At 44.1% G+C, this 121896-nt stretch overlaps 2 protein-coding genes across 2 annotated transcripts; both read left to right on the top strand.

Annotated features, from left to right (window-relative positions):
- The first annotated feature begins 3555 nt into the window (after positions 1 to 3555).
- On the top strand, positions 3556 to 65630 carry TRPM8 (transient receptor potential cation channel subfamily M member 8). The gene is made up of 26 exons (XM_075283919.1): positions 3556 to 3671; positions 16552 to 16672; positions 16752 to 16825; positions 17887 to 18043; positions 20692 to 20869; positions 23587 to 23759; positions 25787 to 25961; positions 27066 to 27133; positions 27518 to 27718; positions 28961 to 29063; positions 31163 to 31281; positions 32444 to 32725; positions 34420 to 34515; positions 35549 to 35678; positions 38564 to 38709; positions 39083 to 39195; positions 40573 to 40789; positions 41776 to 41867; positions 51424 to 51565; positions 53031 to 53202; positions 53285 to 53462; positions 54562 to 54752; positions 57523 to 57619; positions 62229 to 62262; positions 62356 to 62432; positions 65538 to 65630. The coding sequence occupies exons 1-25, from the start codon at positions 3556 to 3558 to the stop codon at positions 62404 to 62406; spliced, it is 3426 nt and encodes a 1141-aa protein (XP_075140020.1). The 3' UTR covers positions 62407 to 62432; positions 65538 to 65630.
- A 5437-nt stretch (positions 65631 to 71067) lies between these two features.
- On the top strand, positions 71068 to 75727 carry SPP2 (secreted phosphoprotein 2). The gene is made up of 5 exons (XM_075284829.1): positions 71068 to 71116; positions 72512 to 72660; positions 73626 to 73754; positions 74113 to 74226; positions 75695 to 75727. The coding sequence occupies exons 1-5, from the start codon at positions 71068 to 71070 to the stop codon at positions 75725 to 75727; spliced, it is 474 nt and encodes a 157-aa protein (XP_075140930.1).
- Positions 75728 to 121896: the final 46169 nt, after the last annotated feature.

The following is a 121896-nucleotide window of genomic DNA, read 5'->3' as shown; positions in this document are numbered from 1 at the left end:
AACCTATGTGAGGGGACTACTAACCTTGGAGGGGGTGCTCTAACTGTAATAGTACTCCACACACGCAGGTATTACTGTCCCCCCACATAAGTAATGCTGTAAGTATAATATAATTATAACAGTATGTTGTGGGAAGGGGCAGTATTACCTATGGGGGGCACTATTACAGTAATAGTGCCCCTCTCCAGCTAATAGCCATCCCCCTGTGCTCTGATTTATAATTATATTATGCTTACAGGTTACTAATGAGGCTCCCGGATCTCTACAGGCTCACAGAATGTGTATCTTCTATTCTGCTCCCAGAAATTTTTCTATTGAGCCACTGGAACCCAGGAGCAGAATAGAAGAGTAATGATAGGTCAGATCATAGCGGAGAAGGGCAGAACATGCCCCTAGCACTGTTGGGGCACTGAGGAAAATTTGCATTTAGTGGCTCGGTGCATCTTGGCACTCAGTGTCTGCACCTGACTTATTTGCAGGGATTATATCATCTACCGCCTGAGGTGAGATACTTAGCTTGCCTCATGGCAGATGTATTCCAGTTGGCCTATTTCTGATGCACACCGTGTAGCATGTATAAATATGATCATTTTATTCTCTAGGTTTATATTATTTACAGTCATACCAATATTCATATAATCTTTCTTAATTTTTGTGACTTATATATTTAAAATTCTTATTATTTAAAAAAAAATAATGCTTTGACATCCATAGGTTTTTCCCTTTTTTTTTTTTTTTTTTTTACAACAAATTTTTGTAAGGGCTTATTTTTTTTTGTACAAAGACCTTCAGTTTGCATTGTTGCCATTTTGATGTACAGAAGACATTTGGTTGGTGGATAACCCCCTCCCCCCCCCCCCCCCCCCGGCAATTTTGGCGTTATTCTTCTGTATTTTTTTATTTCACTATGCAGCATAGATTTGCAAATTTTTTACCCAGAATCCCTGGCAGAGCAGGAATGACTTGTAAGTCTCCGTACTGCCTATGTAGGCACACACTCTCCCTGATGTGTACGATTATCCCCTGACCCTGGTCTATAGTCTCTCACTCTGCCAAATCAGTATCCCTACACTATGCTGAGGAGGCCCAATAGGCCAAAACAGCGCTGTCCATAGCTGGGAATCTGTTCCTTTTGGAATAGAAATTCTAATTTGGCAATTAAATCCGCATCATGATATTAGACTTTTTAACTGTCATGCATGATGTTAAGGATGCTGCCCTCTAGAGGGTGGCGTACAGAGTGCACTGTTCTCCTAATTACAGAATAGATTTGCATATTTTTTATGCAGCATCAATAATAAGGTAACCGTATAGTTCAGGTCAGTAGCACAAATGTGACATAGAAAGTTACCACTTGAAACATACTGCGATTCTCCCTTCGCCATCTTTATAAGTAAATAATAAACCTTCTGAATATCCAGCTCCATTAGTTTTATAATCCCTTGTTCTTCAGAATAAATATACAGTAAACTGCAGCTATTTCCATGATATCATAGACTTGTATCAAACTATGAATAAAGCAATTCATTCTTAAACATACCTTTTACCGTGTTGTAATGGGAAAGCAGATTAATAAAGGGCTTACTGGACTTCAATTAGAGGGTGAATTATTTTCATTTAACTACGAAGCCTCCAGTGTTATTCCAGGAATATTTTATACTCTCCTGCAACATTTCATTATCATAATACATTTAATGATAATTTCCCTTGAATAATATAACAACCACAGTCCACAAAGCCGATAACTTGCTGAAGAAAAGTGTTCTACTGGTATATTTCTAAAGGGAAAAATGTATATCTAATAAAGCTGTAATTTTTTTTACAGAATAGCAGAGGACTACAAATTATTTTACAGTGCAGTAGTAGTAGCATGCTACTGTGCATGCACCCGCGCAATTTTTTATCAATGGCAGTTCACGAGTGCCGGAGGAAGAAGGGACCCGAGGACATCGCTGGAAGAGGAGGCGTGGCTGAAGATGAGGTTGGACCCTGAATGCCCGCCCACCATGCACGATAGATAAGGTTAACATATTCTTTTTTAGGGTTTTATTTTAAAACGGGGGTGGGGGTGGTTTAATATAACTTTAGCGGTGCCTGAATAGCCTTTTCAAAGGCTATTCATGCATATGTGGGGCTCTATCAGCATAATTTTGCTGATAGAGCCCCTTTATAGGGGTTTTCTGGCCCCATATCAATTTTTCATACTGACAATCCCAGAACCAATCCTATACAAGCAATAGCAGCTCCATCCACTGCCTAGTGGTGCTTCCAAGGCATTGCAGCACTGGTACTTTTACTTGTCTCTGGCACCCAGAGGCTGATCTGTGTGGGGTCTGGGTGTCGGACCCCAAAAGATCAAATACTTATGGCCTATCCCCTGGACGGGTCGTCAGTTTGAAAAATCGATTTGGTAATGGATAACCTCTTTGTGGCCGGGTCTCCATGTTGGGTAAATGCCACAGTTTGCCCACAATGGAAATGCCGTGGCAAAAATGTGGGCAAATCTAATATATTTCTGTCTTAGGAGCTTTCTAAAGCCTTATTCGTGTGACCATTGCATTTGTTATTGGCCTATCTCTATCCATTTTCACATGACTGTAAAAAATGTATTGCAATATTTGACAATTCTTCACCCAAGACTTGTTGAGCCATATTTGTGCACAGAATAGTGTCCTTATTGGAGGTTTTTGCACAACCTAAAGTAATGTATATACTGTCCATATTTATTTTATGCATTTTAACTTCACAACGTCAAAGTCTACCATCATATTTTACGTCCCACATTAACTTATGTTGCGTTACTGCAATACAATTTACGACCTTATCGTCCTAAAATAATCCTCCTATTTTGATTGGCTTTCATTTATTTTCTGCGTTCTCGACTTTGCCTCTAGAATCTTCCTGTTGTACTTATAGCTGGGTGCTTTGCCTGAGGCAGTGCCAACACAATGTATCAGCCAGCGGGAGATGGGACCATTGGGAGTATAAGCAGCCAGGAAGGAAGGAAGGAAGGAAGAAAGAAGTGCAGAGAAATAGAGGGAAGCTGATCGGATCACAGCACAAAGTCTTTGATGAGAAGACAGGTACAGAGAGTTTACAGGAACACAGGACCGATTTGGATTAAAGGCTTTTTAGTATGATTCAGTGACAGCGGCTATTATGGGTATATAGGACTGCTGGAGACAACTCGGTGAGTTTCTTGCACTTTACTGTATTTCAAATTCCTTCTATAGGTTCTAGAATTATGTGAACATTTTATATTGTATAAAATCCAAAATGAATATATACAAAACTAAAAATCTTCTGGGCAACAAAAACTAATAATTACAACGATGATAAAAACTAAGTTGTAGGGCGTGATGTTAACTATGTGCTACAATGTCACCCTTATGATCTTGCATTGACTTAAGAGGGTGTCAATAGCCACCAGTTAGGGTGGAAAAGTTGTTATAAATAGGGTTGTGAAGATTTTTGATACTGACTATAAGTAGTTGACACTCTAACTTATGGGATTTTTTTTTTAGGTTATTTTATATTTTTGCTTTCAACTGTGTAATGACTGTCAGACCAAGCACTAGAAGATGGAGCCGGGAGTTTGTACCTCACACAGAAGTCCGATCAGGTTGCAGCTCCCGGGAGAGGTCTCATTCCAGGGAAAGACCCCGACAGAGGCAAGTGCCTTTATCTTTATGTGCATTTTTTTTTTGCTTTTTTTTTTTTAATAGGTTTTCTTAATGCAGTATTTTTTAATTGTAATGTTAAGAAATGAATTCAAATATAACAAAAATATTGCTTTAAAAAAAGAATATAGAAGCTTCACTCCAAGAAAATAAAAGTAAATTGATCTAGAATTGACAGCTAAAGGCTAAATGTTCTTTGTCATCATTTAAACATTGAGATAAACCTACAAAGCTGGATATATAGCGTCAAGTGCAAATAGGGCCATAAAATTAGATCATATAGCTATTATGGGCCCAAGAGTGTCTTAAGTTAGTTTATATTTTTAAGTGGCAAAATAGGGGAAGAACCAGCCAAGCTCTGAAGGTAAAAGCTAATCTACTGGTTGGGTGAATACTTTGCTGTCCTACTATAAAACCACCACCAGACCCTCCAGTGCCACTACAAGGTTGCCATTTCCTAAACTTTTATCCCTAAATTCTAATCTCTTGTCCTGGGGGACTAACTTATGGCTTCTTGTTGGGGATGCCCTCCAGTTAGCCACAATTTAGTGCTGAATTTCTGAGAACACATATTGTATGTAATATTAAAAAAAAATTGCTCTTCAACATACTGTATTGGGAAACACTTGATCTACAGATGGAAATGCCCAGTAAATATGAAGGATGGTATAACGTCAAGGGGTTATCCAAGTTTCAAAAAGGTATACCCATTCTTTTAAGGGATTTTCTGTGAAACAAATATCAGATTGTCAGGGTACTCCCGCTGATCAGCCACTAGATGGAGAACAAAACCGGAAGCCGATAGCTCTGTTCAGTGTGTATGGGCTGTACTGAGTTACTGCAGTTCAGTTCCCATTTGCCTGTATAGGAGCTGAGCTACACTAACTCAGAACAGCCACTCCATATAGATGTTGCTAAGAACAGCTGATCAGCAAGGGTCTTGGTTGTCCTAAGGAAAGGTCATTAATATGGTTTGCCCAGGAAACCAATTGAAATAGACTAGCAGTGTTAGTTTGGTGGGAGCTACAGCCAATCATCTCTTTGAAGGGAGATGGTGCGACATTCTCTGAAGGCAGTGTCGCACCATCACCAGGGAGATAAGTTGCTAGAAGATGAGTCTGGCAGCTTCTTCCTCCCATCACTTAATTCAGAACCCGTGCCAAATATATGCGGGTATTGGGAGAGATAACTGTCGGCCAAAAAAGCGTTCATCTGACAGATGTTGCATGCAGGGTTTAGATGAGTATTGTGGGATACTGCCGTCTCATATCGATTTGCTTCAATATAAACTGCTGTTTATGTTTTATGCTGAAGGACCTAATAAAACCTAGTGGCCATATTTGGTAGTGCAGCTAACCCAACAGAACGTATGCCTAAAAGCAAAATGTAGATTGATGGTTCCTTGTGACAACCAGAGGACACTAGCCATAAACATGACCATGTACTTGTAGCAGTGAGAATCAAAGCCATGAGTTTCACTTACCTCTGTCAAGGATTGTCTGCAGCTACAACAAAGGAAAAGGAGAATCTTCATGCAATGCAAAGATCCATGTCTGTCAACGCTCTTAGAAGAGTTGAGCCAATTGTTTCAACAATCCCAGGTTATTGCATAGTGTTACCAATAATAAGACCGCTCTTTCTACTAATATTATGTTAGGAAGTTCCCTTCTACCTTTTTAAGTCTAAATTTTCAGTCTCAGAATCAACAAGTGACTTGACTAGTTGCAAAGGGTGCAAATAACAAGCTCGCAATGTGGATTCTTTTGTCCAGAACCCCGAATGGTACAGAATTAGATATTTCTATTCAGGAAAACGCACTTAAATCCAAGTCCACATGTGCTCCAACACAACAGAAGTGCAGCACACACCTTGTTCTTGGATTGTCCAATATTAGAAACCAGACGTCTTCACTGAAGTATGTTGTCTGCCTCCAAAATGACGCATCTAAGGGGTATGGCAGATGTAGCACTATCAGATGACAGCCGTAACTGTTAATGAATGAAGTGCAACATAGTGTAATACTGCAGATAGTTTCAAAATAGGAAATTTAAACTTATAAAAATAATATAAAAAGCGCTTTGTACATAAAAACAGCAGCATGACTTGTAACACTGCCCAACTCTGGATGTATTCTTCATGGCTTCTTCTGGGGCATTATTCCCTTTAACCCCTAAGGGCTAGTTCACACAGAGTTTTTTGCAGGCAGATTTTGACGCGGAATCCGGCTCAACATCTGCCTGCAGAACTGGCTCCCATTGACTTCAATGGGAGCCGGTCACTTTTTTTTTCTGCTAGCTAGTAGTGTAAAAAAGAAGCGAGCTGCCCTATCTTGCCGTGGATTCCGCGGTTGAATTAGCCGCGGCATCCGCGGCTCGAGACACACTCCTGTTTAGGCCCATTCATTCGGCCTAATCAGGAGTGGAATGCCACAACAGAATGCCGATGCACTGCATCAGCATACCGTCGCGGCTAGCCGCGTAGAAGTTCACACGATGGAAACTATTGTCTACCCTAACAGTCACTAAAACTGGAAAAACCCTCCCAAAAATGTCACATAACTCTAGTTCCTTATGTATATTTTAATCCTTCAACAATCTAACACATTTTAGCCGTAAAAGAAGGCAGGGGTCTTCAAACTATGGCTCGTGGACCATATGCGGCCCGCCTAGGACATTTTTCCAGCCCGCCAGCTGTGATGGCCATCACCTGGATCGCTCACTAACGGGGAAACCGGTACAGGATTCCTTATTAGTGAGCAATCCTTTCTTTCAGCTGTATGTGCAAAGGTGACCGCAGCCTACACTGACTACAGAATGTGACCTCTGCCTTGGCGCAGGCGCGATCACGTAAGTCCTCAGCGCCTGCATTCTGAAGGAGGAAGACGACCGGCAGCTCTTCATGGAACTTCAGGTAAGTATGATTGTGTGTTTATACTTTGTGTGTGTGTGGGAGGGGGGGAGGGGGACTACTGTGGAACATTTAATATTGTGTGTGGGAGTTACTGTGGAGCATTTAATATTGTGTGAGGAGGGGGATACTGTGGAACATTTAATATTGTGTGGGGAGGGGGCTACTGTAGAGCATTTAATACTGTGTGGGGAGGGGGCTACTGTGGAGCATTTAATATTGTGTGAGGAGGGGGGCTACTGTGGAGCATTTAATACTGTGTGGGGAGGGGGCTACTGTGGAGCATTTAATATTGTGTGAGGAGGGGCTACTATGAAGCATTTAATACTGTATGAGGAGGAGGGCTACTGTGGAACATTTAATATTGTGTGAGGAGGGGGTTACTGTGGAACATTTAATACTGTGTGGGGAGGGGGCTACTGTGGAGCATTTAATACTGTGTGGGGAGGGGGCTACTGTGGAGCAGTTAATACTGTGTGGGGAGGGGGGCTACTGTGGAGCATTTAATACAATGAGGGGAGGAATTTGTCGATAGTTTTTTTAAGCTATATTTCAGCTCTACAGTGGTCTGAGGGACAGTGAACTGGCCCCCTATTTGAAAAGTTTGAGGACCCCTGATCTAGGTTGAAGCATAATAAATCAGTATCAGCAATATGCAAATATGCAAATAAACAATTTGGAGCACCAAGGGCAGTTCTGTTGCTCCAAACTGCTATGCCCCACACTGCTCTAATATGCCATTGCAAACATGAGAACAGAGGGCTTGGCAAGATTTCAGTATAGCTTCTTGGTGCTGTCATTCAAAGACGAGAGGAGGGAAGCATGGCGTATTAGAGCAGTAGGGGACGTAGCCGTTTGGAGCAACAGAATTGCCCTCAGTCCTCTAGATTGCTCATTTGCATATTGTGAAATAAATTAATGTTTCAGCAACAGAAGCATGAAGTTACATTCAGATGAGGCTGATCTATCTGTGTTGCTGGTTTAACCCCTTCCCGCCACAGGCATTTTTTGATTATCAATCTTTGTTGTTGACATCTCGCCATACAGACCCCTTAACTTTTTAATTTTTCCATCCATAGAGCTGTATGAGGGCTTAATGGTTGCGCAACAAATGGTACTTTGCAATGGCTCCATTTAATATTTTGCATAACGTATTGGGAAACTGGAAAAAAAAATTCAGAATGGGGTGGAAAACTGTGCGACATTCTTATGGGCTTTTAATGGAACTCACTGTGCAGTTAAAATGATATGTTACCTGTAGTCTATGAGTCGGTATGATTCTGGAGCTACCAAGTTTATATCGTTTTATGCTATTTTAACTCCTTCACAAAAAATTCTGAAACTGCAAAAAAAAATGTTTGTAATTTTTTTTTTTTAAGTCTTTGTAGGGGGATTTGTTTGGCCCCCAATAGTTTCCCCTCTGTCATGGTAACGGATTCTCCTCAAAATGGTGGCAGCAATGGGCCGCTGGGAAAATGGCGCTTCAGTCAGCTTTGGTCAAAGTGCTGGGAGCGTTAATACCTGTGATCAGTGCGCATTAATACTGTGTCTCTGCTGTATCACACCCCAGCGGCCCAGTGGTTATAGCGTCTGCTCTGCTACTGAGTGGCTGCCATATTTAAATACCCAGCATCCACCTTACTATTACAGCTAATGTCGGGAATGGGTTAATAGGCTTCACTTTGGTGACAAACTCCCTTATATCCCTCTCTGCATTTCTGCTTTCATAACTTTTTACATTTTATTTCAATGTAGTTTTTCCAGACCTTGTATTTTGTGGTTATGTTTGGCTCTCTGATCAGTTTTTATAGATTTTTTTGTTTTCTAGAACTGAGATGAACAGAATTTTAAGCTTTATTGTATTTAGCATGTAGAATAAATATACTAAATTTTATTATACGGATAAGGTGATACCAATTGTGTGTTTTTTAACTGGTTTTCCTTAACATGGAAAAAAATGTCTATTTTTTACTTTTTTCTGTAAAACCACGTAGGTGCTATGATCAGTATCTAAGGGGTTAAATGGCAAGTATATTCTCTAATAATGGGGTGTGATACCATGAACAAAAGTTCCCTTCCCCCCCAGGATCAAGTGACAGGGACAGGAGATTCAGCATTCTCCCCTATCTGTACACTGTATGCATTCCCTTGCACATCTAGCTGAAATGAGAGCTGCAAGCCTATGCAGCATCACTTTAACCAGTAATATCTCAGAATTTGTTGGGACGCAGAAATGATCTTTTATATTATTTTTATCTTATTTTAAAACCAATATTCTTGGCTTTAAAACAAGACTAAAATTATAGCTCCAGCTATGGCTCCCTCTGCAGTTTCCCTGCACGTCTCCTGCTCAGGCAAAACTGTTAACAATTTTGTGCAAAGCCAAAGTGGGAGATGGGGGGAAACTGTTAGATGGCTAAAGGGGTTATGCCATGAAAATTGTCAGTGGGTCTAACTACTGAGACCACCAGCGATTCTGAGAACAGGAGGTGTTTTATCCCTGTTCTGAATGCAGCCAGACCCCTGGTGGATGCAGATGTGCCCCGGCTCCCATTGGTTTAAATGGAAGTACTGGAGATAGATCAGCTATCTCTGGCACTCCCATTGAAGTGAATCGGAGAGGTGGCGCATCTGCATTTCCAGGTTTTACAGTATTTGAAGTCAAAACCAGGAGTGGAATTTACACCTTTACATGCAGGGCTGCATCTGCCATGAGCAGCTCTCCTCAGGCGGCAGATTGTAGACTACTCGGAGGGGATTGTTCCGTCACTTTCTATTGGTACAATTAGCAGCGGATCAAGAAGGAGTGGTTGCCTCCATCTTACATTCTCTGTTGCCTCTACAGTCAGTTACTTTGAATTTTCAAGTGGCATACTGTCCTAGGAACTCAGTCACTCACTGTGACACTACCTGTCTGTCAAGCATGACTCAGGAACTGCTGGTTCCCATCCCTGTGCATTCCCCACTCCACCAGCAAGGTTGTAAGTTGTGCTCCAGGCTGCAAGCATTGATCTGAAGTGGCCGCTCCTGTGACTGGTGGGGTGGCTGCATCGCAGCTTCCCATCCTCACCCACTCCCCTAGTTTGCCAGCAAAACTGGTCCCAGTCACGGCTGCTCCAGCTCATCACCAGCGCCGCCACTTCAGGGACTCTGCAGTCTACCACCTGAGGCAAGATGCTCCTCTCACCTAATGGCAGATCTCGTTCTGAACCCAATTTATTGGGTTGGGCCATTTTGTTTACACGGACCAATGATTGGGAATGATGGGAGAGGTAGGTTTTCTTTCACTTGGAGCAAAAATTCAATTTGCAACCCCTTTCCCCTGCCATCCCCAAATAGGGTAGTTGCACAAGTGAGATTAGCTGCATACATTTTTTTTACAGCAAATGTGCAAATATCTACAAGAAAATACACAGCAAAAAATGTAAATATCTGTGTGGTTTTGTTGGAAATTTGTCACTGTAGATTTTACTGAAGATTTTGACAAGAAGAAAATAAGTAAACTTGGAGAAATTCTTAATATAGTCCCCATTTGGTATTGACCTTGTCTGAATTATCCTCCCATGCACAGAATGTAAATCTACACCAGTGAATTATACTAAATTTGTCTCTGTCGTGCTGCGCCCACTTTTGTAAAAAAAAGGGAAGTTGTGCATCTTTGGTGCAAAAAAGGTCCATGCAATAGTTGCGCTGCAGCTATTCCCTTCTATGCCAATTATCTTTTGTACAGGGAACCATAAACTTTTCCCATGCTTTGAAATTTACAATTCTGGATTTTTCTGCAGATACTTTGGTAATCCACAGCAAAATATGCAGAGATAAATTTTATTGCAGATCTGTTGCCAATTTTGTCGTCTCTATTAAAATCAATGGGAAACATCCACTGTGCAAAATAAATTGATATGTTGCATAAGTAAAAATCTGTCCTGAAGGTCCGTTTTTTCACTGAATATTTTTGCAATGTGCAGAGGAGATTTGTCATATTTGTCATATTCTCTATTTCCATGATATTATCTTACACTGTAGATTTTCCATGTTCAAATTCACCTTGAAAATTATAAGCAAATCCATTCCATGTACATTTACGTGTGTACTCATATGTACTGAAATGCTGTGATAAGATATCAGAATGAATATATTCTTAGATGGAAAGTCCCGCACCACTCCAGTGTTGTTGCCTCAATGGTCCTTTTGATGTTCCCACAACTTGACTGCTACAGCCAATTACTGATCTTAGGCCCGGGTCACTTCTGTGTTCGGGCCATTCTGTTTCTCTAGTGGACTCCCCAAAGAGAAACCCATTTGCAGATGTGGATCGGGCCTAACTCTGATTGGCTACAGTGGTTGTGTGTGGGCAGTCAGAGCATCACCAGTCCAGAGAAGCAACACAGACTAGAGGTGGCGCTAGAGTAGTGGAGGATTTTTCTGGTAAGTAATTTGTTTGTTACCTTATCACATCCCCATTGTTACACTTCTGGGACATTAACTGTAAAATGTACTTGTCACATCCTGGAGTATTAGTTGTTTTTAACTGTGTAGTGGCCATGCTAGAGTACTGCAGATTAGTTCCCATTCACTTGAATGGAAGCAGAGTTGCAGTACTGCAACATGGCCACTATACAGTGTATAGAGCCTTCTGTTTCTGTACACTTTATAGTTGTGGCACCAGACAGCAGACAGGGGAGGTAACAGGTGTTAGAGCCCCACTAACCTGATATTGATGACCTATCCTCAGGATAGGAAACCCTGGAAAACCCTTTAAGTCATAATTCATTACATACACTACTTCGTGAAGTTTTATGCTTGTGTAGAAAAAAAAAACGTAAAAAAAAGAGAAAAAATGCTGTGAAAAATATACGTGTTAATAATATATAATCAAAATGAAGTGAGTGAACAAAAGAGAAACCTAAATCCCCTCAATATTGGATGTGACCTTTGCCCCTGTTCCTTCCACCAGTTCTCGGTACTTGCACACAGTTTTTGAAGAAATTCTTTTGCACAGCACTATTTGTCCTCACCAGTTAAAGTGTTCATAACAGGTGACTTTGCACATGTATACATTATTTATTGCAATGAATAGATATTCATATGTTGTCCCATGAAGAAGAACTACATATGCACTATGAGATGAGCAATGCCTCACTCTTGGAAGAGGTCCCATCTACAACAATATTTCCTTAGTATGTCTCATACATAATACACTCTGATTTTCTTGTTCAGTATATATGAATGATCACAGTAGATCTGCCTGGTGACTATATTACACAATATTATGATATGAATAATAGACATGCTAGGATATCTGTGCAGATACATGTCCTACGTAGGGGTTAAGTGCATTGCTCAAATACAGATACATTTCCTCTAGAGCTGTGAATTACTACGTAATGCACAATCCTGCATCTATCTATCTATCCAGCAATCACTCCATCTAATGACTGAAGGCTGGACTGGAGGTGGAGACTGTGCCCAGGCTATAATATACCACCTGTACTGGCAGATCAGTGCTGGTGCCATCACCGCAGGGAGCCCATACACTTTTCTCAGGTAGCATCCTTGTGTTGTTCTGGCTGGTAATACATTCCTCTTGTATAGAACATTAGATATTTCTTGATTCTGTGTATATTGTGTATGTTATCTAGTCTGTGTACAGGTGGCTGTGACTAAAGGTAGTTGTAACTGGTAACTGGTTTGGGTGTCTATTGAACATATCTATAATAAGTAACTTGATTTATTCTTTGTAAGGACTTTATAAAGGACTGGACATTGATTATATGTGGAGGAAAGGAGATTTAGATATCTATATGGGAAAGGGATCTTTACAGTTACAGTAGTCAGGCTATGGAATGCCCTATGGAGTAATGGCAGATACTACGATATGTCAGGAGTCTTATGTAATAACACATGGTATCTAAGCAGTAATGATGTATAGATGATCAGGAATGGCTGAACTAGATGGACATTCTACAACCTATGTATTTCCACAATTACTTCTATGTAAGAGGATTCCCTTTGCTCGCAATGACTTATTCTGGATTGTACATTGCGGATAAGCCAATTGGCTGTAAAGGTGATAAATATTAACGATTAACTTTATACTCTGTAAGTATTCTCGGATCATTGAATAGAAATCAATGGATACAAGGCTAAAGATTATGGCCCCCTTTAGATTGTTCTATTTAGGATGTCCACTTAAACTTAGGGTATTTTACTGATGTAAGAAAAGAATAAAATGTCAGGTTTAGGTTTTATATTTTCTCTCTATAGTCATAAGATTACTAATGATTGGATACAACTTTATGTGTTACAGATAATATTTAATATTGATGACTCAATTTGACTGTACATTTACAGATTATAGTGAATATCTTCGCATGTATGTCCAATTTTATAATATACTAGCTGGTACCCGCGACTTCGTCTGCGGTGATTGTAGAAGTGGGTATATACAGGTGTGGGTAAGGTTTTCGTGCTGTGTATAAGGTTTGGGATATGAAATGTAACTTTGTATCTTGTTTTTGCTGTAATTCAGAGAATACGTGAGACTTTTGTGTTGAAGTTACTTTGTATTTGAGCTGCTATATATACGGTGTTGTGAGAAACTTTACATAGTGACTTTGGGACAGAGGTATTTGAAGTTAACCCCTTCCCGTCGAATAAATGCATTTCTGCGACTTTCTTAGAGGCTTTGGTTTTACGGCGTTCACTGTGCAACCAAAATGACCTGTCCCCTGTATTCTGTGTTTCGTTACGATTCCGGGGATACCAAATTTATATGGTTTTATTTACATTTTGACCCCTTAAAAAAATCCAAAACTGTGTGAAAACATTTTTTTTTTGAAAAGTCGTCATATTCCGACAGCCGTAACTTTTTTATACGTCCGTGTACGGGGATGTATAGGGCGTCTTTTTTTGCGGGGTCGGGTGTACTTTTTAGTTCTACCATTTTCGGGAAATGTTATTGCTTTGATCACTTTTTATTCAAATTTTTATCAGAATCAAAAGAGTGAAAAAACGGCGGTTTGGCACTTTTGACCATTTTTCCCGCTACGGCGTTTACCGAACAGGAAAAATATTTGTATAGCTTTGTAGAGCGGGCGATTTCGGACGTGGGGATACCTAACATGTATATGTTTCACAGTTTTTAACTACTTTTATATGTGTTCTAGGGAAAGGGGGGGTGATTTGAATTTTTAATCCTTTTTATTTGTTTTTATATTTTTTTTTACTTTTTTTTAAACTTTTTTTTTTTGCATTTATTAGACTTCCTAGGGGTATTGACATGGGTGGGCGGTGTCGCGGATTGTCAGAGCGGTGGGGGTCGGCAAACATGGCTGCTCCGGAGCGTTAAAGAGAGCCTCCTGGAGTATCGTTAAGGGGAGGGGCAAAGTGGTAAAGTATATGTATATGAGATTGTGTGGGGTTAGGGGCTAGGCTGCAGAGGGCAATATGAATTTTGTGGCTTGCTATGGTCCAAAGTGTGTGAGATTGCAGAGATGGAGGTGTGAGTTTGGGTTTTGTGGGGGTCCTGGCACAAACGTATGTGCGCTGTTGTGACGAAAAGTAGCCTATTGCGCAATCGAGTGTAGTGACTATGTTTGTGGAAAATTTCAGCCAAATCGGTCGAGCGGGTTTTGCGTGAATGAGGAACAAACATACAAACATCCAAACACACAAACCCACAAACATCCAAACTCACAAACTTTCACATTTATAATATTAATAGTATATATATATATATATATATATATATATATATATATATATATATATATATATATATATATATCTGTAGTGTCATAAAGCCAAAGATTTTCTGTATATTTCACTGTTTGGTAATACAAGACATTGATGTGGCCAAGTGACAACCTTATTGATGTTCAGTACCAGCCTTGTAATTATTGAACTTTTTTTGAGTTCTGTTCCATTGCAGGTAAATGTATAAAGTAATATGTATTGGTATATATTTTATATGCAGTAATGCAAATTTAGCTTTTACTGTTTTGCTTTAATCTGAAAGAAATTAGAAATCAGTTCTTTGTCTTGTCTATACTAAGCATAGCACGATCAAGTGCCATTTCTATATTTACACAATGCCGAATCTGATAGACTGAATTAATTAAAAAGTTCTTAAAGGGAAACTAAACCTAGAAATGAGTGATAAAATCTAAGCTAAGCTATCTAAGCTATTCTATGTCAGTCTGTGCAATCTTCTTCATATTTCTCAGATTTGTGGAATTCCTACAGATAACACAGGGTTAATCGCTTGCTGATCAGTTCCATTATTGGCTGTGGAATAACTAAGGGGCAGGGTTTTATCTATCTATCTATCTATCTATCTATCTATCTATCTATCTATCTATCTATCTATCTATCTCCTATCTATCTATCTATCTATCTATCTATCTATCTATCTATCTATCTATCCATTTTGAATCAAAATAGATTCAAATGAATTCATGTAAATTCAAGTGGATGAAGAGAGAAAGTACTGTGACCTTTTTTTTGCATTTCCTACGTTTAGTGTTCCTTTAAATGGGATTATCTTTTACACCCAGCACCTGCACTGATCAGTTGTTTGAAAAGACTGTTGCACTTGACCTTCCAAACCTCCAACCAAAAAGGCTGGAGGTTTGGAAGTTGTAGTCTGTAGGTGACTGGCATCTACATGTGCTGATCTGCCTATGTGATCATCTTCCTATCACAAGAATAGTCTATTATAGAGATTGCAGTATTTGTTGATCAGCTTGGGAGTCACATTGGTAAGGTGAGGTAAATAGACATGGTCTGTCCTGTCGTATGGAAGTCTCTGCCCCAGGAAGTGGTGATGGTGGATTCATTAAACAAGTTCAAAGAGGGCCTGGATGCCTTTCTTGAACAGAAATATATAACAGGCTATGGACTCTAGATTTTAAAGGGGCTCTATCAGCAAAATTTTGCTGTATGAGCCCCATATATGAGTGAATAGCGTAAACCCCCATCCCGTTTTAAAATAAAACAATAAAAAGATATATGTAAATCATTCCTTTGCATGCACGGGGGGCGGTCGTGCACGATACGACATCATCTTCTGGAATGCCTACCTCTTCTTTCTTCTTCTTTCGGCGACGCCCACCGGTTCTGGCTCTTCCTGGCTTCATCTTTATCTTCTTCCGGCGGTTCAAATACGATTGGTTGAAATCCGGCGCATGCGCAGTAGCGCTCCCTCCGGAGCTACTGCACACACTCCGGCGCCATTTTTCTCAATGGCAGTGCCGCCGGAGTGTGCGCAGTAGTTCCAGAGGGAGCTCTACTGCGCACGCGCCGGATTTCAACCAGTCGGATTTGAACCGCCGGAAGAAGATGAAGATGAAGCCGGGGAAGAGCCAGGACCGGAGGGCGTCACTGAAAGAAGAAGAAAGAAAAGGTAGGCGTGCCAGAGGATGACATCGGTGCACGTTCAGGTATGGTTTACCTATATGTTTTTATAGTTTTATTCTAAAACGGGGCGGGGGTTTAAAATAAAATTAGTGGTGCCTGAATAGCATTTTTAAAGGCTATTCATGCATATGTGGGGCTCATACAGCAAAATTTTGCTGATAGAGCCCCTTTAAGGACTCCAGATTCGGAAAGGAGTCGGATTAGAGTCGAAAAGGAGTTTTTTCCTTCCCCTGGATCAACACTGTAGGGATTGTAGGGTTATAGGTTGGACTTGATGGACTGATATCTTTATCCAACCTCATCTACTATGTAACTATATAACATCTACTATGTAACTATGTAACATCTACTATGTAACTATGTTGATTCTTAGAATGAGCAGTAGCTATTATGTAAATTTACTGTGTTGCCAGTTCTCAGAAATGAGACACATAGAGAAGTAAATAGCTCAACGACATACCATTACCATTATATGTATGGATCAAATCTATAACTATCAGCTAATAAGCAATGATTCAATTTGTTTTATTTCTTGTTCCCTCAGACTATTGGAAAATTCTACAGATTTTGCCAGAATGCAGAGTCGCCGGGGTGGGATACTGGGAAGTTCCCGGACGCTCTACTCCAGCATGTCTCGTAGTATTGAGTTGTCTCTGGATGAATTAGTATGTTTTCTTCTTTGTGTCTTTTAGCGCAAATCCAGTTCTTAATTTTGACTTTAAATCTTATCCTCACCTTCTTCAGGATGCTGTCAAATTTATTCAAGAGAACTTTAGGAAGAGGGAATGTGTGTCATATACCAAGGATTCCAAATCACAGTAAGCAACACAACGACTAAATTTTATTAAAAACTATTGATCAAATGTACATACTTTAATCGCAAGGGAACCAACAATTCTCTAAACAACTCTTCAAAAAATGCCAAAAAATAAAACACTCATTTTATTGACATACATTAAAAATGAAAAGCGATAGATTAATTGATGGCAGTGAAAACTGCCGTTCCCCACGCCTTGGTGATAGGCGCGGGTACTAATTGCGGGCTGAAATTTTTTAAAAATCTTCTTTTATTGCATAAAATACACAAAATATATGTTTTGAGGAATTCTAGCTGTAAGACATCCCATGTACTGCACATTTAGAGAGAATCTGTCAGAGGAAGATTTTTCACCTACCATAGTTAGTGACCTTTCTAAAGTTATATTCATCATTTCATCTGTGATCAGTGTGGCTCTTGGTAATTTTTACATGGTGTGAGACTGTTTCCTAGACACACAACGTGTAGTGGTGGGTTTAGGTACTGCAGTGTTGTCCCATAAGCTTCAGTGGGACCCCATTGTAGTATCTAAACCGGCAATTACACAATGTATGGCAAGTGAGGAGTGTGGCTCCCTACATGTAAACATTACCAGGAGTCGCACTGTCCAGGAGCAGCTGATCCATGGGGTCATGGAGGCCTGAATATTCCATAGTTGGATAACCCCTAAGTATTCAGCAGCTATGATCACAACACAGATACTATGCTATGATGGTACTGTTTATCCTGATTTTCTGAGTCAATAAAAATAAAACCACATATCTCCCAGATGGCAGCAGAGGGAGAGTAATATTCTCTATGCAGGACTGTCCCGCTCAATCCAGGTCAGTTGGTGGAACCCCATTACAGTTGTAACCGATATGGATACACTGTTGCCCTATGGTTAAAGTAGCTCTGGCTATTGGTCTTAATGTAGAATGTAGATGCAGGGATCTGTCCGATTGCCAGCAATGGTGTTGGCAGTGTTTTTTGTCTTTATCAACTGGGGTTTATAAATATAAACAGCCGAACTTAATGAACCTTTTTTCCTACCCACTGTATAATCCAGTCTTCTTATTGCAGGGAAAGTGTATGTAAATGTGGATACCCCAAAATGCAACATATTGAAGGAACTCAAGTCAACACAAGCGATAAATGGAATTACAAGAAGCATACAAAAGAGCTGCCCACTGATGCATATGGAGATATTCAGTTTGATGCATTTGGCAGAAGAGGAAAGGTGGGTCCATAGTCAGTGTCCAAAGCATTGCAAAGCAAATGTTAATAAAGCTTTAAGAACACACGGCCTCAATGTGACTACTGACTACGTACTGTCTACAGCATAACTGATAGAGCATATCCACTGGACCGTCACCTACTTTAAAGGGGGATTCTCTTCTCAGACTATTATGGCAACTCGGATGAAGGGAGCTTATACTGTATAAAGTCTTGGTCAGTGTATAGAGCAGTTATAAAAAGCATTTCTAATTGTGGACATGCAATATTTAATTTCCCTTGTAGTGTCTCTGCAGGGAAAATGAACATGTGTTACTAAATTTCCACTCAGAATACCATTAAACCCATTTAATATACAGTTAAGCCCAGAAATATTTGGACAATGACACAATCTTCATGATTTGGGCTCTGCAGTGATCACATTGGATTTGGAATTAAACTGAGATACAGTTGAAGTGTATGCTAGAATAATAGCCTATGACACATTTAGGAATTGCAACCATTTTTCTACAAAATCTTCAGGGGCTCAAAAGAAATTGAACAAATTGACATTCCAGAAATAAAATGTTAATACTTTTTAAAAGTAATTTTTAATAGTTTGGAAAGAATCTTTTGCAGGCAGTGACTGCCTGAAGTCTGGAACCCACGGACATTGCCAAATGCAGAGTTTGCTTCTTTGTGATGCTTTGCCAGGCCTTAACTGCAGCTGTCTTCAGTGGTTGCTTGTTTGTGGGTCTTATGTTTTGTCTTAAGTAACGAAAGGGCAGGTTGAGATCTGGTGTTTGACTCGGCCATTGCAGAATATTCCACTTCTCTGTCTTAAAAATCTCCTGGGTTGCTTTCGTAGTATGTTTTGGGTCATTGTTTATCAGTAGAGATGAGTGAACACTATTTGAAACAGCCGTTTCAAATAGCACGCTCCCATGGAAATGAATGGACGTAGCCGGCGCACGAGGGGTTAAGCGGCTGGCTTCCATTCATTTCTATGGGAGCGTGCTATTCGAAATGGCTGTTTCGAATAGTGTTTGCTCATTTCTATTTATCAGCAATGTGACGTACCATCCAATCTGACTTCCTGCATTTGATTGAACCTGGGCAGAACTTATATTCCTGTACACTTCAGAATTCATCTTCTGTCACATCATCTATAGACACTAGTGGCCCAGTGTCATTGGAAGCCATGCATACCCAGGCCATCACACTGCACCACCATGTATACAGAGAATGAGGTGTGCTTTGGATCATGAGTCGTTCCAAGCCATCTCCATAGTTCTTTCTTCCCATCATTCTGGTAGAGTTTGATCTTAGTTTCATCTGTCCAAATAATGTTCTTCCAGAACTAATCTGATTTCTCTGGATTTTTAAAAAATTTTTTTTTAGCAAAGTCTAATCTGGTCTTTCTATTTTTGAGGCTAATGCTTTGCACCTTGAACCTCTGTATTTGCTCTTCTGAAGTCTTCGCTTTCTCATAGACTTAGATTCTAATACACCAAACTGTTGAGTTGGTCTTTCCTAGTATTTACACTATGTCTCTGATGATTTTTTCTTTTAATAATGGTAAGAGGACGTTTCACCACTTTGAGCACATGTGGTTTTATATAACGCTAGAAAGCTGACAGTGTGCTGAATTCAGCGCACTGTCGGCTTTCACGATCTGTGCCTGAGGTGAAGAGCTATCAGTGCTGGTACCGTAGCTCTTCACCGTCAGAAGGGCGTTTCTGACAGTCAGTCAGGAACGCCCTTCCTCACAGTATCATCTATAGCGTTGTACTGTGAGAGTGGGGAGGAGCGCCCCCACCCTCTCCTCACAGCACTTGTCCATAGATGAGTACGGGGGGGAGGCGTTCCTCACCGCTCAGCATCATCACTGGGCAGTAAGGAGCGCCCCCTCTCACAGTACAGTGCAATAGACGCTACTGTGAGGAAGGACGTTCCTGACTGACTGTTAGAAATACCCTTCTGACAGTGAAGAGCTACGGTACCGGCACTGATAGCTCTTCACTCGGGGCACAGAACGGGAAAGCCGATAGTGCCCTGAATTCAGCACACTGTCGGCTTTCTAGCGGTATATGTGCCCCAGCATGTGCCCCAGATGGTGAAAGGTCCTCTTTAACTTCCATTGAGAGCTCCTTTGACTGCATGTTTTGGGTTCACAGCAACAGCTACCAAATGCAAATGCAATACCTGGTATCAACTCCAACCTCCTTAATTGCTGATGGATTAATGAGGGAATAGCCCATGTAGCCCATGAACTAGCTTTTGAGATAAAATGTCCATTTAACTTTGGTCCTTTGAAAAAGAGGCAGCTACTTATTACAGAGCTGTAATTCCTAATCCTTCCTCTGAATACCCTCAAATTAAATCTTCACTTCAAGCCCATATTGATTATATAACTAATTTTTTGGTAAAACAGCTAAAACGCCAAAACTTGTGTCATTGTCAAAAATTTGTGCATCTAACTGTGAATTTTAAAATTGTGTAGTTTAATATTCAGTAGTTACACTTAAATTATTAAGTAAATCATTATAGAAATAAAAGCTAATGTATATATGATGGTCCATGTCAATGGGGCCTAAGGATAGAATAACAAAGTATAATACGCATCTGAGACTCCAAAGCTTATTGTCATCCCATGTCTCTTACTTCTTTTAGTACATTCGCTTGTCCCGAGACACCGCCCCAGAGACACTGTATGAGCTCATGAATAAGTATTGGCTACTTAAAACACCAAACCTCATCATCTCTGTGACTGGAGGTGCTAAAAACTTCTCCCTCAAGCCACGGATGCGCAAGATCTTCAGTCGCCTTATATACATTGCGCAAACCAAAGGTAACATGGAAGACTGTGATTATATGAGTAGAAATGTAGAAGGTTGAAGCTTCAGAAAGTATCAGCAAAATTAAACCTAGGGCATTGGGTAGCTTTTTATTCATAGTTCTTCATATATATATATATATATATATAGATATATATATACACTCACCGGCCACTTTATTAGGTACACCATGCTAGTTACGGGTTGGACCCCCTTTTGCCTTCAGAACTGCCTCAATTCTTCGTGGCATAGATTCAACAAGGTGCTGGAAGCATTCCTCAGAGATTTTGGTCCATATTGACATGATGGCATCACACAGTTGCCGCAGATTTGTCGGCTGCACATCCATGATGCGAATCTCCCGTTCCACCACATCCCAAAGATGCTCTATTGGATTGAGATCTGGTGACTGTGGAGGCCATTGGAGTACAGTGAACTCATTGTCATGTTCAAGAAACCAGTCTGAGATGATTCCAGCTTTATGACATGGCGCATTATCCTGCTGAAAGTAGCCATCAGATGTTGGGTACATTGTGGTCATAAAGGGATGGACATGGTCAGCAACAATACTCAGGTAGGCTTTGGCGTTGCAACGATGCTCAATTGGTACCAAGGGGCCCAAAGAGTGCCAAGAAAATATTCCCCACACCATGACACCACCACCACCAGCCTGAACCGTTGATACAAGGAAGGATGGATCCATGCTTTCATGTTGTTGACGCCAAATTCTGACCCTACCATCCGAATGTCGCAGCAGAAATCGAGACTCATCAGACCAGGCAACGTTTTTCCAATCTTCAATTGTCCAATTTCGATGAGCTTGTGCAAATTGTAGCCTCAGTTTCCTGTTCTTAGCTGAAAGGAGTGGCACCCGGTGTGGTCTTCTGCTGCTGTAGCCCATCTGCCTCAAAGTTCGACGTACTGTGCGTTCAGAGATGCTCTTCTGGCTACCTTGGTTGTAACGGGTGGCTATTTGAGTCACTGTTGCCTTTCTATCAGCTCAAACCAGTCTGGCCATTCTCCTCTGACCTCTGGCATCAACAACGCATTTCCGCCCAGAGAACTGCCGCTCACTGGATGTTTTTTCTTTTTCGGACCATTCTCTGTAAACCCTAGAGATGTTTGTGCGTGAAAATCCCAGTAGATCAGCAGTTTCTGAAATACTCAGACCAGCCCTTCTGGCACCAACAACCATGCCACGTTCAAAGGCACTCAAATCACCTTTCTTCCCCATACTGATGCTCGGTTTGAACTGCAGGAGATTGTCTTGATCATGTCTACATGCCTAAATGCACTGAGTTGCCGCCATGTGATTGGCTGATTAGAAATTAAGTGTTAACGAGCAGTTGGACAGGTGTACCTAATAAAGTGGCCGGTGAGTGTATATATATATATATATATATATATATATATATATATATATATATATATGGTGAGGGGTGAGGAGCTATGCTACATTGGCAGTGCAGAAGTCCATGGTGATGTCTTTTGATTTGTTTAACCTCCAAATATAGACAACTTTTCATAATTGAATAGTATAAGGGAATATAAGAAGCTTTATGATATATCTTATTAAGGAGATCTGTTTCCTTCTTCACTTATTAAGCAGGATAATCGGTATCAAACTAATGATAGTACCCTGTAGAGCTGCTTCTACACTTTCCAAAGATGTATTATTTATTCTGCATTGTAGCTCCATTTTCATTAACATTTGCATTTTTTTTGTCATGCAAATTAACAGAAAGGGGCTTTAGGGGATTTTCTTCTCCTGCCAGGGCTTTGTTCTCTGCTCTAGATAACTGCCCCTAATTGCAGACAAAGGAGCTAGGCAACAGATAGGGGCAATTGGGAAGAGCAGAGAGTGAAGCCCTAGCAGGAGAAGAAACAGTTCTAAAGCCCTTTTAAGCTATTGTTCATAAAAGTGGAATCCTGATTTTCATGAAAGCGCATTTGCAATGCAGTACTAAAAATGCATCTTTGGAAAGTGTAGAAGCATTTCTACAAGGTTACTTCATTAGTTTGATACTGATTTTCCTTCTGATAGACTCCCTTTAAGTTATTCTTCTGCTCCTTATATATTACATTTACATTATATTAGTCACGGTATTCATCCTCAAACACAGAGCTCTATGAAGAATGGAGGAGTTGAGTAGGATTCTCCTGTTGACTGGTTATTTGATTTATTGCCTCCTCCTGTGCACTCCTAGCCTCTTATATACAACCTAGCAATGGTAAAAAAAAAAAAAAAAAAAAAAAAAAAAAATTCAAGGAAAAGCAGAGTGTAACAGCAGCAATTATTTGACTGTATTTTCTATCCCCCTCTCCTTTTCATAGACTGCTATGAAGAAAGGAACTGCCTGAAAAGTGGAGAAGAAAACATTATTTAATAAGATATATTACAAAGTTTAATATATAAACCTGCACTATTAATTTATGAAAAGTTGTTTATAATAGGAGGTATGCTTTAAAATTCACACCGTACGATTGGAACTACATGGGAACTGCAGTCACACACAATGGATGTGACCTGCAAAGTTTGGCTTCCATGCCCCTAGATAATGATATGTATGGGGTGTTTTTTGTCCATTCCCTACTGTGGTAAAATGCATTTATGTTTACTGTCACTGTTCATACCATATCGACACATATTCAGTCTTTGTTGGATTGCTCTTGGAAATGATCTTTTGCTCATTCCAGCTACAGTAAGCATTTTCTTTGTTCCTGCTTCCAGGTGCCTGGATCTTTACAGGGGGCACTCACTATGGTCTTATGAAGTACATTGGTGAGGTGGTCAGAGATAATACCATCAGTCGGAGCTCAGAAGAGAAAGTGATAGCCATTGGTATCGCAGCCTGGGGTATGATCTCCAATCGTGACACACTTATTCGGACTTCAGCAGCTGAGGTTTGGCCATCAATATGTAATATTATACAATGAGAGATTATATAGTAGTATTGTTTACAGTGTTTTTATTTTCCATAGTTGTGGGAGTAATGTCAATTTCATGCGTGTGACAACTAAGGACATTCTTGACTAAGGGCATAAGCATCATCTATTTAAAAGCAATAGTTGTAGTGGTTACTGTAAATGCTTCGAAATGAGAGATGGGCAAACTGATTCGTTTCGAGCCAGGTTGGATCCAAATATTCCAAATTGTTATAAACAGTGGTGTTCATTGCCATATGTATAGCACAGTAAAAATACGAAAGCCACACGTGTGTGAGTCACTGTGATGTTCTGGCTTCACCTGACATTACCTCACAGCCAATAGTCAGTGGTAGGTGGACACCTTATAGTGCTGATGTCATTTACAGTATATAAGGTGCTGCGGAAAATGAGGCATTTTAGTGATGGTGGAAGTAGTAGATGCATGTGTTCTACTTCACTGCATGATCCAAAACTATTTTTTTCAGCAATACATAGCACATAGTGCTGCAATCCTTGTAATACAGCAAGAAATAGAGAATTTTAAGAGCAGGAGAACAACAAAGTTTAGTCAGATTTAGGTAGATTATCGATAGAAATCATAGAAAGAAGTGAGGGAGAATATCTGCTGTGTGAGCCTGAATGCAGCAGTGATACAGACAGACATGGGACAACCAACCCATTCATTGTCAGTCTCCCAGTATGCGCCAATCTGAAAAATCACCCAATAAACAGTGAAACACAGCCTGTTAAGGGGATTTTTTGGGTTGCCTAATATACATACAAACTGTAATGGCAAAAAAAAAAAAAAAAGCTGACTGACGTAGTTCTAGTGAAAGGGTACGTTTCCACTTAGGAATTTGCCTTGGATTTGGAGGCGGAATCTTGCCCCGAATCCTTGACAGATTCTGCCTGGAATTTGCCTCCCATTGTTTTCAAAAAAGATTTCAGTTTCTGGAATATGGATATCTTTGACATGTGCAAACATTATTAACAAATACGCCTCTTTATAAAAGATTGAGACTGACACTAATCTGAGCATCCGGGTTCTGGACCAATCGGGTGAGGAGGAGTGGGGTAGAGCGCACAAAGATCTTTTACGACCTGTTTGGCTAGTGCGCACTCCACCTCACCCAACTGGTCCAGAACCCTGAGGGACTCTTATTGTTTGATGTATTGTGCAACCTCGGTTGGTGCAAGGGGAAAATCTGCTGCCGCCGCTGTTCAGTTGACTACATGTTCATATAGTTATTCTGACATATCTCAGCACCTGGAGGTAAGAGGCCAATTGTAACTCATCTTACTCCACATTACTATTGTTGGTAATACTACACCATATTGGCGCTCGGTGCTTCTCCCTTTTCTATTAATTTTTTTTTTTCATATCTCATTTTATTGACATGTTTTCAAATTTTTGCAGCCAATAAAATAACACCGAACATTGTCCCTGGACGTACCGGTATGTCCTGTCAGAACTAGGCAACCACTTCCCGGACGTTTATAGTCTATGGGTGGTCCGGAAGTGGTTAAGGATCCTTTTAGACAAAATGGCTCAAACAATAATGCTACCCTTGCACCCCTTGTATCATTGTCCCTGCACAGTCTAAAAGCTGATGGTTAGGTACTTATGGTCGGAAGATGACGATGATTTTGTTGGTTTCTGATTACATAAGTGGATGTGTTGGCCTAATTTGTGTGCAAGTACCCTGCTGACCAGATATCTTAAAAAAACTAGAAGCTGTATTTGATAAGGTTTTTGTTGGTTCCCTGTTTTCACTTGGAATAAGCAGCTTTGAATATGTTCTTCAGTCTCTCGCCCGTTCACCTCTCAGAAAAACAGCATGTCAAGTCAATCATCCTTATGAGAAATTGGCTGTATCCACTATCTGTAATCAACTGAAAGATCTATGGAGAGAGGACATCAAAACAACTCTATATAATAGTAAATGCAATATATAAGGAGGAAAACATCAAAATGATCTCTTACATCCTATTCTATGTGACAGGGAAATTATGTGGCTCATTATATCATGGACGAGCAGAAGCGCGACCCTCTTTACTGTCTAGACAGCAACCACACCCATATGATCCTGGTGGATAATGGATCTAATGGCCATCCCACTACAGAAGCCGATCTCCGAGCAGCATTGGAGAAATACATCTCAGAACTCAATGTTCCAGGTATTAACTATGTAGACACATGTAGTCTCTTAAAGTCCTCTGTTCAATTGTCTGGTAACTAAAAAAGACAGAATTAGCAAAAACAGCTCCATTTACATTGATGCTCATGACATTAGTGCATTCGTAGTCTGTAGCTCAATAAATATATACATCCCTATTCCTATTCCTCTTTTGTAAGGCGGAAATAGGAACTACTGTCTACACCTCTGAAACAAAAATTGGAATCATAGTCAAATTGCTAAATGTTAAGTACAAGAAATGGTTGGTTACGCCATAAGAGGTAAAAACTCACTGCAATATTGTTAGGAATCTCATTATCTGTACTCATACTTGTATCCATCATACTTTTTAGTGTAGCACTGCTCACAGCTGTCACTTTAAGGTCGCTATGCCTAGCAGTCAAACTTTGGCTGGGTCTTCAGCCAGAGTCAGTCACATAACCAGCTGGAGTGCAACCTCACTGTCCAATCCTGAGCTGAGCCCAAATCCAAGTGCTGTCTCATTGTCCAATCCTGAGCTCAGGCGGGGTATTAATACCTACCATTACGGATCCTCAGATGCCGGCAATAATATTGTAATTAGGCTTGTTTTCAGAACGTATCTGAATTTCTATTGTATTTCTGCTATATTATTTTTTATTTTGGCTTATTTTCCTGTTTATCTGATTTCTTGCTCATTTGGCTTTATGTATGAAGTCCTAGCTTTGTATTCTTCTGTGTTGTCCTGACTTTGTCCTGGCTTGTATGTTATACTCTATCTGTTGGCCTGGTCTTTATTCCGCAAGTACATTTATTCTCTGACACCCATCATAAGATGTGACATGGATCCTGATCTGCAAAGTCCAACCTGCCTTGCAGCGTGTTCTTATGGAAATCTCAGGAGTGCTTTAGACTCTACTAACCAGAATGGTGTTGGATTATAAGTAGTTTGTTTCCCTTCCTTGTCTTTGATCTGCCTGCTGGCAATGGCTTAAACAGCAATTTCATCACTTGGGAATTGCTCAATCGTAATTCCATTACAAATATTTCTTAATCAAAACAATATTCATTATTGATACATATCTGTTCTGACGTACCTGACATTGTTTTCCATGCTTTCTTGTAGATTCCAATTATGGTGGAAAAATTCCTATCGTATGTTTTGCTCAAGGAGGTGGGAAGGAGACATTAAAGGTGAGGTCAAAGACAATAATTCATTTTTGTTAGATTTCAAAAAGTGGAAAGCTTCTATTTAGCTCCAGCATCTAAGTCTGTGCTTCTTCTCTTATCTCCTGCACTTCACCCTTCTTCATAGACTAATATAGACCTATGTAATCTGATGATTTACCTGAGTCACTCTCGAGCAGGGATTTTATGAGTGAAAGTCCTTGTAGCAGATGGAGGGAGAGCAAGGAAAGATGGAAAGAGAAGAAAGAAGCATTTTCCTCTTATAAAATCTATTACAAAGTTGTTCTAGTTATGTATGCTTTTCAGTTTTGCAAAGTTTGTTGAAAACTTAGTGACTATTTAAAGCATTAATATAGATTAACTCTCTATTAACCTGTTTTTATTCTGCAGGCTATAAACACCGCTATTAAGAGTAAGATTCCCTGTGTTGTAGTGGAGGGGTCTGGCCAGACAGCCGATGTGATTGCCAGTCTTGTGGAAGCTGAGGGCACTTCTCTTGCGTCATCAGCCATTAAGGAAAAGCTGGTTCGGTTCATGCCCCGCACTATATCTCGGTTGGCAGAAGATGAAATGGAGACCTGGATACGATGGGTAGAATATCCTTAAATTCTTTAAAAACTGTTTTTTAAAACCTTCCCCACATCCACCATACTAATGGTGTTTAACTATTGCGGTCAGTATTTTAAACCAAAAACCAGGAGTGGGTCCGAAATACGGAAAAGGTAAAAATCTTTCCATTCTACTTTTTTCTGTGTTTATGATCCACTTCTGCTTTGTACTGATGCCGAATCCCAACTATATACTAATAAGATAAGAGTAAGATAAGAAAATCCTTTAATAGTGGGGAAATTTCAGTATTTCAGTAATGCATTAATGTGCCATACAGATATTACAATGGCCCAGAGTCTTCCCAATGCGTTGCCTTTTCATGGCCCTTCTGAGTACCCCGTACAACCTTTTGTAAAGTTAGGGCTTTTTATATTAGTAGTCTATTTATATAATCACGGAAAATATTACATTGCGGAAAAAGCGGTTTTGAAGAAATATGTAGCAACCCAGCAGGTCAAATGTAGATTCGCTTTTATCTCGCCATATCCTCAGATGTTTCTTTTTCTCATTAACTGCTCGAATACTGTGCTAGTTGAAAGCACTATTGCACATCCCAATACCAGCCATGTAGACTGCGTGCTTCTAATAATCATTTTTATAATAGGGATGAATTTCTAATGAAGGTTTTAGCATCCAGACAGATTCTACTTCTGTTCTTGTCATTGGACATAGTGTTCTTTCATTAGCTGGGTGTGTGATGCCATTACAGGGCAAATGTAACATTTTCTGCTCTTAATATGTGTACCAAATTGCATTCCACTTCCACAGTACTTACAACATTACCTGATATCTGCATTAGTCATACAGTATATTCTAACCATTCCCAAGATGGTTGGAAAAATGAACGGCCATTAAAGGTAATATACTTAATCATAGGCATTATTTATCAGCTATTTATAGAGGCCAGAGGGCTATTAACCTGCTGCAACGGCCTGACCTTAAAAGCATGCCCATAAGGCTGAATACTCTGTGATACTTATGGGCTCAAATAGTGTTGTTCCTATGAAGTACAGAGACTCATACATCCCTTGTCATATGGAGATAGATAATAGATTTGTCTCCTAACTACAATTTAATTACAATGTAGGTGACTGCGGTAGACATTTGCAATTGCATTGAGTACTGTATATTATTAGTTTCATAGTACATATAATTGTCATACAGAAAACATGGAGGTTGAGAAAAGACAGCACCAGTTATAAAATGATTTCATTTATTTTTCAGATTAAAGAAATAATGGATCAATTGCATCTTCTGACTGTGATAAAGATGGATCAAGCTGGAGATGAAATTGTCAGTAACGCCATCTCTTATGCTCTTTACAAAGGTATGGCAACAAATTGTGAGCGCTTCAATCTTATCATTGCATATCATTATACAGGGTAAAATCTACAAAAAAAATTATAGCTCTCTCTATCTATCTATCTATCTATCTATCTAAAATACAGACCACAAGTTTGGACACACCCTCTCATTCAAAGAGTTTTCTGTATTTTCATGCCTATGACAATTGTAGATTCCCACTGAAGGCATCGAAACTATGAATTAACACATGTGGAATTATATACTGAACAAAAAAGTGTGAAACAACTGATAATCTGTTTTATATTCTCGGTTCTTCAAAGTAGCCACCTTTTGCTTTGATTCCTGCTTTGCACACTCTTGGCATTCTCTTGATGAGCTTCAAGAGGTAGTCACCGGAAATGGTCTTCCAACAGTCTTGAAGGAGTTCCCAGAGATACTTAGCACTTGTTGGCCCTTTTGCCTTCACTCTGCGATCCAGCTCAACCCAAACCGTCCCGATTGGGTTCAGGTCTGGTGACTGTGGAGGCCAGGTCATCTGGCGTAGCCCCCCTCACTCTCCTTCTTGGTCAAATAGCCCTTACACAGCCTGGAGGTGAGTCTGGGGTCATTGTCCTGTTGAAAAATAAATGATGGTCCAACTAAACGCAAACCGGATGGAATAGCATGCCGCTGCAAGATGCTGTGGTAGCCATGCTGGTTCAGTATGCCTTCAATTTTGAATAAATCCCCAACAGTGTCACCAGCAAAGCCCCCCACACCATCCCACCTCCTCCATGCTTCACGCTGGGAAAGAGGCATGTAGTACATCCGTTCACCTTTTTCTGCGTTGCACAAAGACACGGTGGTTGGAACTAAAGATCTAAAATTTGGACTCATCAGACCAAAGCACAGATTTCCACTGGTCTAACGTCCATTCCTTGTGTTCTTTAGCCCACACAAGTCTCTTCCGCTTGTTGCCTGTCTTTAGCAGTGGTTTTCTAGCAGCTATTTTACCATGAAGGCCTGCTGCTGCACAAAGTCTCCTCTTACCAGTTGTTGTAGAGATGTGTCTGCTGCTAGAACTCTGGGTGGCATTGGCCTGGTCTCTAATCTGAGCTGTTGTTAACCTGCGATTTCTGAGGCTGGTGATTCGGATGAACTTCTCCTCTGCAGCAGAGGTGACTCTTGGTCTTCCTTTCCTGGGGCGGTCCTCATGTGAGCCAGTTTCTTTGTAGCGCTTGATGGTTTTTGCAACTGCACTTGGGGACACTTTCAAAGTTTTCCCAATTTTTCGGACTGACTGACCTTCATTTCTTAAAGTAATGATGGCCACTCGTTTTTCTTTACTTAGCTGCTTTTTTCTTGCCATAATACAAATTCTAACAGTCTATTCAGTAGGACTATCAGCTGTGTATCCATCTGACGTCTGCACAACACAACTGATGGTCCCAACCCCATTTATAAGGCAAGAAATCCCACTTATTAAACCTGACAGGGCACACCTGTGAAGTGAAAACCATTTCCGGTGACTACCTCTTGAAGCTCATCAAGAGAATGCCAAGAGTGTGCAAAGCAGGAATCAAAGCAAAAGGTGGCTACTTTGAAGAACCTAAAATATAAGACAGATTTTTCAGTTGTTTCACACTTTTTTAAGTATATAATTCCACATGTGATAATTCATAGTTTTGATGCCTTCAGTGGGAATCTACAATTTTCATAGTCATGAGAATACAGAAAACTCTTTGAATGAGAAGGTGTGTCCAAACTTTTAGTCTGTACTGTGTATGTGTGTATATATATATATATATATATATATATATATATATATATATATATATATACAGTACAGACCCACCAGCCCCTGACAACAATGAGGTCATCATTTACGACATCATGCCAACAGCGTCATCACCTGCAAAGGGAGAACCATCAAATCTCCTGATCTCAGGTGTAGCAGTGACTGTCTACCATTTAATTTGTAGGGGGTGACACTGTTGTGATGGACACAGACTAGGTCTCCTACGTGCCAGAGATCACCCGCTCATCATAGCAATTTCATATCAACTGTATAAAACTATAAAGAACCCTTTTCTTTGAACTGAACTCGTTCTATATTTTCCTAATATTAATTCATTATCATAGCTTTTAGCACCAATGAGCAGGATAAAGATAACTGGAACGCACAGCTGAAACTTCTTCTGGAATGGAATCAGCTGGACTTGGCCAGTGAGGAAATCTTCACTAATGACCGGAGATGGGAGGTGCGTAACATTGCAAAGGCAAAGCCCTTGACATGTCAGTCTTGTAAAATATGAAAAAAGTTGAGGATCAAGCATATGTAAATGTTCTTAGAAAATAAGATGGGAAAAACTTCTATGTATATATAAATCTTTGCTTAGTTTTAGCTTTTTGTAGCTGTCATTAAAATAAATCAGTTGCTGGCTCCAACCACTGGCCAATGCATAGTTGCATAGTAGTTGGATGAAGATACAGGTCCTTTAAGTCCAACCTATAACCCTAAAGTGTTGATCCAGAGGAAGGAAAAAATCCCATGAGGCCTATGCCAATTACCCCATGTCAGGGGAAAAAAATAATTACCGACTCCAATCTGGAAATCAGGAGCAAATTATCCTTACCAAAATCTAAAACTCATAACCTGTTACCTGCCCTGCATGAAGCCAGCAGCAGCAGGAGCGATGCTGCTATTCCGCTCCTCCGCCCCCCCCCCCCCTCCGGAATAGCAGCATCGCTCCTGCCGCTGCTGGCTTCATGCAGGGCAGGAGCGTAGCGATGTCGCAGGCCCCGTAACCTGTGCTGGTGTCTAACCCTCCCCGGCATCCGCCTCTCCATTACAGCGGATGCTGGGTCTGTATTGGCGGCCCCTTCCCCCCAAAGTGTAAACTACCCCCCCCCCAGGCTCGCTCCCCTTCACTTAGCCCCTCCTCACTCCCCACTGAGAGCAGGCAGATACATCACTTGACTTTTGACCAGATAAGTCAAGGGCTGTGTCAACAATGAATTGAATAAAGTAAGATAGTGGACAAACAAAGCAGTTTTGCTGAAGCAGTGTATTTAGGAAAAATCTTACATTCATATTAACAAGCAGTATAGATAGAATCATTGTGATGGGACAATCCCTTTAAGAAAAGTGGATAGGGGGAGGGAGTGAGTTATAGCACCCCCACCTACCAGCACATTGTACAGTAAAGAATGGGGGTGTCAGATGTTGATATTTTATCCGTGTATCTTAATAAAAGTCAAGTTTTATACTTTATGATATCAGTGTGTAATGAACCTACATTTGTTTCTTGTTCCTGGTTGTGTAATACTTCTACAATAATATCTTGTTGTTTCGCTGACACTTCTTGTTCATTTGTTTTCGCCCCTTGGTTCCTGTGCTCTTCTCTATACTGGATTTCACAGTCCGCTGACTTAGAAGATGCCATGTTTGCAGCACTGGTAAAGGATAGGCCAAAATTTGTGCGTCTTCTCCTAGAGAATGGTTTGAATCTACGCAAGTTTCTCACCAGTGAAATCCTCAGTGAACTTTTTTCTCAATACTTTAGTACTCTAGTATTTCGTAACTTGCAGATTGCCAAAAATTCTTACAATGATTCTTTACTCACCTTTACCTGGAAGATGGTTTTGAACTACCAGAGGAATCGGAAAGATGAAAGGAATAGCTGTGATGAATCAGAGATTCAGGTGATGACGGCAAAACATTTTCTATATAATTTATACTGTATATGTCAATGGGAGATGGATATTTTTGATGAACTGAAGATTAGCCTTAAAGGTTTTTTTTTCATACAGATGCTCTATCCACAGGTTTTAAGTATATGATCCGTCTGGGTCAGACATCCGAACCCTGCACAGATCATCTGTTCTAGCAGCCTACAGGAGCTGGAAGCTGCCCATGGACAGGCAGTGACTGCCGCAATGTTCCTATTCAAGTAACATAGTGGTGGTTGTTCCAGTGAACTGCAGTGCAGCTCCTACTATTTGAATAGAAGCTGTACTTCATGCAATGCCTATCCACTACCAACATCCGGCACCTGGATACTGCTAGAACAGAAGGATACTGATGTATAGGTCATCCCTATGAAAAAAGACTATTTGGGGCCAGACAACCTTTTTAAAGTTAACGTGTTATTGCCTTTACATCCCTTTAAGGATGATTACGACAGTGTGTTTCTTTAAAGTGGATCTTTCACCTCCTCCACCAATTCAAGTTCTTAGCATCTGATGATCAGGGTCCACTGCACCGATTTCAGCACAGTTGGCATTTTCTCTATAACCCCCACCATTCCTGAGCAACAAGCACAGTTAGTTTTGGTGTCTGAGAAAATCAGTTGTGTGACAGTTGTATCCAGATTCCAAGACACTATGTGTCAAAGGTGTAACATTGTTAGATATTAGCCTTAAGTTTTCAAAAGAGTTTTTATTATTGTGGCATAAGAAATAAATAACGGTTTAAGAATAAATAACAATAATTTCATTTCAATCCCTCTCTTTCCTTTCATTAGTTAAATCTGTGATGTGTTGTCAAGGATGACATAGGAGATTAATAATAGAGTTTACATTGAGTCTGAAGCAGCACATATCTACCCTCCTATCAAAGTTATTTGTTGCAGTAACTCATCCATTATTACACAAGTAGATGTAGAATTTTGTGATCTTATATGGCCATATTATACATGTTAGTTAACTCATTAGTCTTTGTGTAAATTAGGGGGACTGGTCCAAGGAGTTAAGAGGAACAGGATTTTAAAGAAGTCTTTTCCCCATCTCCAAAAAGTCTTTACATCAATAACAGGCTCTGTTCCACTGATACTAGCACAGTTGGAGATTTTTCTCTAGCCCCCACCATTCCTGAGCAATCAGTGCTGTTAGTTTTGGTGCCTGGTATGTTATTTAGTCTCTGTATTGTTAGGAGGACGGTGTCAGGCAGGAGCAGACAAAGGGTGTGATTGTGAGTTCTGACGCTGGCCGCATCTGATTGGAGCTGTGAATAATGCCCCTGCCCTTCTGACATTACAGAGGGGCATCTATTAACAGTATGCTAAGAACTGGAATTGGTGGCGGGTAATGGTGCTGCCAGCCTGTGTACCTGGCACTGCATAACTACCCTCGTGGTTGGGCTGCAGGTGCTTTCACTTAACTAAGTGAGTAAAACAATAATGTAGGGCTATTTATCAACACAACCTGTTACTGTCTGTAATGAGATGAAGCCCATAAGTAATTTATGTTTTATTTACAAGTGAAAGCACTATCTCAGAGTATGGCTGTGCTGTGGCCAGGAACATCATGTTACAACACTCTAACTCTTCTGCATGGCCTCGGACTCCAGGAATGCAAAATAATCCCAATTTTCACTATACTTTTTCTCCATTGATCAGGATCTGACTCCAATAATAAAGCATCCTATCCAGGTGTTATTTATATGGGCCATATTGCAGAACAAAAGAGAACTATCTAAAGTCATATGGGAGCAGGTAAGAGCACTGGACATGTTTCATTGTAAAGTTATTCAAAGTCATTTATATATTTTATTTGTTTTTTTGCTAATACATTTTATATTTCTGTCCTGTGTATAATACACATGGTAACAATGGTGAAACCAACCAGCAAAACATTATAGCATATTATGTGATCAATTTAATATCTGTCTATTTATTATTTTACCCAAGGTAGGGAAATGTGTTTTAGCACACTGGTTGACATAGTTGTTGCCCAAGATATACGTTACAGCTAAGTTGGTGTTAGAACATACTCTAAACATAACTAATACAGTAAAAGACGTGGTCACATTCTAGATATTGATATCCACATATGGGACCCACACAATCTCCATAACAGGGGTTCCTAGACCACCTTCCTACATTCACTGAAATTAGACTATGCTACCCCAAACACAGCCCGTGGACAAGAAAAGTTGCTTTCTTCTGCGGAAAGATAAGTTTGCTCAACCACTGACTCACTCATGAAGACAACCTATGTCTATATGTTGTATGAGTGTATATGGAATTGGAATTCTCCCATATATAGGACATATAAATATTCTCATTCTGACACACTCGAGCCATCTTTGTACTGGACAGTCTGAATGGCCGACATATAATACTGTATTAAAATGCCTGGCTGTGGCTTGCTCGGACAATCAGGTATTGCCGGGTGTGCGGGGCGTGGGACCTGCGGGGATCAGCCGATTGCTACAGCGGCTGGGCCCTAAAAGGAATAGAAACCCCTCTAAATCTGCCAGCATAATTTACCATAGTGTATTCTCCCATTACTTGTTTGTAGGTTTTGGACATAAAACTATCTATTCAACAAGAAGATTTACATATATCATTAAAAAAACATTGCTTGTTAATATAATAAAATCTCACTGATTGTATAATAAGTCTTATTAGAATATTATATAATATTATAATAATATGTTATTTCTATGTTCTACTATATTACACTGTTTAGTACTGGAAACTTCTGTTGGAAATACTAGAACATGTTATTAATGTTTTATTCCAGACAAGGGGGTGCACTCTGGCTGCATTGGGAGCGAGCAAACTACTGAAAAGCTTGGCCAAAGTAAAAAATGACATCAATGCTGCCGGGGAATCAGAGGAGATTGCAAATGAGTATGAAACCAGAGCCGTGGGTAAAGTTTGGATGACATGTTATACAATGAGAATGAATGGACTACTGTATGGTATCGATTAAGAACGCTAGTCATTGTGTAATTAAAGCAGTGCCCTGTATTAACAATCTCATTAGCGTATGCATTTAATAAGCGGTAACATACCTGGACACAAGGGAGCACTTTTTAGCTTGGTCTGTATGGACGTTATACAATTGTTCCTTGGCTAGACTCGGTATTGATGTACAGTAGAATCTGATGGAATGAGCAGAGAGAGCAGCAAAGTATTAATATTTTATGACAGCCTTTCTTTATGTGGTGAAGCAAAGTCTTAGACATTTCCCCTAGGTATACACAGCACTTATACTGTATTACTATATTACTATTCTGTTGCTACATGAAATCATTTTAAGATGCAAATGTCGTTCTCTATATTAAGCTTATAATACATTTAGATAAATATCATTTATTTAGCACATCTACAAATAGCACTGATATGTAACAATATATTAGGGAAACTTTACAATAGTATGCAATGCACTTCAATATGGCAATTATTAAAGGAACACTGAACAAAGAGATCCACAGCTAAGGGATTACCTTTGTTTATTGTTGGGAGTCCGAACATTGGGTCAGAAATGTGTGTCACTACTTTATTCATTTCAGTAAGACCCACCGTAGATAGCTGACTGCTGCTATCTCTAGCATGTCTCATTGAAATCAATGGAGTGGCGGACATCTTCCCAAGTAGGCACTCCATTCAAACTGGTTTACAAAGCACCCATGTTCTTGTGATTGGTGGGGGTCCCAGCCGTGAGACCCAACTGATCAGCAATGTACTGGGTGTCGGATCCTTTGACTATGCTCAAATGATAACCTATTCAAAGTTTAGGTTATCAATCTTATAGGGCCAGAAAACCCCTTAATGCTAAGGCCCCACATAGCAGGCTGCAGCGCTTTTCACAGAAAGTCTTTCTGCTTCCATTATACGTATAGGGAAACCAAACCGTTAATAGAAACTTGATGGATTCCAGTATCAGTCAGTGGTATCTGTTAGGATTACTTACAATCCATTTGAATAGGTCTGTACTTTTGATGGTGACAATATTGTAATCTTCAGAGCTATTTTTGTTGTCAGAATTGATTTGAGAACAGCTCAGCTAATAGCTATTGTGGTTTTATTAGGAACAGAAGATATCATACTTATATAAACAGAGTTCATAGCGGGCCATACACTTTAGATAGCTGAAGCCCAATGCTTGTGTGTCTGACAAGAGGCGCCCCTGACCCCACGTCCTCCCTGTGCACGTGACTTGGTCAAACTCACATATTTTCTGAATGGGGAAAATGGAGTAAGCTGTCACCAGATACAATTGGTGGCAGCTTATACTTATACTTATATTGCATGTCCGACTCTGTGTCCGGTTTAAAAAAAACGGTTTTGCGGCGGAGAGCATAAAACGCTCACCGCCGCTCACAGCCGGACATCTTTCAAACCCATTCAAATGAATGGGTATGAAAGAGTCCTGCAGGTTTCCGACTCCTGCTCAGTTTTGTGCAGGAAACAGAAACCTGCATGAACGGAGACCGGGCGCAGATGTGAACGAGCCCTAACCTTCGCACAAATCTATAGCACAGTGTGTATCAGAGTGATAACACTATTTCTGCCCACTATATTCTGCATTTTCGAAGTTTTCCTCTCTGCAGACTCATTATCTAATTTTCAGTTCTCCCTGAGCTGGTTGGTAGAGAATAGATACTATGATGTGTACTATACACTGCTCACAGAAGGGAGAGGAGATTCTATTAATCTTACCTTATCTCACAATCAGAAGCTGCAGCAGGATTATATAGCACATTACAAATACGTACTGACATGTAGTAATGTGAACAAAGCACTTAGTGAGATAGAAAGCTTCTATTTAGCTGTTTGCAGTTCCTTTTGTGTGGGTGTTTCTCCTCCTCACTCCCTGCTCTATTGTGTGACTTCTGTTGTGACCAGAGGAAAGATAAGTGGGTGGGGGTGGAACTAGTGCAGTGGAGAAAAGGGCATTTTTCTCAGATGAGTTGTATGACAGTTTCTTATATTTACTTAAGGGGTTTGTTGAAAAGTTAGTGACAACTTAAGCCTTTTTTTTTTTTTTTATTTAGAGGCATTTGCAAAATCTTAAAGTGTTAGTAAACCTTTTTTTTTAATGAATTAATAGTGCATGTTAACTAAGAGAAAACTTTACAATAGATAGATTAGCAAAGAAAAGTGCCTTTGTCTTTAAGTATTAATTCTGTCTTTGCTTCTTATCTTCAGTGATTCTATCATGTATTCCAAACAAAAGCAGATCAGTTTACAATGAAGTTTATGGTGAAGGAAGGGGAGAAGAGGAGAAAAAACAAGACAGAGATATGAGACCATCTACATAGTTAAATGAATCTGTGCTGTCAGGAGACGGCTGGATTGTAATTCCAGAGAACGGTCTCTCTACAGTGCAGATGACTCTTCTCTTCCTCCCGCTCCCCATCCATAGACTTCTATTGTAGAAATCTAGCTTTGACCTAGAATACATTTCATTGAATGAAGGACACAAATAAATGAATAAACAGGAACTTTTCCACTGTATATCACAAAGTTTGTTATCTTCACCTGTACTATGTATTTCGTTATGCTATAAAACTAATGGGGTGCGCTAATGCTTATTGGACGTTGATTCAGTCCTTGTTACTAGGGGATATAGGGCACATTTTTCATCAAGGTTCAGTATGGAGCACACGAGAAAGCTGTGTAAAAGTAATGTGACATTTTCCTTCCTGAAGCCTGATGGGAGCACATTTCAGTATTTAGTAAAGCCTATTTTTAAAGGCTTTGGCTATATACAGTATTATAGCTGACTAATATTATGTTATTGTCTTAGAACTGTTCACAGAGTGTTACAGCAATGACGAGGAGCTGGCAGAGAGTCTGCTGGTCTATACCTGTGAGGCCTGGGGTAAGAGCAGCTGTCTTGAGATGGCAGTCGAAGCAAAAGACCAGCAATTTATAGCACAGCCAGGGGTACAGGTAAGAAACATGGCAAACACAAAGTCAAGATTTCTGTTACATGTCAGCTGTTCTAGCTAGTCTTCTATTGTTGCACAGGATGATATATAAGTTAATCTAGAAAAACTGCAATGCGTTTCCATCTTGGTTTTTCTTGCAGCACTTTATGGCTGCGGCACGCTACATGGGTCCTTAGCATAAAACATTTAATAAATGTGTAATGTCTAAGCCTAAAATTATTTTCTTCTAAGCATGCAAATTCACTTACGTTTTACAATTTAACATAGGCCAACCATTGGCTATCCTGTAACAATATATTTTTATAGTATTATATACAGTAATTTACAACCTGTCTCATCTAGTTTTTCTTTTTTTTTTTCTTTCCTGGACTCAGAACTTTCTCTCCAAGCAATGGTATGGGGAAATTTCCAGAGATACTAAGAACTGGAAGATCCTCATGTCCCTTTTCTTCTTTCCTCTCATCTGCTGTGGGTTTATATCATTCAGGTATGTATAATTGTTATATTATAGTTCTTGTGTTTAGTATACTATAGGCTATTTCCTGGGCTGTATTAAGTAAACATGGGGCCCAATAGCAATATGTGTAATGGGACCCCTCTCTACCATGACCGCCTTAAGCAGAAAATTCAGAACTTGAAAATTGTACAGTTATTTTAGTCTCCTTTACACACTGGGATAATGGACATAGTGATATCACAGTACAGGGATAATGAACACAATGATGTCATAGTACAGGGATAATATACACAGTGATGTCACAGTACAGGGATAATAAACACAATGATGTCACAGTACAGGGATAATGTACACAGTGATGTCACAGTACAGGGATAATAAACACAATGATGTCATAGCACAGGGATATGCACAGAGATGTCACAGTACAGGGATAATACACATAGTGATGTCACAGTACAGGGATAATACACACAGTGATGTCACAGTACGGGGATAATGAACACAATGATGTCATAGTCCAGGGATAATATACACAGTGATGTCACAGTACAGGGATAATAAACACAATGATGTCATAGTACAGGGATAATGTACACAGTGATGTCACAGTACAGGGATAATAAACACAATGATGTCATAGTACAGGGATAATGTACACAGTGAGGTCACAGTACAGGGATAATAAACACAATGATGTCATAGCACAGGGATAATATGCACAGAGATGTCACAGTACAGGGATAATACACACAGTGATGTCACAGTACGGGGATAATATGCACAGTGATATCACAGTACAGGGATAATAAACACAGTGATGTCACAGTACAGAGATAATAAACACAATGATGTCATAGTACAGGGATAATACACACAGTGATATCACAGTACAGGGATAATAAACACAATGCTGTCACAGTACAGGGATAATATACACAGTGATGTCACAGTACAGAGATAATACACAGAGTGATGTCACAGTATTGGGATAATGCACATAGTGATGATATAGTGCTGAGATAATAGTCCTGGTGATGTCATAATACAGGGATAATGGGGATAATAATGCCCACTATGACATTATAGCTCAGATATAATGCACACACAAAAAGATTACTGTGTATATTGTGACATCACAGCATATGAAGAAAGTAATTATAATGATGTCACATACGGGCACTATGAGGTGCCAATAAAGTAATAGAGGCGTATCCAGTTTTTCACACCACCTTCCCTCATCCATAGTTATCACTGACTGTATTTCGGATCTCAGTGGAGGTCGCCCCCTTTGTAGTTGGACCCCATAGCAGCTGCAATGCTGGTAGTTATGCCCATGACATGTTGTACATTGTAACTGGTGTAGTAGATTGGTTACTTACATCTGCTTTTTGTATTTCTACGTAGGAAGAAAGCATCAGATGATAAGAAAACCATTCTGTTAAACTATTTTGATTTTTTCACCTCCCCTTTTGTGGTCTTTTCTTGGACGGTCATCTTCTATATTGGATTCCTCCTGCTGTTTGCATATGTCCTTCTGATGGATTTCCAACGAGCCCCTAATGGTCTTGAGATTACCGTCTATGTACTGGTTTTTATCCTGTTTTGTGATGAGATCAGACAGGTACTGTACCCTTTTGTGTTGGCCAAAAATGACCATATATATTAGACTTGTATTGGGCACAGGGTCTGATTAAGGTTGGTGGATGCCCGTAACTGTAAATATAGCTGTTGGGGTAGCCTAGGGGTAGTCCTGAGATGCACAAATGTCTGTCCTTAAGATAGGTCATCAATATGAGATTGGTGGCAGTCTGACAGCCGTCACCCCCCCCCCCCCCCCCAAATCAACTGTTCTCAGTACAGCATATGGAGCCGGAAGCAAATGGTACTGTATATTGTGTAATGACCCGGCAATGCTATTATAACCCAGCTATCACTGAGGTAAATGCGATCTGAGCTGCAACATCACAATCTGAGGGTGGCACAGTCGACATTGCAAGGTCTAAAAGATAAATAGTACCCTAAGTAAAGACAACGCAGATAAGATTTTTTTTTTAATTGTCATAATGCCCCCCTAAATGATATGTCTTACAGTATAGAAATATCATCATTATGCAAGGAACGCCTATTATCATCATGCCGTTGCTCAACAAAACCTAGTATGCCATGGCTAATATTACCAATCATTACCTCCATACAGTGACCATATATTGTCATGGTAGACACCAGGTATACATCGGCTGTCTGCAGACCATATCAGTTATATCCAGTGACTTACAGATGACCTCATGGAGTCATCCATTATCTTTTTCTTCTCCATCCAACCCAGAACACCATGATGGCTTGCTGATTCTCCCCTGCAGAATGTAATGAACATTTACCTTTTTTTTTTTTTTTTGATTATAGCAATATTTTCATTGGTCACATAAGCATGTATCGCCCATTTATTTCCAAAATGTAGAAGCCCATGATGACCCATTTGGCTTTCAGTTCAAAGATTTCCAACTTTCTAAGCTAGTGCTGTATGTACACACAAAGATAATAAACTAGGTTATAAAAAGCAATGTGTCATACTTTGTACATATAAACTAAGCACTTCTATATCTGCAGATGTACATGAGTGGAGTGAAGTATTTCACTGACCTGTGGAATATTATGGATATCCTGGCCATCTTGTATTTTATTGCTGGGATTGTGTTCAGGTAATTACTTTTTTCTATATTTTATCTAAGATTTGTGGTTACTTCTGATATACATAGTTATAAATAGTGGGGTAACTAAAGTCATCTGGGACCCCAGTGCAAACTGTGACCGGGGCCCATTATCTCATCCCTACAGCCAGTGTATTCTTGATAGTAGTAACTATGGGTACTGCAGTGGTGACCCATAGACCTGACGCGGATACAGTTATAATTACCCACTATTATTATTATTATTTATTTATTTATATAGCACCATTAATTCCATGGTGCTTTACATTTGGGGGTTACATACAATACACAGAATATACAGGTAGATATAATACTAACAGTGACCGACTGGCACAGTGGGGTAGAGGGCCCTGCCCGCGAGGGCTTATAATCTATGAGGGAAGGGGGATAGAGACAGAAGGAGAGGGGGAGACTGTACAGATGGCAGTGAGGTGATAGTGTTATTGGAGGTTCTAGGCCTTCCTGAATAGTCTTCAGGGCCTTCTTGAATCCTGTGATTGTGGGGGTCAGTCTTATGTGTCGTGGTATCCACTATCGCTTTTATCAAGAATACAGTGAGTAGTCAACACAGCACCCAGCATATAAATTCTAGGAAGTGTGTGATAATTTTTTTTCCCTGAAATGGGGCAATTGGCATAAGCCTCATGGAGATTTTTGCTTTCCTCTAGATGAACTAGGGTACTGTAGGGTTATAGACTGGACTTGATGGACTGATGTCTTTGTGCAACCTCATCTACTATCTAACTATATAACTATTGGGGTTCTTGACAGTCAGACACCCGTCAATCTAAAATTGATAGCCTCTAATGTTTAAAAGAGGAAGAACCTCTTTAAGGCCGCGGCCCCACGGGGTGGAAATGCCGTGGGAAAAAATTGTGGTGTTATACAGTAACTACAAAGTGGATGGGATTCTTGCGAATCCCATGCCCACTGTGCAGTAAAAATCGCAGCGCGGACATGTTGCAATTTCCAAAACCGGCGCGGTTTTGGAAATCACGGCATGTCAATTTTATCTACGGAAACGCCGGTAGCTTCCCCGTATATATAATTGTAACAAAGTCCATGGAGGAAAACTCTGCAAACTTTCTGTTTAAAGTGCTGTGGGAAGAACTGTGATGCGTTCCTACAGCGTTTTTTCCCGCAGCGCTTTATAGCTGCATATCATCCCGTGGGGCCTTAGCCTAAAGGATTATTCCAGTTCCTTGGTATTAATGATGTGTTCTCAGGATATATCAGCAATAAGACATTAGCGAGGGTCCAACACATAGGACCCATGCTGATCAGCTGTTTGAAGGGAACATGGCCTTTTCCTGAGTACCCTGGTCCCTTCATTATTTACATCACATGTCATCTGTTTTATAGTGACCATGCAATGTAATTACATACTGTTCACTTCTGCAAGATGAGGCTGTAATTACATCATATGGCTTTTATAAAACAGATGGTGTATATAGTAAAGGGGTCATGGCGCTTGCACAAGCGCCACAGGTCTATCAAATGGATGGTGTTGGACCCCCCATTATTGATGACTTATCCAGAAGACAGGTTATCAATAGCTGGTAAACAGAATAACGATTTAAAAGGGGTTATACATTGACGGGTCCCCAAACCAGCCCATGACAGCAGTTGGGGAAAGCCTGATACTCCGGCCGCAGTCTCCCCATATTACTATAATACAGAACAGTATCAGTAATAGTACAGTACAGTGACCTCCACAAGCAACAGAGATGAGTGCTGATCTGTGCTGCCGAACGTGTAGTATCTTCAGGAGGGGGGCAGTGGTCGGGGAATCAAGTTTTCCCCAGCTGCTGTAATGATGCTGTAGGGCCCCAGCCAACTCCTGCTGGCCGGTTTGCAGTGAGAGGGGGAGACCCAGTTATAAGAGTTGATAAGGGATACAAATGCATCTGGTTTATTCATCGTGTTGGTTCAAAAGATGTACAAACACATAAAGCATGTAAGGAAGTTGCCAGTTTTCCTCATTTAAGGTAAAAATAGTCTTGATTCTAAGGCTAGGGCTAAATATCGACCTTGGCTGCTGTTGCGCGAACAAAGATCACTGGATTGCCTTGCAACTCTTTCTCTGAATGGAGTCCCATTGCAACCCCAAGGGTGCAGGAACTATCACTTCTAGTTGCAAACAAGTCAAAGATGGTGGAGACCCAAGTGGAGGTATAAAAAAACAAACAAACAAAAAAAACATTTATACCCACTTTTCCTTACCTCTTTTGGGCCTCTTCAGGGTGATCGGCGCTTTCTCTTAGTCTTCTCGGTGAAGTCATATTCCCGGGGTCACCACTGTGACTGGTCCTCAGCAGTTACATGGGCACGCCAAGCGTCATGACCTGTGACCCCAGACGCATGATGTCATCAGAAGAGCACTGGACGCAAGAGGAAGCCCTATACAGGTGACGCTGGGTTCACACCAGCGCCCAATCTACATTTTCAGATTTCCGTCTTCTGCCGACAGAAGAGGGAAATCTGGCAGACCGTGTCCAGCCATGAGCGCCGGTGAGCGTTTTGTGCTCTCCGCAGCGAAACCGTTTTTTTTTTTTTTTAACCAGACGAAAAGTCCTGCACCTCTGACTTTGTGCCCGGTTAAAAAAAATGGTTTTGCTGCGGAGAGCACAAAACACCGACCGGCACTCTTGACCGGACACTTTTCAAACCCATTCAAATGAATGGGTTTGAAAAATGACTGCAGGTTTCTGTCTCCTGTCCAGTTGCGGGCAGGTAATGGAAACCTGCATAACGGAGACCATGGCAAAGCTGTGAACGAGCCCTAAGGGAAAGTGAGTGTAAATGTTTATTATATTTTTCACCTCCCTTGTGCCTCCACCTATTATAATCTGGGATCTGAAGAGAGCCCCATGTTATACTAATTTACCACAATGCATGTGACTATGTTAGTTAGTCTGACATGAATCTCCAGTTGTTCAGAAAAAAAAGTAACAATTTGGAATATTTGGGTTGAACCCGGTTCAGAATGAATTGGTTCATCCATCTGTAGTGGACACTAAAGTAAGGCCGGATGCGGAGCACAGCGGTAGAAGGAGGCCGCCATGACAGGGCCTGAGGGGAACTAGGCCTGGTAGTTAGGGGAGGGGCTAGCGTGGCGCGGGTTGCTATGGGAGGTTATTTATCTCCCGTTCTCCCTCCTGGCGGTCAGACCGCCGCAGGGAAGGAGAAGTTGTAGGTGCTGCGTCAGGTACCTGCGTCGCCATGGCCGAATTGGACATCCTCCTGGGGCAACTTCGGGCTGCCGCTGGCTCCACAGATCCTGCCTGGCTTGCTGAGCAGGTGAGGGCCCTTGTGGCTGCTGCTCCTGGGGCTCCCGCCTCTGCGTCTCGGCGCTCTCCCTCTCCCCTGCTGCCGGTGCCTGCTCCGGCTCCGGCTTCTCCATGCGCTCCGGTGGGCGGGGCCTCGTCTCGCGTGCAGCGGCGGACGCGGCCCCCGGAGCGTTTGAGTCCTGATGCTGCCCCCCGATCCAGGCCACGCTTAAGGAGCCCCTCTGGGGGCCCTCCAGAGCGTCGGGCGCTCCCCACCTCCAGGGGTAGCTGCACGCGCTCTGGGAGGCATCCTACGCCGCGGGCCGGATCCACGGCAGTGAGGGGGCGGAGTCACAGGTCCTTGCGGCCCGCCTCCTTCGTGCCAGACACGCCCCCTGTTCCTCCGACGTGGTTCCGGGGACCCCACCTGGCGATGCTCCGGTCGGTGGGGCCCCTTGCCTGCATGTGGATGATCCCTCTGGAGTTCCTGGTCCTACACGCCGGCTGGCTAGTGTGGTTGGGCGTGGGTCGGCGCCTCGGGCCTCCGGGGCTGCTTCCAGCGGACGGTCGTCCGACCGGTCCACTACTGATCGTCTCCCCTCCTCCGGACATGGCTGCCCCTCCTGTTCCTCTGGCGCGCGTCCTGCTTCACCGGTGGCGGATCCTGGTTTGTCTGATGATGAGGGCCAGTCGGACCCCCTGCGTCTGGATTCCGGACTGGCGGCTGGCGGAATCACAGCTTCTGCGCAGCCAGGTGAGTGTTTGTCTTTGTCCTCATCTATACCTGCTATCTTTCGTACTCAGGGGTCGGGGGTGGTGGTTGAGCCGGTGGGAGCTAGTGGGGTCGGGAGTGGTGCCGCGATGGAGGGTGTTGCGGCGGAATTGCGGGAGATTTTGGGCAGTTTGAGGGAGGTCCTTGCGCGTTCGGGGGGTGGTCCCGGGTCTGGGGGATCCCCTGTTCCGGCTTGGGTGGGCTCTTCTCCTTCTCCCCCGGTCATTTTGTTGCCGTCTGATGCTCGGTTGCATAGGGAAGCGGGGGTGGCGGTGTCCGTGCAGACTGAGGGTGAAGGGGACGGTGTTCGGTTGGACGACAGGGCAAGGGGGGAGGTTTACCTTTGTTATGAGGGCCCCTTGGGCGCGCATTTAAAAAAGGAGGTGAGGGAAAAAATCTGGAAGGACGAATACGTCGAGATTTTTTCTCTTCTCCCATCCTTCTTGGGATGATACCAAGAAGGAGGAGGAAGAGAAGAGGCGTTGGCGCCTCATTCCTCAGTCCTTCACGAATTGGTTGCAGGCCTTCTCTATTATGGCCAGTGTCATAGGTGAGAAGTTCCCTGAGCATTGCTCGGGGTTGTTTTGCTACCAGGATTCTATTGGGGAGGCTTATAGGGTGTACGGTGGGCAGTCTTGGCTGCGTTACGACGAACAATTTCGTCAGCGCCGAGCCATCCGTCCTTCTATCTGCTGGGATCAGAAGGACATTGCTTTGTGGCTCAGGGTTACGGCCCCTTCTCGTTCTTCCCAGTCCTTTCCCGGAGCTCCCGGCTCGTCCGGCTCTTCCGGCCAGGGTTCCCCCGGCCAGGGCAGCGGGGACTCGAAAGAGGTGTGCTGGAAGTACAACGAGGGCCACTGTAAGTTCGGTGCCTCCTGTAAGTTTAAACATTCCTGCTCCGTCTGTGGGGGTGCCACCCATGGCTCTTCCCGCTGCTTTAGAAGGGGAAAAGGGAAGCTGTCAGGGGGGTCCACTAGTCATGGGTCTGACGCCGGTGATTCTGCACGAGATGGTGCCGTATCTAAATAGATACCCTGATCGGGTGGCGGCTCGTCTTTTGGAGGAGGGTTTTTCGGTCGGTTTTCGGATCCCTTCGTCTCGGGTTGGTTCTTCCTTGTTTGTTCGTAATTTGATCTCCACCCGGCAGTATCCTGCCGTGGTGTCGGAGAAGTTGCACAAGGAAGTGGCGCTTGGGCGTATGGCGGGTCCTTTTGTTTTTCCGCCGGTTCCGGACTTGGTTGTTTCCCCGTTGGGAGTTGTTCCTAAAAAGGAGCCTAACAAGTTCAGATTGATTCATCATTTATCGTATCCTAAAGGTGGGTCGGTTAATGATGGTATTCCGTCTGACCTGAGTTCTGTTGTTTACACTTCCTTTGATGCGGCGTTGGAGTGGGTTCGTCGGTACGGTCGGGGCGCTCTCCTGGCCAAGTCGGATGTCGAGTCGGCTTTCCGCCTCCTTCCTGTACATCTTGAGAGTCAGAGGCTCTTGGGGTGTACTTGGAATGGGGCGTACTATCTGGATCGCTGCCTTCCTATGGGGTGTTCGATCTCATGTGCCTATTTTGAGGCTTTCAGCTCGTTCCTGGAGTGGGTGGTGAGGGATCTGGCGGGTGTTGGATCCGTCATCCACTACCTGGATGATTTTTTGTGTGTTGGCCCAGCTGACTCTCCGCTTTGCCTTAGTTTGCTCCGGACCTTGGAGTGGGTGTCTGTTCGTTTTGGTGTTCCATTGGCGCCGGGCAAGACGGAGGGCCCTTCGTCTTGCCTTAGTTTTTTGGGGATTACCATTGACACTGTGCGGATGGAATGTCGTTTGCCGGAGAATAAGCTGGCTTCACTTCGTATTGAAGTGGGCCGGGCTTGTCGGCTGCGTAAGATCATGCTCCGGGACTTGCAGTCGTTGTTGGGGAAACTCAACTTCGCCTGTAGGATTATGCCTATGGGGAGGGTTTTTTTGTCGGCGTTTGGCAGGCGCAACGGCTGGGGTTTCTTCTCCGCGACATTTTATTCGTCTGACGCGGGATCATCGCGATGATTTGGAGGTGTGGGCCAGTTTTTTGGAGCTTTATAACGGCCGCTCCTTGTTGATGTCTCCTGCTGTTAGCATGGAGGATTGGGAGTTGTTCACCGATGCGTCTGGCTCGGTGGGTTTTGGTGCGTATTTTGGGGGGGCCTGGTGTGCAGGGCGGTGGCCGTCGGACTGGGTGGAGCTGGGGTGGGTTCGTAATCTCTGTCTTTTGGAGCTTTTTCCCATAGTGGTGGCGGTTGAGGTTTGGGGGGATCGCTTTCGGGACAGAAAGGTGCGTTTTCACTGCGACAATCAGTCCGTGGTCTCGGCTATTAACAGTCTCACTGCTTCTTCTCCTCCGGTTGTTTGTTTGCTTCGTTATTTGGTTCTTAAATGTTTGTCTTTGAATGCTTGGGTTGTGGCTGTGCACGTCCCTGGGGTGTCGAATGTTATCGCTGATTCTCTGTCTCGGTTTCAGTGGGAGAGATTTCGTGCGGTGGCTCCGGACGCGGACGTGGAGGGTCATCCGTGCCCAGCACATCTATGGGCCGTGGTCTCCAGGCGGCGGGGAATTGATCCGGTGCTCCTTGGCTGAAGGTACTCGTTCGGCCTACGAGTCTGCGTGGCGGGAGTTTGAGCTGGTGTTGGGTGAGTTGGGTGGTTCGCTGTCTGTGGAGGTTTGTCGGACGGCGGTTTTGGTTCTGATTGGTCGGGGTTCCCTAAGTGGGTGGTCTGTGTCTCGGCTTTCTCGTCTGCTGGCGGGTCTGGCGTTTGGTTTTCGTGTTCGGGGGGGGGGGGTGATGTCACGAAAAATTTTCTGGTTCGCCAGGCTGTGGGGGGTTTTCGGAGGGGCAGGTCGCAGCCGGATGGACGGCGGCCTGTCTCCTTTGGCTTGCTAGATAGGTTGGGGGTGGTTTTGGGTGATGTTTGTGAGTCTCCCTTTGAGTGTGCGTTGTTTCGGTTAGCCTTCTCTTGGGCATTTTTTGGGGCTCTTCGTGTTGGGGAGCTGGTGTCTCCTACTCGGTCGCGTCCTGGCGGAGTTCTTTGGCAGGATGTGTCTTTTGGGGTTTCGGGGGTGGAGTTTGTGATTCGTCGGTCTAAGACCGATCAGTTGGGTAGGGGTAGGGTGGTTCGCCTGGGTCCTGTTGTGGGTTCCTGGATGTGCCCGGTTGGTTGTGGTCGTCGGTTTCGCGAGATGTGCTCTTTTTCTTCCGGCCCCGTCCTGCGCCACCTTAACGGGGATTGCTTGTCCCGCTATCAGTTCACGGCGGTTTTTCGTAGATGTCTGGATCGGCTGGGTTTGGATTCCCGGGGTTTCGCTCCTCAATCTTTTCGAATAGGGGCGGCTACTGAGGCGGTTGTTTGGGGTTTGGGCCCGGATATGGTTCGGCGCATAGGTAGATGGGAGTCTAGTCGTTTTTTGTCTTATGTTCGTCCGCATTTGTTGTAGTTTTTTCTACTGTTGTTTTTCTTTCCTTGTTTCCTCTTTTGCAGATTCGTCTCCTCGACTGGTCTGGATATTGGGGCATTCTTATGTCCACTGGGGTGCGGTCCGGGCTGATTTGCGTCCGGATGGCCGTCAGCTCGGTTTTCCTCGTTCGGCCGTGCAGGTGCGATGGTTGGGGTTTCGGGGTTTGGTTTGGGGGCATATGATGCGTGAGTTTCACCGCTTTGTCCGGTTGGATCGTCCCCCGGATGTCTTGGTGTTACATCTTGGGGGTAACGACCTTGCTGCACGGCCTTTTCGTTTGCTGATTCGAGATGTGAAGCATGACTTGCTTCGTTTATGGTTGGACTATCCGTCTCTGATTGTTGTGTGGTCCGATATTGTGCCGCGGCATACTTGGCGTGGTGCTCGGTCGGTCCCTAAAGTTAATAAAGCCCGGTCGAAAGTGAATCGGGTGGTTAGTGCGTTTGTGGTCCGTCATGGGGGTGTGTGTGTTCGGCATTCGGAGTTGGAAGACCTGGAGGGTGGGTTTTGGTTGGCTGATGGGGTGCACTTGAACGCTGTGGGGATTGATATGTGGGCGTTAGGTTTGCAAGGGGGGATTGAGCGGGCTCTTTTGTTGGTGGGGGGTGAGCATACTTGAGGTGTTCAAGTGATGCTCACTGTGGCGGGTGGGAGTCCTTGGAGTTGATGTTAAATTGCAGTGCTGGGGGAAACTTAGTAGTAATGTTTTTTCCCCCCCCCCTGTGTTTAGTTCAGATTGTAGTCTGGTGGTGTTTGGACTCCTGCTGGGTCGGTATCCCGAGGAGTAATTTACATTTAACTGTCAATCTGTGAGTATGGTGCCTCAGAGCCATTACAAATGGCTGGGGGTAATGTTAGCGTGGTGAACAGATTGGCGGCCAGACATTTTGGAGCTCCAAGGACCTTCCCTCATTGGTTCTCCTTCTGATTAGTTAGCTAGTTAGGATAATTAATATTTGGGGGTATGTTTTGGTAATTAATTAACCGTATAATTGGTTATTTATTTAAAAGGTATTTACATATTTTGGTATCTTAAAGAACTGTTTGTTATTTGTTTAATAAAATGGCTGCTGTGGCCAAAATTAATCCAACCTCTCTGTGTGTGTCGTTCTTGGGGGTTTAATTGATGTGGGGTGAAGGTTGGGATGGTATGTTTGGGAGGAAGGTGTGGGGTCACAGCTTAGTGAAAATGGGGGGGAGGGGCTGTTGGTCATAGAGCAAAGGCCATTCATCCTCAGATGCCAATGTCATGTGAAATATATAATTGGGTGCCCACCTACCATATACCATCTGTAACACTAGAGCCTTTTTATGTTGTACATAGGCCTTTAGGCTCCCTGAGGATCCAGGACCTGATAGCAATTGCTATCCCTGAAGCTCCTATAGCCACCTCCATGACGCTGAGTGATTTAGCATCCATATCCAATTTGGAATGATTGCAAAAAGCTAATTGGTAGCTATGGCAACCTGGGTCCTAAAAAAGAAACACATTTCTAAGATGTGTGAGATTATTGAAGTGTATTTTGTAAGCAATCAAACAAGTGCATGTTCAAATTCCCTAGTGGTCCGAATTAAAAAAAAAAAAAAAAGTAGGCCATCACATCTGATTCATGGGGGTCCAAAACCCAGGCCCCACACCGATTAGCTGATCTGGCTGCCTCTGTGCACCAGGAGCTACTGCTGTGGCCAGAAAACGTCTTTAAATATAAAAGGTCATCTAAAACTTTACCAATTCAATCTATACAGAAAAAAAAATTCTACTTTTTTTTTTTTACTGTGATATTTGTTGAAAAATGAAACATTCATGAGATTCTGTAAAATAAATTCTAGGGGTAATTAATGGTTGTGACGATGCCTAAAACTTATGGTCCCTGAATGTCAGTAAGTGAGTTGCTGACTATACCAGGGGTCACTAATCCGTGATCATGTTACCTTGAAATTGTCCAGTATTAAAGGTTTCTAACCATAACTTTTCCTGTGGCTATAAAAGCTGTTCTTCTGTGTTACATTATATTCTCTCCCCTCAGGATGCGCAGCACTAATCCCAGCTCACTGTATACTGGAAGGGTTATTTTCTGCCTGGATTATATTATTTTCACCGTCCGCCTCATCCACATCTTCACCGTCAGTCGAAACCTTGGACCAAAGATTATTATGCTTCAAAGAATGGTGAGGAGAAAATGGCGAATTAAGCCACGTGTATGTACAGTAGAAGTTAAAGGTGTACATTACTATTAGGACCTATCAATGTCATAGAGGTTCTAATGAAGGTTCTAACGTAATTGTAAAGAAAAAAATGAGATTCACTCGATATAAACGCTAAGTGTGTTGTGAAAATAAAATTACTTTTATTTTACTCTTTAACTCTCATCATGTTCCGGAAGGACCATTCCTTGGACTCTCTGATTATCTTGGGTTCATTGACCCCCTTACTGGTTAAAGTTCATGGTGCAACCTACCAGATGGCATATGAAAGCTCAAAAAATGTGGTTGACAACAGTGCTAGATTATAAGTAGGGCAAAAGAGGTAGTTGTCAGGGGTCCTCCACCTTCAAACATTTTAAAATAGCATTTTCCTTTAAAGAGAACCTTCCAATACCTCCAACTGCAAGTCCGTGCATACTTCAATAGGTGCCGCTCCACTGATTTCCACTGTTTTTCTGTAGCTCCTACAGTTCCTGAGTTATTGGTTCTGTAAGTTTGAGCACCCATTATGCTAATTGGGCTCTCTACTGTCAGGTCAGGTCACCTACAAGAATCACCTACCTGACAGTAGAGAGCCTAATTAGCATATAGAGTGCTGAACCTAACAGCTCAGGAATGGTGGGGCTAGAGAAAAAATTCCAACTATGCTGGTGTCAGTGAAGCAGCACCTATTGAGGAATGCAAAGAGTTGGATTAAGTGTAGGGAGTGTAAGGTCCTCTTTTAGGTGAAGTGTTTATGGGTTATCTGGATGAACCATGCACCATCCTATGTGAACAGACCATTTCATAGTGTGGGGAGTGTGAGAAGGTGACAGGCAGAGTGCTGGACTCCATATATATCAGCCCCAGGTTTCTGACCTATGTGTGGTCCAGGGCAGACCTGGAATAGGCCTCAGCCCAGGTGTAGATGCAGGGTTTTTCTGTCCGCTTGAGAAGTCGGACATCTTCACTTGCGGACAGGGAAGGACGGGCACGGAGTGCAAAAGAACGCACCCGATGCCCATTGAAATGAATGACAGGTGTCACGGACACAGCTAGTGTCCGCTCCTAATGTCCGTGACAGATTTTGAGCGGACACTAGGAGCGGACACTACCTGTCGGACACCGACGGTAGTGTGAACGCCCCCTTAGGTTGTCAGTTCTGTTTAGTTAGTTGCTCAGACGAGCAGGTTTGTATTTTGTTTTGCTCATTTTGTGCCTGAAGTCAAGGTTTATTTATTTTCCTGGTTTTTTTTCTAAATAAACCAGTTTGTTGCATATTTTGTGTCCCTGTCTTGACTGTTTGGGTCCGCACCACTGTTTCTACCGAGCTAACGTCCCCACAGGAGTTAGAATGACTAGATTGTACTTTATGAATGTTCATTTTCAATAGAAATGTGTAAAAAAAATTATTGCTGTAACTTGGATTTTTTTCATCTATTTTCTTTAGCTCATCGATGTATTCTTTTTCCTCTTCCTTTTTGCCGTTTGGGTGATTGCTTTTGGAGTTGCTCGGCAGGGAATCCTGAGATGGAATGAACATCGCTGGGAATGGATTTTCCGCTCTGTTGTTTACGAGCCATACCTGGCTGTTTTTGGACAATATATTGCAGATGTAGATGGTAATTATTATAGACGCATCAGCTATTTGTTAGCATCCAGTATATAAAGAAATTGTAGCTGACAATGTTCCTCTGTTTATAGGCACCACTATTGATTTTGATCATTGCACTATTAATGGGAATGAATCTAAACCACTATGTGTGGAGCTGGACAGTGACAACCACCCAAGATTCCCAGAATGGATCACAATTCCTCTAGTCTGTATCTACATGCTATCTACCAACATCCTACTTGTTAACCTGCTTATTGCCATGTTTGGGTGAGTAGAGGAATGTGTCAAATTTCCATTTCGATGGACCTTGTGTTACTTCACTAATTCATGAAAGTAGTACTACATTACAGAGATAAAAAAAAAACCCTAATGGGATTATACCATTAGAATCATTTTTTATTAAGACTAACACGTAGGAATAGCCTTAAGAAAGGCTATTCTTCTAATACCTTTAGGTGTTTTCTCTACGCCACCATTCGGTAGATATCCCAGTTTTCTTCAGTATGCAAATGACTTTTCTCGCAGCACTGGGGGCGGTCCTCTGCACTCAAACAGCACTGGGGGCGTCCCCAAAGCTGCAAGAGAACTCTCCAGTGCCGCCTCCATCATCTTCTGGCACGCCTCTCCGTAATGTCTTCTTATGATGGTTTCTTCTGGATTTAAATGTCATGCATGCGCAGTCGGCTCTGAAGAAAAGTGGGATATCTACCAAAAGGCAGTGCAGAGAAGACTTCTAAATGTAGGAGAAGAATAGCCTTTCTTAAGGCTATTCCTAAGTGTTAGTCTTATAGTCTAGATAGTCTAATGATAGAATCCCTTTAATGTGATGCTATATAGAAAGTAATATGAAACCATTTACAACCATTTTGAGGACTATGTAGCCATATTTGGTTGTTCTCCCACCTGCTTACAACCATGCACACACAATTCCCTGCTCTGCCTTGTGGTCAAAAGCTGCCCAATGCCATACCCATTGGCTGAACTCACTGATTTTGGCAAAATTAGCCACCCATCTATGTATGGGAGTATGCTGACTTAGCACAATGGCAAATGTTGGAGAGAAGAAGAATCAGACTGTTGAGCTGCAGTGACTTCACCCGGCTGTTATACAATGTATGGAGCTATTTACTCTCAGCTCTGCAAACGGTTCCATATGGTTGATCGGTTGGGACAGATTTTTACCCTTGGTTGAATTTGAGGCCAGAACCCTAGCTCTGCAAGGCAACCTGGAAGGGAAACAGATATGTGAATGGCTCTATTGACTATAATGTGTCCATGTGCTGTACAAAATTATGTGAAAGAGCCCTAATAGTAATTATTATTCTGTCTACGAGTATTACTAATAATTACCTTTTTTCCATGCCAGGTACACAGTGGGATCAGTTCAAGAAAACAATGACCAAGTGTGGAAGTTCCAGCGATATTTCTTGATTCAGGAATATTGTAACAGATTGACAATTCCATTTCCCTTTGTAATCTTTGCTTATTTTTTCATGATATTACGGAAGATGTTCAGTTGCTGTTGCAAAAAACAAGATAAAGAACCTACACCCTGCTGTAAGTCATAGCATCATGGAGTAAGCATTTGTCATAAGGCATCTAGGTAAAACTGCCATAGTAAGTTGTTGCCCTCCACCTCTAAACATGGCTTTGCTCTTTCCCAATCCATTTCTATAAGTCCTTGGCAACATTTTTTCTTCACCATATCTATATGCTATAAGCTTTTATGACCATAACTTTGAATACATCGTAGACATTTTTCATTTTTGTAATTTTTGATTTTTACCTGCATTTCATAAACCAAAGCCATAAATAATCATAGAAAGGGCTTGTTTGTTGCAAGAAAAACTGTACTTTAAAATGGTACCTTTAAATATTCTGTACAACGTATAGGAAAGCTGTAAAAAAATTCATAATGGGGTGGAATTAAAAAAATTAAATAAAAATGCAGTAGTGACATTTTCTTACAGGTTATGTTTTTATGGCTTCCACTGTGTGATAAAAATGCTTGGTTCACATCTGCGTTTGGTACTCCATTCGGGGGGGAGTCCGCATGGGACCCCCCCCCAAATGGACTACCGAATGCATTTGCAAGTGGTGTGCAGTGAAAGCACATGGACTCCGTAGACCAGACCTGGGCAAAGTCCGGCCCCCGGGCCATATCCGGCCCTCTGACTGATTCAGTCCGGCCCGCACAGCTTTGACTAGGGAGGCGTGTCTAGGGGGCGTGTCTTAGTGCCGGCCGAAGATGGAGATGTGGAGCGTGTCATAAAGTACTGAGAGATGTAAGGTGAGCTGCAGGGGGGGAGAGAGAGAGAGTGTGTGTATATGTGTGTGTGTCTATGTGTGACTGTCTATATGTGTGTCTGTCTATATGTGTGCCTGCCTGTCTATATGTGTGTGTCTATATGTGTGCCTGCCTGTCTATATGTGTGTGTGTGTCTATATGTGTGCCTGCCTGTCTATATGTGTGTGTGCGTGTGTCTATATGTGTGCCTGCCTGTCTATATGTGTGTGTGTCTATATGTGTGCCTGCCTGTCTATATGTGTGTGTCTATATGTGTGCCTGCCTGTCTATATGTGTGCCTGCCTGTCTATATGTGTGTGTGTCTATATGTGTGCCTGCCTGTCTATATGTGTGTGTGTCTATATGTGTGCCTGCCTGTCTATATGTGTGCCTGCCTGTCTATATGTGTGTGTGTCTATATGTGTGCCTGCCTGTCTATATGTGTGTGTGTCTATATGTGTGCCTGCCTGTCTATATGTGTGTGTGTCTATATGTGTGCCTGCCTGTCTATATGTGTGCCTGTCTATATGTGTGCCTGTCTATATGTGTGCCTGTCTATATGTGTGCCTGTCTATATGTGTGTCTGTCTATATGTGTGTCTGTCTGTCTATATATATATGTGTGTGTGTGTGTGTGTGTGTGTCTCAGTAACCTAGGGGCAGAGATGGAAGGGGAATGTTATACTAGGGCAGAGATGGCAGATGGAGGGGGGGACATGAAACTGGGGGGGACATGAAACTGGGGGAAAGATGGAGGGAGGACATGAAATGGGGAAAATAAAGGGGGATATGAAACTGAGGGAGAAATGGAGGGGGGGGGGCATGAAACTGGGGGTAGATGAAGAGGGCACTTAGACTGGTGGAACATTAAACCGTGGAGGAAGCTGTAGGGGGACCTGTCTGCCTCTAGTTGCCCCTAGTTTAATGTCACCCTCCAGCTACCCCTACGGTTTTATGTCTGCTTCCAGCTTCCTGATTTTAATGTCCCCCTCTAGTTGCCCCCAGTTTCATGTCCCGCTCCAGCTGTCAATTTATTGCCGCCCTCCAACTACCCCCACTGTTTAATGTCCCCCTCCAGCTGTCCCAGCTTCATGTCCCCTCTAGTTTCCACCAGTTTATACTGGGGCACCAGGAGAGGGACCTAATACTGTGGGACAGTTGGAAGGGAACATTACAATGTGGGGGCATATAATGTACGGGTGACTGTAGGAGGATTAGACTGTGTGGGGGCGCATGGAAAGATGATTGGGAATGGGCGGAGTCAACATAGAAGTGGGTGGAGCTAAATTTGTCGTGGTACGGCCCTCTAGCATAGTTTCAATTTCTTATACGGCCCCATGGGAAAATTAATTGCCCACCCCTGCCGTAGACCATAGTCCGTGTGTTTGCCGCGAGATCTCAGTACAAGTCATGCGGCCAGGAAAGTAGATTGTGAAGTACTGTACTTTTCTATCCGCATGTTCACTGCACACCGCTTGTAAATGCATTCGGTAGTCCGTTCGAGGGGGTCCCCATGCAGACTCCCTCAAACGGATTACCCACGCAGATGTAATCGAGGCTTTAGCTTCATTCTCCAGGTCACTATGATCAAGGCGATACCAGATTTATATAGTTTTTTTTTTTCTCACATTTTAATACCTTTAGAGAAATTCAAAATTTTGAAGATAAATAATTCTTTGAGTCCCCATAGTCTGACACATAACTATTTTTTATATTTCAGTGTACGAAGCAGTGTAAAGTGACTTTTTTTTTAAGGGAAATGTGTTACTGATGCCATTTTGGGGAATCCATTATTTTTTAATCATTATTTGTTCCATTTTTTGGGGGAGGTGAAGAAAAAAAAAAGTTGACACGGCCATTCTGATTTTTTTTCCAACTGTGGTGTTTACTATATGGGACAAATAGCAAGACTTGGGGATGCCTAACATATATGCTTACTTTTATCTATAAATATTTATGTGTGATTTAGGGAAAGAGGGGGGAGATTTTTTTTTTTTTTTTTTTTATTTAAAAAACAAACAAACATTGATTGTGTTCCCAGGCAATAAAAAAGATGATCTTGAGACACTGGCTTGGGAAGCTGTGATGAAGGAAAATTATTTGGTGAAACTGAACAGCCTGACACACAACAAGATGGAGTAAGTATGAAGGAATGGGCTGTGTAGAATCCATATAAGTACTAGAAGGAAACAATCAGCATGAAATAATCAGGACAAATATCAGATTAACTACAATACTATTAGAGGATTGTCGCTGGTCATAGACAATACATTGGTTTTCCACAAACATAACCATATTTATACAGTCCTATGAAAAAGTTTGGGCACCCCTATTAATCTTAATCATTTTTAGTTCTAAATATTTTGGTGTTTATAACAGCCATTTCAGTTTGATATATCTAATAACTGATGGACACAGTAATATTTCAGGATTGAAATGAGGTTTATTGTACTAACAGAAAATGTGCAATATGCATTAAACCAAAATTTGACCGGTGCAAAAGTATGGGCACCTCAACAGAAAAGTGACATTAATATTTAGTAGATCCTCCTTTTGCAAAGATAACAGCCTCTAGTCGCTTCCTGTAGCTTTTAATCAGTTCCTGGATAAAGGTATTTTGGACAAACAATTCAAGTTCAGTTAAGTTAGATGGTCGCCGAGCATGGACAGCCCGCTTCAAATCATCCCACAGATGTTCAATGATATTCAGGTCTGGGGACTGGGATGGCCATTCCAGAACATTGTAATTGTTCCTCTGCATGAATGCCTGAGGATTTGGAGCGGTGTTTTGGATCATTGTCTTGCTGAAATATCCATCCCCGGCGTAACTTCAACTTCGTCACTGATTCTTGAACATTATTCTCAAGAATCTGCTGATACTGAGTGGAATCCATGCGACTCTCAACTTTAACAAGATTCCCGATGCCGGCATTGGCCACACAGCCCCAAAGCATGATGGAACCTCCACCAAATTTTACAGTGGGTAGCATGTGTTTTTCTTGGAATGCTGTTTCTTTTTGGACGCCATGCATAACGCCTTTTTTTTATAACCAAACAACTCAATTTTTGTTTCCAAAATGAAGCTGCCTTGTCCAAATATGCTTTTTCATACCTCAGGCAACTCTATTTGTGGCGTACGTGCAGAAACGGCTTCTTTCTCATCACTCTCCCATACAGCTTCTATTTGTGCAAAGTGCACTGTATAGTTGACCGATGCACAGTGACACCATCTGCAGCAAGATGATGCTGCAGCTCTTTGGAGGTGGTCTGTGGATTGTCCTTGACTGTTCTCACCATTCTTCTTCTCTGCCTTTCTGATATTTTTCTTGGCCTGCCACTTCTGGGCTTAACAAGAACTGTCCCTGTGGTCTTCCATTTCCTTACTATGTTCCTCACAGTGGAAACTGACAGGTTAAATCTCTGAGACAACTTTTTGTATCCTTCCCCTGAACAACTATGTTGAACAATCTTTGTTTTCAGATCATTTGAGAGTTGTTTTGAGTAGCCCATGATGCCACTCTTCAGAGGAGATTCAAATAGCAGATCAACTTGCAATTGGCCACCTTAAATACCTTTTCTTATGATTGGATACATCTGGCTATGAAGTTCAAAGCTCACTGAGGTTACAAAACCAATTTTGTGCTTCAGTAAGTCAGTAAAAAGTAGTTAGGGGAATTCAAATCAATAAAATTATAAGGGTGCCCATACTTTTGCACCGGTCAAATTTTGGTTTAATGCATATTGCGCATTTTCTGTTAGTACAATAAACCTCATTTCAATCCTGAAATATTACTGTGTCCATCAGTTATTAGATATATCAAACTGAAATGGCTGCTGCAAACACCAAAATATTTAGAACAAAAAATGATTAAGATTAATAGGGGTGCCCAAACTTTTTCATAGGACTGTATTTGTATAGAATGAAATGGTAAACATTTTTGCAAATATAAAAAGATAAAAAAAATTCCTGAGTTTAAAAATCCTCTCTACCCGTCTTAGAAGAGACAGGCTTTTGTCTTCATAGGTCACCAATGGATACTAGTCATGATTTTCCTATTGTGGACAGATTTTCAGGCATACATGCATAACTATAGGGATCACAGTGGTCACACTTGAATCCAAGCCGGAAGCCAAAGGGACTCTAAACTTACTAGGGTTGGATACATTTCTTTGAACTTCTTTCTGATTTCCTTTCTGATGGTAGTCTGTGTATCCAAAATCTATCACCCCTGTCCTCTGGTACTCCAGAGTGAGACGACCTATGATACACAGCCTTCCAATGTCAGAATGTAAAAAAAAAAATTTAAGAACAAATACTGCAGTTGGTATGTAAGCCTATAGTCAAGGAGAGATTCTGTGGGGGAAGCTATGGCACAGAAGGAGTGTGAAAGAAAGCGACTAAATTCCAAATCCAGGCGGGATTATGGTAATTTTAGGAATTTTGTTCTTCCAGACTTAGATTATTCAGAAAATAATTTTATTGTATGTACAAAGTGTAGGGTGTGATCCCCTACAAGGTATTGCCATTAGATGGGTAATGATATTCCAGTGGCCAAATTCCCTTTAAATCCTTTTTGGTGGATTCCATTGATTTCATTGGGATCATAAGACTAAAAGTTAGCGTGAGTTAAATGTTAACCTGTCCAAACTACAGATAAGCAGAACACAGAATGATAAAATCAAGCTAATTCAATAGACAACATGAGCTTACAGAGTGCAGGCCCGATAACATGAGTCTTTGACATGGCACTGAGCGACAATACCGCATGTTGTTTGAATGACCTTTACAGAGACTGGAGCACAGAACATGGGGGAGGAAGGCTTGCTTATAGGATTATCCATCCACCACACAGTTCCATTATGTCTGCAGCTTATTCCTTATTTACAATGGGAGCTATGCCGCCAAATAGTGTGCATTGAATCAGGTGACAAAAGAACATTTACTTGCTTTACTACATTTACATTGGTTGATGATCAGATGAATGAACATTCCTGCAAACACTCGTTCCTGATCTCCAGCCAATATATAATGGCCCTGAGGACACGGGTACATCATGCAAAATCTGCACTGACTATCTGCCAATTGCCACACTGAGTTACAACTCAGTTATAAGCCCAGGTAACATCTGTGTTCAGGATTCTGTTTGGGATCCCCGAACGGAAACCTATACGCATAGAAAAGCAGTTACCTGGGAAAACATGCGGATCCTATTGACTATAATGTGGTCTGTGTTGTTTCTGCTCAGTTTCGGCACGAATCATGCAGACTGAAAAGTGCTGCTTGCAGGACTTTTCTCTCCACATTTTTTGTACGGAAACCATGCCAAACCCATTGTAGTCTATGGGGTCCATGGGTTTCCCAGGTAACCGCTTTTTAATGCGTATAAGTTTCCGTTCGGGGGGTCCCCAAGCGAACTCCGCGAACGCAGAAATAGGGCCTGACCTGTAGTATCACTCACCCATAGGGCATCACAGGAAGGAGGGGATAAGTTCTGAACTGTCTGGCATTACCATAGAAGGAGAGAGATAGCTTACAATCTAGAATGTGAAGGGGAAAGAGATAGTAGATCCATCTAGCATCTGCCAGTTAAGGGCGGGTTCACATCTGCTCCTGGTCTCCGCTTTAGCCAATCTGATGGGTTTCCGTCTTTTGCCCCGAGAAACTGGACAGGGGATGGAAACCCGGCGGTCAGTTTTCAAACCCATTCACTTGAATGGGTTTGCTAAGTGACCATCTGTGTGCATCTTCTGCCTCTCCGCTGTAAAATGATTTTTTTTTAACCAGACACAAAGTCCTGCATGTCCGACTTTGTGTCCGGTTAAAAAAACGGTTTTGCCGTGGAGAGGTAGAAGATGCACACGGGCAGTCACTTTGCAATCCCATTCAAGTGAATGGGTTTGAAAACTAACTGCTGGATTTCCGTCCCCTGTCCAGTTTCTCGGGGCAGAAGATGGAAATGCACCAGATTGGCTAAAGCGGAGACCAGGCGCAGGTGTGAACCCGCCCTAAGTTGTGCAGTGTAGACAGTGTTATTGCAGAGTGCAACCTTTTCTCTGGAGCTAAGTTTTCAGGTTGCCTCTCAGTTTGGATGATGAAATGGAGTAGTGAGTTGTAGGCTATGAGGTTTGCACAGGAGAATGTTGTGGATAATGACACATAGTTACATTGTAGATGAGGTTGGATGAAGACACAGGTCCATCAAGTCCAACCTGACTGAGTGGGGGACAAGGCAGATTTGGATAGAGATGTATACCTATGCTAGTACATCGTAAAGGAGTAATTCATTCATTGGCATGGTGGTCTGGTGGTCTGCAATGAGTCAATATTTATCAGTCTGGTTCTACATTCCAAAGAATACGTCTAAAGATGAAAGCTGGTGGAAAGATGAAAGCGTAAGCTACCTACAGCTATCCCTAAGAGCTGGGACTGTCACTCATGGCCGTGTTCTTTGTTACTAAGCAACCGCCAGACGGTACGCTCGCTGTTTAGTTTAAAGGAACTGCTAAAAAAAATATTCATTAGGGAGTTTCTAAGACTCGTTAATAAGTAATTACAATGAGAAAGCCCAATTTATAGATGAGACTTTGTGTGATTGCTCTAAATGACTGTGACCACTGTGTGCAGCGAGGTGTCCAATATGTTTTGCATTGCAACAAATCTATTGTGTTTGCTAGCAATGTGACAGCAAACAAGAAAATCACCAAGCTAAGGAAAGATATAAATATATTTTTCTTTTTGCACTGTAGGACAGAGAACAGATTCAAACAGTTGGAAATAAAGGTAAATTGAATGTATTTTTCACGCTCTTAGTCAATAATTCTAAAGCCTTTGATGCATTCTCCCCTAACTCAATGTGACATTGTATTTATGCAGATAAACGACTTGAAATCATTAATGAAAGAAATCCGAAACAAGATAAAGTGATATGGTTCCCTTGGGAGCAGAATACGGTAAATCACTCAGTAATATTAATAGTGATCTGATGATGAGCGCTTTATACAGTTCAATGAATTTCCAAGTGACTAGTCAAATATCTCAGCTGTATAGAATATACCATAACACTTAACAAATTCCTCCCATTGTGTTCTTCTTCCTTAAGACATTTTTTCACACAGTCTTAATCTAAAGTAAACTGGATTAAGATGTGACAAATGTATTCACAAGTGCATGGCTTTTATTAAATTTGGAGATAGATATCTCTCTACTCTCTGTGTAATAGCTGCTGAGCTTTTAATGGGGTGGTGGGTGTCAGACTCCAACAGTATTAGTGAGCTATATCAAGGATAGATCATCAATATGACCTTAGCCCAGAAAACCCCTTTAAGGCTAAGGCCCCACATAGCATCCCATAGTAAAAAAAATAAACAAGACACCAATGCATAACTGTTTTTCTTACAGAGGTTTCCTCTACAGACTTTCTGCTTCAGTTATACATATAGGGAAACCGCCATTTCCAAAATCGCAGCGGTTTTAGAAATTACAGTGTACGCGTATTTCTCCGCAAAGTGGGCATAGGATTGGCTATAATCCTATCCACTTTGCTGTAACTGTAAAATACCGCTACCACAGGGAGATATTGTCCTTGGCAGGATTTGAACCCAGGACTCCAGCACTGCAAGGCTGCAGTGCTAACCAATGAGCCACCGTGCTGCCTCGTTTTTTTCCGCTGCGGACAAGCCATGGTGTTTGCGGCATGTGGGGCCCCAATCTTAAACTAGACAGTATAAAGATACACCAGATTTAACATTCAGCATTATCCGCTGTGATAAATCTGGTGCATTTTCAGACTGCCTAAGGCTGAGTTCACATGGAGTTTTTTTGGTCAGGAATCTGCCTCAAAATCAGCCTCCAACAAAAAACTCCCAATAGAACTCTATTCATTTGAACCGACTCCAGAGGGGGAAGCCGCGACAGTCGTGGCAGGTGGGTTTTGACCCGAGAGTGACGCGGCTCCCCGCGTCACTCTCGGTGTCAAAATCTGCCCTACCACGCCACGTGTGAACTAGCCCTAATTTTACACTGTTTACCAATTGGTAAATCTGGACCATTATGCCTAGAACCATTCACAGAAGGATCTATGATCCAAATTACGGTGACAAATGCATGTACTGTAGTAACTAGAGATGAGCGAACACTAAAATGTTCGAGGTTCGAAATTCGATTCGAACAGCCGCTCACTGTTCGAGTGTTCGAATGGGTTTCGAACCCCATTATAGTCTATGGGGAACATATACTCGTTAAGGGGGAAACCCAAATCCGTGTCTGGAGGGTCACCAAGTCCACTATGACACCCCAGGAAATTATACCAACACCTTGGAATGACACTGGGACAGCAGGGGAAGCATGTCTGGGGGCATAAAAGTCACTTTATTTCATGGAAATCCCTGTCAGTTTGCGATTTTCGCAAGCTAACTTTTCCCCATAGAAATGCATTGGCCAGTGCTGATTGGCCAGAGTACGGAACTCGACCAATCAGCGCTGGCTCTGCTGGAGGAGGCGGAGTCTAAGATCGCTCCACACCAGTCTCCATTCAGGTCCGACCTTAGACTCCGCCTCCTCCGGCAGAGCCAGCACTGATTGGCCGAAGGCTGGCCAATGCATTCCTATGCGAATGCAGAGACTTAGCAGTGCTGAGCCAGTTCTGCTCAACTACACATCTGATGCACACTCGGCACTGCTACATCAGATGTAGCAATCTGATGTAGCAGAGCCGAGGGTGCACTAGAACCCCTGTGCAAACTCAGTTCACGCTAATAGAATGCATTGGCCAGCGCTGATTGGCCAATGCATTCTATTAGCCCGATGAAGTAGAGCTGAATGTGTGTGCTAAGCACACACATTCAGCTCTACTTCATCGGGCTAATAGAATGCATTGGCCAGCGCTGATTGGCCAGAGTACGGAACTCGACCAATCAGCGCTGGCTCTGCTGGAGGAGGCGGAGTCTAAGATCGCTCCACACCAGTCTCCATTCTGGTCCGACCTTAGACTCCGCCTCCTCCAGCAGAGCCAGCGCTGATTGGCCGAATTCCGTACTCTGGCCAATCAGTGCTGGCCAATGCATTCTATTGGCGTGATGAAGCAGTTCTGAAAAAAACGCTTGAACCCTTGTGCAGCCTCGGCTCTGCTACATCAGAACCGAGGGTGTGCTTGAACCCTTGTGCAGCCTCGGCTCTGCTACATCAGAGCCGAGGGTGCGCTTGAACCCTTGTGCACACTCTGCTTCATCAAGCTAATAGAATGCATTGACCAGCGCTGATTGAAGCAGAGCTGAATCTGTGTGCTTAGCTCAACTACTCCACCGGTGTAGTTGAGCTAAACACACACATTCAGAACTGCTTCATCACGCCAATAGAATGCATTGGCCAGCACTGATTGGCCAGAGTACGGAATTCGGCCAATCAGCGCTGGCTCTGCTGGAGGAGGCGGAGTCTAAGGTCGGACCAGAATGGAGACTGGTGTGGAGCGATCTTAGACTCTGCCTCCTCCAGCAGAGCCAGCGCTGATTGGCCAAAGTACGGAATTCGGCCAATCAGTGCTGGCCAATGCATCCCTATGGGAAAAAGTTTATCTCACAAAAATCACAATTACACACCCGATAGAGCCCCAAAAAGTTATTTTTAATAACATTCCCCCCTAAATAAAGGTTATCCCTAGCTATCCCTGCCTGTACAGCTATCCCTGTCTCATAGTCACAAAGTTCACATTCTCATATGACCCGAATTTGAAATCCACTATTCGTCTAAAATGGAGGTCACCTGATTTCGGCAGCCAATGACTTTTTCCAATTTTTTTCAATGCCCCCGGTGTTGTAGTTCCTGTCCCACCTCCCCTGCGCTGTTATTGGTGCAAAAAAGGCGCCAGGGAAGGTGGGAGGGGAATCAAATTTTGGCGCACTTTACCACGCGGTGTTCGATTCGATTCGAACATGGCGAACACCCTGATATCCGATCGAACATGTGTTCGATAGAACACTGTTCGCTCATCTCTAGTAGTAACCATGAATTGCTAGAATTCCTTCTGAATTTTCTAATTTTCTTTCCATTTTTTGGCACAGGTGACAGTTTTTTCTGAAACCACGAGCAGTGTTTTTTGACAATGTGGCACCATCTTTGGATGTTCCTGCTGCCTTTCCTGAAATACCTTGACACTTAAATACCATCCTATACCTCTCTTATTACATAGCCTTAATATTTCTATGCCCAGTAATAAAATGGTATAGGTGGCTAGAAACCAGTAAGTGAAACCAAATCCAAAATGCATATTTATCGTGTAATACGTTCTCATGAAAGTGTAACCCTTCCCCACCTCCGCCCAACAGCAACTATTAGATAGGATGAATAGCTGTAATGCATAGACAAACATGCAAGAATTTATAACTCTCCAACTTATTAAAAACTTGAGGGAAAATCTAAAAAAATTATTTTAATGGGGTTGTCCAAGATCTAATAAAAAAAAAATAAGGGAATGGAGGTTGATTACAAAAATAATACTCATGACACCCCCTGAAGCTCCGGGTTATACGCTCATTTAGTCCTTGCTGGTCTTTCCCTTGTCCTGAGTCTTGACCACAGATGGTAGTGGAAGCCTGCATGTGCACTGTATAGCAGGAGACTGCTGCCACCAATGATTTGCTGCAGTCATCACATGTCCTTATACAGCACATTAACACAACAGGACATGTGGCGAGGACCACCAGATATGTGGTGTTGAAACTTCAGGGGTTCAGCAGGTGAGTATTGTTTTTTATTATCTACTTCCCTACATTTGGCCATTTTTTTAGATCCTGGACAACAATCAAAATATTAATATCCTCACGGTGACATCTGTGGATATATTACATATGAAAAATAAAATCCAACAGTATACACCATATTTTTGGACTGTAACATGCACTCCAGATTTAGCGAACAACAAATAGGAAAAAATTGTAATACTAGTTAAAACTTCCTTGGTGGTCAAAAGAATACTAGGGTAGGTGGGAGCTATAGTGAATGCTCAGGGAATGGTAGCTGCAAATGAGTACAATTATATAGTTTAATTACACATTCATTGGCGCCTGCGCACAGGCAGCGTTTTGGCTGCATTGCGGCTACTGCTCCCTAAACACGTACCCATAGTAGTTAAACGTTAAACTTAGCTGGTCCTTATGCACCCGAACTGAAATCTGTGTATGTGTGGAATATGTATCTTGTTTTAGGGAGGGTTCACACAGAGTAACGTGCCGTGTGATGTGGCACGTCTACGCCACATGCGCTTTTGCAGGCCGTATACACTCCCATATATTTCAATGGGGCGTGGATCGTATACGCGGCGCTATTTTGGGAGCGTATACGGCCCGCAAAAGCGCACGCGGCGTAGACGTGCCACATCACGCGGCACGTTACTACGTGCGAACCCTCCCTTATTCATAGATGTCACTGTGGGGATACTGATAGGGTGCATGCACACTACGTAACGCCGGGCGTGTATGAGAGCCGTACACGCCGGCATTACGGCAGACTGCCGAACACTTCCCATTCACTTCAATGGGAGCGCTCGTAACAGCGGCGTTTACGAGCGCTCCCATTGAAGTGAATGGGAAGTGTTCGGCAGCCCTGCTGTAACGCCGGCGTGTACGGCTCTCATACACGCCCGGCGTTACGTAGTGTGCATGCACCCATACTGTGATAAATTCACTAAATATCATGGTTACATTTCCCACTTATTTTTTTTTTTATATCGATAGAAATATTTGTGTTAGCTTTGCTACTTTTTTTTTTTTTTTTTAAAGAAATCTATTTCTTGTTATTTTTACACCTATTCATCATACTGTCATGATAAAGTCTATTGTCCATTGCCAATGCTGGGGACGATATCCATTGTTATGTCTTCTGTAATACATTGCAATAGTGCTTTACCTTTAAGTTCTGTTAGTGATGTGTTTGTTCCTGTTAAACTCTTCATTAAACTACCATTGAAGTACACAGTGTTCTGACTATTTATTTGCCCATAGACCTGGGATTCGAAGAATCTATATATAGAAGAGAGAACATTAAATTGGTTTTTACAATGGCAGCTCCTTCTGATCCCTACTTAACTCTCACATACCATTGGCTTCAACATAGGCGATGACACTTCACTGACCCCATCGGATGGCCTTGATAGTAGACAGTCCTATCAATGCAGTTAATGGACAGCTCATGTTCTGGGTCATTGCACTAATACATCTTTTGCACTTCATGGACGTGTTGTCCGTCTGCTGACCTGCAGAACAGTAACATGATATATACGGTAGTCCTGATTTGCAATGTAGCCTTCATAGGCAGTTTTTCAATTAAAACCCAAAGAAAAAAACAACCACACGTATAAATTAATAAAATATAATAAATCTTTATTAATATACACTAAAAAGTGACACACAGATCAACAAAGACATAATACCAATAATTACACTGGGCATATATATAATCAAATGTACCAGAGTACCAGTATGATACACAGGGAGGTGGAAGATACAAGAAGGGACGAATAATACCAATATACAGGGGATAAGACTCCTCTTTTGAATAAGTATCTACCCATTTCTCAAAGTGAAATCATTACCATACTAATACATTATCCACAATCAAATAAGAAGTATTGCTGCCATACCAAAGTTGAACACCTATAACCCTAATCTCCCTCACATACCTATGTAGTATCTGGAACGCCCGACGCGCGTTTCACCCCCACTCAGGAGGGCTTCGTCAGGGGACCCTCCATATCATGGATTCTTTTCCTGAGGCCTGCTCACGTGATCGTTGAGGCCAATCAGGGGCTTCAGCAAAAGGCTGGAAGCAACCCGGGAGAACAGACGATCCAGGAAGAATGGGACAACATCGGAGAAACAGGGACAGGTGAGTATGCATTATATTTAATGTTTTTCACTGTCCCTAGCTTATTTAAACTTTAAATGTTTTGCTTGGACATCCCCTTTAAATTTAGCTAAGGCCCATACTGTCCCTATCTCCAGCTGCAGCCTCTCCCTGCCTAGCCTAAATAGCTGAGATTGCAACGGGACCGGTTACCCTACCACTTATACAGACGGGGTCACGTCCAGCCTGGCCAATCACAGCCATGCCCATACTGGACTATGACGTCTGTGAGCTTAAAGCTGATTGATTGGTTGCTCAGTAGACAGCACAGTATATAAATTATATAAAATATTTATTGCCTAGCTGATTCAGTCACATTTATATATTCTGTTCAACATGTTGTACAAAATAGCACAGATTTCACAGATTTTTCTCTATATAGCACTTGTGGAAAAATTAGTGTATATGTCTATGAATTATTTTGTGCTCCATCCTCGCCAATAGAAAACTATAGCAATCTTCCAAGTAGTAGAATGAGACAATAATACTTGTGCATTACAGTGAATGGGAGACTTGCTGTTCTGAAGACCTCCAAATATGAAGCAAAAGGAATGTTACACTCACAGGAGTACCATGGTCCCTACGTTATGGTGATTGTGGGGAGGGGGAGGTCACAGATCTTTACCAATGGCGTCTTCTCACGTGCCTCAGTAATATGTCATAATATGTTTAAAGATCAACCTTCTGTTGAAAGATCCTTAAGGCCGTGGCCCAATGTACTATAAACAACACAATATGACTGTGGCAGGAACATGGTGGAAAAAACAGTCTTAGGCTGGGGCCCCACATGGCGCAAACACAACAGAGGAAACCTATGGAAAAAAACGCAGCGTTTTACAGTCACAAAACCATTGCGGTTTTGGAATTCGCACCATTTGAATTATACCTGGTGGTTTCCCTACAGGTATAATAGAAACAGAAAGTCCACAGAGGAAACCTCTGAGTGCTTTCTGTTTTTTGGGGTTTTTTTTGCTAAGGGACACTACATGGGGCCTTAAGGTCCATTCACATGGAGGAGAATGAAGAGGAATTTGATGTGGAATTTCAGCACTGAAATTCCACACCAAATTCCTCACCATTCTCCTCCATGTGAATGGATCCTTAAGGGCCTGTAAACACGTGTCAGAGTCAGCGCTTCAAAACAGAATCCCAACACGCGTAACACATTGAAATCAATGGGTTAAAAAGCCTCCCATTGATTTCAATGTGTAGCGCACGTAAGATGGAACCCATTGAAGTCAATGGGATTCTGTTTTGAAGCGTTGACTCTGACATGTGTTTATGTGTCAGAATGAGCGCCGTGTTACATCGTGGGAACGGGCCCTAAGGGACTCTATCATTGGGAAAATTCATTTTTAACTAAGCACATACATGCCTAGCCTTTAGAAAGGCTCTTCCACACCTACCTTTTCTATGAAGATTGCCTCAGTGGTTTTTGAATTAGACCATTTTTATTCATATGCTAATTAGCTTCCAGCCAGCACAGGAAGTTCCCAGCAGCACTCCCTCTATGCTATACACTCCTATCTTTGCGTGCAAGCAGGAAGCAGGAAGTCATCAGCAGCAGCCTGTGCTGTACACATACATAGAAAAGAATAGCACAGAGGGTGCACAATGAGACTTCCAGGGTGCACCAAGAGGCTAATTAGCATATGAATAAAAACAGGCTCATTCAAAAACCACTGAGGCAATTTACATATTAAAGGTAGGTGTGGAATAGCCTTTCTAAAGGCTATGCAAGGATGTGCTTATCTAAAAATGATTTCCCAACGATAGAGCCCCTTTAGCCTTACAGTACCTGCAAAGTGGATGGGATTCTGGCTAATTTCATCCACACATTGAAGAAAAATATCCTAACATTCTGGAGAACCCCTTTAATACTTTCTAGGAGAACCCCTTTAATACATTTTGGAGAACCCCTTTAATACTTTCTAGGAGAACCCCTTTAAAGGGATTCTATCATTAAAATGATTTTTTTTTTTGTCCCTAATACGTAGGAATAGCCTTAAGAAAGGCTATTTTTCTCCTTCCTTTAGATGTCTTCTCCATGCTTGCGGCAACAAAAAAAATGGCCACGGGCATGTGCAGTCAGCATTGCCCGATGGCAGAACCGATTGCGCATGCATAGAAGTTTGACCCCAGTGCCGGAAGAAGATGCGGAGAGAGGCCATTCGAGACGAAGATGGAGGCGGCGCTGAAGATTTCTCTCGCAGCAATGGGGACGCCCCCAGTGCTGCGAGAGAACTCATTTGCATACTGAAGAAAACCGTGATATCTACCGAATGACGGCACAGAGAAGACATCTAAAGATAGGAGAAGAATAGCATTTCTTAAGGCTATTCTTACGTTTTAGGGACAAAAAAATGGCATTTTAATGATAGAATCCCTTTAATACTTCCCGGAGAGCTTCTTTATATAACATGGTTATGGCTGATGTTTATCAAGCACAGTATTACACTTATATAACAGAGACCTTCAAATCTCCTCCACGGTCATATGCCCATATTATTTAAAAGATTGCAGTAAACTTATGCAATGTCTACGTCAACTTGTTTCTACATTTTAACAGAAATTTTAAGCTCAAAGGTCCAAATTTCCTAAATATGTTAATAATTTACCTGTAGTATAGACAGACATAAGAGCATCTGTATAGTCCAGACATCGCATTTGCTGCATCCTGCAAGGATAACAATGAAGCTACTCCACATACTTCTGGTGGTGACTTTTTCCTGTTGCTCAGGTAAAGTCTTAGAGTAGAATTTTTGGAAAACTAGCATTTCTACTTTACAGTCAGAATATATGTTTGTTCTCTTTCTTGGGCAGCATTCACACAGCAGAAAGTGAAGAGGAATTGAAGGCGGATGCAGATTCCTCTCCTTCCCAGCCCTCACTGATCAGCCTCAGATACAATGGTGTTATCAGCCATATTTTTGTGCTGCGGGTTTTGGGGCTGAATGAGCAGAATCTACAGCAATTTTGACCAGGGCTCTTGTTTTTTTTTGCATCCTCATTGCCACCCATTGAAAACAATGGGAGGCAGATCCTGGATGGAATTTGTAGTGGATTGTTAGGCAGCTCCAGATTCAGTTGCATGAATTTACCTGCTGGACTGAAGCTCGAAGGGAGGTTCAATAGATTGATGGCCATATCATCAATGTCAGATTGGTGTTGGACCGATTCTATGCACCCCTGGCCTCTTGACTGTTTACATTGGTCGTTCTACATAGTAGCACTGGTGTATGGTTTCACAGCTTTATCCCAGTCAAGTGAATGGGATGAAGCTGCAATAATATATACTACTATAATGTTCCTATGTAGGCAGGCATGTGGATGGAGCAATTTTAACCTCGATGAGACTGCAACCCCCACAAACAACGGGGTTACCAATAGTCAGAAACACCAGAGATCTGTTATTGATGGTCTAGCCACAAGATGGGCCATCAATGTTTTGAATCTGTAAAATCCCTTTAAGTACATATAAGACCTCTACCTTCAGAGTTGTTCCCTCCAGCGCCACCCGCTGGTAATTATAGTCACTAAACTCTTAATGTCTCATTAGTCACGATAAACCTTTTAGCGTTCTCTAATATAAAAGCTTCAGCCGTCTCCTATCTCTCTCGGGATTCGCTATTACAATCTTCTGTGGGACTGCAAATAACAACAAGGCAGACTTTATATTATCCAACATTACGTGCTAATTCATTCCATACTATATCTTTATCTATGTTAGGCTGATGGTCTTGTGAAATGGTTTTTTTTAGCTTTGTACCCTTGCGTTTACAGTATTTCACACAGTCATAGAGTTAAATGGGAGCAAAATAGTGATAATGGGCTCAAAATGTATTAAGAACATAAAATAAGCAATACAATGACCCCCATTGTGCTTGTTTGGGGTCCCTCTTGATACAGGTAACAACTGCTCAGTTATTTATTGGCTCTAATATTACCATATTTCACTATGTGAACATAGCCTTAGAAAGATCTCGTCCATAACACTACCACAGAATCTATTGCTCTCTTATGTTGCCACATGGTAAAATATCGTCAGGACAAGCACTAAAAGAAATAGGAAAAAGACACCAAGATTTCCCCCAATAAATAGTAATTGTGGGGTTCATTCTTTTAACTATCCCAGGCCTACCAACATTTAATCCCAAATCCAGGCAGGAAGTTATCACCAGTGCATTAGAGGCGTCTGTGGATCACCTGAACAGCCAGTCTTGGGGAAGATATCTACTAAAATTGTCAAGAACCGGAGAAACAAGAGTGAAGCCATTGCTCCAGGTAAGATGAATCTCTTGTTTCGACAGGATTATACATAAGGAAGACCTCTCTGTTCTTTACAATTGTCTATTCTAAATACTACAACCAATCCCTGTACTATACAGTGTACAGAGCCAGAAGGAGACCAACAGATTGATGTTATCACTTCCAGTCCGGCAAGGACCGGACATGACAGTGACTGGACTGGAGGCATTCACACGGAGTAAAGTGGCGCTGGCAGAATCAGCGCTGATAAAAAGACTCCCATAGACTTCAATGAGTTCCGTTTAACTCGCGAGACACATTGAAGTCAATGGGAGTCTTTTTATCTGTGCTGATTCTGCCTTGAGTTATCGTGGTAGAATCAGCGCCACTGTGAATGCCTCCTAAAGGAAGGGCATTTAAAAGATGAGTATTCACTATTTACCTAGCAAAGCGCTGTACACGGTACATTGTATAGCAGCTGTGCTTGGTATTGCAGATCAGTTCCCTTTCATTTGAATGGGACTGAGCTACAAACAGACCATAAGATTCATGAATTTGATGAAGCTGATCGGCAAGGGTGTCAGGTGTTGGACTCCCGCCAATCTGGTATTGATGATCTATCTGTAGTATAGGTCTTCAATATTTCAGTCCGCGATAAGGTGTTTTAAAGGGGTTGTCCCACCTTATGAAGTGATAAAGTACTGATACGATATGGAACAGTACAGCATTGTTCAGAGGATGCAACACTGAAGCAGTACTGTACAACTTGCATCCTTAGCATTGTCAGACCCCATCAGTCAGAATATACAGGCCACAGCTTGGCGATTTTAGGATCTGGCAGTTAGTTATTCCTCTCATGAGCTAAGCATGCTTGTTTATGGATGTGGATTAATAAGGCAGTTATGTCATGCGTATAACCAGCTATGTAGTTCTCTACCTAGATATTTAATATCAGACATATAACACTATCTGCCATCCACCACTAATTGTTTCTGCTGTAGGCGAGAAACAGAAAAGAAGCTGGAGAAGTGTATGAAGCTTCATTACGATTCACAGTAAGAGAAACCACTTGCAACAAGAACACAGGGATCGATCCATCAGAATGTGAGTTTCAAACAGGACCATACATGGTAAGTAACTACTATATGTGTATACCTATTGCTGTAGGTTGGAATGGAAAGTCTGCAGTGTCCATGCCTGGATATTGATGACCTATACTTAGGATGCTTCATCATTATCAGTCGGTGGGAGTGCTGGGTTGCAAGAGAATGGGAGCTGAGCTGCAATAATGTAGCACAGCGATTGCCTCTGTCTCCACACACCGTGCCCCCAACAGACGATTAGTGGGGTGCCAGTTTTGTGTAGGACCCCCACCAATCAGATATTGATGATCTATCTAATAGCTCAACAATATAAAAGTCCTGTAAAATCCCTTCAAGGTAAAAATGCATAGAGGTGTCTTTCAAAGATGTCTTCTGTTTTATGCAGCAAGAAACACTCTGTGAAAGTGAAGTGTTAATATCGCAAGGAAACCCTATAGTCTTGGAAGCCCATTGCAAACTTGGTATGACCAGCTCATCTGAATCTCACAGCAGCGAAGAGGTAAGAAGCTAAAATAGTGTATCTCGCTACAGCTTAATAATAATAATAATAATAATAATAATAATTAATAATTTCATGTTTAACAGTAAAACACTTTCATAATAAAACGTATGGAATCCTTGGATTAGCTTCTAAGTGACATGTCTATTAGGAAGGTGCCTGATTAGAATTCATGTGATTCTGAAGAAAGATATGCGCTTTTGTTTTAGTTTTTTCTCCCCTTTTCCTTTCTCGTCTTCTCACTTGCTTATATGTGATTATGTAGGAATATGTGCATTCCTATATGTCTGTATATATACATGACTATTGTTTCAATGTGTATAGATGTTTCGGCTGCAACAAATAAACAGTAAAACACAAAAATACTAAATTCTGCTTACTAATAAAATACATATAAGGAGGACCCTGTGTACTCTACTGTGGTACTGCATGTAGACATGAGCTCTGCTATGCTATGGACATGCTATCTTGACCACCTTTTGGGTCTATGGGATAGTATACAGGACATATTTAATCAGTAGCAGTTCTTATAGTTGGTGCCATGGGGAAAGGCTGTAGTAATACGGCAGAATAGCTGGACTCTCCACAATATGGGGGCACTGTTGCTATTATTTTGTATTGGTTTTAGCATTATAGGAAGCATTTTCTGTTATTCTGTAATGTATATCAGTTTTAAACAGATTGAATCACAAGAGAAAGAATTGCCTTTTACTGTTGAGACTTGTCTGTCCTAGTCCGGTAACATAATGGTACACGTAACGAGTATCATACAGCTTGCTTTATATCCTACCCTGGCAAGTCGCTGTTTGCACTCTGGACACCATGAACACTTTGGTTACTGATCCAAAGGAGGTGTCCCCACAATGCCTTATCAAACAATGATGAGAGCCCCATAGCTATATGCAACACTGAGCAATGTGCCTGGTGGATATTATTCATAACCGAGCATGGTATACATCGAGGAGGATGCTTATATCCACATTATATGCCTAGGGAGCTAGAATACTTACCTGACCCTAACCACTTTATTAAGGTGTCAACTGATCTGAGATCTGTAGGTAAGTTATGGAGAGATGACACCTACTGCGTGGGGATAGCTCTAGTACTGAGTCACATACAACACAAGGCGCAAAGGCAAAAGGCAGTATTGGAGCACATAACTTGTCACATTTTATATAATAAAACATCTGAAGGAATTTGTCCAGGTTTGCATATCTAATGCTTTTTTCTTTAATGTTACAACAAAAGATTGTCCTGAAACCTCAAAACTCTGCCCGAGGAAATATAAAGAGCATACCAGGTAAACACTAAATTGTAGTCTATCTCATATACTGACTGACAAGACATTACATTTCTACCATTGTATTCCCTAAATATTATAATCTTTGTAAAATATAGCTATTGGTCAATGTACTATAGCCTATCCTTTACATTACAGGACTTTAATATGGATGTAATCTCCTTGTAGGGGTATTTCTATCTTCAAGATATTAAAACTTGAAGCTTTAGCTAACTCAGGTGTTTTGCCAAATAAATTGCTTTATTGGCCTTGCTGTTCTTTAGATAGTGCTGAATATGTCTCCTCCATGTTTCCGGCTTGTTGCTTAGGTTCTCGACCACACCTCTTATCTAAATGCAGCAGTTGGGCTTGTGATGTCAATCGCTTTTCTAGGCCATCTTTATTTTCTTCAGCACTCCAGAAAAAGATGTCCTCCATCTGAAAATTAGATTTGGCATAAGTTAATATTACTGAATAACTGAAAACGTTACTGTTAAGTTATGTGCTTCCATGTGGAGCACTGACTTCCTCTTTGCTCCTCTGATGCACACAGTGTTTCCAGTAAGGTCAGACTCATAATGCAAGTCTATTACTGTCTCAAATTGACTCCCATAAACATGTATTGGGTAACATTGACCTCCTGTTTATACAGAAAACACTGTGTGCAGTAGTAAAATATCGGAGGTTAGTACTTTGGTGGGGAACACATAATTTAATAAAGCTGTCCGTCAGTTATGTATTAACACATAAGAATATGTTTATTCTGTTCATGTACAATCTTTTTGTCTAATGTTGTTTTTACATTTACACCCATTTCTTCTGTATTGACCACCAGAGAGATTCCCATCTCAGTGGGATCCATATGGAGGAGGCAAGAGAATGTGAATCCGAAGAGGAAGAGGGAAGAATCTGAGTCCATTTCCTAATGGAATAGACACGTGTAACCTACGATCAAATGTTGTACTGATGATGTCAGATATCTCAAGACTATACTCGCCTTTTAAAAATCAATTGATTTTTCATGAGTTATGATAATTTCTGTGTAAAAGATAAATCAGACTAAGGACAGGAATGGCAATAAATGGTAAAATAAAATACAGATATGTCAACATTGGTCATTGTAAATGTGTCCATCAAGGAGGTCAGTAGAGCTACAGAGTCCAGGAAACTTCACAGTTATGGAGTACTCAGTGGACACTTGGCATTGCAACACATGACAAATTGAAATTTATTTGACTATAGTTGATATATACAGTACACAGAGGCATGGCTAAGGGTTGAGCACAGGGGGTCGAACATGTCCAAGTGGGCCCCCAACTTATGTATACCAATATTATCACTATACGGTGACCGTATAGTGATTGATAGTGGCTGTACATAGGGTCTGCAGATGATTCAGGTGAATACAGGGCAGTAACATTTTGTGACTTACCAGTGACGTCTCTGACTAATCGTTCACATTTCCTTTCCATTTCTCTTCCATCTGGACCGACCATGGCCGCCTTTCAACCTCTGTAAAGTTTGCAACACAGACATTGTTGGCTCCTCACTTTTCCGGGCACCTGACCCACATTGTCCTCACCTGTACACCCATCCTTCTGATACCCCCCAATTATAAAATATAACATCCCATAATTAATAATACCCCCAAGTGCATCTTTAAATTAATAACTTCCCTGTACACCCCCTTTAAATAGTGCCCATACCACTGGATGCTACAGTTGCATTGAATGTTTTTCTTGCCCTTCTTTGGTGGTTGGTAAAAAATTCACTTCCAATGTCCTGCAGAAGAGTTTGAAGTCAATGGGAGGCTTTTTTTCAGCACTGAAATTCCATATCAAATTCCTCACCATTTTCCTGTGAATGGACCCCAAGTGTGGTTATTTCCTTAGTTGGTGTTGCCTTTTTGTATACACATATTGGTTTCTTGGGTTTAAAGTGGCATGTTGTTACTCTAATTAAAACTTGATTTAATTCTGTCCATCTTTTATTAGGTTTTCCCCTGGGTTTTGAACCTATGACCTTGTGGGGATGATGGTGTTTTTATGCTGGCACCACATGGCCAGCTCTAGTGTTCCAATGGTGTGATGTAGTATACCCAAGAGATGTATACGTAGATCTATCTGGGGCCATTGCTCTGGGCCTTTCTCCTGCTGGGGTGGGCCTGGGGGAGGCGCCTCCTGGCGGCCGTGTCCCTATCCATTTGCTATCACAGGGCGGGAGGGAGATTGGCTATACGCTTATGGAGGCTGTCCTTCTGGATAACAACTCATGGAGGTTATATACATCATCCTCCATTATTTTCCCTGTGATAGGCCCATATATATATATAAACACACACACGCACTTTTTGAAAGTGGTCTGTATGAATACGGGGGGATGGGAGCTGGGCAGCTACTTGGGTTACTGCAGCTATATAGATCTTGGTCTTTCTGGCCAGTTGTTTGGATGTGTGCCGTCATGGTGACAACCTTCTCACCTGGAAAGTATTTGTGAACATACCCTTACAAATCACATGTGAGAAGCCTTTGGCGCCATCTTTGAACGCTTGGACCACTGACAGGACAGCTGTAGAGTTGTCTATCAAATCTTATGGTTATGCTGTTACTATATTAGAGCAGTGTATCATCTGTAGTGTCCCAGTACACTCCTTCTTGCCATTATAATAGTTGTATGCTATGTAATGTCTCTCACAATGTACTAATACTGAGTATCACTATCTATCTGTATTTCCTGTGTGCATACATTGTGTTTATTGCCATGTACTATTCTGCTGCCACCTATGTGTCACTCTATGTAGGTGCATGTGATATAGGATCCCAATCACTTCATACACAGCACGAGCAGAACTTTCTAGCAAGCTGTGGGTGGAGACTTTAGCCCCGCCTTCCTCTTAGAAGGGGAAAGGAAAGCAGAGCAGCCATGTTGTGGAGAGTGTGGTGTGTGAGGTAACAGCACCTGCTGCTACTCCAACTCCAGAGAGGATTCTCAGATTCCTCCTGCCAAACCTAGGAGCTACATGGTGAATCTCACAGCCCATGTAAGATACAGAGTCTCCTAGGACCATGCACCCGTCCATACAGAGGAGATAATACCGCCATACTGCTACTGTCTCCAAGAAGGAGAGAACCTGACAGAAAGGAGCAGCTAGAGAGGAGCCTTTCTGCATTTCTGGACCTAAAGAAGGCCTCCGGTCAAGTCCAGTGCTCCGTGGCTTCCAGGCCACGTGTATTAGGTCTGCGTCCGGCTATCGGATACCGCAGCCCAGTAACCGTGAGTAACTACATATACCCCAAATTAGTCACCTGCCGGGAGCCAACTGGTGAAGATCCCTCTTCTGTAGCTATAACCTGGACTGTGTCTCCTCAATACTCTAAACAACCAAATCTGAGGAGAGTTGTGTCAGCATCAGCCATTACCTGTCAGCTTACAAGGGAATCCTGCATCACATGCACCCGCTGTATTGTACATGAGACTGTATCACTGGGAGGTATTGCTGCACTTTATCAGAGTCCTCAGTAAAGAAACTTTTGGTTAACAAAGGACTGTGTCTTTTGCTATCCTTCTTTTGAAAATTGACTTGCTGTGTGTCCTATGAGAGGTGCCCCACAGTCTGGACCACCACTACAGCTACCGTGACCATTACAACAGCTCAGCTATCAGAGGGACTACTACCCCCATTAGGTCCTACTATAACACCTGCATCCTCTGGGATACCACACATCTTTGCTAGTTATGCATTAGTTATAGTTGAACCAAGTGGCCTTCCTTGGATCATTCCCTGATGAATCACAGTATATTGGTGATGAAACGCGTAGGGTGAGAAATTGAGGTGACATTATGCAGAGGGACAGCTGTGGACTGCCCTGGTAAGGGACAGGAGCTCTTCTTGGGGCTAGGGACTGCATATATATATATTATAGGGTCAGCAGAAGACTGCCTGATACCAGGATGGATGGTCCCACTGCTCCTGCCCTTGGTGAGATCAAACCTTTATTATCATTGTTTGCTTGGTCTCTATGTTGGTTCTTTAATCTGTATATGAGGTGTGGTTGTCTGTGTAAATTGTACCCATTATCATATGGTCAGTAGACTATATGTTAACACCTCTTAGGGTAAGTTCACACGTTCACAGTCCCACACAAGTTTTGACACAGAGAGAGCCGCGGCGAGCCGCATCTCTCTCTGGTCAAAACCCACCTGCTGCGACCATCGCGGTCGCGGCTTTCCCCTCCTATGTCGGCTCAAATGAATGAGCTGACATAGGAGGGTGCTGCTGCTAGGCGGAAGCCGCGGCCCCGCGCCGCTGTTTCCGCCTGAAGATAGGACATGTCGCTTCTTTTCTCCGCTAGCAGCAGCCCGCCTCTAGCAGAAAAAAGAAGCCCGGCGGTCTGCATAGACCACCATTGTAAAGGGGCGGATTTTGAAGCGAAATCCGCTGTCAAAATCTGCCTGTTTGCCCACATGTGAACGAGCCCTAAGTGTTTTGAGCTTGCTACATTTTTCCCGAGTTCATGAATGATTTCCTCATGTGATACGTAACCAAATAGTTGTCCATGCGGTAGATAGCACCATATGTCCCATATACATGCATGCGTTTTTATTAATTATTTTTTTCACATGGTTTTCTTCTCGGTAATAGAATTAAAAGTTACGTTTTATCCACTCTGCTGTGAGGCCTTATACAATTGTGGATTTGTTACTGTGGATATTGAGTTCCCTTTTCATCTGTACCTTTGTCTGTTTACATTCCAAAAATTACTCTCAAGATCATTCGCAAAACCAGTACTAAAACAAACACCATATGAGGAATATTGTCCCAGCAAACTATTTAAATGTTTGTTATGTATGATCTTGGCATCTTTCCTACTTTAACAAGAGGCAAACAAGTACCGAAGAAGTCAGTGTGCGCTGTATCCTGGTATTATATGTAGTGCAGCATTACCCGGTGAAGGTATCTACTGCTGAGCTGAGATTATTCAGGTAAAGACTTCATCCCAGTCATTCCCACCATGAAGACGGCCGCTCTTCTCCTCCTTGTGGTCCTCGTTGGCTTCTTTGGTAAGTACAGATATTATTATTGGAAAACGTTTTTGGGCAGAGCACAACTCACGTAGCCATGAAATGTAGGATCTTGCTCCGATGTACAGGTCCCCACCCTTCGATCAAGGGCAGTAGTATAGGAAGAAAAAAGGAGATCCAGCAATTCAGAAGTGTCCCAAAAACAGTTTTGAATACTATTCGCTTAACAGTAGCGCATATGCTCACATTCCCATCAAACAATACACCAATAATAAACATATGTGATGACAAAGCATTGATTTTGTTGTATATATAATGCATAGCTCGTCAACAAACAAAACAAAAGCAAAAAAACAAAGAATTCCTCAGAAATGGTGAAAAAAAAATATTATTATTACAAATATTATTGGAAACCAGTTCTAGTACATTACAAGCTTTTACAGACTCCAAAATGACATTGTTGCACAGTGACACATCCTTCTGTACAGTTGGATGTATTGGTATATATACCATTTTGGATTATGAGAACGTTGGAGACCTCATAAACACCATATTAGTTGTCACCCAGCTTTTCCAGAGACAGATTTGACTTTAAAAGGATTCTGTATATGAAGTCATGATATTTCTGGTGCTTGTTTCCTCTATTTTGCAGTTGCTGCTTGGGCAAGAAACCTCAGACCTCCCGATGTCATCCCTGTATATGTAAGTGTCCATACTGTCTTATTGGACTCATAATGCTAGTTGGACATCATTCACATTTCTATGTAGTTAGTGCCCTCTAGTAGTTGTCATATGCAGCCACCGTTTCACCATGTAACCTTTGTTACTATATGCAACAGGGAACAGAAAACTGGACACCCATACCCTATACAGATATACACTGTCCATGCAAATGAAGATATCTGCAGCCGTGATGTATGTCACACCTTGGTAGACAGTGTATACCGTCTTTAGATTTCATTTTTTATGTAGAATGTACATGTTTCCCTATCAGTATGTCTTTGGAGTACAGGAGGAAATCCACAGGGAGAACATACAAACTCCTTGCAGATGTTGTCTCTGGCAGGATTTGAGCCCAGGACTCCAGCTCTGCAAGGCTACAGTGCTAACCACTGAGCCACTGTTTTGCCCCTTCTGTCTTCAGATTTTAGACATAAATAAAATACAGATTAAAGCCCCCCCAACATGTTTCACCACCATAGTGGCATCTCCAGGGATATTGGGGCTTATAGATAGGTTCCTAGAAGCCCTAAGAGTGTTCTACGCTATGTTTTATGCTTAAACGGGTTTTATTAAAGATTTTTCAATAAAATACAGAACGAACAGAAAAAATACAGTCGAGCAACAATGCAGGAGCATACAAATCAGCGGGCAGGGAAGCCAAAAGGGCCCCCCTCCGCACAAACCAAATACAGCCCAACAAGAGAAGGAAAAGGGAAACAAGAGAGGGACACAGAACAAACAAACAAGCACGAGACAAATACGGAGAAACAACAAGTAAGACAAGAAAAGCAAGGAAAAGAGGGAGAAAGAAAATAGACGGCCAAGTGACACTCAAGCGAAGGCAGAAGAGAAGGCAGATGATTCCTGGAACATAACCCAGGGACGCCATCGAACTTCAAACTGGGGATAAGCGGGAGAGTCTTCCGCCACCAAAGTCTCCATCCGCTGAATAAGAAGGAACTCCTGGAGGAAGTCAAGCATGGAGGGGGGAGTAGGGCTGCGCCAGCGTCTAGGAATGACAGCCCTGGCGGCCGTGAGAAAGTGCCCCAGAAGGTCCTTCTTAATCTCCGACAGATGGCCAGGGATGACCGACAGAAGTGCCAGCTGAGGAGAAACCGCCACCGAGCGCCCACTGACCCTGGAATACAAAGAAAACACCGCATCCCAGAAGGGGCGCAGAACGTCACAATCCCACCAAATGTGCAGCATAGTACCCCTAGCGGAACCACAGCGCCAACATGAGTCCGAAACAGCAGGAAAGATCCTATGAAGAAGCACTGGACACCTATACCACCGGGACAGAATCTTATAATTCCTTTCCTGAGCGCTACACGGGAGGGCCATCTTGTGAGAGAGCAGGAAGGACCTGTCCCAATCCGCAGACGACAGACTCACAGGAAGATCGGCATTCCAGGCGGCAACGTATGAGGGGAGTTCCGCAGTGACATCCGAGAGGAGCACGTCGTACAACAGTGAAAGGGCTCGAGGAGGGGAGGACCGACGCCCGACATAGGATTCCAAAGCCAAGGCAGGAGAAGAGAGGCGAGAAGTGAGCGAGAACCGCTGCAGAAAGGATTGAAGCTGGGCATACTCCAACCATGAGAGGCGCAAGTCGGGGTGAGAACTACATAGCTGGGCAAAAGGAAGGAGCGGAGAATCGCCCGCCACCTCCTAAAGACAAGTACAATCCAATCTGTCCCAACAAAGGAACCGATCAACCGAACAGCCAGGGGGGAACATAGGATTTTCAAAGAGGGGAGTCAGCGGGCCCGGAACACGGGCCAAACGGCCAGAGGAACAAACCGAATCCCACACTTTCAGGAAATGCGAAGGGAGGATGTAAAGGCCAGGGGATTTGGGACGAAAGTGCGGTGGAATCCAGGGCCAAGAGGACAGCGAGGACGAAATCAGGTCAAATTCGATGGAGACCCACTGCTTATCACGGCGACGGAACTGCCAATCAAACAAACGAAGCAAGACCGAGGCCCGATAGTAAAGGCGCACATCCGGGAGGCCAACGCCTCCCCTGTACTTGCGCCGGACAAGGGTACTAAACCCAAGTCTGCTCCGGGAGGAACCCCACGCAAACTTCCCAAACAGAGACTGTACCCGAGCTAAGAAAGCACGTGGGAGAGGGATGGGAAGGGACTGGAATAAGTACAGGAACCGAGGGAGGACATCCATCTTAAGGGCATGAATTCGGCTAAACCAGGAGGGGAGACGGGCGCCATAAGAACGTAGATCAGCAGCAATGGAGTCCAGAAGCGGGATATAGTTAAGCTGGAACAGGGAAGAAGGATCAGGGGAAATGTGAATCCCCAAGTATGTGAAGGAAGAAGGTTGCCACCTAAAAGGGAAAGACTGCGCCAGGAATTCAGCCTCGGGAGAGGGAAGCGAAACATTAAGGGCCTCACTCTTGGACAAGTTGACCTTAAAGTTACTAAGGGCACCGAATCGGGAAAATTCACGCAAGACCGCCGGAAACGATACCCGCGGTTCCGAGACGTACAGTAAAAGGTCATCCGCATATAGAGCCGCCTTGACCATACGGGATCCTAATTGAATACCATGAACATCGGGGCAACAACGCAGAGCAACCGCCAGATGTTCCATCACCAAAGTAAAAAGCAACGGCGAGAGGGGGCAACCTTGGCGGGTACCGTTCCGGACCGGAAAAGGATCTGAAATTACGCCATTCACCCGAACACGCGCCGACGCAGCCCCATAGAGAGCCAAGATCTTGCCCAAAAATCCCGAGCCAACCCCGATCTGTGCGAGAGTCTCCCTAAGAAATCCCCAGTGAATGCGATCGAACGCCTTTTCGGCGTCAAGCGAAAGCAAACAAAGAGGAACCCCAGAGGAGCGGGCAACCGAGACGGCCAGAACAGTTTTGCAAACATTATCTTGCGCCTCCCGACCCGGGATAAAGCCAACCTGATCACTGTGAACCAAAGCGGGCATGAAAGGAGAAAGACGGTTAGCCAACAATTTCGCATACAATTTCACATCAATGTTGATTAAGGAGATAGGCCGGTAACTCCCCGGACATACAGGATCTTTACCAGGCTTAGGAATCACAGTGATCAGAGCAGACAGGGATTGCGCGGAGAACGGAGACGATTCCCCCACACTATTAAACACCCGCGCCAAATCCGGGGAAAGGAGAGAACTGAAACATTTAAAAAAACGAGCAGTGAACCCGTCGGGACCCGGTGCCTTACCCGCAGGCGTGGACTGGATTACCGCGGCAACTTCCTCTAACGAGAACGGCGTCTCAAGAGCTTCCGCGTCGTCACAAGAGAGGGAAGGGAGAGCAGTGTCAGAGACATACTGACGGATCTTATCTCTAAGCACGGACGGATCCAAATCCGCGTATTGACCGTGAATATTGTACAAGTCTGAGTAGAACGAGCGGAACCCCGCGGCAATGTCAGAGGGATTGTGAACGAGACCACCCGAATCCGCACGCAGACGCGGAACGTACGCAGGGGAATCGCGCGGATGAAGACGACGAGCCAACGACCGACCACATTTATCAGCAAACTCATAATAATGTTTTTTAACGCGGTCCCGGAAGCGCAAATATTTCCCATCTAAGAGGGCGCGAAGTTCCTCCCTAGCATTAAGAAGCTCCGTATAGGTTGAGCGGGAGCCGGACTGTTTATGAGATAACTCCAGATCATGGATCCGGGTCAAAAGGGTGGCAACCCCAACGGCTCGCTCTCTCTTGAGACGAGCGCCATGCTGGATAAGGACCCCCCTTACCACGCACTTCAAAGCCTCCCATTGCATAAGGAGGGAAGTAGGATCAGAAGCGTGATCCAGCCAAAAATTCCGGATGGTCTCCCCGACAGCCTCCTTACAGGGGATATCTTTCAACAGGCCCTCGTTCAAGCGCCAGTTGAAAGGGCGCCGCAGTAAACCAGGGATGTCCAATGTTAAGTGGACAGGGGCATGGTCCGACCAAAGAGCCGAGTCAATACGGACTGCCGGGGACCAAGACAGGGCGTGATGGCTGGTCAAAAAAAAAATCGGTGCGACTATGCGAATTTTGAGCCGGGGAAAAGTAAGTATAATCCCTACCCTGAGGATGTAGGATACGCCAAACATCAACCAGTTGGGAATTGTGAAGGGCCGACAATAAACGGCGCAATTGTGAGGGAGCATGGGAGGGGCGCGGGGGGAAGGAGTCAACCTGAGGGTCCAGGACGAAGTTAAAATCACCACCCAAAACCACAACCCCTTCGCTGAAGTCTGCCAATCTGCGGAGAAGGGATCTACAGAACGCCAGCTGACCCTGATTCGGGAGATAACAACCGGCCACGGTGAGAACCGTACCGCCCGTACGCAATTTCAAGAAGAGGAACCTACCCTCAGGGTCGATACAGGTGTCCAGGACCTCGTGCTGTAAGGAACGGTGGATAGCAATCGAGACTCCCTTGGACTTAGCAACTGGATTGACGCTGTGGAACCACTTAGGGAAGTGACGGCTGCGAATATCCGGGACGTGATCCTTCTTAAAATGGGTCTCCTGCAAAATAAGGACATGTGAGCGCTGTTTATGCAACTGATACAAAATTTGGTTACGCTTCTGGGGGACATTTAGGCCCCTAGCATTGAGGGTGCAAAAGTTGACTGAGGACATGGCCAAGAAAAAAGAGAAGAAAGAAGAGAGAGACGAGACAACCAGAAGACAAACAAAAAACAGTCAGGGGGTACAAACAAGAGAGGAAAAGGGGGAGAAGAAACAAACCGAAGGGAGACACAAAAGGAAGAAAAGCAAGGAAGACAAAACCAACTAAGTGGGGTGGAGGGAAGAACTCCACACAATAAGGTGGGGAGACGGCAAAGAAAGAGTTGCCAAAGACCACGCAAACAGAAAGCGTGGAGACCCCGGTGGGAAACGGGCTTTTCCAAATAAAGAAGCCGGTACCCCATCCCGGGCCCCCAGGCGAAAACGCCAAAACCATGAATACTCTAACACAAAATAAAATGCTGACCAACCAGAATATCACAACAGAGGTCCGCACAACGCCCCCTAGGGCATTCTAACAAAAAAATAAAGAGAATGATGCAGGCGGACCAAACAAAACCACCTAGGCTTTAGAGAGGGTGGGAACCCACAAGCAAAATATGTCCCAAAACCCTCCCACAAATGTCCCAAAAAAAGAAGAGAGTCCACTTCGGGCAAACAGGAATAACAGCGGGCATTTCAGCCATCCGCCCCCTCCGGGGAGCGGGTCTTACGATGCCTCCTAGAGCGCCTCTGAGGACGAGCAGGAGGAGCCGACAGAAGATCACCAGGGAACGGGGGCCAGGAGAGGGCGGGAACTGACGGGAGACCCAAGGTAGAAGCAAAATCGTAAAATTCATCCGGATGAGACATGGAGACGACACGACCACCATGACGGACCTGTAGGCGGAAAGGGAAGCCCCATGTATACGGAACTTGGTGCTGGTTGAGAACTTCCAGGAGGGGTTTCAGTGCCCTCCGTTTAGCAAGGGTGAGGCGAGACAAATCTGGAAGCAGTTGCAACTCAGAGTCCTGAAACAGAACCTTCGGGGCTTCCCGGACTTTGCGCATCCTTCAGCTGATAATGGTGAACCCTGCAAATGACATCACGAGGCCTATTGTCACCAGGAGGGCGCACACCCAGAGAGCGGTGCGCGCGGTCAAGTTCAATAGACGAATCCAAGGGGGCCCCCAGGATGGAATTGAAGATGGTGCGCAAAGTAGCATCCAAATTTTGCGGTTCGACGGATTCAGGAAGACCCCGCACTCTAATGTTATTACGCCGGTTGCGATTTTCCAGGTCATCCAACATATCGGACAGAAATTGCAGTTGTTGGGTGTGGGAAGCAATGGTAGCTTCATGGGAGGAGAGCTGAGACTCGTGGGAGGCAGAGGCCACCTCAAGGGAATCCACTTTGGTTTCTAATTGTTGTACAGAGGAACGAACAGCGGAGAGTTCCGATTTGTAAGACTGCTCAAGTCGCACCACATAATCTTCCATATCAGTCTTGGTGGGGACTGCCGCCAGGTGGGCGCTAAGGCGGCGCAATTCCACAAGAGTATCAGCAATGGAGGCAGGGGAAGCACCAGAACCAGCACCAGAACCAGAGTCATTAGCAATACAAAAACTAGGCCCACAATCCATAGGAGCTGAAGGCAATCCAGGAGGGACCGGCAGGGAAGCAGACACAGTTGGACGGCCCTGGAGAGGCCGGGAGGGAACAACAGGAAGGGGGCCAGAACCCCTGGGAGCAGCAGACAAGGGGGATAGGCCACAGTCCACAGGCTGGTCACAGTCCAGGGCCAAGGAATGCAGAGGAGCCTGCATAGGATCCAGGGACATACAGGCAGAACCTGGAAGGGTAGCAGGGGCCGACTGCGAGGGAGAGGACATGTTAGGGAGCCAGGCAGATCTGTCCTTACCCCAGACAAGGTCCATGGGGGCAGCAGGCATAAGTTCCAGGGAAGGGGACGACAGAGGGGCTGCAGGAGAGGGCGGCAGAGACGGCCAGGAGCTGTCCGGACCACATGCAGGAGGGAGGGCACAGGGGAATCACGGCCTACCTGTCTGGCATCACCCACTCCAGGGGATAAGAGAGCGGGGCTGCAGAGGAGACGTGCTGGAGGACAGGGATCCCCAGGCGGCGAGGTATCCGGGCCATCGCTGGGGACGGGAGAGCGGCTTCCTGCAGCATCAGAGACAGCCGGAGAGCGAGTCGGCGATGCGGCGGGCCGGCCGCGTGGAGAAGCTGCAGCAGCGGGCGCCATCTTGGATCCGGCCTGAGAAGGAGCCTCTTCACAGCGCGGCACCCGGAGGAAGCGGGCAATGGAGGAGGATCCAGACGGTCCCGGAGGGGTTGAAGAGGAGCGCTGGGAAGCCTTGCGGTTCTTCCCCATCTCTAGGTAGGTATGGAGCCGGGTCGGTCAGCAGAATAAGGCGCTTCACCTAGGGCCAGAGACGGAGCAGAGGCAACACACGTCCTCACTCCTCCATGGCCAAGCCACGCCCCTACGCTATGTTTTATGTTTTAAGCATAAACAAATCTTTGAATCGAACCTGAAACTTAACCCCTTAACGACCGGCCCATAGGGAATCTACGTCGGCACTGACAGGTCCTTCCTGACTGCCCTATAGGAAAACTACGTCGGGCAGTCAGGGAAGGATTCCCTGTCAGTGCTGATGTAAGTGGAGCGGATCTTAGCTGTATCTTACAGCTAAGACCTTGCTCCATAACCCCCCATCGGAGGGGTCTCCGATGGGGGGGTTTTAACCCCTTCAGTTCCGTGATCAAACATGATCACGGAACTGAAGCGGTTCCGTGATGGTGCCGGCGGTATCGGCACCCCCCGCGGCGAGATCGGAGGGTGCCGATATACAAAACATGGAGTCTGGGGTCTGGCCAGTGACCCCAGACTGCCTGAGCCTCCATTACCTGGTTGATCCTGCCCCCAGTACTCAGGAAGCCAAGCGATGCGTCTACATCGCTTGGCTTCCTGATACAGACTGGAGACACGTGCAGCCTGTGTCTCTTGTGTCTCCAGCCTGTAATACTGATTCAGCAATGAAATCATTGCTGAATCAAGTGTCCTAAGAGGGACACATAAAAAAGTGAAATAAAAAGTGAAAAAAAGTGAAAAATAAATAAATAAAGTTTTTGAAAAAAATGAATAAAGTTATAAAGCCCCAAAAGTCTCCTTTTTTCTATAGAAAATGAGTTATGTAAAAAAAAAAAACTAAAAATTAATAAAAACAATACATATTTGGTATCGCCGCGTCCGTAACAATCTGTACAATAAAACTGAAATAATATTTAATGTATACGGTAAACGTCGGGGGAAAAAAACGAAAAAAACCCGCCGGAAGTAGTGATTTTTCACCATCTCACCTTAGAAAATATGCTATAAAAAGTGATCAAAAAGTCATATACACCCCACAATAGTACCGATAAAAAGCGCAGGTTGTCCCTCAAAAAATAAGCCCCCAACCAACACTGTCCACGGAAAAATAAAAATGTTACGCCTCTCAGAAGGTGGCGATGCAAAAATCACTGATTTATGTCCCCAAATGTGTTTTTGTTCTGCAGAATTAGTATCGCATAAAAAAATACTATAAATGAGGCATCGCCGTAACCGTACCGACCCGCAGAATAAAGGTCACATGTTACTTATACTGTACACTGCATGGCGCAAAATTTAAAAGGGAAAACTCAATGCCAGAATTGATTTTATTTTTTTAAATCCAGCAAAAAAAGAGTTAATAAATGTACTCAATAGATTGTAAGCACCCAAAAATGGTGTCATTACAAAATACACCTCATACCGCAAACAACAAGCCCTTATATGGCCACGTCACCAGAAAAAATAAGAAAATATAGCATCTAGCAATGTGAAGACAAAAACCCACAAAAATCGCCAAATCATTAGACTACAACTGGCTGCGGCAGGTAGGGAATATATAAGCTGTGCAAGCGTATATCAGGGGACACCCCATATTTACACCTTATGAGGGAACGGACACCAGAAATGACCCCCAAAGTGACCCCCAGAGTGACTCGACCAATCATAGGAGCTACTGGGACATAGTAGGGAATTTGGTGTTTGCAATGTCCTCCGCACCGCTTATATATTCCCTCTTCGCCATCCGCTGTGCAGTCACGTCTGGGATACTAATACTCACTACACTCCCTAATAAATTCTTTGAGGGGTGCAGTTTTCAAAATGGGGTCACACCTTTGGGGAATCCACTTTTCTGGTACCTTACAGGCTCTACAAACATGACATGGCGTTCAGATACCAAACATCTGAATCTGTACTCCAAAAGCCGCATCGCGCTCCTTCCCTTCTGCGCCCTGCTGTGCGCCCAAACTGCAGTTTATGCCACATGTATGACACATGTATGACACTGGTGTACCCGTTATATCGGACGTAATGTCATATGTGGGTATAAACTGATATTAGGGCACAGCTGGACACAGAAGGGAAGAAGGGTTATTGGGTTTTTGGAGCACAGACGGTTTGGTTTTTGGATGCCACGACACTTTTGTAGAGCTGAAACGCCAGTAATGTGGAATCCCCTGATATGAGACCTTATTTTGGAAACTACACCCCTGAAGGATTTATCCAGGGGTACAGAGAGCATTTTTAACCCCTAAGTGTTGCTATAACTTATTATCCATAAATGAATACGAAGCTGATTGTGAGAAGTGAAAATACCAATTTTTCCAGGAATACGTCATTTCAGTGCGTAATATATTGTGCCCACCTTGTATCAGAGATGAACGCTCTGAAAGCTGTTGTGCCCGGGATACCCACTTAACAGTTTTTGGAGTGTGTATCTCTGCTGACATAAGTTGGGCACAACATATCAGATACTGAAATGGCGAATCTCTGGTAAACTTCATTTTTAACTTCTCATTATCAGCCGCAATTTCATTTCTGGAAACCAAATAAATGCAACACTCAAGGGTTAAAAATGCTTGCTACGCCACTTGATAAATCCCATCAGTGGGCTAGTGTCCAAAATGGGGTGACATGTCTGCAGATTCCACTTTATTGGCAATTCAGGGTCTTTGCAAAAGTGATGTCCAAAAACCAAACTGTGCTCCAAAAACCAAAATAGCGCTCCTTCCCTTCTGTGCGTGGCTGTGCCCATACAGCCATTTCTACCCACATATGGCATTAAGTCCGTTATCCGGGGTACACCAGTGTCATACATGTGGGCATACACCGCCATTTGGGTACACAGCAGGGCGCAGATGTGAAGGAGCGCTATGTGCTTTTGGAGTGCAGATTTAGATTGTTGGTGTTTGGACACCATGTCACATTTGCCGAGACCCTAAAATTGCCCCTACAAAATGGGGTCACTTCTTGGGGAATTCCAGTTTACTGTCACCTCCAGGGCTCTGCAAAAATGTCATGGCGCCCAGAGGGTCCCTCTAAATCTGTACCCCAAAAGCTAAAAAGCGTACTGCTCCTTCCCTTCTGAGCCCTGCTGTGTGCCCAAGCAGCAGTTTACACCCACATATATAATTTTTCGACCCCCAGGATGGCCCCTTAATAGTTTTAGGAGTGCAGGTCTCTGACAACACAAAGTGGGTGCAACGTATTGGGCACCGAAATGGCAGATTTCTTTCAAAATTTCAATTTTCATTTTGTACATTAATTTTTGGGAAGCATTTTTAGGCTCAGAGTGATAATACACCTTGATACATTCTTTGACAGGTGTAGTTTTTAAAATGGGGTCACATTTGAGGGGTTTCCATTGTATTGGTACTTTAGGGGTTCAGCAAATGCGACATGGAACCTGAAAACTATTCCAGGAAAATCTGCCCTCCAAAACCCAAATAGCACTCTTTCCATTCTGAGCCCCACCATGTCCCCATACAGCAGATTATGGCCACATATGGGGTATTGCCGTGTTCAGGAGAAATTGTGTAACAAAATGTGGGGGGCTTTTTCTCATTTAACCCCTTGTGAAAATGAAAACTTTGGGGATAAAGGGACATTTTAGTAATTTTTAACCTACACATCCCAAGGTTAGTAAAATCTGTGAAACGGCTATAGGGTCAAAATACTCACTATACTCCTCAATTAATACCTTAAGGGGTCTAGTTTATAAAATGGGGTCATTTATGGGGGTTTTCAATTGTTTTGGTAACGTAAATCTTGTTTGAATGTGCAATGGGCCTAAAATATCTGCAAGCAAAATTTGTGTCTTGAAATCCAGTTGGTGCTCCTATCTTTTTGGGCCCTACCGTGCGTCCGTACATAGGATTAAGGCCACAAAGTGTACATTTTTGAACACGGGAGAAATGGGGCCATCTATTTTGGGGTGTTTTTCTTTATTTTCATGCCTTGTGTGTGAAAAAAACTGCCTTTAAAATGACTCTTTTGTGTAAAGAATATGACAATTTTTTGTTTGACACAAATTCTTTTAAAACCTATGGGGTCAAAATACTCACTATACCCCTCAATGAATACCTCAAGGGGTCTAGTTTATAAAATGGTGTCATTTATGGGGGGTTTCAATTGTTTAGGTAACTCAAATCTTGCTTGAATGCGCAATGGGCCTGAAACATTTGGAAGCAAAAATTGTGTCTTGAAATCCAGTTGGTGCTCCCTTCTTTTTGGGCCCTACTGTGCGTCCGTACATAGAATTAAGGCCACAAAGTGTACGTTTTTGAACACAGGAGAAATGGAGTCATCTATTTTGGAGTGTTTTTTCTTCATTTTCATGTGTTAGGTGCAAAAAAACTGCCTATAAAATGACACTTTTGTGTAACAAAATGACATTTTTTGTTTGACGCAAATTTTCTAAAAACATATGGGGTCAAAGTACTCACTATACCCCTCAATGAATACCTTAAGGGGTCTAGTTTATAAAATGGGGTCATTTATGGGGGTTTTCAATTGCTTTGGTAACTCAAATCTTGTTCAAATGTGCAATGGGCCTAAAATATCTGCAAGCAAAATTTGTGCTTTGAAATCCATTTGGCCCTCCCTACCTCTTGGGCCCTACTGTACGTGCGTACATAGGACTAAGGCCACAAAGTGTACATTTTTTAACATGGGAGAAGTGGGGTGATATATTTTGGGGTGTGTTTCTTCTTTTTGATGTGTTGTGTGCAAAAAAACTGGTTTTAAAATTACACATATTTGAAGAAAATGAAAATGTAATTTTTTTCATCATTTGTAATAATTCTTGCAAAACAATATTTGTTTGATCAAAATGCTCACTAAACCGCTCAAAGATACCTGAAGGGGTCTAGTTTTACAAATTGGGTCATTTAATGGGGGTTTCTGTCATTATGCCACCTATTCCTGTCTGCAAACATCGCTTGGTACAGGAAAAAATCACAAACTCAAAATTTCCAAAATTTGCTTATAAACTTGATAAACTTCTAAATTGTCTAAATTACTCAAATATGCTAAAATTATTTCAAATATGCTTGAAACACAAAAGGAACATTTGGAAATATATAACTAGTAACTTTTTTGCCCTGTATTATTGTGCATATGTGAGATATCGCAGCTGAAAATGGAAAACATTGTAAAAATTTCAAAATTTTCAGCATTTGCGAGTTTTTTAATAAATTTACACAAGTTATATCAGTCTAATTTTACCTTCTCAGTAAAGTACAACATGTCACGAAAAAACAATATCAGAATCGCTTGGATGCGCTATACTGTTACAGAATTATTCACTGATAAAGTCACACAGGGCAAATTTCCAAAATTTGGCTTGGTCATTAAGGTCTAAAATAGGCTGGTCACTAAGGGGTTAATGAATCTTTAGAGATTCGCCCATCACTAGCGATAACCAACTATCCTATGGATGAATAAATTATAGATACAACGTCATCCATTGTGGTCTAGTCATCACATCGGGGTGTAATGGGAGATTTGGGCAGCAAACTGTTATGATATCATTTACTACCAACCAATTACCCAGTCCTAGATGTTAGGAGTTTTTAATGGGACAGCAATAAAAGTTATGTCTTATGTGTTTATCGTTATGTGTTTAAAGTTATCGTCTTTATGTGTGACGATGACTATGAAGTCTTCCTCTTTCTCTTCTGTTTTTCCTTAGCTGCTATGGCCTCCTAGTATATCTTCTCTTTTCAGCTTATGTGTGTCTACGTCTGTAATATATTACTCTGTATTATCCTGTATCTGTATTACTATGCTGCTGTAACACGCTGAAATTTCCCCAATGTGGGACTATTAAAGGATTATCTTATCTTATCTTTATACTAGGCATGGACTCAGATGGTAATTAGTGGGCAAATGTTTCTTGCTTTGGGCAACTGGTGTGTTTTATTTGATAAAAAAAACAACCCTTTCTGTGTGAGGGATTTTGCGTGGACTAATGTTTAGATACTGTCCTGGGTGCTGATGCTGCTTCTTAGAGCTGTGGCACTGGCAGAGAAGGTGGAGAGCCGGCTGAGTGATCTGGACTGGGAGTGGACAGAGGTCACCTGGGTACACATGCAACTGGCACTTGCAATGGTCTCCCTAAAAGCTGCAGCAAGCTAAGCATACAACCTATCCTGATAATAATAGTAATAATAATTTCTTTTTAAAGCACCATTAATTTCATGGTGCAGTACATTATTATATTATTATTATAATAATTCCATAGGGCAGTACATAATTATTTTAATTCCAAGATGTTATACGTTATTATATTAGTCCCATGATGTTGTATATTATTTCATTAATTCCATATATTTATTCAATGGTGCTGTACATTATTATATTAATCCCATGGTGCTTTAAATTATGATGATTATTATGATGATTAGGACTCAGCAGATAGGTTGGACGCACTGTCAGTGACATCCGGAACACCAGAAGATGACGCCAGACACCTAGAACAGGTGAATAAAAATGCTTATTTTTACTTACCCTAAAGGGGCCCTGTTGCACATGATGCTGGGTCTCTTTTTTTATTGATATGGCCAGGCCTGACTTCAGGATCCGGAGTGATCAGGCTCTGTATTTCGGGGAACCCTTTGGGGACGAGGGCCCTGGGCAATTGTCCAGTTTGCCCCCCCCCCCCCCACTTTCCCCAATTCCGGCCCTAGATACAGGAGTGGGAGGATCTGATAATAAAGGCTGTTAGTCTTAGGTCATTGAGTGAACAAACATTATTATATTAATGTCATGGTGCTGTATATTATTATATTAATTCTATGGTTCTGGATATTATTATATTAATCCCACAGTAGTGTACATTAATATTATGTTAATTCCATGGAGTTGTACATTATTATTATTAGAGATGAGCAAAGTTTTGGAAAATTCAATTTGGCTGCTTCTCTGGATTTCACAAAAAGATTTGATTCTTTCCAAATTGATTTGCAGTAAATAATAGAGATGAGCAAATACTGTGCGATCGAGTATGTATTCGATCTAATATAAGGGTATTCGACATATTCGATCGAATACCACGCGGTATACGCAGTAAAAATTCGTATGCATTCCCACCTCCCCTTCCCTGGCGCTTTTATTGCACCAATAACTGTGCAGGAAAGGTGGCACCGGAAGCAGGAAAACGTAGGCATCAAAAAAAAAAAAAATAGGAAAAAGTCATTGGCTGGCTAAATCAGGTGACCTCGGATTTATAAGAATAGTGTCAGCCATATTCGTGTCAGATGCGGTTTAGTGAGAAAGGGAGAGACGTTGTACTGAGGGTGAGAGAGAGAGTTTAGCCACTGCTAGGCAGGAACACTTCAGCAGCTCTTTTCAGAGTACACTGCAGGAACAGTGTATATACACTGAACCTGCCAAAGATGCGTCAGGGTAGCATCAAGGGACGAGGACGTGGAAATCCAGCTGGGGATCCAGGCCACAGTCCAGCTACTGGAGAGGGGCAGCCAGCAGTGCCCCTCGTCATTAGCACACAGGGACGGGGACATGGAAATCCAGCTGGGGATCCAGGCCACAGTAGCTCGACTGTGGATCCAATTAGTTACTGGAGAAGGGCAGCCAACGGTGCTACAACGTCAAGCAGGGTGCAGGGTACCCCGATGACAAGGCCCGAGCACCAGGAACCTTTGCTAGGGTGGATAGCAGATATTGTGTATCCGCAACCAGCATGTCCCGTCAACAGTACTGATGAGACGCAGTTCCATGTTTCTGTGCCAGCACACAAGTTCCTCGTCGTCGTCCTCCTCCATCACGCCACCTTCACCGTTAATAAATAGTTAAAAAACCCCATTAATGTTTTAGGGCTCACCCCAAGGACCTGAAAATTGATGTTTTAGGGCTCACCCCAAGGGCCTGAAAATGTTTTAGGGCTGGTGCAAGGCTCTACTCACCCCAAGGGCAAAAAAGTAAAACACTGCCGGTGCAAGGCTCTACTCACCCCAAGGGCCAAAAAGTAAAACACTGCTGGTGCAAGGCTCTACTCACCCCAAGGGCCACAAAATAAAAGAACCCAGTAGAAAAATATTCCTTCAGCACAAGAGGTCTATAGTAAAACTTGACTTTTATTGGAAAAATATAAAAAAATAGGTACCAGACATAGGAAAAAAAAGATGTAGAAAAACTTACATGGTCAATTCCAAGTATGCATGTATGGTTGAAGACAGACAAGCCTACGCGTTTCGGGACATCCGTCCCTTACTCATGGCAATACTGAGTAAGGGACGGATGTCCCGAAACGCGTAGGCTTGTCTGTCTTCAACCATACATGCATACTTGGAATTGACCATGTAAGTTTTTCTACATCTTTTTTTTCCTATGTCTGGTACCTATTTTTTATATTTTTCCAATAAAAGTCAAGTTTTACTATAGACCTCTTGTGCTGAAGGAATATTTTTCTACTGGGTTCATGCATTGTTTCACCCCAGCCGGGGGTGTATTTTTTCGTGCACTCTTGGTCTAGCTGATTCTCTTCAAGATTTATGGTGAGCTGTGGACTGTGTTTTTTCTTGCCACAAAATAAAACACTGCTGATGCAAGACTTTACTCACCCCAAGGGCCAAAAAATAAAATACTGCTGGTGCAAGGCTCTACTCACCCCAAGGGCCAAAAAATAAAACATTGCTGCTGCAAGGATCTACTCACCCCAAGGGCCAAAAACTAAGCTGGTTAGAGGCTCAACTCACCCAAAGGGCCAAAAACTATGCTGATTAGAGGCTCAACTCACCCCAAGGGCCAAATACTATGCCGGTTAGAGGCTCAACTCACCCCAGTGGCCAAAAACTAAGCTGGTTAGAGGTTCAACTCACCCCAAGGGCCAAAAACTATGCTGGTTAGAGGCTCAACTCACGCCAAGGGCCAACACCTGCAGCCAGGGATTAGTTAACCGCCATAGCGTAGGGACAGTTTTCCCTACCCCGTTTCCTTAAATTCTTGCTATCTGTACACAGTAACCTGCTTCCCTGAAAACCGTGACAGGCTGGGCACTAGCTCCTGAATATCCAGTAGTATCTCATCCTCACAGTACAGTGGATCTGAGCCCACAGCATAGAACATAAAAGGATAGAGGCAGGTTCAGGACACCTGAGAGCACAGGGCCTGCTCCCAGGCCATGCCAACTAAGGGTTGTGTCTGACAAACCCACCAACTCTTGGGATATGTGATTTGGGATGAAGTGGATGACTGAGTCAACCAGTCTTCAACCGTTGAATCACTGGTCAAGACACAACCGCAACTTGACAATGGGAGCTCAGGCCTCTGGCAGTGACCCCTGCTGCCACGCCCCCTTACTCTGCTGAGAACTGTGCCTGCACCTAAAACATTTAGGCCAGTATGTGTGGATGATAATTCACAGTTTATTTTATGTACTACACTGTAAAAGGCTTGCTGTGTTCCACCTTGAACACACAGCATTGAGCAGCAGTATAGTGGCAGTGAGCGCTGCAATGTGTATTAAGTTACTTTCTGTTAACGATAATAAACATACCAAATAAACACCACCCAAATCAATATAATAAAACTATAATTTTATTAGTATTATTAAAAACAATATTGAACGATATGACAAAATTCACAGTAGCGTGTAGTACAAATAACATACAAGAAAGGAGGACCAAACAATACCCAAATCAGATGGTGATGGGTACTAGGATATTAAAAGGCATATATGTAATGGAGAGTCTCAATGGTGACAAATAAGTATTCCAAAAAAGTGGGTAAAATGAAGTGTACGATATATTTGTAATTGCAATAAATACAATAGATAAGTAACCAGATGCATAAACCCACATGTGAACAATATGTAAAGAAACAAGGGACCCCCTGCGCAGTATACTACCTAGACCACCAGCACCGCCTGATCACACATCTCCGGGTGAAGAGTAGCCAGTGAAGGGATTAGCAGAGGGATCAGCTGATGAAAAGTGGGGGGAGAAGTGGATTAAAAAACAGCAGAGTTGAGGGTGGACTTGAGGAGAATGAGAGCATTTTCTGGGAGGATGCAGAGAAAAGTGTTACAGTAGTTTAAGCAAGAAATTATGAAGACTAGAGATGAGCGAACACTAAAATGTTCGAGGTTCGAAATTCGATTCGAACAGCCGCTCAATGTTCGTGTGTTCGAACGGGTTTCGAACCCCATTATAGTCTATGGGGAACAGATACTCGTTAAGGGGGAAACCCAAATCCGTGTCTGGAGGGTCACCAAGTCCACTATGACACCCCAGGAAATGATGCCAACACCTCTGGAATGACACTGGGACAGCAGGGGAAGCATGTCTGGGGGCATCTAACACACCAAAGACCCTCTATTACCCCAACATCACAGCCTAACAACTACACACTTTACACACTCAATACCACCTCTCTGACAGTAGGAAAACACCTTGAAACATGTGTATTTGGCACTTGCAGTGAGGAGAGCTTGTCACCAGCAGTGAATTTGGCCCTTGTAGTAAGTTGAGGTTGGCACCAACATTTGTTTTGAAAATCAGGGTGGATTGAGCCTCTAACCAGCAGAGTTTGGGCAAATTCATGGTGGAGGGAGCCTCTAAACACCCCAGTTTGGGCAAATTCATGGTGGAGGGAGCCTCTAAAAACCCCAGTTTGGACCAATTCATGGTGGAGGGAGCCTCTAACCAGCCCAGTTTGGGCAAATTCATGGTGGAGGGAGCCTCTAACCAGCCCAGTTTGGACCAATTAATGGTGGAGGGAGCCTCTAACCAGCCCAGTTTGGACCAATTAATGGTGGAGGGAGCCTCTAACCAGCCCAGTTTGGACCAATTAATGGTGGAGGGAGCCTCTAACCAGCCCAGTTTGGACCAATTAATGGTGGAGGGAGCCTCTAACCAGCCCAGTTTGGACCAATTCATGGTGGAGGGAGCCTCTAAAAAACCCAGTTTGGACCAATTCATGGTGGAGGGAGCCTCTAAACAGCCCAGTTTGGGCAAATTCATGGTGGAGGGAGCCTCTAAACAGCCCAGTTTGGGCAAATTCATGGTGGAGGGAGCCTCTAACCAGCCCAGTTTGGACCAATTAATGGTGGAGGGAGCCTCTAAACAGCCAAGTTTTGGGAAATTCATGGTGGAGGGAGCCTCTAACCAGCCCAGTTTGGACCAATTCATGGTGGAGGGAGCCTCTAAACAGCCCAGTTTGGGAAAATTCATGGTGGAGGGAGCCTCTAAACAGCCCAGTTTGGACCAATTCATGGTGGAGGGAGCCTCTAAAAAACCCAGTTTGGACCAATTCATGGTGGAGGGAGCCTCTAAACAGCCCAGTTTGGGCAAATTCATGGTGGAGGGAGCCTCTAACCAGCCCAGTTTGGACCAATTAATGGTGGAGGGAGCCTCTAACCAGCCAAGTTTGGGCAAATTCATGGTGGAGGGAGCCTCTAACCAGCCCAGTTTGGGCAAATTCATGGTGGAGGGAGCCTCTAACCAGCCCAGTTTGGACCAATTAATGGTGGAGGGAGCCGCTAAACAGCCCAGTTTGGACCAATTCATGGTGGAGGGAGCCTCTAAAAACCCCAGTTTGGACCAATTCATGGTGGAGGGAGCCTCTAAAAAACCCAGTTTGGACCAATTCATGGTGGAGGGAGCCTCTAACCAGCCCAGTTTGGACCAATTAATGGTGGAGGGAGCCTCTAAACAGCCAAGTTTGGACCAATTCATGGTGGAGGGAGCCTCTAAAAACCCCAGTTTGGACCAATTCATGGTGGAGGGAGCCTCTAACCAGCCCAGTTTGGACCAATTAATGGTGGAGGGAGCCTCTAACCAGCCCAGTTTGGACCAATTAATGGTGGAGGGAGCCTCTAACCACCCCAGTTTGGACCAATTCATGGTGGAGGGAGCCTCTAAACAGCCAAGTTTGGACCAATTCATGGTGGAGGGAGCCTCTAAAAACCCCAGTTTGGACCAATTCATGGTGGAGGGAGCCTCTAACCAGCCCAGTTTGGGCAAATTCATGGTGGAGGGAGCCTCTAAACAGCCCAGTTTGGGCAAATTCATGGTGGAGGGAGCCTCTAACCAGCCCAGTTTGGACCAATTAATGGTGGAGGGAGCCTCTAAACAGCCAAGTTTTGGGAAATTCATGGTGGAGGGAGCCTCTAACCAGCCCAGTTTAGACCAATTCATGGTGGAGGGAGCCTCTAAACAGCCCAGTTTGGGCAAATTCATGGTAGAGGGAGCCTCTAACCAGCCCAGTTTGGACCAATTCATGGTGGAGGGAGCCTCTAAAAAACCCAGTTTGGACCAATTCATGGTGGAGGGAGCCTCTAAACAGCCCAGTTTGGGCAAATTCATGGTGGAGGGAGCCTCTAACCAGCCCAGTTTGGACCAATTAATGGTGGAGGGAGCCTCTAACCAGCCAAGTTTGGGCAAATTCATGGTGGAGGGAGCCTCTAACCAGCCCAGTTTGGGCAAATTCATGGTGGAGGGAGCCTCTAACCAGCCCAGTTTGGACCAATTAATGGTGGAGGGAGCCGCTAAACAGCCCAGTTTGGACCAATTCATGGTGGAGGGAGCCTCTAAAAACCCCAGTTTGGACCAATTCATGGTGGAGGGAGCCTCTAAAAAACCCAGTTTGGACCAATTCATGGTGGAGGGAGCCTCTAACCAGCCCAGTTTGGACCAATTAATGGTGGAGGGAGCCTCTAAACAGCCAAGTTTGGACCAATTCATGGTGGAGAGAGCCTCTAAAAACCCCAGTTTGGACCAATTCATGGTGGAGGGAGCCTCTAACCAGCCCAGTTTGGACCAATTAATGGTGGAGGGAGCCTCTAACCAGCCCAGTTTGGACCAATTAATGGTGGAGGGAGCCTCTAACCACCCCAGTTTGGACCAATTCATGGTGGAGGGAGCCTCTAAACAGCCAAGTTTGGACCAATTCATGATGGAGGGAGCCTCTAAAAACCCCAGTTTGGACCAATTCATGGTGGAGGGAGCCTCTAACCAGCCCAGTTTGGGCAAATTCATGGTGGAGGGAGCCTCTAAACAGCCCAGTTTGGGCAAATTCATGGTGGAGGGAGCCTCTAACCAGCCCAGTTTGGACCAATTAATGGTGGAGGGAGCCGCTAAACAGCCCAGTTTGGGCAAATTCATGGTGGAGGGAGCCTCTAAACAGCCCAGTTTGGACCAATTCATGGTGGAGGGAGCCTCTAAAAAACCCAGTTTGGACCAATTCATGGTGGAGGGAGCCTCTAAACAGCCCAGTTTGGGCAAATTCATGGTGGAGGGAGCCTCTAACCAGCCCAGTTTGGACCAATTAATGGTGGAGGGAGCCTCTAACCAGCCAAGTTTGGGCAAATTCATGGTGGAGGGAGCCTCTAACCAGCCCAGTTTGGACCAATTAATGGTGGAGGGAGCCTCTAACCAGCCCAGTTTGGACCAATTAATGGTGGAGGGAGCCTCTAACCAGCCCAGTTTGGACCAATTAATGGTGGAGGGAGCCTCTAACCAGCCCAGTTTGGACCAATTAATGGTGGAGGGAGCCTCTAACCAGCCCAGTTTGGACCAATTCATGGTGGAGGGAGCCTCTAAAAAACCCAGTTTGGACCAATTCATGGTGGAGGGAGCCTCTAAACAGCCCAGTTTGGGCAAATTCATGGTGGAGGGAGCCTCTAAACAGCCCAGTTTGGGCAAATTCATGGTGGAGGGAGCCTCTAACCAGCCCAGTTTGGACCAATTAATGGTGGAGGGAGCCTCTAAACAGCCAAGTTTTGGGAAATTCATGGTGGAGGGAGCCTCTAACCAGCCCAGTTTGGACCAATTAATGGTGGAGGGAGCCGCTAAACAGCCCAGTTTGGGCAAATTCATGGTGGAGGGAGCCTCTAAACAGCCCAGTTTGGACCAATTCATGGTGGAGGGAGCCTCTAAAAAACCCAGTTTGGACCAATTCATGGTGGAGGGAGCCTCTAAACACCCCAGTTTGGGCAAATTCATGGTGGAGGGAGCCTCTAAACAGCCCAGTTTGGACCAATTAATGGTGGAGGGAGCCTCTAACCAGCCAAGTTTGGGCAAATTCATGGTGGAGGGAGCCTCTAACCAGCCCAGTTTGGACCAATTAATGGTGGAGGGAGCCTCTAACCAGCCCAGTTTGGACCAATTAATGGTGGAGGGAGCCTCTAACCAGCCCAGTTTGGACCAATTAATGGTGGAGGGAGCCTCTAACCAGCCCAGTTTGGACCAATTAATTGTGGAGGGAGCCTCTAACCAGCCCAGTTTGGACCAATTCATGGTGGAGGGAGCCTCTAAAAAACCCAGTTTGGACCAATTCATGGTGGAGGGAGCCTCTAAACAGCCCAGTTTGGGCAAATTCATGGTGGAGGGAGCCTCTAAACAGCCCAGTTTGGGCAAATTCATGGTGGAGGGAGCCTCTAACCAGCCCAGTTTGGACCAATTAATGGTGGAGGGAGCCTCTAAACAGCCAAGTTTTGGGAAATTCATGGTGGAGGGAGCCTCTAACCAGCCCAGTTTGGACCAATTCATGGTGGAGGGAGCCTCTAAACAGCCCAGTTTGGGCAAATTCATGGTGGAGGGAGCCTCTAAAAAACCCAGTTTGGACCAATTCATGGTGGAGGGAGCCTCTAACCAGCCAAGTTTGGGCAAATTCATGGTGGAGGGAGCCTCTAACCAGCCCAGTTTGGACCAATTAATGGTGGAGGGAGCCTCTAACCAGCCCAGTTTGGACCAATTAATGGTGGAGGGAGCCTCTAACCAGCCCAGTTTGGACCAATTAATGGTGGAGGGAGCCTCTAACCAGCCCAGTTTGGACCAATTAATGGTGGAGGGAGCCTCTAACCAGCCCAGTTTGGACCAATTCATGGTGGAGGGAGCCTCTAAAAAACCCAGTTTGGACCAATTCATGGTGGAGGGAGCCTCTAAACAGCCCAGTTTGGACCAATTCATGGTGGAGGGAGCCTCTAACCAGCCCAGTTTGGACCAATTCATGGTGGAGGGAGCCTCTAACCAGCCCAGTTTGGGCAAATTCATGGTGGAGGATGCCTCTAAAAACCCCAATTTGGACCAATTCATGGTGGAGGGAGCCTCTAACCAGCCCAGTTTGGACCAATTAATGGTGGAGGGAGCCGTTAAACAGCCCAGTTTGGGCAAATTCATGGTGGAGGGAGCCTCTAAACAGCCCAGTTTGGACCAATTCATGGTGGAGGGAGCCTCTAAAAAACCCAGTTTGGACCAATTCATGGTGGAGGGAGCCTCTAAACAGCCCAGTTTGGGCAAATTCATGGTGGAGGGAGCCTCTAAACAGCCCAGTTTGGACCAATTAATGGTGGAGGGAGCCTCTAACCAGCCAAGTTTGGGCAAATTCATGGTGGAGGGAGCCTCTAACCAGCCCAGTTTGGACCAATTAATGGTGGAGGGAGCCTCTAACCAGCCCAGTTTGGACCAATTAATGGTGGAGGGAGCCTCTAACCAGCCCAGTTTGGACCAATTAATGGTGGAGGGAGCCTCTAACCAGCCCAGTTTGGACCAATTCATGGTGGAGGGAGCCTCTAAAAAACCCAGTTTGGACCAATTCATGGTGGAGGGAGCCTCTAAACAGCCCAGTTTGGGCAAATTCATGGTGGAGGGAGCCTCTAAACAGCCCAGTTTGGGCAAATTCATGGTGGAGGGAGCCTCTAAACAGCCCAGTTTGGGCAAATTCATGGTGGAGGGAGCCTCTAACCAGCCCAGTTTGGACCAATTAATGGTGGAGGGAGCCTCTAAACAGCCAAGTTTTGGGAAATTCATGGTGGAGGGAGCCTCTAACCAGCCCAGTTTGGACCAATTCATGGTGGAGGGAGCCTCTAAACAGCCCAGTTTGGGCAAATTCATGGTGGAGGGAGCCTCTAAAAAACCCAGTTTGGACCAATTCATGGTGGAGGGAGCCTCTAAACAGCCCAGTTTGGGCAAATTCATGGTGGAGGGAGCCTCTAACCAGCAGAGTTGTGGGAAAGCAGGGTGGAGGGAGCCTCTAACCAGCAGAGTTGGTGGAAATCAGGGTGGAGGGAGCCTCTAACCAGCAGAGTTGGGGGAAATCATGTTGGAGGGAGCCTAGTATTAGCAGAATTGTGCAACGCTTATGGTGGATGAGTATGAGGATGCGGAGGAATTGGAGAGGTTGAGTACAGACATGGAGTTTCATGTTGGGGTGCTTTACACAGGTGGGCACAAAAATGAAGGCTCTATCCAGTGGTGGTTCATTTTTATCAAAGTGAGCCGGTCGGCACTCTCAGCTGACAGACGGGTGCGCTTGTCAGTGATGATGCCACCGGCTGCACTGAACACCCTCTCAGATAGGACGCTGGCGGCAGGACAGGACAGCACCTCCAAGGCATATAGGGCAAGTTCAAGCCACAGGTCCAACTTCGACACCCAATACGTGTAGGGCGCAGAGGGGTCGGAGAGGACAGGGCTGTGGTCGGAAAGGTATTCCCGCAACATGCGCCTATACTTCTCACGCCTGGTGACACTAGGACCCTCCGTGGCGGCACTTTGGCGAGGGGGTGCCATCAAGGTGTCCCAGACCTTAGACAGTGTGCCCCTCGTTTGTGTGGACCGGTGAGAACTTGGTTGCCTACTGGAGGAACTGCCCTCCCTGCCGCCAACGTCACATGCTGGAAACATCTCCATCATATTCTGCACCAATTGCCTGTGGCAAGCATTGATGCGATTGGCCCTCCCCTCTACCGGAATAAAAGACGAGATGTTGTTTTTATACCGGGGGTCAAGGATAGCAAAGATCCAGTACTGGTTGTCCTCCATGATTTTGACAATACGCTTGTCGGTTGTAAAGCACCCCAACATGAACTCAGCCATGTCTGCCACAGTGTTAGTTGGCATGACTCCTCTGGCCCCACCGGAAAGTTCAATCTCCATTTCCTCCTCATCCTCCATGTCTACCCATCCGCGCTGCAACAATGGGACGATTCGAAGTTGCCCGGAAGCCTCCTGTATCACCATCACATCATCGGACAACTCTTCTTCCTCCTCCTCCTCCATTAAACGCAGTGAAGCGGACAGATGTGTGGACCTACTCTCCAGCTGTGACGGATCGGATGCTATCCCTAACTCCTCTGTGTGATCTGAGTTATCCCTGATGTCAATCAGGGATTCTCTCAGAACACACAAGAGCGGGATTGTAAGGCTCACCATCGCATCCTCAGAGCTCACCCTCCTTGTGGACTCCTCAAAGACCCGTAGGATGTCACAAAGGTCTCTCATCCATGGCCACTCATGGATGTGAAACTGAGGCAGCTGACTTTGTGGCACCCTAGGGTTTTGTAGCTGGTATTCCATCAAAGGTCTCTGCTGCTCAACCACTCTATTCAACATCTGAAACGTTGAGTTCCAGCGTGTGGGGACGTCGCACAAAAGCCGGTGTTGTGGCACATGCAGGCGTTGCTGGAGAGATTTTAAGCTAGCAGCGGCTACTGTCGACTTGCGAAAGTGGGCGCACATGCGCCGCACTTTCACCAGTAGCTCTGGAACATTGGGGTAACTCTTTAGGAAACGTTGCACCACTAGGTTGAAGACGTGGGCCAGGCATGGAACATGTTGGAGTCCGGCAAGCTCCAGAGCTGCTACCAGGTTCCGGCCGTTATCACAAACGACCATGCCTGGGCCCAGGTGCAGCGGCTCAAACCATATTGCCGTCTCATCGAGGAGGGCATCCCTCACCTCGGAGGCAGTGTGCTGTCTGTCCCCCAAGCTGATCAGCTTCAGCACAGCCTGCTGACGTCTACCAACGCCAGTGCTGCAACGTTTCCAACTCGTAGCTGGGGTCAATCTAACAGCGGAGGAGGAGGCGGTGGCGGAGGAGGAGGCGGTGGCGGAGGAGGAGGCGGTAGAGGAGGAGGAGGAGGGGGGTGTTCTTCTCGTGTCCCTGCCAGGAATGTTAGGCGGGGAGACGAGGTACACCGGGCCAGTTTGGGAAGCAGTCCCAGCCTCAACTACATTCACCCAGTGTGCCGTCAGTGAAATGTAGCGTCCCTGTCCGCATGCACTTGTCCACGCGTCGGTGGTCAAGTGGACCTTTGTGCAAAGCGCGGAACTAAGGGCCCGCCTGATGTTGAGTGACACGTGCTGGTGCAAGGCGGGGACGGCACACCGGGAGAAGTAGTGACGGCTAGGGACGGCATAGCGAGGTGCCGCAGTTGCCATCAGGTCCAGGAAGGTGGGAGTTTCAACAAGCCGGAACGCCAACATCTCCTGGGCCAGCAGTTTAGCGATGTTGGCGTTCAAGGCTTGCGCGTGTGGGTGGTTAGCAGTGTATTTCTGCCGCCGCTCCAATGTCTGAGAGATGGTGGGTTGTTGTAAAGAAACGCCTGATGGTGCCTTTGATGGTGCAGGAGAAGGAGATAAGACAGGACCAGGGGAGGATGAGGTAGAAGTCAACAAAGTGGCGGAGGCAGATGAAGTGGTGTCCTGGCTCGTCCTCTGGAGTGCATCGCCAGCACAGTCAGCAGTGGCAGTGGCAGAGGCAGAGGCAGTGGCAGAGGCAGTGGCAGTGGCGTGAACGGCAGGCGGCCTTTGTCCTGCCGTTGCTGCCTGCCACTGATTCCAGTGCTTGGATTCCAAATGACGGCGCATTGAAGTGGTGGACAGGTTGCTCTTCTCAGAGCCCCTAATCAATTTCGAGAGGCAAATTGTGCAGACAACACTATATCTGTCCTCGGCGCATTCCTTGAAAAAACTCCACACCTTCGAGAAACGTGCCCTCGAGGTGGGAGTTTTTCGGGGCTGGGTACGAACTGGAACATCTTGGGAGATTCCGGGTGTGGCCTGGCTTCGCCTAAGCTGCTGACCTCTGCCTCTGCCTCTAGCTACCCTTTTTGGTGCTGCACCTGCCTCAACATCCACACTACTTTCCCCGCTTGACATCCCCCCTGTCCAGGTCGGGTCAGTGTCCTCATCATCCACCACTTCCTCTTCCAACTCCTGTCTCATCTCCTCCTCCCGCACAATGCGCCGGTCAACTGGATGCCCTGACGGCAACTGCGTCACATCATCGTCGATGAGGGTGGGTTGCTGGTCATCCACCACCAAATCGAACGGAGATGGAGGAGACTCTAGTGTTTGAGCATCTGGACACAGATGCTCCTCTGTTAGGTTCGTGGAATCGTGACGTGGAGAGGCAGGTTGAGGGACAATGAAAGGAGCGGAGAACAGCTCTGGGGAGCAGGGACAGTTTGGGTTATTGTTCTGTAAAGCTTCGGAATTTTGGGAGGAAGGAAGACAAGACTGTTGGGTAATAGGAGGAGAGGAGGCAGAGTCTGACTGGCTGCTGGACAATGTGCTGTAAGCGTTCTCTGACAGCCATTGCAAGACCTGTTCCTGGTTCTCGGGCCTACTAAGGTTTGTACCCTGCAGTTTAGTTAATGTGGCAAGCAACCCTGGCACTGTGGAGTGGCGCAATGCTTGCTGCCCCACAGGAGTAGGCACGGGACGCCCTGTGGCTTCACTGCTACCTTGCTCCCCAGAACCATTCCCCCGACCTCGCCCACGGCCTCGTCCACGTCCCTTTCCGGGAGCCTTGCGCATTTTGAATTCCTAGTTAGAAATTGGCACTGTATACCAGTAGTAAAAATTGTGGGTGCACGTAACCCCAATATATTCTTTGAATTACCAGTCAGAAACTGGCACTATATGGCAGTAGCAAGAAATGAGGGTATTTATAACCCCAATATATTCTTTGAATTCCCAGTCAGACAATGGCACTGTATACCAGTAGTAAAAATTGTGGGTGCACGTAACCCCAATATATTCTTTGAATTACCAGTCAGAAACTGGCACTATATGGCAGTAGCAAGAAATGAGGGTATTTATAACCCCAATATATTCTTTGAATTCCCAGTCAGACAATGGCACTGTATACCAGTAGTAAAAATTGTGGGTGCACGTAACCACAATATATTCTTTGAATTACCAGTCAGAAACTGGCACTATATGGCAGTAGCAAGAAATGAGGGTATTTATAACCCCAATATATTCTTTGAATTCCCAGTCAGACAATGGCACTGTATACCAGTAGTAAAAATTGTGGGTGCACGTAACCCCAATATATTCTTTGAATTACCAGTCAGAAACTGGCACTATATGGCAGTAGCAAGAAATGAGGGTATTTGTATTCCCAATATACTCTTTGAATTCCCAGTCAGACAATGGCACTGTATACCAGTAGTAAAAATTGTGGGTGCACGTAACCCCAATATATTCTTTGAATTACCAGTCAGAAACTGGCACTATATGGCAGTAGCAAGAAATGAGGGTATTTATAACCCCAATATATTCTTTGAATTCCCAGTCAGACAATGGCACTGTATACCAGTAGTAAAAATTGTGGGTGCACGTAACCACAATATATTCTTTGAATTACCAGTCAGAAACTGGCACTATATGGCAGTAGCAAGAAATGAGGGTATTTATAACCCCAATATATTCTTTGAATTCCCAGTCAGACAATGGCACTGTATACCAGTAGTAAAAATTGTGGGTGCACGTAACCCCAATATATTCTTTGAATTACCAGTCAGAAACTGGCACTATATGGCAGTAGCAAGAAATGAGGGTATTTGTATTCCCAATATATTCTTTGAATTCCCAGTCAGACAATGGCACTGTATACCAGTAGTAAAAATTGTGGGTGCACGTAACCCCAATATATTCTTTGAATTCCCAGTCAGACACTGGCACTATATGGCAGTAGCAAGAAATGAGGGTATTTGTATTCCCAATATATTCTTTGAATTCCCAGTCAGACAATGGCACTGTATACCAGTAGTAAAAATTGTGGGTGCACGTAACCCCAATATATTCTTTGAATTCCCAGTCAGACACTGGCACTATATGGCAGTAGCAAGAAATGAGGGTATTTGTATTCCCAATATATTCTTTGAATTCCCAGTCAGACAATGGCACTGTATACCAGTAGTAAAAATTGTGGGTGCACGTAACCCCAATATATTCTTTGAATTCCCAGTCAGACACTGGCACTATATGGCAGTAGCAAGAAATGAGGGTATTTGTATTCCCAATATATTCTTTGAATTCCCAGTCAGACAATGGCACTGTATACCAGTAGTAAAAATTGTGGGTGCACGTAACCCCAATATATTCTTTGAATTCCCAGTCAGACACTGGCACTATATGGCAGTAGCAAGAAATGAGGGTATTTGTATTCCCAATATATTCTTTGAATTCCCAGTCAGACAATGGCACTGTATACCAGTAGTAAAAATTGTGGGTGCACGTAACCCCAATATATTCTTTGAATTCCCAGTCAGACACTGGCACTATATGGCAGTAGCAAGAAATGAGGGTATTTGTATTCCCAATATATTCTTTGAATTCCCAGTCAGACAATGGCACTGTATACCAGTAGTAAAAATTGTGGGTGCACGTAACCCCAATATATTCTTTGAATTCCCAGTCAGACACTGGCACTATATGGCAGTAGCAAGAAATGAGGGTATTTGTATTCCCAATATATTCTTTGAATTCCCAGTCAGACAATGGCACTGTATACCAGTAGTAAAAATTGTGGGTGCACGTAACCCCAATATATTCTTTGAATTCCCAGGCAGACACTGGCACTATATGGCAGTAGCAAGAAATGAGGGTATTTGTATTCCCAATATATTCTTTGAATTCCCAGTCAGACAATGGCACTGTATACCAGTAGTAAAAATTGTGGGTGCACGTAACCCCAATATATTCTTTGAATTCCCAGTCAGACACTGGCACTATATGGCAGTAGCAAGAAATGAGGGTATTTGTATTCCCAATATATTCTTTGAATTCCCAGTCAGACAATGGCACTGTATACCAGTAGTAAAAATTGTGGGTGCACGTAACCCCAATATATTCTTTGAATTCCCAGTCAGACACTGGCACTATATGGCAGTAGCAAGAAATGAGGGTATTTGTATTCCCAATATATTCTTTGAATTCCCAGTCAGACAATGGCACTGTATACCAGTAGTAAAAATTGTGGGTGCACGTAACCCCAATATATTCTTTGAATTCCCAGTCAGACACTGGCACTATATGGCAGTAGCAAGAAATGAGGGTATTTGTATTCCCAATATATTCTTTGAATTCCCAGTCAGACAATGGCACTGTATACCAGTAGTAAAAATTGTGGGTGCACGTAACCCCAATATATTCTTTGAATTCCCAGTCAGACACTGGCACTATATGGCAGTAGCAAGAAATGAGGGTATTTGTATTCCCAATATATTCTTTGAATTCCCAGTCAGACAATGGCACTGTATACCAGTAGTAAAAATTGTGGGTGCACGTAACCCCAATATATTCTTTGAATTCCCAGTCAGACACTGGCACTATATGGCAGTAGCAAGAAATGAGGGTATTTGTATTCCCAATATATTCTTTGAATTCCCAGTCAGACAATGGCACTGTATACCAGTAGTAAAAATTGTGGGTGCACGTAACCCCAATATATTCTTTGAATTCCCAGTCAGACACTGGCACTATATGGCAGTAGCAAGAAATGAGGGTATTTGTATTCCCAATATATTCTTTGAATTCCCAGTCAGACAATGGCACTGTATACCAGTAGTAAAAATTGTGGGTGCACGTAACCCCAATATATTCTTTGAATTACCAGTCAGACACTGGCACTATATGGCAGTAGCAAGAAATGAGGGTATTTGTATTCCCAATATATTCTTTGAATTCCCAGTCAGACAATGGCACTGTATACCAGTAGTAAAAATTGTGGGTGCACGTAACCCCAATATATTCTTTGAATTACCAGTCAGACACTGGCACTATATGGCAGTAGCAAGAAATGAGGGTATTTGTATTCCCAATATATTCTTTGAATTCCCAGTCAGACAATGGCACTGTATACCAGTAGTAAAAATAGTGGGTGTATATAGCCCCAATTCTATTGCTAGGGGACTTGCAGGGTATTTCTGGGGTGAAGGTGGGGGGGCACACCGTTGGAACGGGTATCGGGGTATATATCGGGTATACGGGAATACACTGACAGTGTATTCCATTCAGGATCCTGGGAAAGCTGGGTTGCGGCGATTGAGCCCGTCAGTGCCACGTTACACTGACAAGCTTCTCCCTGGAATTTAGCTCTTACAAGAGCTGTTGGTTGTCTTCTCCTTCCTATCCTAGCCTGTCCCTGCCTACCCAGAATCTAAGCCCTAGCTAGCTGGACGGAAACCTCCGTCCTCGGTGAATTGCAAGCTCAGAATGACGCGAACCTGGGCGGCGCTGTTCTTTTAAATTAGAGGTCACATGTTTTCGGCAGCCAATGGGTTTTGCCTACTTTTCTCAACGTCACCGGTGTCGTAGTTCCTGTCCCACCTACCCTGCGCTGTTATTGGAGCAAAAAAGGCGCCAGGGAAGGTGGGAGGGGAATCGAGTAATGGCGCACTTTACCACGCGGTGTTCGATTCGATTCGAACATGCCGAACAGCCTAATATCCGATCGAACATGAGTTCGATAGAACACTGTTCGCTCATCTCTAATGAAGACATAGACTAGCATTTTTGTAGATTCAGGGGTGAGGAAGGAGAAAATCAAATGTTCTTGAGTTGGAGGCTCAGGAGGTGTTGAAGGCTTGGATGCAAGGCTTGAAAGATAGGGCAGAATCAAAGGTTACTCCATGGCAATGAACTTTGGAGACTGATATAAATGTGGCACCCGTAGCGAGCCTTCACACGGAGTAAACGCGCGTGTATTTTTGCAAAATATACATGTAAAAATACATGTGTAAAAATAAGACTTCCATTGACTTCAATTATATTTTTTACATGTGTAAAAATACGCCTGTAAAATGTCATTGAAGTCAAAGGGAGTCTTATTTTTACACGTGTATTTTTACACGCGTATTTTGCAAAAATACACGCACGTTTACTCCGTGTGAAAGCTCCCTTATTTTGATACATGGGTCTGGTTGGAGGGGCTGTGTGAGGTGGAGAAAAGATGATAAACTCCATTTTCTCCATGTTGAGTTTCAAAAAAATTGGAAGGAGAGAAAGGAGGCTGGAGAACAGGAAGGATCCCAGGACAGAACCTTGATGGACAATTGACTACAGTGTCAATTAGAACAAAATCCCAAATCAGTTGCAACAAAATTTTATTCAGTTAACATCCACCAACAGGACACATGATGCGACCTGAAGCGACCGCTTCAGGCGGCACTATGCCAGGGCCCCGGGGAGGGCGGCATTTTTGCTTACCTAAGCCAGTCCAGGACAAGCTGTCCTGGACTGGCTTAGCGTCACCGTCACCGAGCGGTGGATTGGGGAGGCCCTGTGGACGCAGTGCTGCTCCAGCGGCCTCCCCTCACGCTCAGGCAGAGAGCAGGTCCACTCCCTGCCTGCTCTCTGCCTAATGCCGCTCCGCCACGCCCCCTTTCGCTCCGCCCCGCCCCCTACTCCTGTGGGGGGTGGGGGGGGCGTCTTTCTGTCGTCTGCCTCGGGCGGCGAAAAATGTAGGTTCACCCCTGGTCAGCACCATGTACATCTGAGAAGGGTTGACCAGGCACACAGCTTTGGATGTCAAACCTGTGGTTATTGCTTCCTACGCTTATTGTTGTGACATACTCATCTAGTTGTTTACCTATCTAAGTGATTATCTTTATGTGTGACAGGTCTTCCCTATGTATTGTTTGGAACAGTTTTTTTCTTTTTATTACTGTAGTTATATTCTAACTTAGTAGATATATGATTTTATATGGCTCGGTAGTCATGGTTGATTTAGCGCTAAAAGGTGGCACATAGCAACACAATACATTTATCTCAGCAGCTCATTGTTGTTTCCTTTCCTCCCACCAGAATGCAAGAATGGAGTTCCTCATTGCATTCACCAAGTCTCAGATTGCCAATACGATTAATAATATCAGGACGGAAATTAATTCAATCGAGAGTCTAATTGCAGCTCTCAACTCTGAGCTGAATCGTATGAATGTGGAAGAGAAGACCCTCTCAGACATCATGGCTTAATTTATGATGAGATTACTACATATACCGTAAATTGTTGGAAGCTCATGACCAAGGGTGATTGACACAACATTGATATGGTTCTTAAATAAAAGAAAGATGGTTAAAAACACTTCTCATTGTAGCTAAGATTATTTTATTACACTTAGAAGAATACGCTGAAAAATATCGTAGAGCAGAGTCTTGCATTTTTTTTTATAGCTATTATCTTTTCATCATATCAGTGGATGAACTTTTTACATTCATTGTCTGAAACCAAGAAATATGGGTTTATAGATGATGCTGTCCTATAAATGAGATCAGCGATACCAATGTTGTCCCATTAATCCAGTGTTGTGAGAACAGACATGTCAGACAATTTGGTCAGGTGGAGTCCTGTACAGGAGGGAAGGAATTCTGCATTTGTGTCCTTCCGTGCATTAGCTATGTCACATACACGGCCAGCTGTGATATTCTCTGTATACTGATGACCTAGTTTTATCATAGGTGCAGTGACCCAGAGCGGCCACTGATAGTGAGTTAGGGCCCTTGTGCGCCTGTGGCCAGTAGCTTACTCCTGGGCACTGCTCCCCAGCACCTCTGTGGCACCCCTGTCAGTATTTAGGCAGATGTATCTTCTTTTATATAGGTTCTGATGTACTTTGCATTATAAATGTATTGTTATGTACTGTCACTTTAAGTTTCCTGTGTCTGCTAAACATGTGAGTTGTGAGCACCAATCCCTATCCAGTCCTCTCCCTGGGAGGAGCTTCCTTCCTCTCTGGCCTGGAGTCTAGACCTAGAGTCTAGGGAAGGCAGACATCCCTGCCACCAGCTCTTAGCTCCTGTGTAGGCCTCAAGCCTGAGGTCTAGGCCTACTTGTTTTCTCTGAAGTTGCAGTGACACTGCAGGTCTCAGCCGAGACCCCTGACAAGCTGAAATCCGGGACTGGAAGATATAGCCCGCCGGTACAGCTGGGCTGAAGTGCCTGCACCCCTGAAATCAACTCCTGCACCTTCTACCTCTCCGGACAGAGCCCCGCGAGCTGCGGAAACTCTTCAAGGTCTCCTACCCCCCTAAAGTATTGTGCATACTGTTTGCAAGGAGGGGCAACTACTTCAAGGACCCTCGTGCCTTGCTAGTGGCCTTTCATCGGTCCCCGAGCCACTGCACCCCGACATCACCAAACGTGAGTCTTTATCCGTAACGAGCCAAGTTACGAAGCCGCAGTTCTCGTTGTCTCCCACAAGGGCTGGCCTGTCCTATCATCTACCTTCCTACTGTATTTGTACACCTTCACGTTGCTAATAGCAACCGTCCTCCCAACTGCTGCTAAGGAACATAAGGATTGGTGATTGGTGCCTCACTTAACTCTTCAGTGCCTGTACTGGACTTTGTCACATTGCACTGTGAACCTGCTGCTGCAAAGCGCTGTAAGACTGTCGGTTTCTTCAGTAAAGTTAACCTGTTCACCTTAACCCTGTGTGGTCGATTGTTATCCTGCACATCGCACCTGGGTGAATGGAAGAGTGGAAAGGGTTGTGGATAATCAGGGATACACCGGGACACCACTCTGCCCAAACGTGACAACACTACATTGCCCGTTGCCCCTGGTTACCACAAGACCCCTTTTTCTGGCGTCACGAACAGGATTTGAACTTTGTGAAAATTGGGCCCCAATTTATTGCTGGACATTATACTCCATCTTCGCTACCCCTCCTGTGGACTACCAGCCATCTCAGAGTGAGTAACGAACTGTTGTGTATAAAGGGGTACTGTACTTTAAAACCGCCGCCATTGGTGTGTGGCCGGTGTGTCTGTGGACTGTATTGCTGCGGGCGCCAAAATCCTCAGGCAGCGCCAGAACCGCCCCCTGGATTGGCGCCAAAGCCCCGGAGTGTCGCCGCCCCCTCCACAGACTGTGTACTTGCTTTCTGCTGACTCCTCCTCTTGTGGCCTCCGCTCCGGCCGCCATCTTGCTGAAGCCCTGGGCTTCCCCTCTGGTGTTGGGAGGCGTGCCTTCATCTCAGCCGGCCGCAGTGCACTCCTGGGAAAGGAGTAACGTCACGACCAGCCGCGCAGTGAGTAAGCCAGCAGCGCTGGCGAGAGGATGAAAGAGTGAATTGATTGACCACCCGGCGCAGCGCCGCAAGCACGAGAAAAATTTAAAGAGACAGTACCACACTATCCTACTATCATGTCTGACGCGGACAATGCTCAGTTAAATGTTATTCCTGATGATGGACCAGCTGCTGCAGCTACCAGAGTGAACATTCTTCTGGGGGCTCCGCACCTACCCAGTTATCAGGGGGACCCCCACACTTTAACAGACTTTAAGGAACAAATACTTCGGGCTTTTCACTTGTTACCTTTATCCCCAGTGCAGCAGGTGAACGTACTACTGGGCCAGCTGGAAGGAGTCGCCTTCCAAGAAGCTCGCTCCTGGCCCACAGCTGATAAAGACTCTGTTGAAAAGATCTTCACCCGGCTCAAGCGGGAATTTGAACCAAAATCTTCTACAGAGGTGAGACTGGGATTCTTCAATAGAAGACAACAACCAGGCGAGACATTGAGAGACTATGCCTTAGCCCTACAAACTGCTTTTCGGGCTGTACAGCAAATTGATTCCATTAGTGCAGTTGAAGCTGATAAGATGCTCAAGGACAGATTTATTGAAGGCGTAGACTCCCGGCTAGTGCAAAGCCAACTCCGTGTGCTAGCAGTGCAGAATCAGGACGTTTCATTTGCAGATTTCAAGTCGCTAGCCATCCAAGTCTTAGGGACCGAGTCACCTTACAGCCCCCTCCTGTACTCTCACCCTTCCAACTTAGAAAGTGGACCGGTTGTCGCACCTACACCTCTGTTACCTGCCGCTCCAGCTGTTCCTGCTGTTACTCAGGCTGCCCAAGCTTCTATACCTGATCTGGTGGCCTGTCTGAAAGATTGCATGGACAGAATAGTTGAAAGTGCTGTTAAAAAATTAGAGGGACTGACAGTGCAAGCCGCACCTCCCTCTAGGGAGCCTTCCCTGTCCCGCTCTTCCTCACCTGAGCCACGGCAGTACTATCCACGTCCCAGGCGTCCTCCGCCTGACAGGCCACCACCTGCTAATAGAAATGTTTGCTCTTATTGTAAGAAATTTGGCCACCATCGCAACCATTGTTTTCAGTTAAATGGGATGCCCCCCGAGGCAGAGGACCAACCCTCGGGAGGAATATACAGAGGTCCCTCCAAGGCGCCCAAATTCATCGCGCCCTGTCCGTACATCACTGTCCGAATCAATGGAGTCCCGTTCGAGGCCCTTATAGACACTGGCTCTCAAGTCACTACCCTAAAGAAGTTTGCTTATGTTCAACACTGGGACCTCAGAGACATATCCAAAGACATTGGCGGCCAAGGATTTAATCTCTTAGCAAGTAACGGTCAGCCTATTCCTCAAGTGGGTTATTGGGAACCCACCATCCAGATTGGCGACTGCCGTCTCCCTCAACAAGGTGTCATTGTCACAGGGGTAGAAGAAGAGGGCTCCGCTGCCTTAGTGCTAGGCATGAATGTCCTTAAGAACTGTTTTGATGAAATAATCAGTGCCTTGCACGTGTCTCTCTCCACTGCTTCTTCTTCCCACAGGAAAGCCATACAACACCATGTCAAGGTGCTGGTGGCACATCAACGGTTCACTAACCGCAACGGAGAGATCTGCCGTGTCCGGATCCGGGACACTCACCCTGTGACTCTGTCTGCCAACTGAGACGATCGTCTGGTGCCACGCACGCCCCGGTGTAAAGAACGAAGATTATCAGGCTCTTCTGGAACCCATCCAGCTGGAGACTCAACCTCTGGTTAAAGCTGCATGCAGTCTTGTGACTGTCACCAACGGTAAGATACCAGTACGCCTCATCAACATGAGTGACACACCTGTGAGCCTTTACAAATTCACACCAGTCGGCCAATTGCACCAGCTGTGCCCTGCAGATATCCTTGCTGACACAGCTACGGCAAAACAATGGGCTGCTACCACCACACCTTACACAGATAGGACCAGCCCTTCACCCTGGTGGATGGAGCTTAACGTGGGAGACGCTAACACACCTCCAGAATACATCAATGGTGTCATCAACCTGGCCAAACGTCATCACCACGCTTTTAGCAAACACCCCTCTGATTATGGAAAGACCTCCTTAATTCAGCATCGCATTATCACTGGCGATCATCCTCCTATCAAAGAGAGGCACCAGCCTGTTCCTCCTGCAATGTACCAACCTGTCAAGCAGCTGTTGCGGGAAATGAAAGAGGCCAATGTCATCCAAGAAAGTCAGAGCCCCTGGGCCGCTCCTCTTGTGCTAGTCAAAAAGAAGGATGGGACTATCCGATTTTGTGTGGACTATAGAAAATTGAATAATGTGACCCACAAAGATGCGTACCCTCTGCCACGTATAGAGGAGTCCTTGACTGCACTGGGCTCTGCTGCTTACTTTTCCACTCTGGACTTGACAAGTGGCTACTGGCAGGTCCCCATGGCTCCGGAGGACCGCGAAAAGACTGCCTTTACTACTCCCATGGGCCTGTATGAGTTCAATAGCATGCCATTTGGGCTTTGCAACGCACCAGCCACCTTCCAGAGACTGATGGAGAGATGCTTAGGGCATGTGAACTTCCAACGTGTTGCTCTACTTGGATGACGTCATCATCTATTCCAAGTCTTACAAAGACCATCTACATCACCTTGCTGAAGTGTTCCAGGTGCTCACAGAGCACGGTCTCAAGATTAAACCCTCCAAGTGTCACCTCCTGAAACCTCGTGTCAACTACCTAGGCCATATCGTCAGCGCAGAAGGCGTATCACCTGACCCGGACAAAGTCTCCGCTGTCACGGATTGGAAGACACCCTCTACTGTCAAAGAAGTCAGAAGTTTTCTGGGTTTCGCTGGCTATTATCGCCGCTTCATCCCCCACTTCGCACAGATTGCCGAGCCTCTGACAGAGCTGCTTCGGGGGTGCCCCAAAGAAAGTTACAACAGAAAGCTGCCAGTAGAGTGGTCCCAGAGACAAGAAACCGCCTTCCAGGCGCTGAAGGCCTTGCTCACCCAGCCTCCTATCCTAGCTTACCCGGACTACAGTCAACCCTTCCGGCTGTATACTGATGCTAGTTTCCAAGGACTTGGTGCTGTGCTGTCTCAGGTGCAAGACAACCGTGAGAGGGTGATCGGCTATGCCAGTCGAAGTCTCAGAGGAGCTGAGAAAAACGATAACAATTATAGCTCCTTCAAGCTCGAACTCCTGGCTCTTGTGTGGGCTATCACTGAAAAATTCAAGGACTATCTTGCTGCATCGTCCTTCGTAGTCTACACTGACAACAATCCCCTGGCGCACCTGAACACCGCACGGCTGGGTGCACTTGAACAAAGATGGGCTTCTAGGCTGGCGAACTACTCCTTCACTATAAAATATAGAAGCGGAAAGACAAACACAAACGCAGATGCCCTGTCACGACTCCAAAATGGAGAAGAGTCTGCTGTCCCAGATGAATGGGAAGAAGTCGAGATGCCGCCTTTCTATAACAGATTCGCCCAGCAAAATGTCATTACCGCTGCTGTAGAAGCAGAAGCGTCACCATCTAACTCAGTTGATCCTCTACAGGAACCTTCCAAGTGGCTGCTGTTGCAGCAAGAGAGCCGCAGCCTAGGTGAGATACATGACTACCTGCTCACCGGAAGAACTCCTGTCCGCCTACGTCAATCTTGTCCAGACCTCGAACTCCTTCGTTTGTGGCGGCAAAGAAAGCGTCTCTTCCTCCAAAAGGGGCTGATCCTCCGAAACACCCTAGATCCAGTGTCCAACCAACGACTTCATCAAATTATTGTCCCCAGGAGAGATGCCAACATGGTGCTGGACGCCTACCATGACCAGTCTGGTCACTTCGGGGTCTATAAGACCGAAGCTACAATCCGCCGCCGATTCTATTGGATTGGGATGAGATTCGACATCGAGAAGTGGTGCCAGGAGTGCACCGCCTGCAACTTGACCAAGGCAGGAAGAAGAGACCAGCGTGCACCACTTCACCCCATCCAGACTCAAAGGCCTAACGAACTTGTTGCCCTGGACCATGTAAAATTGGCCCCTACTAGGTCTGGCTACTCCCACGCTCTTACAATGGTAGACCACTTCTCCAAATGGACCGCAGTTGTCCCTGTCAAAGACCTTACTGCCCGCACAACAGCTGCTGTCTTCTACCATGAGTACGTGAAGCACTATGGCTGCCCGGAGAAAGTCCTGACAGATCGTGGTTCTGCCTTCGAATCCCAGCTGTTCCAGGAGTTATGCCAGTACCATGAGTGCAAGAAGTTACAAACAACTGCCTACCATCCCCAAGGCAATGGGCTGTGCGAAAAGGTTAACCAGGTGTTCATCAACATGCTGCGCACAGCCTCAGTGGCAAAACAACAAGAGTGGCCTAATCTCCTTGCTGAGCTGGTGGAAATCTATAACAACACCGTCCACTGTTCCACTGGCTTCACGCCCTTCTACCTGATGTTCGGGCGACAAGGACAACTCCCAAAAGACCGAGCTCTTGGGATACAGATACCCGACTCTACAAATCCCCTGCCAAGGGATGACTGGGTTACGGAACATCAGAGGAGAATAACAGAGGCACAAGAAATTGTTAATCTCCGAATGGAAGAAGCTCTCCGGCGTCAGGAAGAAGATTTCAACCAGCGAGCGCATGCTGTTCCCCTCCAGATTGGAGACAAGGTCTGGCTGAAGAAGGAGCACCGTAGCCACAAGCTAGAACCTCTGTGGGAACCAGAACCATATATCCTCACAGCTGTGCCTTACCCTGATGTATGTGAGATCTTTAAAGAAGGAAGAGCTCCCCAAGTCGTTCACCGAAACCGGCTAAAGCCCTGTCACAGGGAAGAACTGTACATTGCACCAGTGCTGCCACCGAGTGAAGCTCCTATCAGGTACCCTCTTCCTGCTCCAGAGGTACCTCCTCCTCATCCTCCTCCTACCGCCTTCAGAACTATCATTCCCGTCAGTGAGCTGTGTCAGGAAACCCCCTTTCTCCTGACAGGGTACTACCCATCTGCTCTACAGCCTGCAGCCATGCCTCCGGCTGTACCAACTTTGCCGGCTACACAGCCACTTCTGCCTGCTGCAGAACCTCACGGACTTCCCCCTGCTGCGGAGATTGCTCTCAGCAGGTCTGAGAGAAGCACAAGAGGTGTGCCTCCTGCCCGCTACAAGGATTAAATTCTTTATCTCCTGCATGGACTCTAATGCATCTGAGCCTGCAAAGACTTGCCCTTGTTATGGACTGTTTCTTTGTTATGCGACGTTTAAGCTGTGTGCCTGGCTCTGCCATGAACGTTATACATCTACTTACCTTGCCCCCTTTTACACGGACTCTAAAGACTATGAGCCCCCTTGGATCAGCACTTTGATTTTTATGCTTTTATGTATTTTTCTACTGTTTACACATCTATGCCAATAGGTATATTTTTGATATTTAAAGATGTATACCTTGTTTGCACTACACCTGTTTGCATATATTTGAGTGCCTAACTTCTTCCCTCCTCAGGTTCTCTTAGGCCTAGCCTGCAGGACCTCTAGGGGCCTGATGGTTGCAGTAAATCCTGAGTCGAGGTGACCCAGAACCCCTGCCTTCTAGTTTGGGGACTAGACTGTCCACCAGTCGCCCTCGAGCCCTGCGCCGAGGCCGGCTTTTGTCAAAGCCCGGGGGTGTGCAGTGACCCAGAGCGGCCACTGATAGTGAGTTAGGGCCCTTGTGCGCCTGTGGCCAGTAGCTTACTCCTGGGCACTGCTCCCCAGCACCTCTGTGGCACCCCTGTCAGTATTTAGGCAGATGTATCTCTCTTTTATATAGGTTCTGCTGTACTTTGCATTTTACATGTATTGTTATGTACTGTCACTTTAAGTTTCCTGTGTCTGCTAAACATGTGAGTTGTGAGCACCAATCCCTATCCAGTCCTCTCCCTGGGAGGAGCTTCCTTCCTCTCAGGCCTGCAGTCTAGACCTAGAGTCTAGGTGAGGCAGACATACCTGCCACCAGCTCTTAGCTCCTGTGTAGGCCTCAAGCCTGAGGTCTAGGCCTACTTGTTTTCTCTGAAGTTGCAGTGACACTGCAGGTCTCAGCCGAGACCCCTGACAAGCTGAAATCCGGGACTGGAAGATATAGCCCGCCGGTACAGCTGGGCTGAAGTGCCTGCACCCCTGAAATCAACTCCTGCACCTTCTACCTCTCCGGACAGAGCCCGCGAGCTGCGGAAACTCTTCAAGGTCTCCTACCCCCCTAAAGTATTGTGCATACTGTTTGCCAGGAGGGGCAACTACTTCAAGGACCCTCGTGCCTTGCTAGTGGCCTTTCATCGGTCCCCGAGCCACTGCACCCCGACATCACCAAACGTGAGTCTTTATCCGTAACGAGCCAAGTTACGAAGCCGCAGTTCTCGTTGTCTCCCACAAGGGCCGGCCTGTCCTATCATCTACCCTCCTACTGTATTTGTACACCTTCACGTTGCTAATAGCAACCGTCCTCCCAACTACTGCTAAGGGACATAAGGATTGGTGATTGGTGCCTCACTTAACTCTTCAGTGCCTGTACTGGACTTTGTCACATTGCACTGTGAACCTGCTGCTGCAAAGCACTGTAAGACTGTCGGTTTCTTCAGTAAAGTTAACCTGTTCACCTTAACCCTGTGTGGTCGATTGTTATCCTGCACATCGCACCTGGG

Source organism: Leptodactylus fuscus, chromosome 8 (genome assembly GCF_031893055.1).
Source record: "Leptodactylus fuscus isolate aLepFus1 chromosome 8, aLepFus1.hap2, whole genome shotgun sequence".
Taxonomy (NCBI): Eukaryota; Metazoa; Chordata; class Amphibia; order Anura; family Leptodactylidae; genus Leptodactylus; species Leptodactylus fuscus.
This window is presented reverse-complemented; position numbering and strand designations above follow the sequence as displayed.

What these genes read in the sequence shown, in the direction of transcription:
- TRPM8 (XM_075283919.1), top strand. Translation starts at nt 3,556, where the DNA reads ATGACTGTCAGACCAAGCACTAGAAGATGGAGCCGGGAGTTTGTACCT. An exon ending in GTGGGAAGGAGACATTAAAG is followed by an intron (nt 27,134 to 27,517) that starts GTGAGGTCAAAG and finishes TTTATTCTGCAG; the next exon opens with GCTATAAACACCGCTATTAA. An exon ending in CTAATGACCGGAGATGGGAG is followed by an intron (nt 31,282 to 32,443) that starts GTGCGTAACATT and finishes TGGATTTCACAG; the next exon opens with TCCGCTGACTTAGAAGATGC.
- SPP2 (XM_075284829.1), top strand. Translation starts at nt 71,068, where the DNA reads ATGAAGCTACTCCACATACTTCTGGTGGTGACTTTTTCCTGTTGCTCA. An exon ending in GACTTTTTCCTGTTGCTCAG is followed by an intron (nt 71,117 to 72,511) that starts GTAAAGTCTTAG and finishes TAACTATCCCAG; the next exon opens with GCCTACCAACATTTAATCCC. An exon ending in GAGTGAAGCCATTGCTCCAG is followed by an intron (nt 72,661 to 73,625) that starts GTAAGATGAATC and finishes TTTCTGCTGTAG; the next exon opens with GCGAGAAACAGAAAAGAAGC.